The 121,896-nt window shown below is 40.6% G+C and overlaps 1 protein-coding gene across 3 annotated transcripts; it reads left to right on the top strand.

Annotated features, from left to right (window-relative positions):
- Positions 1-905: 905 nt before the first annotated feature.
- Positions 906-118,826, top strand: spns2 (SPNS lysolipid transporter 2, sphingosine-1-phosphate). Of its 3 annotated transcripts, XR_012598342.1 has the most exons (14): positions 906-1,466; positions 37,171-37,236; positions 67,829-67,965; positions 74,381-74,532; positions 78,380-78,446; positions 82,916-83,055; positions 84,900-85,052; positions 86,654-86,843; positions 90,984-91,049; positions 94,045-94,143; positions 99,988-100,151; positions 105,828-105,864; positions 115,131-116,448; positions 116,604-118,826. XR_012598342.1 is itself a non-coding variant. In XM_074672714.1 (13 exons), exons 1-13 carry the CDS (start codon positions 1,235-1,237, stop codon positions 115,152-115,154), a joined length of 1,527 nt encoding a protein of 508 aa, XP_074528815.1. In that variant the 5' UTR covers positions 906-1,234; the 3' UTR covers positions 115,155-118,825. The 3 variants fall into 3 exon arrangements, 2 of the variants coding, with proteins under 2 accessions (XP_074528815.1, XP_074528816.1); XM_074672714.1 differs by having other exon boundaries at positions 115,131-118,825; XM_074672715.1 differs by having other exon boundaries at positions 908-1,466; positions 105,828-105,874; positions 115,131-118,825.
- Positions 118,827-121,896: the final 3,070 nt, after the last annotated feature.

Here is a 121,896-nt window from a genome sequence, read left to right as displayed (position 1 = left end):
CAATCTACTCTCCAGTCCAGATTCCTGTGGTTTGTTTTTCACACTTTAATATTTCTTGTTTCTCTTCCAAGTTGCAACACCAAAACTCCTCTCTGGTACCAAGAGGAGATCTCTGGTACTAGTCTGCACTGACTCACTTAGTTTTTATAACCTTTAAAATACTGGCACCAGGTAACAACAACTCCTAATACATACTCCACCTCCAAAAACACTACATGACTGTGGAACAGAGCCACTCACTTGTTTTTATTCATTGTTGTTTTGATCAGATGAGAAAGTAATGTTTGCTTCTTCTTCTTCTTCTTTTTTTTTTTTTTAACACACATCCTCCATATTAAGCACAGTCGGTGTTTTTATGCGATTATGTTATTCAAAAAGGAAGAAGAAAAAAAAAAGGCAATCTCACTTCTGTGGAAAGCCTTTTGATTAATTTCGCAAAAGCTTTTTAAGATTTAGCGACTTGTCTTCTGGTTCAACAAAAAGTCTGAATCTGCAGTTTTTGATGTGAAATTATTATAAAGAGGTGTCATGTCAGTGCCACAAATTTATCCCAGGTTTAAATTATAATACATGGTATGACACTTCAGATTTTAAAGAGGGAGTAAACTACATTTATGCTTACACATACGGATGATTATGTGGGTCTCTCTGCAATAAAATTATCATGGGAGAGATAAATGTGCCAGCTCCACACACTTTAGTGACCTACTTCTAATAATAGTATTAACAGTATTGTTTTCTCAGTAAGCAGCCATTAGTCTCTCATTATTGTGATCAGTGCGGATAAATGAATAAAAAAATAAGCAAAGTCTCACCCACCCACCCGTTTCCCACCTCTGCCAGCTTCCTTAAATAACAGAAAGGCTTTTCCAACCGCGCACCACACACTCTGGCTGATTCCCCAGCTCCAGTGTCAGGTGCGGCTTCATCATTCGCTGCGGGTTTCATGGGAGGAGTTTGCAGCCAGGTCACACCCCCTGCACTATAGCACCAGGTCCCTTTAGAAAAAAGACATACTGAGGAGCGCACAGTCCGTCCGTCACCGCGCACTGCTACAAAAATATGAACCCGAGGAGAGCCGCTCCTGCGCTTCAACACTTGAGACAACAACCCCACTACGATTAATTCCACCTTAAATCACAGCCCAGCGCTCAGTCCGCTCCTTCTCCAACTCCTCTCCATTTTCTCTGTCTTTATTTGAACAATTCCTAAGCTGGATCTTTCGTGTCAGAAAATGTGCGTGGACAGAGATGGGTGCGAGATTGAAGGCTGCAGCAGTTCGGACGAGGTGCGCACGCTGTCCGGCAGCATGAGTCCCGGACTGAAATCCAATCCGGACCTGCACCCGTGCAAGCCGGGCCACAAATTCCGCGCCGCGCTGCTCAGATGCCGCTCACCGGCTGCTGCTGCTGGGATCCTCAGCTTTGGAAACGTCCTCAATTACATGGATAGATACACTGTGGCTGGTAAGACGCGTCTCTTTCTTTCCTTTCCTTTAGAGCTTAATCATTTCTGGCTCATAAAGAAAAGCAGATCTGTTCATTTTTACGCGCTGAAGAGGTGTTAGAGAGCGGTACCTCCGCTGAAGCGGGCGGAACAATGGGTTTCTCCAAAGCGCAGTGGACAGTCTGCTCAATCCACAAGCATGTGAGGTGTTTTTAATGGTTGGACACTGTACCTTTTGCTCACATGGAAAGACAGCCTTAATGTTTCTGCTAACACTCAACTAAAGCCTGGACAGCAATGATTTTAACCCGGGGCTGCTGGATAATTGCAGATCGATCAATTAAGACGATCAACTCTCCATCATCCGCAAACCTGGCTGCATGCTTTCGCGCTCTGTGCGTATGTGTGTGTGTCAGTGCAAGAGACTGCAAAATGAGAGTGAGAGAAGGAGAAGGAGTGTGTGACTGTGAGGAATCAGTCATTAGTGCCTTCGTTTCTGGGAGCGATTTAGTCAAACATCTCGGAGTCTTTGAGTTGTGTGATGCTGAGCGTTAGAGAGCAGTGAGGACATGTGGTGTTAATCCTGCTCAAGATTTCCTATTTCAGCCACTTTGAGTGACAATCAGAGCATGTTTCGTGCATTAAAAAGTGAACACTGTGTGCAGATGTAGATCAAATAGAAGGGGTTTGCCTAATTATGAGGCTAATGAGTGAATTGTGAGAGGAGGGTGTGAAAACTGGAGTAGTTTGGGCCCAATTACTTGACTTGTTCAATCATTATGGCTTTAATTAATGGAGGATGGTGGAAGACAAAATCTTAGATGGGAAAAGGACAGATTTCTAGAAGCAAGCACACTTTTTGACCACCCATTGTAAGGAAATGTTAATTTTAGCATTTTTTTGTCATGTTGGTTAATTTAAGGTTAATTTATATGCCTAAAATTCATTGCGTGATGGATTTTTAAGCTGAAACAAGTAAAAAAAAATCCTCTCACTTTTGTTCTGGGTATATTTTGTACTAGACTGTATTAAAGCTTCTTATTATTAAGCCCTATTTGGCTCTGAACCATGGCACTGAATGGGTTAAAGATAATGCTGCAGGATGGAGAATGGAGGAAAAGCGTGCTCATGTGGAGTGTAGGCTGCCGTCCTGGTTAAAGTGCATTTTGCTCTCATTGATTCACCAAAATAGACAGGAATCTTTTCATTTTGACAGTTTACGTCGTCACCTTTTTTACATTTTCTGAAAAGCATTCAATCAGTCTGCATTAAGATAAGGGAATGTGATCAATCTGGTTAAGAAGTGGTCTCATTTCACTCAGCATAGCCCCTGGCAGAAAGGAGGAGTGGCTAATTGAGGCAGGACAGTGTGTACACTTAAGTAGCCACATGCCTGCAGCTCTTCATCCTGCAGGCTTCAGGTCTGGTCTGTCCGCTGTCACAGAGCGGGTCCAGAGAGCCTCAGGCGGCTGAATGATCATCACACAGAGAGCAGGATTTAGCTCCCCGCTCTGCAGCCATACCAAGAATGTGTGGATGTGGATGAGGATATCTAATCTTAGCATCTCCAACAGCCACCAAGTCAGAGCAGATAGATTATCCTCCTCATCCTCAGCCAGTCAGTCAGCTTTTACAGTGAAGATTTGAACTCTCATCTCCCTGCACCTCCTCATGCTTTGTGCAGAGGAAAGCCCTCATTAAAGGGGGCTCAAATCAACTTTATCCTCCTCTCAATCGCTATACTGCTTCTGTTTCACTGCATGAAAAGCAAGGAAGGAAATCCTCAGAGTTGTCTCTGTGTGCAGTGACAGGAGGAGTAGTGGCTGAAGAGAGATGAGGGCAGAGTAGAAAGAGGAGGAAGAGGAGGAGGAGGAGGAAGGGGGTGTGGTGGTTGCAGCAGCGCGGGCTAACCCTCGTGGGGAGTGAGAGGCTGTGCTCTGTGAGCGTGGTGCAGAGGGGGTCCCTCTCCTCTTGCCAAGTCCCTGCCACCTGATCGCTGCTCCTGCTGCTGTTCCTGGACTGGTTTGCATTATGCATGGGCAGCATGTGCGTGGGACCCCCCTGCACAAAACACGGAGCAGCAGCCATGTGCATCCAACAAGGCTGAGCTGATCTCCCCTCTCCTCTCCTCTCCTCTCCTCTCCTCTCCTCTCCTCTCCTCTCCTCTCCTCTCCTCTCCTCTCCTCTCCTCTCCTCTCCTCTCCTCTCCTCTTCGCTGTGTGTGCTGCTACAGCACAGTCATAATTAAGTGCTGAAAACTGCACATCTGTGTTGCTCGTGTTGTTTTCCTCCAAGTGTGTGTGCATGCATGTGTGAGGGAAAGGGTTTAATATGGAGCCGTATGATGAATCTCTATCACATCACTGCAGCTGGATTACATCCTTCACCGGATTTAGTTATTTCAAGAAAAGGTGCATTACGCTCAAATATTGTTTTTTCCTAATGGGATTCTGGGCTTATTGCATTGTTCTAAGTGAGATTAAGTATCAGTTTGTCTGCTTTACATTGCTGCCTCCTGCCTGCCTGCATATGAGGAAATATGTGATGTGGAAAAGCACTATTCAATATTGCAATGAGTAAGATATTAAAATATGTCCTTCTGCTGGATCAAAATTAACCCCAACAGAAGAAATACTGCTTTTTTCATCTGCAGGTCTTCCTCATATTTCTTCTTCTTCTCTAAAATGGAGCAGCAGACCATCAAGATTGCAAATCAGACTAATTAATCAGAGGTTAACCAACCCACAAAAGTTTGCATGCTGGCTAAAAATCTGTCTTCTTCTTGTGATTGAGGCGACTCGAATGCCAAACACTAAATCAAAGATTAAACACAGGTTTCATTGTAGAGCTTTGTGCTTCTTGCTCCATCCTCGCTCTCCTAATCTCTCTTCTCGGCGTCTTCCCATTCAGACCTTTTCAGTAGCAGGTACCCAGCTCATAGATCTTAATGTCAATTAGCCAAGCATGAGCAAACACACACACATACGCACACACACACATTAGAAAAGACTACTCTCTCCACCATTCTTAGAGGGGCTGAATGAGAGCAGGGACTGGTGAGGGGAGGGGCTGCTGCTGCTGCTGCTGCTGCTGCAGTCAGTCAGTCAGTCAGTCAGAGGGAGAAGCGGACGCCGAGAGTGATGCAGTTCCCCCTCAGCCTCAAAAGGTCTTTGTACCAGCAGCCATTACTGTAGTGTAGTGTGTGTGTGTGGATCAGTAAAGCATTGTCACCGAGACAGAGGGTGACCATTCCACACACCCAGGCCTTTCTGCTCCACAACAATGATGGGAAAACTGCACCCGGCCATGCACAGCAGCCGGGTCAAACACTCAGATCTTTCTCTTAATCCTTCAGTGTCAGAGGTGAAGCCACACACACACATGCATACACACATGAAATTACTACACAAACAAACTGATGCCCGACATTCCGACACTTGACTTATAGAAGAGGGTGAAAGAGTCATAATCCTTCTTTATCAGAAGTTTTTTTTTTTTTGTATACAGCCAATTTACGTCATGGAAGACTTTGTTACAGCTCTAACTTCAGAGGACGTCATAAATGACTTATTTAAAGACATGGCATAATGATCCCCACGATGGTAAACATGGTGAAGCCAGTGAAGACAACAGCAGCTAAAGCAGTTGTATGTTTAAAACGTGTTTCTCGCCAACTCCTCCTCTTTATTCTTTCTTTAGATTTCTACTGTGAATGAAACAGACAGGATCTTAAATTATTAAAATTTTTTTTTTTTTTTTAAACAATTTTAGGTTAGAAATCTGTCTCTCTGATGTGTGATGATGGAGCTAACACTGCCCAAATTACTGTTGTGAATTTCTTTTTTGTCAATTTTTTTTTTTTTTAAGTTCAGTCTTGACAGTCGCTGAATATTCCTAAAAGTGTCTTTATTTCAATGTGTTGTAAATTTCATAAATATTTTACTTGGGAGCACAGAATATTACTCAATCAACCTACTTTTGCTGTTGGTGGTCAGTTGTAGGTCTCAAAAATGTATCAATTTTTTTAATTTTTTTTATTTATTTTTTTTTATTGCCTTGCAACTAACTGCAGGAACAATCAGGAATGCTAGTATCCTGGTTTAGGTCTATGAACCTTGCTCAGTAAAAATTTGGGAGGAGGTTTTAAGAAAGTGTCTGCAAAGGATCAGGTGATAAAGATGAGTCAGACCTTGGAGACACTGTAAGCTTCAGGCAGTGGTAAGTCAGATACTAAATTAATCTTAGAAATATGTTCTTTTGAGGGATACATGCACACAGGAGATATGTGAATTACTAAATTAGATGCTCAAAAAGATGGATCAGAAGGTTGTGAATCTAGTGGTCAAAATGACTCATGGTGATTTAAGTAGTAGTGGAACTCTGGTGCTTCTAATGCTAGCATGGCTGTGAGACCAGCTGCTGCTCACTTTGGCTAACTGGCAGACTTGTGCAAAAAGTGCTAATTATATCAATTAAAATGTTCAGGAGTGTTTTTTTTAAAAGAGGCAAACTTATTATTTCACCAACTGTCTGCTGTGACAGGTTCAGGCTGGTCCATGAGGAGAGTTAGCTAATTTTACACTTAGCTAGCATACCTTTAGCCTTCATTTTTAAGGGCTTGCAACTGGTAGAAAATTAACCTCTGAATTTTTAACAGTTAAGGAAAACAACTCACTTAAGTGTTGGTTTAAACTTTTTAAATAGTTTAACTTAAGAATTTGTTTCTTTCATGATGAATTTGGAAGAGCTAGCCTGCCTGCTAACTGCAGCCAACATTAGCCTAGTAGCAGACTCCTGTTTCTCCAAAAGAGGGAAGAAGTGTTTTTATGTCCAGTTAAATGCAAACAGAGGTGGTCAAACCTGTGGCACATGTGAATGAGAACTTATCAAAGCAAAAACTAAAACAAAATCTAAAGCTGCTTCAGTGGAGGAATAAACCTGACTGAGAGTTGAGCTTCTGTTTGTTAGCCAGCTGACCAACATTTGTGACACAATAAGAGTATTCAAAGTGAAGTTTATTAAAGATGTCTGATTTAAATTGTGGAAGCTTTGTATTTAGAGGTAAATCTGCTCAGACTGATTCAGGTACAGCTGTCATAACAACACACGTTTAATTAACGTAACTACAGCTAAAATTCCTCTCAGTGATTGGAGAAGTCTAATTCACTGTAATAACGGCAAATGGCTGTGTGGGCTCTTCAACTTTCCAGCCCTCATCCCTCTTTAAGTGAGGGTTTTCGGCATAGGTATCCGTTTCGCTGCCTGTAATGCTGTGTTTAAAAATGTCATCATCATAGGGCCACAAACCGTTCATATTTCTGCAATTTCCTCATTTCTGTGGATTGGCAGAGAGGTGGTGTTCTGGTTTTTGTCAGACTCACATATTTGCACCAAACCTGAGTGTGAAGGCCTGGGAGGAGTAAGAGTCCAGTATGACTGTAAGTCTGAGGAGTGGTGAGGAGAGGCAGGGTGTGTGTTAGACTCAGCTGTTCAGACCTGACCTGGGGTGCCCCTTCAGAAGACGGTGCTGGTTTTTACGACTGTCTGTGAAGCAGACGGTCTGGGAGGTTTGAGGTGGTCCAGGATGAGCAGGATGACTTATGATGCTTTCTTTGGATGCGTGTGCCTTTAAAAGAAGCCATTTAATCCACAGCCACTTATATTTTATTTTTCCTGAGTGCATAAGAGCTGTGAGATTTAGAGGGCCGCTGTGTTTAATCTAATTTGAGGTGACTTTGTAACCTTAAATCCTGTTGTTGGTGGGTCTGTGGTCCCTCGGCAGACAGTCCCAGCTCCTGGACAGCTTATCATAAAGAGGGGATTAAGTGTTTTTTCCTCTTTTTTTGAGGGAATATGCGGATATGTGCTGCTGCAGACACTCAGCACTTTAAGTTATTAGCATGACAAGAAGAAAACCCTGAGGTGTGTCGGCCGACCCCCTGTGTGCACCCAAAGTCACCCCTTCTCAGTTAGAAAATGGGTTATCACGGGGGACTGGGTGCGGCATAATCTGCAGTAAACAGAAATGTTGGGGAGCTGCAGATTAGAGCGTCTTCGAGGTCCAAGCTGTCATTTCAAGGATACCTCAGAAGACTCACATCCGATTGGACGGTTTGGGACCCTCGCATGTGAACTCTTGGCTTCCTGCATATGAGCACAGATGACCAGGCAGTAAATAATCCTCTTAAAGACAAGCTCTTTGTCAAACTGTAAGAAAGATGCAGAGATCCATCCGGTCTGACTGGCTATGCAGATTAACTCCTGACCGCCTCTTGTCCCGTTTCTGTATGAGAACTCGTCACCACTGTCCACACATGCCTGAAGGACATTCCTCTGCGTTAGCATTGCTGCAGGTGGCTGAGGACACAAACTTTGGTGCTGTTTAGTCTAAAACTTGGGCTGTGACCTCTGCTGTGTTGTGACATATACAGCATAAAAAACAGAGTTTATAGAGTGTGAGGTTATTTTACCCAGAGGAGAGGCAAAGTGACCGCTCTGCTGTGGATGTGGGGGGACGCAGTGACATGAAACAGGCCAGCAACACCACTCCTAATGGCTTTTTTTTCCCTCAACTGTGCATTTAAAGAAAAAAAGTAGCGCACTATTGAGTAAATAAATCTTTTGGAGAGCTGGTTTGATTGTAAAGATTTTGCAGAAATGCAGCAAAGTGAACCACTACTAGATCTGCGAAGTCTTGGAAAAAAAACAGAAGAAATGTGAGGTTAGGGGTGTGCCATATCGTTCCGTCTACGTTAATACTGGTATAATTTTTTTACAATATAAATTTGTCATTTTGTGGTATTTACAATGAAGAGGCGCAATGATGTATAACATTCCCTGCTGTGTACAAAACAACAATAGTCGAGCAAAAGTAGCACGGCAGCATTAACTTTGTCCTCACATGAGGATTTCGTGCCTAAAAGAGGAGCTACCTCAGTGATGTGGAGGTGGTTTGGCTGACCAAAGTTCAGCACTTTTACCGTGAAGGGTGGCAATGTTCCATCACCTAAAGCTGAAACACACGGCCAAATACAACCAGGCTATGAAGACACGTAAGGAGGACGTGAAAGCTACGTTATTAATGGTGGAGTTTTTTTGTCTCTACATTGGACATGGGGTCAAGCCAAATGCCCGAACCCTTTATCAGCCTTACCCCTAATTCACACATAGTGTGAGCGCTTTTGGGCGTGTACCAATTCATACTGGATGTGTCACTGGAGCGCCATGGAGCACAGCGCCATGCAGCACAGCGCCATGCAGCACAGTGCCATGCAGCACAGCGCAGGGCAGCACTCATAGCAGCTGGATACCTGAGATCCTGCAGGAATCCCACCTGACAGTAGCCACGTTTACATGACAGGACCCAAATATTCCGCTTGCATTCAGTTTATTTGCTCAAACGGAAAGAATTTAACCTTTGTATGCATCTCATTCCAAAAGAAAAGTGTCAATCCAAATGGACATTTAATCGGTTTCACAGGGGTGGAATATTCCTTTCCCCAAACCGATTGAAGTATCATGTATCCACTCAAACGGAAAGTTGTCAGGGTGTGTTCTTTCAGCGCATGCTCAGATATGACGTAAGACACAACTAGAGACGTTCCTCAATTTTAAAAATGGCGGCGAGCCATCAGCACTGGAGGAAAGTTTGCTTTTGATCCAAACTTTGAAAGAAATAAACATAATTCCAAGACTGGACAGAGAAAAACTCGCAATACGGGGTATAAAACCGAGATTAAAAAAACTGTTGTCCTCCGTCTTTGATAAATCACGTGATGTTTACGTTTTTCTGCGTATGCCCCATTGGCTATTCTGTTTGATTATAGCGGGGCATGTAGACCAGAGATTGGAATATTCCTTTCCATGTGTACTATTGTTTTCAGAAAAGTCATTCAGAAAGATAAAAACTCCTCATGTAACCGTGGCTACTGACTCTCATGATAATTAATTAGCATGTTAAGCTCATCTGGCCCTCCCTAAACTTCAGCACCTTCAGTCCATGTCTTCTCTTTTCTGTTGGTGTCCTTATAGATAGAATGTTGTGTCGTATAGAATTATGACTTTGTCACTCCAAGATTGACTTTGCCTCCTTCAAAACACCAGATTTCCTCTGGATCTGACCTATTGACTACGTTTACATTTCAAGCTTGTGTCATAAATGTCTTTATCGCAAATTTCCTCAAAACATAGTGATATAATTTTGGGGCTATATCGCCCACCCCTAGTGAGGATTCAAGAAATCCTTCACAAATCACATCAGAAAACACTTGTTGAAACACAGATCTTCTCAGGAGACTTTCTAGCAGCACAAATCAGGAAAAGATGTATCGGTGGAGTCATCTCTCAACCAAACCATCTGAGACTCTGTGTTTGTTGTGCTCCACTTGCTCTGGGCTTTAGCCGTCGGTTGTTTCACCCTCCCTCGTTTTACAGCGTTCACATTGAAGGTCCCAAAACAACAGCAGGGACATTAAAACGATGGAGCAGCCTCTTGTAATTTACTTTATAGGGTCGCTGCCTATTTCTTTCCACACTTTAAGACTGTTTTGAATTACTCGAGCTGCACTGTACCGCATGAAAGGCAACACTTCTTTCTAACCCCTGACATATTTTTTTGAAGCTTGTCGGCAACATTTCGACACCCCTGAACACATGATGAATGGACTTTTTAGGAAATACATGATATTCTACCAAAGGGGCTTTTCCAGACAGGTTTCCCACAGACATCCTCCTAATCTCTTCTTGTCCATATCCGTGCGAGCCCTTCCCACTGCTGTGAGAAAACAGTCTGTGTGTTCTTTAGGCTCCGATTTAGCCGACGTCTGTAATAGTAACCAGTGGAATTAGACGTAGCCTCTTCCTCTGCCAGCTCCAGCCCTTTAATGTGGCTCCTCCAGATTTTACCATCCAGCAGACGCTTTTCCCTCACTGCAGCTTTCACCCGGTGAACCCTCTCGCCTGTGAACGCACCGTTTCATAGGTCTGCTCAGGGGCGTTGACTCCTCCACTCTTTCCCCTCTGTACAGCTGTTGTTTTGGCCTCAACCCAATCCTGCATCCTCCATCACTCATCGCAGCTTCCAGGCTGCATTCAGGAGGGGGTATTTATACTCTTTGCAGCCTGCATATGCTACAGAGCAGAGGCTTTACAGTCAAAGACGGTGCACGAGGTAAAAGGGACAGGTGCTTTTCCGTGCTCAGATCAGACAGCTATGCAGTCATGTGTAAGAACCGAGGAGCCACACGGCTTTTAGGGGCAATTAAGGTACTTAAAAACTTTGGTGCATGATTGCTGCAATTTGCTGCCGGCTTTTTATTCCTCTCTGAGCAATAACTCTGCTAATTAGCAGTTTTCTGCGTTCTGTCTCCGAGTGAGGGGGTTGCTGTCGGAGTTTTAAACTCCCTTTGTTACCTTTACGAGATTATTCAGCGAATGAGGGTGCTAACAATTAGATTGATCCCGGGGGAAATAAAAAAAAAAATGGGAATGAGGACAAATACAAGGCTCATATACAGATAAAGCAAGTAGATGCCCAAATCAACAATAACCATTAGAGAATGCATAAAAAAAATATTATTAGAAGTGATATGAGACTAAGAAATATTAAATACTTATCTGAAAATCACAAGTCACAACTAGTCCCAGAATTTGCTTTAAGTGGAAAAAAAAATTCTTGTTGTGTAAATAATTTTATTTGTTTATTTATTTATTTATTTATTTATTTATCTGTATTCAAATATCCATTCATTAATTTGTTTATTTATTTGTCGTTATTCATTCGTTTATTTATTTATCAATTTTGATGGTTTAACTTTTTAAACATTTTTATTTTACTTTTTTTTAAATTGAACCTTTTATAAAAAAAAAACAACAAAAAAGGCATAGATTTACATCAAATAATACTAACAAATTTCAGGTTGAGTAATTTCAAAGAAACAGTTCAACCAACAAACATAATGAAATAGCAGCATGAGCATGTTGTGAAAATACTTCTGCTGTCAGCCTGAAAAAAACGTTGCAAAGCGATTTCAAAGAGATTTTTTTGCAAATTATTCAACAACTGTTGATGATTTATTATAGATGATTAAGACTGAATACATAGGAATAACTATTCAGGAGATTCCAGTTAACTTGTGATTTAATTTTGAAGAATGTAGTCATTTTTCACAGGCTGTTTTTCTGTTCGTTTGGTGAGTTGACATAAACCGAGTGACCAGGGCAGAGCAACTTTTGCTATCACAGCACAGGAAACATGAGGTCACTGTCGCCTTTAACTTGTTTAAAACCAAATATTTGAAAAAATGCCAAAACCAACTTTATCCTTCCGTCTGGACAAAAACGTTTTATTGTCCTCCAGTGGCTGTTTTGATTTTGATTTTGTTTGATTTTGATAAGTTTGTAGCGACAAATCACCTCCCGTCTACACCCAGCGTGGCGTCGTCTGTCGCTCAGGTATTCAGGGCTGTGGGTGCAGACGCTTGGTGTGGGTTTATAGCTACTTGAGCTGATGATGTGTTTTATATAGACAGAATAGAGTGTGTGTAATATAACAGAGTCATCATTTAGCATGGCATTTATATCTTAAAGAGCAAACAGGAGCTGGCACCTCTGCTGACTCATGGGTATGAGACCTGCTAACTGAGGAATGCAATTGAAATGTATAAACATTGATTAATGGTACATAAAAAAGCTAAGAGGAGAGTCTTAAAGCATAAGCATGTCTTTAAACCAAACCTAAACCAGCTTTTTTATCATTGTTTTCCAAACCAGAAGTTGACGCCAGTTTCTTTGTTGGGCCAAACTCCCGGACACTTTCAGGAGAAAGATTTTTGACTTGATGCAACATTAGATCATGTCATAAACAAAAGACTCACAGATCCATTCATCCATCGACGACTCTTACCTAAAATCATGAAACAAAAGATCCTGTGATACCAGGTGTCGCTCTGCTTTAAGGAAGAAGCCGTCACTCAGTGTCAGGAAAATCAGTTTCCTTTTGAACAAAGCTTCCCATCATGTCTGTAACTACGTCAAACACCAGGTTACGATTTGAGTGACTGTTTTTAACATAGTTCGTCTTATCCGGCTCTTATCTCCAGACTTCCAGAAGCTTGACGAGTAAACTCGTAAAAGTCGACAGTGCTCACTCAGGCCTCCTGTTGATCTCCGACCTGACGAGGTGATAATCACTGACCTCCTCTTTGTCATCAGAGAAGCGTGTGTGGACAGAGGGACGGGTCAGAGGTGTTTTCTTTGATGCTGTGCTCTCCGCCTGAGAGTTTGTTTAAGATTACAGCTCTGAGATAAACACAGCGTCCAGTTTCGGGACGTTTTTGAAGTGACAGCTCCATGACTCACCAGCAGAAACCGTTAAACTCTCGCGGGTTGGTAATTTGCTCGGTTAAAAGGCCCTCTCCCTTCCTGTGCTGTTATCTGTGAAAGCTGGAGTGTGAACTTGAAGAAAGAGCTCAAACTCTCATCGGGGCAGACGGGTAGATTACAGGAAGGAAGGAGGAGAGATCTGGGGCGAGATGAACACTTCAGAACCATAAGAACTCACTCTTATTCAAAAATGTGACAGCACGAAGTAAAGGAAGTGGGGAAATAGATTTTTCTTTCCTATTTATTGAAAAGTGTTAAAGAGATATGAGAAGAAGAACACATCTGGTGCTCCATTCTGTGAATAAAGTTGAAAGGTCTAAAACAAACTGAAACGTAAAGTCTAAATCTAAGACAGAAGAAAACAATAAGAGGAGGAAGATAAGTTAAAACATCCAACACAAGCACTTCTTTCACAGGTGGTTAAACAGATAGTGAGGCGGAGTTCTGGTTATATCTTTAACTTGGTGTCAGGCTATATGACATGAATCTAATCATGAACCTCATAAACTTGTGGAGGACTTTCAACACAGTATAGATTCGTACCACTTTGACAGCATGCAAGATAAAATCTTCAACTACTCAAAGTACTCGAGCATCAGGAGCCTGATCAGGATCCTGTATATCAGGTTTCATGTATGAAGAGACTTTGGTTTCTTGGTGGAAATACCATAATTGATTAAAAATTAAGTCATACAGTAGATTTAAACGAGCGGCAGAACAAGAATTAATATAAAAATGACACTTTCAATTGAACATGTATTTCAGACTTCTTAGACTAGGAGTGTAAAACTCCTCTTATTAGTTCAGGGGCCAAATACAGCCCAAGCCCACCTCAGGTGGTTTGGACTAGTAAAACCAAAGCACAATAAACTAGAAAACAACAAAAAAACAAACATTTTTTTCACCTTTTTTAAGTGCAAAAACATATGTGATCAATTATCTTTTGACAAAAACAATATGAAAGACCTGGAAAGTCTTAAGAAAAATAAATTCAGTTTCACAAAGGGTTCCACCAAACCAGAGACCTGGGTAGGGATGGGTACCAAATTAGGTACGTATATCAGTACTGACTGAATCCTGTCTGTAGTGCTGAGTGTACCGTACCGAGTGTACCGTACCGAGTGTACCGTACCGAGCATACAGATTCATGTAAAAGGGAACATTACCATGTTAGGGTACCTAAATGCATCCTTGTGACTGTGAGGGAGTGGAAGAGAAGGCAATTTTTCCTGCTGGACATGAACATGGCATCGCAAGCTTATATACTGAAGAATAAATACATTAAAATGAAAAAAAAAAAAAATTGAAATTTTTTACCACATAAACACAAAAAGTTACCGGTAGCGGTGGGTAGCGGTGCAGATTGCCAGGTACCAGGCATCAGTACTGTACCGTTTCAAATGTGAAAGTTACCCATCCATAGTTGAAAATAGGTTTATTTTCCATTTTTTCCTTTTTGAAATGAAAACAAAAAAAAATGAACTTCAATAGATCAAATGAAGAGGAGTTAATTTCCGGCTGGTTTTTATTTTATTTCACTTGTCCAATCACCTGACCTGGAAGTTATAGAAGTAGTAGCTTCTCTGTCAACAGAGCGTAGATGAATCCAGCTTGATGGTAGTTGCATGCGTGAGGATGGACAGCTATGTTTTATTCAAAGGAGCTGAACAAGTGACTGTTAAACAAATTAATATTTATTACCACATAAACACACACAAAAGGACCAAAAATTGGTACCATTGAGTACCAATACCAATTGCCAAGTCCCGGGCATCGGTACTGTGCTGTTTCAAATGTGAAAGGTACCCATCCCTATCCCAGGGGCTAAGTTTGGGGCCTCTAGAGGCTGGTTTTGGACTGTGGGCCATATGTTTGCCACCAGTCTTTAGTCACCATACAGAAAATGAGCCAAACTATGAACCATACTTTTTTTTCACTGTACCCCCATCCATACCTTCACTGAGGTGTCTGAAATGTCTGAAGTTTCTCTTTGCAATAATCACAAAATTCTTAGAAAGGGAGAAAACAACCATAAAACTCAAAACTATGAAATCAGTAGTCAGTGAAATGACTTTTTCTCTGCATGGTCATCAAGGTACGTTTCCCTTTCCCTGTAGCCAGCCTAAAGCACCCTGTGACATTCTCACTCGTTCCAACACTAAGCTAAAATACAAAAAAAAACATAATTTATCAGAACAGAGTGAAGGTCAGAGAGAAAAGTTTTTCAGAGTTGCTGAGCGAGCTGCTGATACACGCTGGAGGAAATGAAAACAGAACCCAATTTGTGTCCTGTTGGAAACACACAGACTCTGAATATTGATCAGCAGCTCGAAATCAGTCACAGGCGATGAAACTGTAATATCCTGAGACAACACTGCATTGGATTTTTTTCCTCTGACACATTTACAAGTTGTTCTTGAGAGGTTTGCTGTCTAATATTGACCCGGTCTCATTGCACTGCAGGTTGTGAAAGCAGACCTGTGTCTGAAGCTGTAATATTAGCCTCCAGCTCCTGGAAGCTCTCACAGCTGCTGGGATAATATTTAGAGTTCTTGTTTACAGCAAACCCCCATCCAAGAAACCCTCCTGCTCCAGAAATATGTCATCTTCACCACCCATTGACATGTGATAGAGTTAATACTGGCTGTGAGATTATACTTCTTTTAGATCCACCAATCACGTCCCTGTTTGTCTGTGTGTGTGTGGTTCATGTGTACTTCCTGCCTCACGTGTTTCCTCAGCCCTTTATGTGATTTGATTTGTGGATATCTGTCATGCTGTCAGAGCTGGATGAGATTGAAGGAGGGTTTTCATTTCTGTTTGTGTTTGTGAGAGGAACTCGGTTTGAATGAGGGCGGTGACCTCTTTCAAAGCTTTGTGCTAACGCCCGGGTCAGAGGTGAACACTCACAAACACACACACACACACACACACACACACACACACACAAACACACATAACCACACACACATGCACACAAATGCATTTACAACCTTTTTTTTGCTGTGAAATGTCACAAGAAGGGTTGAACTCCCAAAAGAATGTGTTGTAGGTTTTGTGATTCTAAGACATCAGTGCTGTTCCTTCAACCATTATCTAGACCTCAGTATCAGCCAGTTAGCTGTTAGCCAGGCCAGCCCATGTTCAGTCATTACTACTTACCATAATGTGAGCTTAAAAATAGTGTTTTTTTGCTTGCTCACTTTATTTCTTCAGAAACACTAAAAAATCGCAAACTAAAAACAAGTGGCTGAGAAACTAGCTAACTACGATTAGCGTCAGCTTGGCTAGCAGCCTCTCAGTTTTCTCAGTGTCCAACAAAGAATGTTATAAAATCCTTAAAGAAGTGTTGTTGTTTTTTTGTTTTTTTAACTTTTATGACTCCTAATGTCACACAACTACAAAACACTTTTTGCTAACATCTTGCTAACCTGTGCTTCCCACTCTAGTAATGATCCTCTTATGGTCCATGTTAGGCTTTAAAACCTCAAACCTGTTGAGCCTAGCCCGGCTGTACTCAACATTTTGAATTGTTGTTGTAATCAACCTCTTGCCATGGTTTGTTTTATTTTGAAAGTCAACAAGTGTTCCAAGTTGGTTCCCGGCGCTTGATTTGCTTTTTGTAAATCGACGCGTCATGCCTCTGCCATCAGGAAAAATTAGTAGGCTTGTGTATCTGCTGCGACCTGCCGGAGCAGGGACACAGCTGGACCAGGATGGAGCAAATCCAGTCTAAGATGACACATTGACTTGAATAGAAACCCATCAGATCCAGTGCCGTGACAGACCAGAGTCACACCTGGTGTATTTTGGCTGTTAAACTCCATTAGCAGCCCTGTTCTCCACCGGCTCTCGAAAACAGGGGGTTTTGATCTCAATATACACCGCAAGTCTTGACCCATGCAGCATAACGTCTCATTTTGTTGATAGAGGTCTTGGTTAGAGTTTAACATGGCTGATGACTCTTATATGGTCACTTTCAGTCCAGATAACAATGTAGTGCTTGGTAAAAAGCAAGACTCAAGACTTACAAAAGCTCCTGTTAAGACCTTGGTTTATGTGCTGAGTTGGTTTTAGTCAGATTTTTTGGACAAAGTGAGACTTTGTATTTGATGATCTATTCATCTGTGGTCAAACCTACTGCAGATATTTACAGTGGAACTCATAGTTAAAGCCCTTTGCACACCAAAGGCAATGCGAATTGGTAATTGGGAAAGATTTGCAGGTGTCTTAATCAATCTCCGCAGCTACTCTCCTCCAAACAATGTCTTTGTAATCGTTGTCTTTGTAGTTTTTATGTGTTTTGTCAAAAAGGTCCAGGTGCTGGGACACGAACACAATCAAAGTTGAATGTTTTGATATGTAACTTGTCAACAACGAGGGTTACAATTGGTTGGATGTGTACACGTCGCGAGCAAAACTTTGGAAAAATTGACCTCAGTCCAGTAGGTTCGAAAACAGTAGGTTAAAAAAAAAACAAATAATGTGTGAAATATTTCTCCAGTTAATTTGTAAATCTCTGGATCTAAAACTAAGGATCAACTCAGGCTGTTTGTGCCCACATCTTCAACAGTCTCAGCCTTAAAAAATGTGTGATTGTAAAAAATAATCACCCACATTTTGCTAGTTTGGACCTCCATGACACTGTGTTCCCTGCTCTTCTTTGCTGCTCTAAAACACTAGTTGTGGGTGTAATATTTTTCCTGTTTGGTCCTCTGAAGAAATCAAATTCTTTTTTTATAGTATTAATAAATTGTAGCATTAGGCCAGGTATACTCCTATTTCCACTTCTCCGGCTGATTTTACATCATTTCCCACTGCTGTCACACACTGTGCAGGTACTTGACGAAACACAGGGTTTTGATGTATCTCCTGATCAGCGCAGCCTCTCATCTAAATTGTGGTTAATTTAGCAGCTTGATTAGCAGGCAGACGTCTCTGTGTTTTGCTTTTAGCTGCTCTGTGGGATAATTAGCAGATGAGACAAAGACAGGCTGAGTTTATGGGTTTGTTTCTGCGGTGCAGCTGCACCTCGCTGCACAGTGTGGGTTATCTCAGCACCATAAATGTTTACTGCTGCATGTTTAAATACATAAATCTGGAGGCAGCTTGTCAAAACAACACCTCCAAAAGATAACTGCATGTGTTTATATAACTTTCAACACTTACATCAGGTTTAATCTCATGAATGCAGAGGTGTTGCTTTGCATGCAAATCCAAACTGTGTGATGTGGCACAGGTAGGACTGCAGCCTGCTGCGTGTGTGTCATCCTTCAGGCTGCACATCAATTCAAGGCGTCTTCACATATTTCTCAGTGTAGTCTTAATGGCTGACACGAGGCCTGAGGCTGTGCACGGTGCTGTAGGTATGCGGGCTGATCTTAAATAAAGCAGGCCTGGTATGTGCAGGAAGTCAGAGAGGAACAAAAAGGATGCTTTGGTGTTTTCCCACGCTAAGAAGTCAAACTCACACCTTAAGATTAAAGGATCAAACTGAGCTATGAAGGTCAGTTTGAGTCACACTGACTCTTTGTCACGCTTTAAGCTATCAAACACATTGTTAAAGAAATTAAATTGGGTTTATAATTCGAGGCTGAGCAAAGACTCAAATTAGCCCTGGAGGTCATTTTTCATAAGTTTGTGCAAAGAGACACATTTGGGTTTCTCAGAGTGTTTGATGAAACAGCAGAGGAGGTAATGAGATGCATATCTAATTCATGAGACAGTGAAGGATGAACCTTTCAGCTTTAACTAAACCGTCCGCCAAAAAGTGGGATAAAATTGAGTTTAGAGTTGGAGACTTCCTTCCAAAGACTGGATGAGGAGTGGAGGTAGTGTCTTAGTTTTCAAAGAATTAGCAAAGTTTTCATATTCACACACTTTCCTAGGGAAGCTTATTGTGTTTACAACCCACATAAGACAATATGGAAACAAGAGCACATCTCCAACTGAAGAAAAGTTACATTTAATCACAGAAAAACAACTTTTTGAAAACAAATTTAGCTAGCATACCTTGCTAACATTGTTCACTAGCATGTTGGCTAGCCAATAGAATAGAATAGAATAGAAAATACTTTATTTATCCCCGAGGGGAAATTCAGGAGTCACCGCAGCATTTAAGAAAACAAAAGTAACAAAGAGTATAGAAAGTGCAAAAAAGTCCATAAGAAATTAGATGACGACATCCCGTCCACCACTCTCCAGCCCAGCCAGTCTCCACCTCCACAGGGTCCAGGACTGAGCCTCCCCAGCAGTCTGTTCAGTCTCTGTCTCCTGGATCCTGTCTGCTCACAGCAGGCAAAGCTCCTCCAATGTGGCGCCAGCGTCCGTGAACAGCTCGATGCCGCTGGGTTAGCACAGCTAGCTCGTCCATCCCCCGGGGCTAGATCCCACGTTCCCAACAACGATGGATGGAAGGACAGGTCCACGTCGTCACCTCCCAGCTCACACCCGAGAACCAGCACGTCGTCCTCACCTCCTCCTCCTCAGCTCGAGGGAAATCATCAAGCCCTACACTAGTTAGCATTGACATGCTACAGGCTGCTAACAGCTGATTTTGCATGTAAACAATGCAGCCATGGTTACATGTAGGATCTCCAGACAAACACAGGAGAAAAGTAGTAAAAAATATCGCCGAGGCCACAAAAAGTTTGGTGTCCGTGACCGACAATGAACCATACAAAGTGATGATCCACTCCAGATACAAAGATGACGAAAAAGAGACAAAAAAAATTACAAGAAACGGACAAAGACGAGAGAGCTGCTGCAACAGGCAGCTACTTGGGCAGCGCCTAGCAACGGAATTTAGGTAGAATAGTAATAGTAGTAATAATAGGTAGATAGATAGATAGAAAATACTTTATTTATCCCCAAGGATTCAGGAGTCACCGCAGCATTTAAGAAAACAAAAGTAAGAAAGAGGATAGAAAGTGCAAAAATGTATATTATATGTAATATTCCAAGCTAACATGCTAGCTTGGGATTTTATCCTTCCCAGTTTATCGTATAAAACTTCCAAACAGATGGCTAAAAGCTAATGAAGCTAGCATTCCAACCCCTAAACACCAAAATGTTGACAGCTAATTGACCAAACTCATTGCTTCTATAAAGCAAGTACCCAAACTGCTGTTTGACATTTTCAGTGTCTGAGTCCACTTCCTGTCTGCAGTCCATACTTCCTCTTTAGATGAAGACGGAGTGGCACAGTGGCATCAGCTGAATTGCTTTTTGAGTGATGTTTACATTCAGGAGCTACCTTGGCAGCACCTCAGAGCGAAAGCTTTTATCGTACGTCTGCTCCTCTCTCTGGCTTTAGTTATGATGAAAACACAGGAGGAAACCTGGAGATGGAAAAACCATGTTTGACACTCACATTTAGAAACTCCCAGGAGCCTTTACTGCATTAAAGCAGCAGTTAGGTCATAAACATTTCAAACACACACAGTACGTATGGCTAATCCTACCTGATAGCACTGACAGCTATGTTCCTTCAGTCATGTCTCATTTGGAGCGATGGCGGTGGCCTTGGAGAGCTGAGTTGATGTGTGGGAGTAGAAATAAACTAGATTATGACAGATTTTATCACTGTGAGCTTTAAGAGTAAACATGGCAGAGGGCCCTGCCTTCTTCAGTCTGATTTACCCTCAGTGAGATCCAGAAAAACAGCCTCGAAAAACAAGACGATGGGTAGATTTCACCTCACCTGGGTCCTGCTGAATCAGTTTTTATTTTTTATGAATTTTTAATTTATTTATTTATTTTAAAAGATTATATGTACAATTCATTTTTTAAAAACAAGTTGTTATTTTTTTTCTAAATTTTATGTGTATACAGTAACTGATTTTTGTTATATAACTGCATTTTTTACCGTAATATCTGCAATAGCTCACTGGGAAAGGTCTATTTGGTATAATGCATTAACTGTATAAAACATGGACGTAGTCTCCCCAACGTTTCTGAAACGGAAAATGAAGAACATTGGTTAACGCGGCCATATTGGTAGTGGCAAGGGCTTCGCATGCAGCTATAGGGCCCCTGTTGTTCACGTGACCTGAGCTTTGCCTCTGATTGGGCGAGCTTGTGATCTTAATATGCTCTGAACTGCTGAGTTATAAAAAAATTCACTCCCTCCTAGATTGGAGGTTGCTGCTTGGTATAATGCTGTAAACAGCAAAGGATTGTGGGAAAAGACAGCAACTTAACTGAAAATGCAGATGCAGTAATGACAAGTAAATGCTATTACAGCACAATTATTGACACTTTGCTGCCACTAATTAAAATGAAAAATTATCAAAAAAATAGAAAATAAAAAAAAATACTGCTTTCTTTTTACATTAATAAAATCATATTTTTTGTTGTTGTAATTTTATTTTTTGTTTAATTTTTTAAATGTTTTTTATAGGATAAATTGTTATTAAACACATTTATTTTAACAGGGTTACCATTACTGTTTAAAAGGCTTTTATTTTGAAACTCACTGTTAAGAATGCATAGATTTTTTCTGATGCAGCTGAGCCCCATATGCCCCTCAATTCTCATTTCATGCAGCGTATGCTTTGTGATTATCTCGAGATAGCTGCCGCTGAAACCGTTTGGTGCTAAATTGAGCTGAAAATTTAAATCTGCACCAATTTTCTGCTCTTCTCATTATGTCTGGAGGTCACTTTGCACCTTCCTCCTTTTTGTTAAGATACTCCTCCGAGGTGTAGACACCGTGTTCGATCGCCTGTGGGCACCTCATCGTTATTCTCTACACCTCTCACTGACAGTGAAGTTGAGCTAAGAGCGCAGGAATACTCTCATTGGAAGTGGATAGGTGAAGAATTAAGGTTTTAATAAAAATATCATCAGTGTTTTAGTGCTAGCTGCTCTGCCTTTGGATAATTAAAAAACCCTTTCTGAATCATTAAGTAAGACTGTGTTAGAGCTTGTCTTAGCTATGCATACAGTTTATGATAATTGTGCAGCAAGATGTTCAATTCCCCCTCAGTGGATTCTCCACATCATCATAAAAGCAGAGAGAAAAGAAAGTACGAGAGGGGAAATGAAATCTCATTAAAAAACACTACATAATGACTTTAATCCTCCACACTGTTATGTAAAACGGCACGGGGATTACTGACAGGAGTTTTATAATTCATGCAATGACACATACACACTAACACACACACCAGCAAAGAGTGATGTTGGTGAACTACTCTGCTGTTTGGACGGACAAACTGTCCCCACATGACACAGCTCTGCATGAGAGTGATTAAAATTAGCACAGCAGGATTGTTTGGTGTTTGTGTGTGTGTGTGTGTGGTGTGTTTGAGCATCACCATGCAAAAATAAAAAGAGGGTGGATCTGTGTTGGTTTCTGAGATCATCTGCATTTATCAGGTGGAAATCAGGTGAGGTTTGATTGGTTTACGTGCAGAAGTTCAGGTTCCCCTGAGGATGAGCTGTTATAACTCATAACTATGTGATAAATCTCCCTGGATCTCACTTTTTCTACACTTTACAAACTGCGAGTGATTGAAGATTTCTTTGTATTATTCGTTAAATTGATATTCAATATGATTAAAAAACAAACAAACAAAAAAATAAAAACAATCATTGGAAATAGGTTTGATTTCTATTTTTCCTCTTTGAAAAAATTACAAATAAATGAAAATTCACTTCTCTTTCATTATCCCCTTTGTTAAGTAGATCAAATGATGAGGAGTTGAATTATGGACCAAGGCCTGATTTTTATTTTATTATTTCACTTGTCCAATCATCCTGACCTGGATGTTGTAGAATTTGAAGCTTCTTTTTCAAGAGAGCGTGGATGAAACCAGCTTGATGGTAGTTGCACACCTGAGTGCAGACAGCGATGTTTGGAGGAAGGAAGTAGCTAAATGAGTGACTCTTGAGAATGACAAAGGAAATCAACATACCTGAAAGATCCTGCTGATTTTTTCGGTTGTCATGCTGTCATCCTAAAGTCACCTCATCTCCACACCATAGACAGAAAAGCTACTCCGTCTACAACTTCTGGGTCACAATTATCAGACAAATTCAAGATTAGGGGTGCAACGGTTTCAGATTTTGGTATAAGGTTATAGTCTGAGAAAAAAACACGATTTTACGGTTATTATTATAGACATAAAAAATCACATTGGCATTCTTTGAAAATACGTTTAACTGTTTTTTCCCACATAGTTTAACAGTTGCTGCCTTTTGGAACAAATACAGCACACAAATAAGTGAAAAAAAGTTTGTATCTCTAGAATGAAATATAAGCTACCTTGTTGATTTAAACATTCATGGCAGCACTCACTGTATTTATTTTGAACAGAACAGACTCAAAGGCAGCGAGACAAACTATAATATAGTAGGCCCACTAGATTGTGGTCTTTTTTCTACATTTCTTGATTGCAAACTTGAAAAACATAAATATGTCTAATTGGCTTTAGTTTTGAATAACAAAATAAAAATGAATAACTGAATAATAAAATTTAAAGTCGCTGCCTTTTGAAACAAAACACTTAACAGTGAAATAAAAACCTCAAGCGTTTTTTTTGATGGAAAGAGGTTGTTTTTGTTGGGTTGAGTTTCAGGTGTATCTGCCTGCTCAGTGACGTCTGCCATTAGCTCTTTGCTAACGTAGCCACCGTGGTTAGCTGAGCTTGTTTCTCCTGGGATTCGTGGGCTGCAGCTCCTATGTCTGTGACACAAACAATGGTCCCCGTCTATCTTGATTTGTTTTACAAACACTATTTCACTATTTCTCTCTGTATCTCCTAGTCTTCTTGTTATTTGTCCGTGTGCTGCTGTGGTACGCCCGCTAAATAGGCTGTGCAGAAACAAAGTGCGTGAGAGAGAGAGACAAAGGGACTGTTTCGGCAGCATTTTGCGGCGCACGGGAGTTTAAACTGTTGTGAGCGGAAATAACCGTTGTTGCAGAACGTCTGTGGTTATATAACCATGATGTTTAAAACCGCTGTTAATAGAATAACCGGTTAACAGCTGCACCCCTATTCAAGATTAAAATCAAAATCATTACATTAATGAACAATTTTTTGATTCATAATTTAATATCAGTTAAACAAACGATACACAGATTAAGGTGGAAACAGACTTTGAGAAGCAAGTATACACTTAAACTGAGTTATGGCTCATTTTGCACCCTTTTATTTTGTTGGCAGTACTTTTTATTGCTATAATAGAAGGCGCTATATCATGTTGCATATTTTCTAATATAATATAAGCTATATCCACACTTTTACTGCCTCCCTGTCCCCTTAAAGGGAGGTCAGTGTGGATTAATTCACAGCGAGCTCATCAGTAAATTGAGAAAACCCATTTTCAGGCAATAACTGCACAATGCATTGTGGGAAACGAGTCGGAGTGGGTTTATTTTTCTCACCAAACTCTGAAAGTAAGCGTACTCTGACACAAAGAACATTATCAATGCAGTCTCCATTTGTTTGCATGGTCTTCGTAGCATCCTGGTGTTAGCATGTAGCGCTCAGCATTTGTTTTCTGGAGCTGCTCACTGAGAGCTGTTATGTCATTCCCAGCATCATCTGAGAGCTTAAACCTGAGTGTTTGTGTGATTGTTTCCTCTGCTGACCTTTGCTGTGCCTGTTTGAAAAGTTCAGAGCTCTTATTCATCCCTCTCCTGAAATGCTGCTTTGTTTCAGACGGTGCATGTTTTAGTGTTTATTGTATAAACGGCTTAGCTCCGCTGTGGATACTCCTTTATTTGAGTGCTACTGTTTTCAGGGATTATGTTTAAATGGTTTGGGCTTTTCTTTTCTGTGGGTTTGTGAAAAGGACACTGACTAAATCACTTGACTATGACATAAAACTGGACACGCTTTCAGCCTCTTTCTGTGATTTCCTCCGCTCTAACGTGGCTCCTTTTCAAAATTCCACATCAATAACGCTCCACATTCAAGGTTGAGTTCAACTGCTGTTCAGTATTCCTGAGAGACGCCTGTGTGAACGAGTGCAGCCCGCGGAGATCCCCTGGCAGTCAGACGGTCTCATCTCGTCTCAAATACCTTTGCTACGCCTGGCTGCGTCCCTTTCCAATACGTCTAATGCATTATCTGGTACGAACAAGTGGGCTACCCCAGATCTATTATTGATGAGCTATAGGTTTAGTCTGCTCCCTGGATGCTTCACTATGCATCCTCTCTGCTACCATCAAATATTTAGCACGTACTGGCTGAGACTAATGTGCTGCAGCCCCTCAGCTGAATTTAAGCTTTTGATTAGTTGGAGAAAATTAGGATTAAAAACAGTCCTATTAATCAGAGAGGTGGATCTGGCAAACCTGCCGGCCTCTAATTCGATCTAATTTGATTTTGACCCAATTTGGCTGTCACAAATTTGGAAGATTAGAGTGAAAGTTGTCTCAAATGTAAGAGCAGATTCATCCACACACGCTGGCATCATTCATTCTAGTATCACAGATTGGATCAGTTTTATTCACACTAAATGTTTCATTTAGCGTGGGGGGTTAAGGTCTTTATTTAGAACATTTTATGGAACTTAAAGTCTTTGGATCCTACAAATGTACCGTCATCTAAGAAGTGTTCAACATGAGCTGAAACCAGCCCTCCTCTGGGGTTTGACAGTTTTTGTTTCGGCACGATAGGACGTTATCTGACGTTAGATTTCTGTTGAGGAGTTTGACTTCATGTAGATAAGTTTACAGTTCGTCAGACGCTAAAATAAGACATGGGGGTTGTACAGTTTCAACGCTCATACGAATACAGATGAAGCCTTCAGCCTTAACCAAACATTGCTGCCTTCACTGTCTCCTCACTTTTGATTGGTTGGTGATAAAGATGTGATATTGATGAATTTGGCAGTGCTCCATCAGTTTGTGTTTTTGAACGCTGAAAACTCTAAACTGCACGTGTTGGACACAGGCCCTAAACGTCACTCTGAATACAGCTTCAGACCAAACCAACAGAACTTTATGATGAGCCAACCCACCGCACTAATGGAAGTGAAGAGAGCCAAATAAGAAATCAATAAATAAAGATACAGCTGAACAAAGTGAATGAGCAACAAGGATGCTATTGTCAGATTAAATTTCCTGAATTAGACTGTTCAACCTTCACGTTGTGCAGCCTTTTTTCTCTGGGCTCTGTTAGTGCTGTCTGCAGCTCTGAGGGATGTCATGTGGGGTTTTGCTTCAGAAGTGGTGTTTATTTTCTAATTCTGCGTCTACTTCTGCATTGAGTCTTTAGAATGAAACAATGACCGCTGCCTGACCAATTTATCAGGTTTATTTTTCAGGGTCTGTGTGATGCACAAAAATACCTTAAGTACAAAAGCACGTCCCACAGACACCTGTCCTTAGTGCGAGATAATAAACTTCTCACTTTATATACACATCATCCTTTAAATTAATATTTTAATTTAAACAAATATTGAAGAAAAGACCTCCTCACCAACGAGCTGTATTTTATCTAATTGTTGTTAGAACAACTTCTTTCTTTCTAAAAAGAACAACACACAGTTTATGACGCTTTTATATGCTTTTATACGCTTCAGTAGCGCTTGCAGTGGAATTTGCCTGATAGATTACAATGGAAGCTAAGTGCTCCGCAAGGGCGCGACGCTGCGCTATACAGTGGAATTTAGGGGTTAGGGGAGGAGGCGAGAATTCAGCAGGAATGATGCCAGAGGTTTAAAGTTGACGACCGTCTCAAATTAAAAGCCTTGAAAAGAGATAAATAAATAAAATGATGGATTTTGTAGTGAAACACAAGAAATCAGCAAAGACAGGAATGCACTGGCTACATTCTTGTTAACTTTTGGAGAATTTTTTCCAGAATAGAAAATTATTTTTCTGTCATTTTATATCTTGATTCAGAGAAAACAGGACAGAGGATAAAGCAGGAGACAGGGTGAGAGGGGGGTAGATGTGCAGAAAAGAGGCTGCAGGTTAAGCACAGTAATCTCTGTTTAGTCAGCGATGATCGTAACAGCGGTACTGTTGGACCGTTGTATGCGCTTGCGCGAGGCAGAGCGTGATGTCAGTCGGGTCGACTAAAACGCTGTTTGTATGTAAACGAGAGGCTGAAACACAACAGAACTTTTGCTTTTCAACCTAAAACCGTTGTTGTGTCAACGGCCCCTTAGATTCAAACATAGGTAGGGATGGGTACCTTTCACATTTGAAACAGTACGGTACCGATGCCTTGGCAATCGATGTTGGTACTCAACGGTACCAATTTTAGGTACTGTGTGTTGAAGTGGTAATAAATATTAATTTGTTTAACAACTAAATCTCACAGTTTTTCATATTGACATATTTATTACTTGATGTATAAAATTGCAATGCTATGTTTATGTCCAGCATGAAAAATCACCTTCTCTTCCACTTCCTCACAGTCACAAGGATGTGTTTAGTTACCAAAACATGGTACCTTTTGATTTGACGGAAATCGGTACCTGGTACTACAGACGTAACTTGTCACTGCTGGCTAACCTCATGGGAAAAGCAACCGAACCGCTCAACAGTGCCCAAAAGAGTGAATTTTTAGTTATTTTGAAAGACAGATTCATATAAAGTACATTTGTTTACATCCTTTCTTTTGATTTTTGATCATCCTTTCTTTATCAACATGGTTTTATTGTTTCATTCATTGGATTTTTGGAAATTTGAAGACATCTGCTTGACTCTTCTTAGCGCTAATCTTTAACCTTGAACTTTAGCGTATAACAACATGAGTTGGCAGTAAATACAGCCACAGTTTGCAGCTCTAATGCAGTGCAGCATCCCTGAACAACACCTGAGTCTGCAGCTCTTTGTTTTCACGTAAGATGGAAACAAATCTAGGACGTATGAACTGGATTTAGCCTGGACAGTTTTTGTGCTGTACGTCCAAACGGCAGCCTCTGAGCTCGTCAGCAGACTGGTTCTGTTAGATGTCACGGTGCTTCTCACACACTCTGCAGCTCAAGTGGTTTCATATGTTGGACTTGAACTCTCCAGCACACTCACACTCTCCGCGTCTCTTTCTGATTTCACTCCCTCGTACAAACTCTTAGAGTCCTCCCGTGCAGGCGGCTCCTCACAGTTTCCCAGACATCTGCAGCACGTTTCCTCTCTGTGTGGCGGGGAGAGGAAGTGGAATGGAAAAAGCTCTCCCCCGCCTACTGCAGCCACATGGCAAGGGAGGAGAGCAGTCGGTCAGGAGCCCGCCGGCCACAGCCGGGCATATTTGTGGTTAGCTTTCTCCTCGCTGCCGTCTGAGGCTCTCTGCTCGCTTCAACCCAAAAACTGGTCACAAAACAACCAGAAAAGATGCACTTTCTCCTCACTCGTTACGCCCCCCCTTGCCTCCCTTTGCAGACTATTTATACTGACGGGGCGACACATGAAAAGGGATCACCCTCTGCGGGACTGATTGGTCCACATCAGCAGAGCGGTTCACCGCTGTCCGCCACACTCAGGCCAGAATGAACAACTTCCATCCTCTGGCTCCGGCTCACTCAGACACACATGCAGTGAAACCAGGGGAAAGGGGAACACACACACACACACACACACACACACCCTCATAATCTATACTTATAAACAATGGAAATGTACAAGACAATTCAAAGCCAGACTGACTCAATCGTAGACACCACCTCCTCTTTCTTTGCTCCCCATGACTCCGCTCCTCTTCCCGTCACCGTTTGCTCGGACCGCCATCCTCTCCTTCCTCTTAGCCTAGTTTCTCTGAGCAGAAATAGAACCAAGGGGGGGCCAGAGATCCTGGAGTCTGCTGGGGATTTGAGGTGAAATCTGTCCTCTTAACGCTGATGAAGCTCTGAGCGTGTGTGTGTGTTCACTTTTAGTATATGTGTGAGTGTACGGTGGTCCCAGAGGAGTGATTCTGGCAGCGTGCGTCACCGCCAAAAGCTGGGTTAGCAGAAACAGCATGCCGTTTCCTCGTTTAAATGTTTCCTGAACATGACATCATGTTGTTTTTACTGAAGTCTTTGAGCGAATCAGGATCAAATAATGCAGTGAAACCCCTCCGTGCTGCTCTGTCTCTCAGACTTCAGATTAATTGTTTTTTGATGCTCAAATAAAACATTGATTGTTTGAATCCTCGCTTCATGCTTTTCTGTTTGTAAAAGCTGGACTGTTGGCTTTAAAGCTGCAGCAGAGACTACAGAAAGTGCCATTCATGATGATGATGAATGTCGCTCTAAATGCAGCGTTTGTGGCGTGTTAGCGTCGACTAACAAATCATTTCTTCTTGAGCTGAAAAAGTTAGTCATGAAGGCCGACTCTGTGAGAGTCAGCACCAACTCTCTCTGTCTGCAGACGCTCTGAATCAACAGAAAAGCATCAAAACAAAGACACAAGAGGAAGTTATTTGATTTTCACATGCATACCTGTGAGGATATCTTATTACTAACTTATAAACAGCTGTGTTAAATACTGGATTCTGATTGGTCCAAATGCAAAAACACTGTTCTAAAGTTGCAAAAGTGACCCTCGATCACACATGTCATACACTCACTGGCAACTGTATTAGGTAGACCTTGCTAGTCCCAGGTTGGACCCCCTTTTGCCTTCAGAACTGCCTTAATCCTTGGTGGCATAGATTCAACAAGATCCTGGAAACATTCCTCAGAGAGTTTGGTCCATATTGACATGATAGCATCACACAGTTGCTGCAGATTTGTCGGCTGAACATCCATGATGAGAATCTCCCGTTCCACCACATCCCAAAGGTGCTCTATTGGATTGAGATCTGGGGACTGTGGAGGACATTTGAGTACAGGGAACTCATTGTCATGTTGAAGAAACCAGTCTGAGATGATTCCAGCTTTATGACATGGAGCGTTATCCTACTGGAAGTAGCCATCAGAAGATGGGTACACTGTGCTCATAAAGGGATGGACATGGTCAGCAACAATACTGAGGTAGGCTGTGGACTTTAAACCATGCTCAGTTGGTACTAAGGGGCCCAAAGTGAGACAAGAAAATATCCCCCACACCATCACACCACCAGCAGCAGCCTGAACCGTTGATACAAGGCAGGATGGATCCATGCTTTCATGTTGTTGACGCCAAATTCTGACCCTACCATCTGAATGTGGAGCAGAAATCCAGACTCATCAGACCAGGCAACGTTTTCCAATCTTCTATTGTCCAGTTTTGGTGTTGCTGTGTGAATTGTAGCCTCAGTTTCCTGTTCTTAGCTGACAGGAGGGTCACCCGGTGTGGTCTTCTGCTGCTGTAGCCCATCTGCCTCAAGTTTGGACGTGTTGTGTGTTCAAAGATGCTCTTCTGCAGACCTCGGTTGTAACCAGTGGTTATTTGAGTTACTGTTGTCTTTCTATCAGCTCCAACCAGTCTGTCCATTCTCCTCTGACCTCTGGCATCAACAAGGTATTTTGTCCCACAGAACTGCAGCTCACTGGATATTTTCTCTTTTTGGGACCATTCTCTGTAAACCCTAGAGATGGTTGTGGGTTAAAATCCCAGTAGATCAGCAGTTTCTGAAATACTCAGACCAACAACCATGTCACGTTCAAAGTCCCTTCAATCACCTTTCTTCCTCATTCTGATGTTCGGTTTAAACTGCAGCAGATTGTCTTGACCATGTCTTCATGCCTAAATGCATTGAGTTGCTGCCATGTGATTGGCTGATTTGAAATTTGCCTTAACAGGCAGTTGGACAGGTGTGCCTATTAAAGTGGCTGGTGAGTGTAGTTTCACGGTGAACCTTTCTTCCTCTCTGGTGCAGAGTCAGAGCTCAGTCAGCTGTGTCAGAGGGAGTGGCCTACCTGTGAATACTTCTACCTTAAATGAAGATGGACGGAGCTGCTGTAATTGTTGTGCGCTGTCAGGAAGATCCACATTCCTGCCGTGTTTCTCGCTCGGCATCACGCTCAGATGAGCTCAGACCCCCCTGGAGGCCTGACACTCACAAACTCATTAACGTTGTTCGCCATAATGGATCTGATGGGTTACAGTTTCAGTGATGCCTCAGCTGCAGGGTTACCTGATCTGTGGTGATGAAACATCCCTCTTTAAACCGTCGCTGTGATGCAGCCAAAAGCCAGACACTGAAAATGAATCCCGGCGTTAGAAAAAGACAGTTTGGAGATTCTGAAGGCTGCGTCTCTTTGTGGTCTCTTGACCTTTATCTTTTTGAGTGCTCGCTCTGCATCGCCATGGCAACTGAAATGGGTGCAGCCAGCTTGGGTGAAGGTTGTAATACATCACCAATGAAAAGATTACTGAATCTCTTTGTTGGATTGATAGATTTCCAAAAACTGGCTCCAGTTTGTGACGGGAAGAAGAGAGGTTAAGGGGAAGAAAAAGGCTGGCGTGTGACGATTTAAAGGGACAGGGTTTGACGCCAGGCTTTAAAAGGCCTCATTGAGAGCAGCGATGATAGTTGAGATAGTCTGCTACACAAACACAGAGCTGCTGGCTCCCTGTAATCCCTCACAGATTAGCTCTCGACATTACACAGCTCACCGCTCCTGAATGAAGCACAATAAAAACTGCTGCTTTGATCGCTCACTTCAGCTGCAGCCACAGAAATGTTGTGTGTTGTTGATCTGATCTGATCCAAAAGGAGCGATATCTCACAGGTCATCTGACCTTCGTCCTAATCTCACAGCGAGACGCATTTTTCCAGCTCCACCTTTTCTTAATTGTCTTGTAACCACGAGCCAAGTGTAGACGGGTGTGGCTCAGACAATCCAGACTCTGTCCAGGAGGGACGCTCCGCCATCTGGTGTAGGAATCCCCCTCCCAGCAGGCTGTGTGTATGTGTCAGTGTGTGTGTATGTGTGTGTTGTCCAGGCTAATTAGAGTACAGCTGCGGTTGTACTGTACACTGTTAAACACTGTTGTTGCTGTTTGACAGGCCTGACAGGGGGCGAGGAGCTGCTGTCACAGCCGGGGTGGAGACGCAGAGATGTCAGCCTGATGTGTGTGTGTGTGAACTGTTTTATGAGTGTGTGTTTGTGTCCTACTTTTGATTGTGTGGCCCCCTTTTGAAAGCAGAGTTCATTAAACCCCTGAGGTGCAGCAACATGTGATCTGATGTCTGCACACCTCAACACGAGCTGGGATCAGCCTGCTACAGAGATGTAAAGTGACTCTACCTGCCTGGAGAATTACTTCATCACTGTGTTTGGTGACCGCTGTGAGAACAAACTGTAGCCATGTGTCAAAAAACAGCACATTTAAGCTCAAACTGTTGTTCAGGAAATGATGATCCTGCAAATAAATGACGGTGTAGGAGAGTGAACTTTGAGTTTCACTGAAACTGGCTGACCAGCACCTTTAAGCCACTTCATTATAAAAGAGAAACACGGCGCAGAGGTGTGAGAGTCAGGCTTAGGGAAGAATGCAGCCTGCAGTGTGAGAATGAGAGCAGGTGCTTTGACTCAGCTAACAGGAATCTGATGCATGTGTCTGCTCCCTGCTCTCAGTCTAACCTGACTTTGAATGTGCTGCGTCTCAAAAAGACAACACAGACACACACAAACAATCAAAAAAAGCAAAAAAAGTGAAAACTTATCGAGTGTTTTTTGTCTTATTTCAAGTAAAAATAGTCTTGTAATACTTGATATGAGCCAGTTCCAACTTACCCGTCCAGAAAAATGTCTTGTTACAAGTTGTTCAAAAACAAAAATGAGGTCTGAATTGCTTGAAACAAGTAAAAAAAAAATCTGCCAATGGAATAAAGAAATTTGCTTAAAACTAGAAAAAATGTCTTAATACAAGAAACTTTTCTCTTGTTCCATTGTCAGATTTTTTTTTCTTTACTTGCAATACAAGCAATTCAGAACTTATTTTTGTCTTTAAATAACTTAAAAAAGACATTTTTTCTGGACTAGTGAAGTGAATGTGGCTCATATTAAGTCTAAAATGACATTTTCTACTGAAAATTAAGGGCGTATTCAGACCTGGACTGTTTGGTCCACTTTAAATGGACCAGGGTTTGTTTCCCATGCTGGTACGGACTTTCCATGCAGGTGTGAATAAACACAAATGAACCCTGGTGCGGACCAAACAACCGGACCAAGACCCACTTTTTGAGGTGGTTTCAGTCCGCTTCCAAACGAACTCTGGTTCGCGGTTCTCCGGTGCAGGTCTGAATACAAACCAAGGTCCATCCGACCTAACTACAGGATACATGCGCCTTTTGGGCATATAAAGCCACTGTAACCCAACCGTCTTTGGTTCATACCTGATTCTCCGTCTTCTGTTTAGCCACGCTGTTGCTAGCATGTTGTGGGTCAGGACACGCAGAGCATAGCGTCTCCTTGCTGCGCGCATTTGTCTTCGCTGTTCCAAAACTTGAAACGGTGTTGTTAAGCCTTCTTTGAAGGAGCTGCTCTTGAAACTGAAAATGATTTTTCAGCTCTAATATGAGCACAAACTCACATGTTTACCTCCATTCCGGGGTCTGTATTCTGTGTGCCGCCCTTTGTCAGTGCCGTCCAATGAGAGCACTGATCGTCACACACGTGGATGTGTTTACAGAATAAAACACTTGATAAGATTTCAGTTTTTTGCTGTGTGTGGTTAATGGTTGGCCTGTGATCCTTTGTCATCCTACTGAAAATATTCTCTGAGATGGCCCTGACTTAATGACAGAAGATTTTTTACAGCCATGTCCCTAAAGGAATGGATTAAAGTAAGACCGTTTTTCCTCATGTGGTTTTCAGGATAGTGTTAATAGATGGAAAAAAGTAAGTCAAAGACTTATCAGTGTTAGAGTTGAATGTTAAATCCTTATTGTCCAAGTCCCCATACTTGAGTGAGTTCAAATTGAGTCCTTCTTATCAATATTGTTATTTATCCTAAAAGAGACCGCTCTTTTCTTGACAGTTTAGAGTGACATGCAGGAAATTGTGTCACAGGTTAGACTCCTACCTGGGCCACCTGCTCTTTGGCTTGCTACAGAGGGTTGCTCAAACTAGACCACATGGCTGTACCAGTGCCCCTTAACACCAGGGTCTATTTGCACATCCAGCCAAAAGGGACGAAAAACAGACAGTATGAAGTCATCTTTGAAACGCTTCCAGTGTAGCGTTGGTGTCTGATGTTAGCTCTGTTAGCCATGTCAGTGAATAGCATGATGCTACTCTGCCCTCTGCTATTCTCTTTGTTACTGGGTTAGCACAGCTAGCTTGTCCATCTTATTGGAGACAGATCTTACGTCCCCAATAACGATGGATGGAAGGACAGGTTGATGTCATCACTTCTTAGCTCACACCTGAGAACCAGCACGTCATCCTCACCTCCTTCTCTTCACCTTGTGGGGAACATCAGGCCTTGCACCAGTTAGCATTGACATGCTACAGGCTGCTAACAGCTGATTTCACATGTATTCAATGCAGCCATGGTTACATGTGGGATCTCCAGACAAACACATTTTACATATATAAAAACACAAGGGATATTTAGAGATTGAATGAAACCGCATAATCACACGCATAATCACACACAGATCCTGTCTGTGTGTCTGAAGATTGAAGCTAACGTAAAGTTACAGTACTAACTGTGTGTTAAGCATAAATGACACTTGTAGCACTGCATGTGTCTAATAAACTAAACCCAACCTGTAATTAATCTGAACTAGCACCTAGTAATTGAGTCATTGATGTCTTGTTGGAAATAGCGTAAGCTACTTCTAGCATCTCACTTAGTTTCCTTTGTGCAAATGTTTTAAATAATCAATAAACTGTATTTATAATCACTTTTCTGTAGTTTTTGGATCACTCAAAGTGCTTTGATGTCATATTTACCCGTATCCATCCACTGATGGTGGAAGCTGCTGTGTACACACCCATCAGTAATGATTGAGAGATTTTTCCCACAGACCATTAGACATGTGGACAGCAGGCTCTGGGATCAAACCCAACATCTTTAGACTGAGAGGTGACTGACTCTACCACTCAGCTACAACATGTTGCACTGCTTTCGTACATCAGACCCTTTGGAAGGAGCTAACTGCTAAATAGGATGACACATGAAAAGGAAAACACAGTTTTTATTGGTCGTGAGGTCCTGAGCTCAGTCTTCTGAGTCCTCATGCAGCTGATCCATGTTTTCAGAGCTGTAGTTCCACTGAGGCGTCTTTTAGCTTGACTTTGAAGGCATCAAATGAAACGAGCTGATTTTGGTTGATATCAGTTTAGAAAAATTAAATAGTCTCAAAGTAGGGAGAAAAAAAACTACCTTCTGGTTTGTATTTTTTGTTCTGGCTGTAAAACTGAATGTTTGATCCTGTCCTCCAAGATATTCCTCTCCTGTGATTTATTACATCTCATTCCTCACACTCAAACCAAAAGTTCAACTGTCTTATCAAAATGCACCATAAAACATACCCAGACATCTTTCTTTCCTGAGTTTGGCCCTCACACTCCTCCGTACCTCACTCCTAAGTCATGTCTGAAAGTCGCCGAGGCTCAGGTGCACCGTGGAGGTCAGGTTATGTTGGGTCACTCAGGTCCGCGGCAGCTCACAGAGACAGAGAGGAGCAGACAGATCAGACGCAGCCAGCTCCTTAAAATGTTAGTCATGCTGCTGTTCCATTTTCATGAGCTGCGCTGAATCCCCAGGACCGCGCTGCCAGCTTCTCAGAGAGTCAGCCAGCTCCACCGAGCACAACACGGTGCATCTGGACTGCGAGGATTTAAACTCCAGACGTGTGTGATTCGCTATCTTTATCTATTCAGTTAGAAAATAAGACTTTGAACCTTTACAGACTGCAAGTCTCATGAGGGAGCAGAATTCATTTGATGAAACTTGTTGCTTCTTGTTAACTGGAGCCTAAATTTGTCTGGTTCATCATCGTCTGATCTGCTTCTTCTTCATCTTCAGCCTCTGATGTTTACGACGTGTTAAAATCTTTATGAGATTTTCTCCTGCTGCTGGATAAACCGAGGAGCTAACAAGAAAAAGCTCAAAACTGTTGCTTTTTCTTTGTTTCCTTAGCAAGACTATGACAGACCGGTGTTAAGAAATGAGGCTAGTGCTAAAAGATGCAGTTCCTCAAGTGTCCACTTGAGGCTAAAGCCATGGAGTTCATTAGTTTTTGAAGATGTACTTAGGGGATGATGACCCATCTAAAAAGCAGGGTAATTGTGTCCTTAACTCCACCTCTCTGATAGCTAGGTTCAGTTAGCATTAGCATTAGCATTGCTAGAATAGCCCCCATCTTTTGACCTCTAAACTCCACTTCAGAAATAATGTCACTGAGACTTGATCTTTGTTTTATAAAGTCGTATTTTTGATCACAGAGTGAGTACAAATGTGGGGTAAAAACATAAAGAGCTCCCCCTGCTGAGTGGTTAAAGCATAGGTTATAAAGCCTGCCTCCTCCATGTGAATGGATGGGACATGGGTCAAACTTATAAATGAAAATACAAGCTGTAAAAAAAAAAAATTATACATGGTTTCAGTTATTTTTTTGTCATTATTATGCTAATTTTTCAGAGAAGTTTAGTTTTGCTTATTTATTTGATGCTAAATGTATCATAACACTGTGATTGTTAGCATTGTTGACTAGCTCACCTCCTGTTGTGCTAGCTAACCTCATTACACACACTTTCACTGAAAACATTACTGGTAAAAGATGTTAGTGCTCACTGTGGGATTATTTTGGCTTCACTTTTGTACAACCTGAGGAAGTGAAGACCTGTCGTCCATCTTTAACTACAGTAGATAGTGGTGATGAGCAGATCTTCAGCTGTTCTCATGTGTTTCACAGGGCAGCAGGTGTCGTTCACTTCATTCAGGCATTAGAAACATGCTCAGCATGTGAAGTTGCTCCATTCCTGCGTAACCGCTCTCGGGTTACTGTAACACGATTGAGACGACTTCAAAGAACTGGCGCTTTCTCACTGAGGAGTGATGTTTTGGTGTCTGTGTGTGCACGGCGTCTGCAGAAAGTCTCATCTAGTAAAACCAAAACCAACTCTGCGCTCTTTTCTGAAGCTGCTTGCATGAGGCGGTGGGGGGAGAACAGTTGAGCGCGCATGATTGCTGTATGAAAGTGTTTTTGTGTCGATCAGACAGAGTTTGAAAGGGTGACACCAGAAATGATCCCTGCACAAGACTCTGCTGTAAAACCCTTGTACAGCAGCCAGGAGAGCACTTATCATGGATCACATATTGCTCTTCAGGGATGTCAGTAGCAGTGAGTAATAGCAGCAGAGTAACTGTCCATTCATCATCTGCTGCAATAATGATAAGCCACAAAAGACTGACAATTAATTTAGCTGTAAGTCAAAGAGAGTTCAGTCTTTTAGAGTCATTAAGTTGTTATGATGTCTTGAAACCACACTGATGTCTCTGCGCTCTGTTTGCAGGCGTGCTTCAGGACATCCAGCGGCACTACGGGGTCTCAGACAGTGGGATCGGCTTGTTGCAAACAGGTGAGTCTCCTTTAATCCCATAATTACACATGTGTGGAATGTTTGCTAAACACAAAAACATCTTCTCAGAGTGGCGGCTGCAATTACAGAGTAACGCTGATGCTCCATTGTTAGATGGATCAGCTGGAAAATGAAGGGCAGAGGCTCAATCTGACTCCATTAAAGATTTTACCTGTAGCATTTGTACAAATTACAGAGTTAATACGTATGATCAGCCCACTAATGAGGTGCTTTTACTTCAAACTCATACAGATAATGTGCTCTAACCCATTTCAGAAGCAAGCTGCTCCCAATTTGACAGAAAATAAGATAGAAAATGACTCATTTTACTGCCGCTCATCTCTTTAAGTGTACAAGAAAATCAGATTCCTGAACTCAAACTCCAATTTCTGAAAGAGCTGATTGTTGTTTTAAAGTTGTTATTATAAGGCTCCATGTTTAAGCCCCTCTAATGTCTCATCTTAAAAATAACATCATTGAGGTGTAATGATGGAGCTCAGTGGTCTCACCACTGTGCCAGGGGGCTGGGGTAAGTAACAAAGGCATTATAGGAGATTATTGTAAGCAGCACTGTGTGGGCATACCTGGAGCTCCTGTGTGTATGTGTTTACATGCTGCGTTTCTTTAGTTTCTGCAGTATCTTAATGCAATAGTGAATTCACACATTGGGACACAATTTAAATGCTGTTTCAGAATCAATAAACACAAAAACATAAGGAGGCAGGGCTTCATTACAGCACTGTTGCAGACTGACAACATAGAAAGAGCAGATGTGAGATTGTTCTTCATTGAGAAGCATGTTTATGGACGCTCAGATTCAGCATTTATATGTGATTATTACCAAGTTGAAGCTGATTTGAATGTTCACTTCTTGTCACTAGAGAACCCTCAGCCAAAATATGCTCTGAAAAATGTAGTTTGATTGATCATGTTTGTATCAGGGGATTATGGGTATTGCTGTTCCCAGTGTTACACATATACAGTACCTAGACTGGGGATGGGTACCTTTCATATTTGAAATGATACGGTACCAATGCCTGGTACCTGGAAATCGGTATCGGTACTCAACGGTACCAATATTTGGTACTTTTGTGTGTTTATGTGGTGAAAAAATATCAATTTTTTAAATATTTTTCTTTTGCTTTACCATATTTCGTCTTCAATATATAACCTTGTAATGCTGTGTTCAAGCCCTGCATGGAAAATCTCCTACTCTTCCACTCCCTCATAGTCACAATGATGCATTTAGGTACCTAAACATGGTACCTTTCGATTTTATGTAAAGCAGTACCTGGTACTTTTGACTGAATTTGGTCGGTACCTATAAAAGTACCTAATTCAGTACCCACCCATAACCTAGACCCAAAGAGTGTCCTCTGAAGCTTGGTTTATGCCCACAGTTCTGTGCAGGTGAATGATGTCATTTAGCAACCTGTGTGATCCTTTTCAAGCTGAAATTTCGAACTCATGCATGGAGATGCGAGCAACCAACAAGAGCTCCTAGCATCCAAAGCAATAAAAAATACTGACATTCATATTATTCATCTGATAAATAATTCCTAGTGTGAAATTAAGGCTAAGCTTGGCTAAGAAGACGGATTGGCAAAAAAATGTTGTCAACAGTGTAAAAACTTCTTTTACTCTAGTTTTGTACTGTGGTAGAAGTGCGCTCACATTGCAGCGCCCCCTGCAGTTTGGGAACTGATGCCGCATGAAGTGTTAAAAACTATAAAAGTTACATGCACTCTTTCAAGCTGATTCAATGTGTCTCTTATCCATGCGCCACCATAATTCAGCCTTAATGACATGGGATGCAGATTTCTCGTTCTTGTTTAGCTATGGGAGAACAATCTTCTTATCTTAATTGCCACTATTTTTTTTTAAGTAGTGTTGGCTCTCACAAACAAAAATGAGTTTTTCATGTTGTCATGTCAGTTTCTTTCCAATCCATGTAGAAGTTACCAGATATCGCGTGATAAACACTTCATTCATGGTAGCTGAAAAAAAAAAAACAGGAGCAGCAGCAGTGAAATTGCTGAGTGTGTTTTCTCTAAATCCAGGGCTGGTAGTTTGGTACCCATCTCCTGGAGTCTGTGCACTTCGGTGTCTTTGAAGAAGACTCTGAACCTGTAGCGTCGTCTCCATCAGTGTATGACATTAACAGGTTAACGACATGTTGCATTAAAAAGCTTTCAGTGGTTGGGAGGTTAGAAAGCGCTACACGAGAGCAGTCCATCAACATTTCTGTGACTCAGGCATGCTTGATCTGGCTTTATTCACATTATAGAAAGTCTGTTTCTTTCCAATCATGCAGCCCCAAGCACTGCTGGACAGATCCTAATGTTCATGTTCCACGTCTGTACGGGCGGGAAACACGCTTTGGAGGCCAAAACAAACTCATAGGCTCTCTGGCTTTTGATGAAGTACAGTCGTGGAAATATTTGGTATAATTTGAGTGTGTAACTGAACAAACTGGGGTGCAGCAGTTTTAGGAGAATCTAAATGTGGATGTGTCCCATATCCTACCTCTAATTAGAAGTTAAGTATTTACACAGCATCAGCGTGTGGCAGGTTGAGTTGAGACTTGCTCGCAGCAGCAGCAGATCAACAGAAATGAAAACACATTCAGTCGCCAGGCAGGCTTCGTGTACGGACCCGGAGCGTCTGAGGACTAGGGGCAGGGTTTCCTGTTCCACTCTGCACACCCCAATGAATTCACCTTTTAGGGAGATACCTCGCAGAGACCTCGTATTGGAGGACAGGACCGGCTCTTGTCTCCGTGTGCCCTCAGACTCATTCAAACACAAACACAAACCGGCACACAAAGTGCCATTGAGGCCCAGCGAGTGCGTTTGAGTTTGAGGAGGGGAGAATACAGGCCAGTGTTTCCTCCTTCACGTGATGTTCTGGGAGCTGAATGGTGTGTTCAGGACAAAAATATCCCGCAGGAAAAAGAAATCAGTGTAATAACTTCTGTCAAAGTGAATGAAACATTTCATCCTTTCCAAAATGTCGTTTCCACTCTGACTGCAGCATGAAGCCTCTACAAATCAAACTACTCCTCCTCTTTACATGTTTTCCTTTAAATCATTTGTAAAGATGTAGGAGCAGCAGACTTTTTCTTATGATACCTGCACAGGCTGGTAATGACCACTAAGTGTTGAGTTTTTTACGCTTAGAAAGATTTTCTTTTTCGATTAGAGACGACTCGCTCAAACACAAAACAACAAAACTTGCTTTGATTGTGAACCTGAATATTTGATCATCTAATATTGAATTTTCTGCAATTAATCTTTGACTTTCACCACAGACTTTTTGGTTTGACTTGATTTTTCAAGTCTTAGTTTTTGGTTTTTCACCAGAGGACTGAAATGTCTTCAAGCTTGCAGTGACTCCTGTTCCTCCCAGCTTCTTCTGCAGCAGATCTGTATAAAATCTAAACAAGAAACAGGAAACATGAAGAGGTGTTTGACTCTTAATTCTGTTTGCATTGGCTCACACACTCATACACACACTCACTTGAACACACACACACACACACGTTGTTAATAGAGGAGCATGTGTAGCTGGTTTACCCTCCACACTCAGCCAGCAGGGATAAACGCAGGTCTGCACTTTGTTTGGTTAGTCCTGCCTGTCCCGGCCTGTCATGGTTCAGACTCCGCTTGGCCCCTGAACCCCAGGCGGCGACCCCTTCCTCACACCGGCCCGAGGAATGCTGGGAGTCGGGGCCGGGAGCCCTGAGAGCGGTTGGGCGCAGACAGAGAGCCTAGGTGTGAAGAAGAGGTTTGGAGGCTGACGTAACCAGAGTGCCTGCAGGGTGTGTGTGCGAGTGTGTGTGTATGTGTGTGTGTTTACAATATGCACCTCTAGTTTTCCCCAGCCCCCCACATGTGAACCCAAAGGGAACAATCTCTGCCTCTGTGAGCACCTGCAGACCAGACCAGCTCTGCCTCCGTCCTGGCAGCTCCCGTCCACCTGGGAACACAAACTGCCCACGTCGGTGTTTCACAGGCAGTGGGCGCAGTGGGTGCTGCTGTGGGTGTGTGTGTGGAGGTTTTCTCTCTCAGCGCTGCCAGGTCACCCTCACACTTTAAAACAAACACTGACCGCACTCTGCTCGATCCAGAACAAACAGGAGTGTGAGTCAGAATCTCTTCATGGACCCCGCTCTCAGGAAAAGATGGTTTTGACCCTTTTCTTTGGCTCCTGATCAGGACTACTGGAATGAAAAATTTCCCATATCTTGGAGTTACTGACAGGCTGTTTGCTTTGGGAAATATTAGCCTGAGTGAGCGCGAAAGAAACTCTGCAGGCCTGCTGCAGTGTTTGGGCTCTGATTATTGAACTTCAGGAAACTAAAAAAAATTAAAGTTTCTGAGAAAAGTCTGACAACTGGTAAATAGAGTATGATTGTTTTATCTCCTCTCAGTAAAAACTGGGTACTTATCAGGTAAAAATATGACTCTGCTTGGCTTACTTTTGGAGAGATTACACTAAAAAGTTTATGATTCAAATTCTAAGTTTAGAAGAGCCAAAGATAAGGGAAATTTTTCAATTTAGTATCTTAAATTTTGCATCCTAGAGCGATGCAGAAGTGACAGCTGGCAGCTTAAAAACCTAGCCACACACAAGATCCTCTGACTCATAATGAGACGGCTTCTTATCGCCAGCACAGACAGACCCCATGTTTTAAAAAAAGGTGGAATTAAAGTAGATTTAAGGACAAAATCGGTGTCTCTCATTCACTCTGTGTTGGCAGTAAGGAAATAGTTGGAGGATCTGCAAAAGCAGCTGCAGCTAGCTTGTTGCTACCTAGCCAGGATTTGTTTGGTTGTTTAAACTGAGAGCTGGTTTATTCATAAACGCCTCTTTTTCCCTTTGTCAGTCAGACAAACTAGTTAAATCCTGTTAAATCACTGAAGAGAGCAGATTCACTTATAAGTCAGTGTTTCTCAAGTGTGTTGTGTCGTGGCTTGGAAGCTAAAGACAAGAAACAAACGTCTTTAGCTTAAGTTAGCAAAAAAATCTAGTAGCATAGTATGAAAGGACAGTTACTGGACTTGAAACAGCAATAAAGTCTCATATTGGCTGATGCAGATGTTTTAAAAGGTCACAAAAGAGCAAAAGCTTTGTTCACAGTTTGGTAAAACATGTAGATTTTCAGGATGATTTCAAGAAAAGTGAAGATTTATAAGTCTATAAGTTTATAAGTAAGGAGTAAACCCGTGTTGTCACTCTAAAGGACAACACATGGAAAATACCTTGTGGTGAGCTCAGCCTCCGCAGCAGCACCAGTTATTTTTATTATTTGGCAGCATCAACCCCTTCAGAAGCAGCCTCCACAACACAAACTGACTGGTGGTATGTGCATGTGTGTTTGTGTGCACGTGTGTCAGCACCGCCTGAGGTAAGAGGTCTCAGCTCTCTGCGTAAGAGGATGAGGTGTGAGAAGCTGTCAGTCAGGTTTTGGTAAAGGCCCGATGATTGAGCCTGGAGCTCTCCGGCCCGTCCATCAGCATGCAGGTGATGTTCTCACCTGAGCTCAGCAGACCTGTCAGAGCGCTGGGACACTTTGCTCTCAGAGGGAATGACAGGCCGCCGCCGCCGCTGTGGTGCTAATAGCCCTCGGGCTGCGGTGATCTGAGGTGACTGACACTCATGCAGCTGTGGACGGGACCTCTCCTGAGGGTCCACAGGACGTCAAAGGTTAATGGAAGAGAGGAAGGGGAGTGGGGCTTCACCTGGATGGTGTTACTTTTGGTTCCAGGGGAACTTTTTGTTAAGCAGGCAGAAAAAATCCCTGTGAAGGCTTTCTCTTTCTGTTAACATGCTGAGGTTGTTGCTTTGAGGCAGATTGGAAAGTACACCGGAGGTGTAAAGTTTGGACTTTTAGGGTTAGCAGAGGTTCTTTCCAGCAGTGAGTGAATTACCTGAGGTTCACAGCTTCACCTGTTTGGAGAAGCAAGCCGGAGTAAAGACAGAGAGGCTTTACCAGGCTTCGTAGCTGTTGTCGTGTTGTTTTTTCAGAGCCAAGAACAACCATATTTGGACAAGAGCAGAGAAGAGAGAGGGGTTTGCAAATGCCAAGTTATTAAATCTAAACAGTCTGTGCCCACCACAAGCTCATCAGCTGGTCAACCAGCCAGCCATCCCTCAGTGTTTCTCACACAGAGTTTCTGTGGCAGCTGACGGCAGCCTCTCACTTCACAGCTAAAAAGGAAAAAGCTTAAGAGGCAGGTGAAAAACTGGATGTTAAAACTTCTCCTGAATTTTTGGACACCAAATTTATTACTGAACCAAACTACCAAAATGGTTTAAGCAAAGATATGATGCTTTTTTTGTTTTTGTTTTTTCTTGTTGGGAATTTCTGTTGAATTTGGCGCCCCCTATGGACAGGACTGCACATAGACGTCTTTTTCTGGGGACAAAATCTTATCCTGCTTTCTTTTTACAGACAACCCTTACCAAAACTTTGCCTTCATGTGAAAAAGAAAAGAGTAATGATGCCATTTATTGCCTTACAAAACAACAGCTTTCAAGGATATATTACTTTAAAGAAATATTCTAACATCTAAAGATTTAAGTTCTTTGGTCATAAAAAGGCACATCACAGTTTATTCAGCCAATTTTAGCTGTAAAATATGGGAGCCAATGGGGATTGACTCACTTCAGTGCAAGCTTCAAGTGGCCACTTGAAGAACTGCAAATGCTGGCACTTTGATTTTGGCATCATTTATTTTAAGCAATGGATGTTTCAACTTAAGAAAATTAAATTTGAAAAATTCTGATCAAGCAATATGATTATTTTTTAACTCTACTGGATTTTTTTGAAATACATTTTTGGCCTTGTGTCCACCATTTTTTTCTCTAGCTCAGCGTCTTTGTGTCTGTGTCTGTGCTGGGATGAAACAGCCAGCTGACTGGTGTCTTCAGCAGAATTTACATCAACATCACATCAGAAAAATCTGAACCATCCTTTTAATTTGTTGAACAACAGAGGCGGCGCGCTAATTACCCACCACTGCTGTAGTGACGGACTTATTGGGGTCAGTCAGACTCAACATACAACGGGGGCGGCAGCTTATTAAGGAGCCGGCGCTCAAAACAGCTCGCAGACTGTCTGTGTCCTGTATATGTGTGTGTGGCTGCCCACCTTGTCTGAAACACAACACCACACACACACACACACACACACACTCACTCACACACACAGCAACTGACACAGCCCCAGTCTTAACATGGTGTCAGTCTGCCACTCAGCCGCTCTGTGAGCCGTCAGGAATGAGGACACAGGTGCTGTGCAGGGCTGGAGCTATGCTAACACACCAGACCTTCACTCCGTCCTCAAAGACTTTAAAGCCTGAGCCACAAGAAATAAATCCTGCACAGATGTTCCTGTGGCTGTGGCTGTCTGGGACATGTTATTTACCTGGCTGCTACAGGTTTAAAATAAATATATAAAATGTACATTAGTGTAGTGTGCTGTAACTTCAAACTAGAAGCCATTTCTACTTAAAATCAAAATCTGTTTTTGAGTGACTTTTCAATCATGGGAACTTGAAATAAAATAATGTACATCTTGTAAAGGGAATATTGGAAAAAGTGCCACTGTGTGAATTCTGCTAACAGTTACCCACTGATTCAAAAATACCTCAGCTAGGTTTGTGGTAGCTTTAAGCTAGCAGCTCTCACCTGTAACCCAACTGTTTTTGTTCCCAGTTTGTTATGTAGAGGTTAGCTTACCTGACAAAGACATACTGAAACAGATACTGCATTTTGATAAAGCTCTCCTCTCCAGCAGACAAACAACAACACAAGCTAGCTTAACATGCTGTAACTTCAAGCTTGCAAAGAATCCTCTTAAAACAAATGACAAACCAGACTGAAATTTTAAAGAAATGTACATTTGACAGGTTGAGACAGACACAACACTTCAGAACTTAGTATAATTGCTAAGCACAAGTAAAAAAAAACATGACAGAAAGGGGGGTTAGCTTGGTTTTCTATCTAGCACTATGCTAGTAGCATCTAGCTCTGACTCTTGATGTAATGTTTTTTTTGCTACTGATAGAAAACATAATACAAATAATGACAGGTTTTCATAGCTCACAAAAAAGAGAAATACACCCTCCATGTGAACCCCTACGCAATTAAAACTATGAAAACAGGCATCAAGCTAGCTGCAATTTCTCTATAAACAACTTCTATTTATTCCACTTTATTAGAAATCTACAGACTGACTAGGTTTAATACCTAACTAACACACAAACCGAACCTCCCTTTTAAATCTGCTCACACAAGTTCCCACACAAAGAAATGTAAAAAATAAATGCATTGTATAGTTAGGCTAGCAACGTTTCAGCGCTGTTTCACTAATTAAAAAGGAAAAACATTACAAGGCAAAATATTAACCATGAAATAGACAAATAATGGGATTAATAAAAAAAAATCAGTGGAAAAAGGACAAATTTGAAAATGATACAAGGAGCTCAAAACTTGCATTTTCTATATTTATGAGGTCTTTCAAGTCAAATTTTAACTGATTTTGCTTCCTTTCAAATTAAAACAAGTAGTTCAGGTATTTATGATTCCCTTTCACAAAAACATGACTCTAATGAGGTTGAGTTTCTATCAAAAACATCTTCCTTTGAAGAGAAGACTCTCTCCTCATCTCCTCATCTCCTCAGTGTGACGTAGGACCATCAGTGCTTGGTCAGCTGTTTTGCTGCTCTCAGCTGCTCCTGTTTCGTCTCCTGCCCTGGTTGGTATCTCTCTGTACCTCCTCCCTCCCTGGGTCTAAGTAGCTCTCTCTTTGGCAGCTGTTGCTGCCTTGTTGTCACCTTACAGGAGAGGGGATGCAGGGATGAAGGGAAACAGGAGGAGAAGAAGGAGCCACCTGTGATTTCCTTCCTCATGTCATGCTTGGCACCGAGGTTTAATCTTCTCCACTATTGATTCACAAAGCCAAATAATTACATTGCGATGGTGTTCAGCGGCCTCTTTCTCCTGCTGAGCCCAGAATAGAACCGTGACCTGGCGATGTGTCTACATCCCGGTGTGTGTTAGTGTGTGTGTGTGTGTGTTTTAGGCTGCTTTTATAGGCCATGTCTCGGAGGAGGGCAGCTGTTGGGCGATGATTGGCACCCTGTCTCCTTCCCCCTCACTTCCTGCCGACAAACCAGCAGCAGAGGTGACGAGTGACTGCCAATGCATTCAGGGTTTTAAGGCCACTTAGTCAAGCACGCTGTCAACCCCTCTTCATGGTAATATCCTATCAGATCACTAATCGCCCCCCTTTTTTAAGCACCCCAGACGCTGCACAAACAGGGCTGAAAATAGGGATGTGATTTCATCATTCTTGTACTTGTCATGGGAGCGATCAGGGATTTATGGGAACAGGATTCTCTCTGAAAAAAAGAGGCTGAACACCAATCGATCTCCTGACTCCAGGGGAGGCTGCTCCTCTCTGTGTGCTCTGTGTGACAACAACAGATCAATTAGAAACACACACACACACACACACACACACACACACACACACACACACACACACACACACACACACACACACACACTGGAGAGACACTTCACGCCCCCTGCTCATCAGATACGTGCCTTCAACTTGAACCTCACCCAGCATGTCAAGGTCAATGTTAAGGCTCTTGGTGGCTTTTATGGTGCAGTTTGACAGCTTCTGTAAATGTGGTTCAAAATAGTAAAAATGCTTTTATAGTTGAAAGTCTGAGAGCCTCATCAAGCATCTACGATAAATTATTTACATGTTCCCAACTTTTAAAAGTAACAGCCAAACAAACAGCATTTTTTTTCTCTTTAGACAGACTCGTAGGAACAGTCAGCTGATACTTATTTTTTTACTTATGTTTCATGTGGCAGGTAAGAGTAAGAAAACTTTGCATCAGGTTCAAAATTCCTGCTGGTGATAAAAGATAATAGATATCTCTTTGTGTCCTGGGCTTGTGGATCTGGGATAACATTGTCGTTGCCTCTCTTGTACTCGTTTTTGACAAGGGTTAGCAACAAACACCTGGATGCACAGCTTTGTGAACAAAAGGAGACTCTTTATTTTCAAGGGTGGACAAACAAAGTGTCAACACATAATCACAGCTTGAATGATGCAAACGCAGAAAGAAGTAACAACAAAAAAGTCACAACTGAGCTGGAAGAAACATGATCATCAGTGCAACAACAAAGAAACACAGTACTTAAATCAAAACGTCAAAAACCAGGACAACAGGACAGGCAGACATTTATAGGTGATGGGGCACAGGTAGAAATAACGAGGGACAGGAATAAGTCTCCAGGACAGGATGGGAAGTTACCTGACACAAGACGAGAGACAGGACTACGAAACAAAACTGGACATGACAACGATGAAAGAGTAAGAGCAAACTTGCAAAACAACTGGACTTGACCGTTTTCTGACTGGTTTTGTTTGGTGAATTTAAAGCCACTCTTCACAGATAAAAGGCAAATCAGCATCAATGGAAACTCTGATAGAAAAATGCAGGAACCCACCAAACATCGGACGTCGGAGAGACATGCAGATCCCATCAGTATTGGATCGGTCCGTCGAAGACCATATCTAGACATCAGAGCCATGTGCAAAAATTGTACAAACTTTGACATCTAAATCTGACCTTTTTTGGATGTTGTAATGACATTCAGCATTTGGACGTCATTTGCAGACCAAATCTAGATGCCAATGAGGGGTTCAAAATGGATCCAAACATTCAGACGTCATTAGTAGACCTTTTTTAGATGTTAATCTGACCTCCATACAACGTCCAAAAAAGATGTAATAAAAACTTTCATTCTGGATGTCAAAAATTATGTTAAATATACATCATTTCAGCATTGCATTGCACAGTGGGAATCAGGTAGTGCATTGTGGGAAATGTTGCTTTTATGAGTCAACAAGAGAAACTGTAATATGAAAAAGACAGGAAAGGGTTATGCAGCTGGTATGAAGTCTCACTTCACCAACAAAAAGGAATCCGGATACGCTTAGGTGTTCACTTAAGATGTCTATGCATGGCATACTCAAATGACTGCATTTCAAGTACTGGAGCTCATGAATGAGCTATAGATTGGCATCTACCTGACAACACATCACACCACAGGCACATGTAGAGGTCAGTTTGAAACATAAAGGCCTGCTTCTCACATTTAACGTCAGGGAAGTTGGATTTTTATTGCTGTGCAGCAACAAAGAAAACGGAATTCATGGAAACAGAACTTAAAACAGTATTTTCAGCTTTGTAAGTCTCAATCAGAAGAGGAATCAGAAACAATGCTACATCGAACAGAGCGTCTAGCGTGGTCGTTGTAAAGTCAAACCTAAAATGCTTCATGCATGTGTAGCTGAGGTCTGCCTCTCACTCTTAAAGCTTAGCTTAATGCGAGATGAATGGTTGTATAATGTTAGCCAGAGCTGTTTTATTACAAACACAAATCCCTCTGCAGATGCTCATCATCTTCCTGGATGCACGTGCACATCTTTAAATAATCACCCACAGCTGATGATCCTCAGTCTGAAGACATCAGTTGTAAACAGAACTACCCAGAGACTCTTCATCAGGGAGTCTGTAACACATTAAAGTCCAAGTTTGACCGCCGTTACTCAAACACAACATGAGGATAGTTTTCTTAGAAACTCTAAATGATGATGTTTGAATTTGGATTGGAGCTGATTTGACGTGTCTTTGTGTGAGCCCACACTTTGAAGGGAGAGGGCTGATGTGGATTCTGGTATCAGTGGTTTTTCAAAGCATGTGTGTACGTGAGGCTAACTGGTGCTGGTATCGAGTTTCAGTCATGGTATTTATATCCTATTAGTCACAATAACAACAGCAGCATACAAGTACACAAACACAGACAAGCAGAGTCCTCTTTCATTTCTCTCAGAGCTTGTTATTAAGTTGTAGTCACTCTTGGCAAATAGAAGGGGAGAAAACTCCTGACTCTGAGTTTCTGCTTGGTGCCATGTCACCAGCCTCAGAAAAGCATCCCTGGGAAAAAAAAATAACGACATGTTTTCTATTAAAGCTGCAGCCCAGATTGAACTCTGAAACCCTGAAACAGCATGCACACTCCTCGCTTCTGTTTCTTCTTTGCCTTTCTTTATTTCTTCCACCTGTGTTTACTTGCAAAAATGTGCTGGTGATGTGCAAAAGACGATGTTTCACCAGCACACTTTCTCCTGGTCGTGTGGTATTTGTAGCAGCGTGTAATTCCTCCCAGCTGCAGCGGCCCGCACACCGAGCAGGTAGTGAAGAGATCAGCTGCAGCTGCAGTGGCAGGCGATCAGCTTTCAGCGCTTGTTCAAGGATCGAATAAAATAAAAAGGGGTTTTAAGTTGACGCTACGTAATGCTGGGTGGCAGCTTCTCTGGGAATTAGCTGCTGAGTTTGACAGAAACAGAGGAGAAGGAAAGAGCTGCGCGGGTATTTCCCAGGCTGCATGTGGCATTTATCACACAGCAGCCAACACTTTGGTAATCCAACACTGGTGAAGTCTGAACGCAGGGAATTAGCGGTGATCAGAAATGTGAGGAATGCAGAAATGTGTGGGGCGTAACATGAAGGCGAATCCAAGAGGGAGAGAAAAGATGAATGAGCAGCAGCACCGCTCGGATACTGTGTCCGACTCAGGGCGAAGTTATGTGTCACACCTTCAGCAGGCAGCTCCATTAATCATTAAAGGAAGCAGAGACAAAGGTGACACTCCTAACATACATGCAGGATAGACGCTGTTACACGCTAATGACTGAGAGGGAGATGACACTCTCAGCTTCCTTGTTGTAGTTTCTGTGCTGTTGTGCATTTCTTCTCTTTGCAGACCATTTTCTGTCAGCTGCATTATTAAAACAAGAAAAAAATCCCTAACCCCTGCAGTAATGAATATTGATTTTCTTCCATTTTTATTTCACCTGATTATTTCAGAAAGCAGGCAGAGAGAGAACAGTGAATTACTCTGTATGGGAGCAAAGCAGCGATTATGAGACTCACTGCTCCAGCAAACAGAATGAGATTGAACGCAGTGTTGGATAGAAAACACCAGAGAAGGTGCAAACCTCAAGGCTGCATTCATTTAAACAAACAGGCCTCAAGGTTTTTTTTGTTGCTTTGATTTGGTTGTAAACTTTAAAATCATTTCAACCCTTTTATTTTATTTAATTGCACATTTGTATTATGCAGAAAACTTGGGGATGTAAACCAGGGGTGGTTATTGAGAATATATTGCAATACTGTACACAGTTATTATCAACAAAAAAAATGTTTATGTAAATCACATAATATTACTCAAAGTTAAAAGTAAAAATTAAGTCAAAAGTGTTTTTGTTGAAAACAACTTTTCTATTTCATTGTTTTTAAAATACTGAAAGTCAGATGCAGAGTTTCATACATACATTTAACTTGGAAAAATAAAGCACATCGAGTTTGTCACTTTAAATACTGTGACATTAAACTAATGCTAGAAACAAACTGTTGGATGAAAGACGCGGTCAGCTGGTGAAACTGATAGGTGGCAATCAGTGTAAACAATGTCAAAAACCAGTAGTAGTTTAAAAAAGTTAGTATGATTGTGATTTATCAGGCTATTACACTGTAAAGTCAAAGTTTAAATGATTTTAAACTAACGGATCCAAAAATAGAGAGAAAACAAAAATGTCTACTGCATCAAAAATCTCATCTCCATGTTAAGTTATAAAGTATTAAAACATAATTTGAGATTAAATTTATAATACAGTCTATGGGCAACATACAGTGGAGTAGCATCTCTGCACCATCTACCACAGTGGAGGTGCAGAAATCGTGTTTTACTTCCAACTCGACTAAAATTTCAATTAAGAGTTAAAATATTAATATTGCATCAGAGTTCAAGAATCTCAAAATATTGGTCTACTGAAAGTTTTTCACACCTCTAATGGACTGCAAATACATTAAACTTGAAAACATAAAGTACATCAAATTTTTTACTTAAAAGGTCCCATATTCTGCTCCTTTTCTGCAGTTTAATATGGATCATTGATGTCTTCATGAAATGGTAGTAACATGTTGTATGGGCCACGGCTGATACTGTCCCGCTCTTCCGTGTCACTGAGAGCGGCGCCATGTAACCATGACTACCGAGTTCTGATGTTTAGAAAACAGCAAAGCTTGTTTACCATAGCATTACAGGCTAACCGCAGCTAAAGTTAGCATCCTGAAGCTAACACAGAGACAGGGGGGACACTGAGGAAAAGCTCTTACATATGCTCCACAGCACACAGCATTTAAAATACTCACATTTCCAGGGTCCCAGGTTTGTTGGAGGATGGTTGGTAATGCGCCTGGATTCAGGACCAGTCTTTTCGCTGGCCCTCTGTTGTACTGTCCAAAATTGGAAAAGCAGTCGGCCATGAAGTGACTAGCACACACATGCACAGTTTTACTGAGTGCAGCTGGCACATTTCCTTGATAAATGAACTCTAGCCACTCAGTCTTGTCTTCTTCTGAGATGGGAAGCTTGTGCATGGAACTATGTGGCTGTTTACAGCCAAAAACAGAGCAGTGATGGCTCTTCAACTTTGGTATTCTCCTCACTGCTGCTGGAACGATTTCTCTCCAGCAGGAGGGAGGAGAATGCCAAAGTTGCCCCAGTGGACCAATCAGGTCAGACTTGCTCCTGATTGGTCAAAAAAGGGAATCACTGATGTCAGCAAATCCACAAAATCCAAACAGCTCGTTTCAGGTCAGGATTTTACATTCACAAGCACTACTAAGTACAGGTTTTTTAATTAAATATCACATTTTGTGGGCTGGGAAGAAAAGCCAAAGACCCACAAATTTCACTAAAAGACTCAATAAAGTGAGTTTTGCATAATATGGGACCTTTAAGGAAATGCTCAATGATCCAGCAGAGAGAGATGTGGCCTCTTCCTTTCTGGAATCTCTCTTCACCTACCGACAAACTCAGTCAGAAACTCATGCTTCACATGTCAGAATGAACAGATTTCTGTGCATAAACCTACATAATCAATCAGAACCAGGACGTCTGCTTCTTTAGCAGGTACAGCATGCTCTGAATACCAAAGTAACATGAAGATCCTTTTCTGGGATCAGAGCTGTGGGGCTCTCATTCTGCAGAATCTTATCTTTGCTGCAGATCAGGTGGGCGGTATTGTCAACGATGTGTCAGCCTGCAGCTCGTGCCAAACGCTTGGTAGTGACAGCTCAATACTGTGCACAGATTCATTCATTTCTACATCAATGCAGCGATCTTCAACCGTCTAGCAAAAAAGACGTTGTTTTGCACATTTGGGGTGACATCTTGGATGTAATGAGATCTCTAACAGAGGTATGTAGGGTTGGTTCACCTGTTATTGAAATGTTTGAACCGGTAACCTTCAGAGTTATGTTAAGTGTAGTTCTCACGTTACAGGAAAATGACAGATGTGTTGCACCATCATTACAATGAGTCATCACAATGATGTGGTTACATAGAGAGGTGTCACCCAAGAATAGCAGCAGCATACTCCCACATATTTGGACTAAAGGTCTGCTGCTGTGTTTGCAGAGTTCGATTCAGAAACTTTAATTTGGAAAAAAAGTCATCAGACTGTTCCCGTAAAGCATTTTATTATCAGCGACTCAATCTGTGTGCTAATGGAGCAAATACAGACGTTACTCATCTGATGTAGCTGCTGCGATCTCCTCCTGCTTCAGTGTTCAGATAACTCCATGATGACAAAGAGGGCAGAGGCACAAAGGTGCAGCAGAGTCAACAGAGACTAAAGAGGGAAGTCGTATTTATGGAAGCTGCATGTTTGCAATGTGATGAACGCTGACGCCTTCACGCACACGCCTCGTTCACGGCGAACAGGTCACCCGGTGACACCGCTGTAAATGGCGCCCAGCGACAACGCCTGGCCTGCAGACGTGTTCAGACCTGCACTTGAGATGTACCTCTCCTGTTCTGCTAATTCTGTCTGTGGCAGCTGACCAATGTTGGATTTGGTTGAGGTGTTTTGTGTTTGGTTAGCAACCTGTCCTGACTGTCAGGTTTCACAGCTGAAAGCACGCCTGCTATGGGAAATACCCACCGTGCATAAACCTAAATAAAAACACTCTGACACCCGGATTATTTGCTCTTCATTAATGCTCAGTTAGGGGAACATAAAGAGCCAAAAATGCTCATAAGTAGTTTTCCCACCGCTTTGATCTCTGCTGCTGCCACATAAAGTAGCTCTGCGCCTCTTGATTTCTAAATTAAATGAAAAACTCATTTTATTTTGAAGTAGACGCATCTTAAACTGTGACAATCATATTTACTCTGGGAAGCTAATCTCAGCGGAGGGAGCTTAGAGGCAGCGCGTGAAGGCAGCAGAATGCTCTCTGTGTACGCGCCTGCTTCTGCAGGGGATTAAGGTGCTTCTTAGTACTTTCATCTTCACTGAATCAGACTGTGGCTCTGTCAGTCACCTTCATGAGGATGGTGAATTATCACAAATACAACCAAACACACACACACAGAGTTACAATAAGGGGATCAAATGGGCTGCTGGGAGTTTGGTGGCCCAGGGCCGGATGCAGGGCCTCACAGGTGCTCTGTTCAGGGAGAAGGAGTAGTGTTTCATAGGGAAATGTATCCATACAGGCTCAGTGAATATCAATCACACAACACACACACATGCAGTCTACATACATGTGTCTCCATCTCCTCCCTGAGCTCCATTCACAGCGGCAGTGAATCATAGGAGGTGAGTCATCCCTGAAGGTTTTGTTCGGATGGCCAATCAAAGACAGAGCTGGGTGTCCGGTGTTTCCAGTCTGCCTCTTTGTGCCTGTGTGTGTGTTTCAGAGGAGGAAAATGTGTTTTTGTTATGGGGGGTCTGGTAGTCTGGGTTCAGTGTCAGTATGCTTCAGGACATTAAGTTCCTTCGATCCTTTGCTGCGTCACGCTGAGAATCATTTGCGGAGCTTTATCAGTTTTCATTTTTAGCAAAGTCCACGATGAGCTTCACCAGATAATGAATTTTCATTCCACACCAATATTGCTTTTCCCTCCACACAAAGCAGTGCGTCCTATCTCTGTGATAATCTCGTGTTGTTCCTGCATGAATCTCATTTTAAAAAATCTCATCCTCCGTCCCTTAAACTGCCTCGTCTCTGCTGTGAGACTCTCCTGGAGAATCTGAGCGTCTGCTCCATCAGCGTAACACAGAGATTAGTTAAAATCAAAAGCTAAGCCAACCGTGAACGAGAGGCATCATTAGACCAATTTGAATTCATTTTCTGAGCGTAATGCTTTGGTAATAAAAGACTTCAGCGCTGGCTGATTCTCCATCAGACACACCTCGTGAGGCGTTTAAGGCCTTATAAGGTGACACCAATAAAAACTGATGCTGATAGGAATAATGGATGATTAATGATGAAGTCAGGACTCTGACATTTAGCGTACGGTCTCTAACTGTACACTTCATATCTTTTATATGAATGCATAACTTCCATTCTTTCATAAAGGTCAAAGGAAATTCCACTATAAATATGAGAAGACAGTGCTTTGTTTTAGGAAGCAGTTGGGAAATAGGCTGAAAACACTGTCACGGCTCATAGCCAGGATCAGGGGCGTGTCAGAGGGGTGGACCGTGGTGGTGGGGTCCATGAAATCTGATGGCCAGCTCTGGTGCAATTCTAAAATTCCTGAACAATGATTTATTTCCAGTGTAAGGGAAGGACGTTGTGTTAAAGTGAGACTTTTAAGTGATGTCAGTAAATGAGGCGAAGGCAGAAGTCTATCAAACTGCAGTTCATCATGTGCCCACTGGAGGCTAGTGACAAAAAAAATCCCATTAAAGCCTTTAAAAGTAGGGTTATTTGTGAACCACACAGTAAACATTTTCAACCTGAAACAAACAAACAAACAAATCAGTTTCGGCCTCAGCCATGCTCTTTTTCTTTTCTTTTTTTCTTTTTTTAAAAATTTTTTAAGCCAAGCAGGAGTTTTGTCACAACGTATTATTTTATTTCAAGTTGTGTTTTGGTTTACATTTATTATTATTATTATTATTATTATTATTATTATTATTATTATTATTATTATTATTATTATTATTATTATTGGGAATATTAAAAGGGATGACTGGTGGACTTTTACTGAAAAATAAGAATTATAAATAAATTAATAAATCTTTTTCCATTTTTTATCACTTGTTACACAGATTGCTATGGAAATGCTGCCACTCCAGAAAGGAAAAAAAAAAACAATATTACATTATTACTTGATACTAGGTTATGATATGAATAATAACATGATAATTTCATATTACGTTATAGCATGAAACTTATCACATCACAACAAGATACTGATTGTTTTTTCCTTTTTTTACCTGTTTCTTTAAAAAAAAAACAAAAAAAAAAACAAAAAAAAAAAAAACTAATTTTTAGTTGTTTACTTCTTGACAAAGTAAAATTGAAACAAATGGAAATAAATAGATAAATAAATATATAAATAAATAAATAAATAAATAAATAAATAAATAAATAAATAAATAAATAAATAAATGACATCTCAAACATTCAGTGTTAACTGTTACTGTTTTTGCTGTATTGCTGTTAATCAGGCACTGAGACGACGGCCTCTTCACTGTTTTCTAGTTTAAGGTGACACTTCCAGGTCCTACAGTCTATGATGTGTTCATATACATCATTCTCCATCCTCCAGACAGGCTCATCAAAGTCCTGTCACTCCCCTGTCCTGAATATGTCTGTAGAAAGAGGTAACTATCGGACACACATGTACCTAGCATGATTCACCTGTGTCCGACACAGAAGGTGAAGTAAACACCTGAATGCTTTGAAAAACTGCTTTTAAACCTCTCACACCTTTGTCTTCTGGAGGAACACACTAAGTCTGTGGTAATTGATGTAATTTGCTCTCTGGGAGGCTGTGAGAAATATGTGCAGCATCGGTATTTAAAGGAGAGAACACTGGAACTGGTTTGACGCTCCTACCTGATAATTGACTTAATTTAGAATCTACTGTAGTCTTGTGGAAGTCTTTTATTATCTATTCCATCTGAAAGGCTTCAGCCATTTCCCCCTTTAAATCCAGACTTCAGAGGATAAGAAAGATAAGTAGGAATACTGACTGATTCATCTTAAAACACAAAACCCCTTCCTCTCCCGAGGTTTCAGAGGATCCCCACAGTCAGAAGAAGCAGCGTTAATAAATGACCTTAACTCTTCAAACAGCTCTGAGAGGTGACAGTGAATTTCCTCCATGTTTACCACACAGCTCTGTGCAGCTCAGTTATGAGTCCCCACAATAATTTAGTCTCAAACGTCCTTGGCATTAATTAACCGCACAGCTTGTTTTCCTGACTTGTGCTGTTGCTGTGGACTCGACGATCCCTCAGAGCCAAAGAGGGAGAGAGTTGTGAGATAAACAATAGGTTGAAAGAGTGGTGTCTGTGTTTGTTTAGCTGATAATGGAGGAATATGTGACATAATCCTGATGATAAAGGCAGGATGTGCAGGCAGGGGTGATACTGTGCGGCGTGTTTACGTTGTTTTCCAGTCAGCGCTCAAGTCACTTCCTCATAAATACATATTTATGTGGTGCTGTCATTGTCGCTGGTTCTGTACCAATAAAACACCAACAGTGACTACAGTAGTTTGTTTAGTCTCAATTGAAGTATGCTTTCAAAGCAGCTAGGAATTTATGAACACAACAAAACAAGACATGATGGAGAGTCTCAAACAGGGGGATACCTAATGAGTCATCTGATGTACTGAGAAATGTAAACAAATGGAATAGGCTAAATCATCGGGTGTATAATTGAACTAGTACATCAAAAGGAAAAGAGGAAATAGTATTTTTTATTTCCCTTAAATCCTGTTGAATGTGTTTCTAACAAAAGAGGAACTGACCTTCTGCTGTTAAAATTGATGAACTAAAAGTAAAAGAAATAAAGAATTAAAGAAGAATAATCTCTATTTCAAAAACAGCTGATATGATATATATGATAAGAAATTTGAGCATGAAAAGTGGAAAAAAAACAGGACTTAAACAAAATTTAATTTATTTTGTCAAATCTGTCCTTTAAGCCTCAGAAATCATCAGAATCATCAGAATCAGAATCACCTTTATTCGCCAAGCGTCTCAAGAATACAAGGAATTGACTGCGGTTAACCATACTTTCTTTGAACAATTATTGTAAATACACACTAAATATTACAAAAAAAGAAAAAAAAATAGCTTAAGTAGTCAAATAAAATAATTAATAAAATAATTATAATAAAATAATAATAATAATAATAATAATAATAATAATAATAATAATAATAATAATAATAATAATAATAATAATAAATGAGCTTTTTACAGAGAATAATAAAACGTATATACACACTGGTTTAAAAAACAAAAAATAAAAAAATAAAATGTTAAAACATTGAAATAGTCCACTGAAAATGATGTAAAGAACTGTGCCATTTCCCTAAGAAAAAATGAAACACGATTGTGCAAATAGAAACAGGCTATGGCTATACATGAGGTATATGAATGATTGTTTATGGCAGGGTGAACTGTTCATCAGCGTGACGGCCTGGGGACAGAAACTGTCATCATTCAGCTTAAATAACAATGAATTATAGTCGACTGATAAAATTTAAAACAGTATAAGTTGTAAACTAAAAAGAACCCAGGTCTGTTCCTTGAGGAACTCCTTTTAATGGTGGTAAAAATTCTGATAAAATATTTCCAGCTTTTTACAAACAGGGAGGTGATATGACAATCATGCAAACAGTGAGAATGATCAAAAGAAAGCAGGGTATTGTGAATAAGGTTTTAATAGTTACTGCTGCCCTCTGCTATTTTGGGAAAGCACTTTTTTGTTTCAAGAGGACTGTAACTTTCATACTATGTGCATGGACAACACACCAGTGTTTCCTTTTTTTTGAATAAGTTGTAAGCCAGTTATGCTGTCTAGGATGAGGAATGGGAAGCAGAAAATATGGGGACGTGCTGCAAATACTCATGGCATTTAATAATTGATAGGACTTATAAAGTGCTTTTTTAGATACTTGAAGATTTCTGACAGTGAGTGTCAAACAAATGTGTGTTTAAGATAAAGAACGACAGATCAGAGTCAGGGAGGGAGGAAGAAGAGGTCAAATGTTGTAAACTTGTGAAAAGGCAGGCTCTGGGTTTAAATGAGTGAAGTGAGTCAGCGAGTTGCAGATGTTTGGGAGAAAGTTCCAGAGAGGTTGTGCAAAGGCTCTGTTCCCCAAGGAGCAGTGCTCGGTCGTTGGCGATGGGGGTCAGGAGGTTGCCATCTGATCATGCAAATAAGTGGGCTAAGTTCAGGAGTCAAACCTGCAGCTGGTGCAAGTAGGTCTGCAACCTCAACCAGGTTTCTTTAATGATCTAATTTTTACATTTCTAAAGATGTTTTCTCCAAACTAAGATGATCTAATCTGAAGTATTAAGATGCCTTTTTTAACATGCTGTCTTGTATCACAAAAAATCTCATTATCACAAAGTGTTCTGTGTTTATCTTCTGCTTATCTCATCTAATCTGCCGAGCTCTGAGATGCAAACAGAGGTGTGTGACAATAATCAGAGGAAATTCTTCTTCTACCACCCTAAAAAAGCAGCCGGAGCGGGCCGCGGCGTAAAGAGCTCGTCAAAGCTGACCATTGTTCTTTAAACGAGGTTATGAAAACTTCTCCTCCTCTCTGGCCTGCAGAGTAAACATCCACAGAGCGAGCCACAGCTCCTTCCTGCTCGACATGTGTTGGCTCACATGTGCTCTTTATTTATGAGAGATTACATCTGTGGTGATTATCTGGGCTGCTCTTATCTCTGCTGGCACTGTGGAGCTCACACAGACATGTTTCAGCGCAGAGACTCGAATAAACACGGAGACAAAGGTGATCAGTGCAGGAATGTGAGTGATGAGGACGGGCTGCATTTTACACGTGTTTTATATTCAGGAGCTGTTTACTGTACGTCAGTCAAACCTTTCAGTGCATCCACACAGCAGCCTGTTTGATGAAGCTGTTTGAAACCACAAAACTCAACACATCCTCTGAATTATCACCTGTAATGACCTATAAATCTGAAAGGCTGAGACCTTTGTTTGTGATCTGTGAAGACTTTTTGTCAGTTCTGGTTTGTTAGTTTTTCCAGCTCAGTCTTTAAATAGAAAGAAAACATTCATTTTGCTGTCAGTAAGTCCATTCTTTCTACTGAAGCCAAACAAATCTTTTAGCACCTCTTTACGACCTTTTAAATGCTGCATGTTTCCACAAACAGAAGACATTCGAGAGTCAAAACACAGAATCCAAAACATCATCTTTTATCGACTAGTCACACTGCAGTGACTCAAACGCATCAAGTGCACACGTCTGGATTCTCATCAGAAACATTTCATAAGACTTAATATGAGACAAATTCATGTGACAAGTCTAGATAAATGCCTCATTTCAGTATATAAGAAGCATTTTTTCACATACCTCACTGTTCTGAGTAGGGTTTTTTTTCGGACCAATATTGCGATTTAGCATGTGATTTTTGGGGTGGACATTTATCTTCTGCATCATTCACTAAACACAAGCAATAAATCATTCCAAAGTACCACTGATATGATACAAGAAACTGTCAAAATATCAACATTTTTTCCAGTAGGCCAGGTCTACATGTTAGGATTTAATGAGATTCATTAATACGAATTACATATCTTTATTTAACTATTACAATCACAGCAGGATATAGACTGATTGATTTAACTACAACCCTTGTAGACATGTAACATAATTTTCATGAAATACGTTAAATAAAATCAGAGAAACAACAGAACAACAGGCCTGGTATGAACAATAATTTGAAAAATAACCACAAATCCTCTCCTCTATGAATCCCACACTAAATAAAGTGCAGAAATGTAAATAAGACTTATTCTCTGGCTTAACCACTGACATATGTCAGCATGTGGAATGCACTTTTTAAATGCACTTTGAAACTTTTTTTTTTTTTTAATTGCAGTCTTTGCAGTTTGAAAATTGCATTGTTGTACACTGGGATATTAGTTTAAATTCTATCAATTGTTTAGCCCTAGTTCTGGTATAAGAATTGAATCAAGTAAACCAATGGTCCTCAACCCAATAGGTGCGGCCCGGTACTGTGGGTCAATTGGTACCAGGCTGCACACAAAAAATACTCAACTTACATTGACCAGATTCTCTCTGTCATACCCGTCTATGACTCATTCTTGACCCCAAACCTGCCAAGCTAGCTAAATGTACAAAATAAAAACATCTTCAGAAAGTTCCTTTAGGCAGGGCAAAAGAGTCAGTGAGGAGACCGAAGAATAGCCGGTCTGTGAAAATGTTGTCTGACATTAAAACCGGTCCATAGCGCAAAAAAGGTTGGGGACCGCTGACGTAAATAATACATTTCAATTACCTAGTTTTTGTGGAAAATTTTTCAGTCCATACTGGTGCATAGTGCATGCACTAACATCAAACACCCTAACTTGTACTGAGAGGCTAAACATCCTCTAACCAATCTGTCTTTTTCAGGAGTAAAGCAGACGAATATCTGCTTTAATTCAAGAAAGTTAGATTCAACAGAGATCCCAGTAATTTAACAAAGACACCATGGTTTTCTAACATTGTTTGTAGCTGATTTTAAAGCTTGGAAAAAGCACAAAGCAAAGCCTGCAGGCCAACAAAAGACTGTAAGGAACTGAACTTCTCTACAGCATTTATTGTTGATATTGGAGTGACAGGAAACTTTTCTGATATGTTTTGTTGAAAATCTGTTTTAAAGTTATCCAGCTAACTTCTCACATACGTTATAAAGTACCTAATTTCAAAGAAACTTGGTCAATCATGGAAAGTCAACACTGTCTTAGCACCCTCTAGTTTATAAAGCAGGATCACCATTTGTTTTAGTGATGATGACAAAAAAAAGCTATGTGTGAAGTATGAATAGACATAATTTAACCTAAAATAAATAAGAACAATATCATATTCAGGAAAATTAATGTTCAAATTCTTCTAACCCCATTGGCACATTGTATTTACTCATCTCAAGCACTCAGGCATCATTTCTGTCTTTTAATATCTTAAAACAAGACATTTTTTGGGACTTGTCAGATGAATTCATCTCATTTTAAGCCTGATAAGACATTTTGTCTTGTAAATTAGACAAAAATTACATAGATTTCGGTTTTGCAGTGTACAAACGCCACTTACACGTAAAGAAAAGCTGTAATTTGACGTGTAAGTGCTTTGTTTCTAGGCACTGAAACAGCTGAAATGGTTGTTCTGCTTCTTTGTTTTGATCCATTTGCAACAATTTTCTCTCACTCCTTTTTTTTCTGTTGAGAGCTTTGACTTTAGTTGAAATGTTCGTGCTGTCAGTTGCATGACAGTTTTTTTTTCCCCGTTTTAGAGGTCTTTTAGTCATTTTAGTGCTTTCAGGCTGAACACCTGCTCCATGCTCCCCACCACTCAGTGGGTTCAACTCAGTGATGTCAAACAAACACACTGTACTCTTTCTTTTTCAGCTTTTCATATGAATTTATTAACTTTCACAAAACCAGAATTAAACCATCAATAAATCAATGATGCCTTCAAACATTTATGACAATAATCACCATCTGCTGTTTGACCTCTGAAGGGAGTTGCTCTCTGAGCAGGCAGATGTTTTATCTCAGCGTGGACAGTTTCTTTACTCTTTCTTTGAGGTGATGACAGTTTGCAGCCTTTGTGATGACTGGCAGGAGAACAGTGGGATCATTTTAAAGACCGCTTTTATTGTGACGGGGTGTTTCCTGGGAGCAGATGAATCTACATGAAGGTTAAATGTGATGACTCTGCATCCGCTCTCTGTCACAGTCTGTGTCTCAGATAATGAGGATCATTCCTACATAGGTTTCATATCCAGTGTGCTTAAATATAATTAATGACATGAAGAAGACCTCTGTGAAGATTCCTGAAGATTTTATGAGAATATCAGAAATACTTTCCTCTTATTTGAATCCATGTTGTCTAATCCTGAGTAGTAATCAACGTCTCATTTTAATCTGAAACAAAGGCCTGTTTCAAATCTCTTGTAAATCCATAATCTACATCAAAGAGAACCAGATGACCTCTGCAGATCTAAATCTTCAGAGCTCTGAATCTGGGAGTTAAAACATTGAAACAGTGCACCCTGATGATGTAAAAATGTGAACCTGTGTTTGCTAAAACAAGGTGACAATCCTGCTCCGAGCAGGTAAACAAAGTGTCTGTTTGTAACTCAAGTGTGACATTGACTCTTTATCTTATTATCCTGGCAGTTCAAAGCAGCTTCTGAGGAAAGTGTTTATCAGATGCACATACTCTGATGGGTCTGTGCTGCTAACACTGAGGGTTGTGCCAGAGAAAAGGACAAAACTGCATGGTTGTGGAAAAGTAAAGGGCTGAATTTTCATTTTCAGAGTGTCTCAAAACAAGCAACTTTACATTTTACACCTAAAAATCACGTAATTTCCCTTTAAAATAATTCTGTAGAAGTGGTCAGTCCAGTATCAGCTAACCTCTGATGCTTTTGTCAGTAATGAAGGAAACGCCTTCTCTATAATTCTGAACCAATTTCAACATGAAGCTCCGTCCTCTTCCTCAGGTTAACAGGCAGCAAGGTTAAAGCTGAATAATGTGAGCACGACTTCTTCCCCCCGTGCTAACGCTGCTAACAGGTGATAATGAACCCACAGAAAAAAGCGTATGAAGAGTTCTTTAGTGATATGAAGTACGATACAGCAACATTCAGTCCTGCTAATGACCCCAAACACAGGCGTTAATGATACGAGGGGATGGATTTGGGACGAGGTGCTAAACAGTGACGGTAATGATCTCTGCCTGGCTCTGAAAGCCAAAGTGGGATCAGCTGGTGGAGGACGACTGTGGACCTCTCCCAAGTCTTATCTCCAGTATGCAGCCCAGAACACCCTCCCCTGTGCATAGGTGTGTGTGTGGCTGCAGTGTTAGCTGTGTAAGCTCTTTAGAGAGGCAGACCAGCACTGAGCGGTCATCAGAGTCATTTAGCATCACACTACAGACCTGCAGACTGATGCTGCAGAGAGACAGACAGAGAGAAACATGCTGCAGAGAGGAGGAGGCAGAGACTCATTAAGTATAATGAGCAAATAAAGTAAACACAACGGTCATGAAAACATAAACTGTTATTGATTCATTCCTTAATAATCATTTTACTAGGGTTTGAATTAGACTTTATGTTACATTTGAATAAACTTCAGACACATTTCATTAAAGAGGAGGATCGTTTCACAGTAGTAGTAGTAGTAGTTACAAAACAAACAGTTTAAACTGGGATCCATAATTTGTTGTGTCACATTTTTCATTTCTAAATCTCAAAAGCAACAAAAAGAGCAATCATTAAGAGATATTATGCCTGTGTCCAGGCGAGCTAAGCTAAGTGAAGCCTGGTTCCTGATCTGATGGATCCAAGGCATGTGCAAAAGTAAGCTAGCTGGTGAAGCTTTGTGGGACTGAGGTCACACCTTGTTCAATAACCAGAATTTTTTACTATCACATAGTTGACAGAGACATTTTTCCGACACCATTTTACTTATAAGAATTTTGTATATTGTCATCCTTATGTTTAATTAAAAAAAAATGTATTGAATGCTCGAGCATGATGACAATAAAAAGTATTGAAAAAAGAAGTTGGTCAATCACAACATTCATACCTCAAAGATGGGTAAGGCTGCCGCTCATCCGCCACCTCATACAGAGTACGCTGATAGAGACCAAAACTTTTTTTTTTTTTTTTTAACAAGCTGTAAATGTTTTTATTGTTACTGTAAAAAATGACTTTTGGATGTAAAAGTTTTACTGGAAATATATTTTGCTCTTAAAGTTAGTCTCATGTTCTATCTGAAATGATGAAAGAGGCACGCTTTAAGACCTTTACTGAAGACAGCCAGCTGATGAGAGCTGTGACAGTTTTGGCTTCACTTTGAGGATGCTGTTGTGCCGTCCACATTTCTTTATAATTCAGTCTCAAAAAAGTGCTTTTAATTGAAGTTTTCTTAAATATTCCTTATTCTGTTTGATGTGTTTTTATGTGCAGGCCACAGTAAGAAGCTGCAGTTTTACTGTTTTTCCAAAGTATTGTATTCATCGTCCTCCTTTTTTACAAAACAGAAGATTAGAACTTTACAGCAGGAATACTTGAAAAGAAAAGATGTGTGTAACAGAAAGTCGTTCAGTATGAGTCAGATGATCATAAAATGACCTGAGTTCAAATAAACATGCCCTGATTTGTTTTTTTCTGCATGTAGGACAGTTCAGGTCAGATTTTTAACTGTAACCAAAAAATCCCCTAAAATGATTACTTCAGTCTATTTTTGGTGACCTTCCTCCTAAAATAGGTTTGCAAAAGTGCTTTATCCCTTTTTTCCCTTTCACCACGTCATAATATCAGATGTTCAAACTACAGTTATGCCATAATCTGATTATTGTCCCTCATCCTGCTGGCTGGTCTCAGCAGCTGTGGGACCGTGATGCTCTCCTCTTATATAACAACTCCTCCTCTCCTCCTCCTCCTCTCTCATCTCCTCTCCTCTCCTCGTCTGCTGTTTGTTTATGCTGATGATCTGTCAAAACACTGCAGCCTGCCTCCCCAGCTCCCCTCACCGCTGTCAGGAGTAACATCTCTGCCCTTTCTCCTCTGCAAAGAAACAAAACGCGCTCTGAGAGCATTAAAAATTCAGCTCTGTTGGGGTCAGACCCATTCATAAATATTGACTAAAAGCCCCAAGATCGAGGCCTGTGTGTCCACTCAGCGCCAGAGCAATTAGAGAAGACACATTAAAGTACTCGTGTTTCTGTTACTGGAACATAAAGCCTGGTGTAAGGTTTTAATTTGGAGAAAATATTCACAAACACAAAGTTACCATCGTCCCCTCAGTGAGACAGAAAGAATCAGATCTGGGTTTTATTTCTAATTCTCATTTGTATTAGTTTTGCAGTTTCTACAGGTACAATGAAACGCACAGAAACATATCTCTACGATTACCACAACATTGCTTTAAGCAGTCGTAACATATTACGCTTCAAACAAGCGTGTTATGTAAGAATACGTCACAAACAGAAAATATCCTTTAAGCATAAATATTAGGGTCATGCCCTAAATGTTCTCAGACAATACTCAGTGATCCTTCTGAGAAAAGGGTCTGATTTTCTCAGAGAAAGCCAAATGACCCAGAGTGTTTTTTTTAAATAAATCTGATATGTGACACACACAGGATATGGGTCACTTTGTCCAGTCTTCTTTGTATCTGCAAAAATCACAACATAGATTTCCATTTCTAAGCTCCTATCTCTGGCTGATTTCCAAACTACTTCCTTCCTCCTGCGTGTGCACACCTCCTACTTCTTTTTAACAAATCGAGCCCTTCACGACCTAAATAACCTCTCACGTTGGCGTTTGTGCACTGCTCTTTGTCATCCCTCCTGAATGTGCCTTTATGCCAGGTTTCTTGTGAGTGCAGAGGAATAATAGGACCTTAATTAGTTGGAGTTACATGGAGGAGTCCTCTGGCGGTCCTTCACTGTGATGGTATCATTCAGTCAATCTGGACAGGTCTTGGCTGAATAAAAGGACCTAAAAGCTAAGACTTAAAGCTCTGTCCAGTTGGAATTCAAAGGTTTTTACACCACAGCACTATAAAGCACTATAAAAAAGACCATGAAGTCAAACAAATCTAAAGACCAAACACTGCAAGAGCTGCACCAAAAATACCCCAAACTGCCAGGTTTTCTTTTTAAGCTCAAAGTCCCAGAGAACAGACTGTGATGAGGTGCTTACAGTTTCATTTAGCAGACGCTTTTGTCCAAAGCGACGTACAACACAAGCAAGAATTTAGACCGAAGGAAAACCTAGTTAGTGTGACAACAGTGCTACAAGTTATTAGGCTGCAGGTGCTGCCATTAAGTGCAGTTTTTTTTTTTTTTTTTTTTGTTTTTATTGGGGGGGGGGGGTACAATAATCAACAAGCCAACAAACCACAATTAGTTGCTGCAACAGTATACCTCAATCTTCAACAAAATTCAGTAATAGTGCTAAAAAATGACAAGAGCTGAGTCTTTGACCTTCTGACTCATTCTACCCCTGAGGGCAAAGAGGAGAAGGGTCAGCTTAAGTGCACAAGTATCCCCTGAACAGATGAGTTTTCAGACATCTCTTAAAAGTAGAAAGGGACTCTGAGGTTAGGTAATTCATTCCACCATTTGGGCACAACAGAGGAGAAGAGTCTGGCTAGTGATTTGGAGCCGCCCTGGGCTGGGGGCACAGGCGTCTTTCACAAACAGAGCGTAGTGGGCGAGAAGGAGTGTAGACCTGGATGAGGGACCCCAGGTAGGCAGGAGCTGTCCTTGACTATGTTTTGTAAGCCAGAAGAAGAGCTTTGAATTTGATTCGAGCTGCTACTAGTAGCCAGAGAAGCGAGATTAACAGCTGGGTGACGTTTAATGCCTAAAAATGCTGTTTTAATAGTTGTCTGAATCAGCATATGCATGCTGCAGACAACACCCTGGTTTATATTCATCATTGATGTGTGATATATGTGACAGCAGAACAAGATTTAGCTGCTGTCTCTTTAAAGCTCCCCACTCCACAAACCACCTATCTTCTGATTGGCCAGCCCTCTGTAGGCCTGTCAGGGGCAGAGCTTAGTGCACACCTTGGTGTTTGAGGCCCATCCCACCAATGTGGCATAAACCAGTTTGGAGATCCTTGTGTAACCTCATCACTTCAGCAAGTCTTTTAAAGATTTCTTGCTTTTTCTAGAACAGACGGTTTTGATCAAGGATTTTTACAACATATTAATGTTGTAGAGGTTTGAAAATCTGCACACGTGTAGTATGAACATCCAGTTTTGTTACTGGAGATCTGTGTTTAAAATGTGTTAAAGCAGAATACTCCCTCTTTAAGAAGATAAGTCTAGGGATTGGGACTGAATTAGGTACTTTTATAGGTCAAAGGTACCAGGTACCGATTCACAAAAAACCAATAGGTACCATGTTTAGGTACCTAAATGCATCCTTGTGACTGTGAGGGAGTGGAAGAGTAGGTGATTTTCCATGCTGGACATGAACACAGCATTGTAAGGTGATATATTAAAGAATAAATATGTAAAATTGAAAAACAAAAAAAAAACCATTTTATTAATAAACAAATTGATATTTTTTCCCACATAAACACAAAAAAGTACAGAAAACTGGTACCATTGAGAACCGATTGGTTGCAAGGTACCAGGCATCGTTTCAAATGTGAAAGGTACCCATCCTAAAATAAGTCAGATGTGATATTGAAAAGCTTCAGCTTTTATTTCACAAATCATGAATGTCTGCATAGCAAAATCCCACCTGCAAAGGAATTTGCTTTACCATGGTTAAAAAAAGGAAAAGTTCACACTCTAGTATCTAGTTCTTGGATCTAAAATCTGTCCACAACGGTTGTTTCTGTCCCTGAATCCAGAGTAACACTCTCCTCTTTTCCTCTGCAGTCTTCATCTGCAGCTTCATGGTGGCAGCTCCCATCTTTGGTTACCTTGGTGACCGATTCAACAGAAAGGTCATCCTGAGCTGTGGCATTTTCTTCTGGTCCATTGTGACTCTGTCGAGCTCCTTCATCGGTGAAAAGGTAAGACATCCCACGTGTGCTCTGAAGAGGAATCAAAGCCCTGAGAGCTGCAGAGGTTTTTCTATTAGCGCTGCGTTCCTGTGAAACTCTGACGGGATAATTATTCTGTTCGCTCTGGATATGCTTCATGTTAAGGCTGGTGGAATGAAATGATATGCTTGTTAAGTCAGACACCCGCTTTGCCTTTGTGGACACACGCTAAGTCTCCCTCCTCTTTCTTCCTCACTCCCTGGCTACCAGCCAATCAACTAATGAAGGCCCATGTTTCTGACTTGTCTCAATTACAATGCTTTAGAAGATAAGCCCGTGTCGTTTTACTGCCCTCTGACAGCTGGATTTAGATTTGATATCTGTTGAAGCCCCGCTGTGCTCAGGACGCTGTGAGACGCATTAAACAGAAGCATTATTCTTGGGGGGCGTCGAGGCACTGGAGGGTGTGCTGCTGAGAGCAACAATCCCATTACAGTAAAAGCCCCTGTTTAAATGCATGTATCTGTGTGTGGGTGTGTAGACAGACCTCTTATGCAGTCTTGATGGACAGGCGTAAGTGACGGGTAATGTACAGCAGGCCGGATGTTATCGAGGAAGGAAACTCTGCGAGGGTTTTGGTGCACTCTGAAGAGGTTTCTTTTAGCTGGAACACTCTTTGTACATTTTCACACTTATTGCAAAGGAACTGACTCACGACATCAATGACCGGACAAAAATGAAACCTGAGCTTCATGTTCTGATATTAAAAGTGATCTTTCTTTTTTTATTCCACTTTATTTTTACAGCCACTTCTGCATCCATTGCAGTAAGTCAAATGAGAGCATGTGTAAATCTCATGTTTGTTGCTCGTTTGAAGCTTGAAGAAATTCTTTGACCAGCGACTCTGTGTTCAAGGGCGTCACTCTCTGCAGGCTAAGAACACGCCTTTACCTTCACTGTCATTTTCTTTTCTATTCTTGTCTTTTCTTTTCTTTTCTTTTCTTTTCTTTTCTTTTCTTTCCTTTTCTTTTTTCCTGTCTTTACTTTTTTCTTTTCTTGTCTTTTCCTGTCTTTACTTTTTTCTTTTCCTGTCTTTTCTTTTCTTTTCCTTTTCATTTCTTTTCATTTCCTGTATTTTCTTTTCTTTTCTTTCTTTTCTTTGTGTCCTTTTTCTTCTTTCATTCAAACTGTCTTCCTCCTCACTTTTTATTTTCTGTTTTCTTTTCATTTTGTCCCTCCTTCTCTCTTTTTCCATCGCTCTTTGTATATTTCATTTGTTTTTTTGATTTCTTTCATTTGTGTCTTTATTTCTTTCTTCTCTCATTTCTGTTTCCACTGTCCTTTTTCATTTTTCATTCATTTTTCCTTTTTTCTGTTTTCCATTGCCCATCTTTCTTTCATTTTTTTGTGTATTTTTGTATTTTTCTTTCCATCTTTTTCACTTTCCTTTTGCATTTTCTTTTTTAATTCTTCTGTTTTTTCTTTGTTACTTCCTCTTCTCATTTTTTGTTCTCTAATCTTTTGTTCCTTTATACTTTTCATGCATTAGCTTTTTCCTCTTTTTCCCATTTAATCTTTTCTTATTCTTTCTTTTTTACTTTTTGCCTTTATTTTCCTTTTCTTCTTTCTTTCTTTTTTCTTTCTTTCTTTTCTTATTTTATCTTTCTTTTTATTCTTTTTATTATTATTTATTCTTATTCTTTTTTATCCTATCTTTTCCCTCTTCTCCTTTTCTTTCTTTTTTCTTTCCTTCTTCTCTTTCAGCCTTCTAACTTATTCTTGCATTATTCTCATTCATGTCATAAACTCCACCATGCTGAGTCATGAACTTTGTAAAAGTTAAATGTCAGTGTTCTACACCAGCGTATCAAATTTAAACTAATTTGCTGTGTTGTTATTTTGTTCATTATGCAAATTTAGAAAGGCTCTTATCCTGACCTCGGTGTTGTGACATTCAGAAACAACACACTAAGAAACGCTTAAATTGACCAATCAGGAGTGAGTATTTATAGGACAGCTGTGTCATACTGATAATCCAACACACTTACAGCCTGACGTAGCTTGGATTGGCAGGAATCTGCAGTGTTAGAAGTTGTGGGGTTGATTGTGAGCAGCACATGGCGTGTTTGCAGAGGAGCGTCATGGCGTCCCACAGTGTCATCTCTCCGGTGAGTAAGCCCTTTCACTGCCACGGATCTTCAGCCCTGAGCTGTGAAAAGACGTGACAGCTCGGAGATGTTGACGGTCTCAAAAGGGCGTCCTTAGACTTGAGTGCCCTTTAGACTCATCTGCCAGGAGGCAAGATGGCAACCTAAGCAGGAACTGTGTACTTATGGGTTCACGTCAATGAAGGCTCTGACAGACGACACGATCGCCACCGGCGTCTGATGAGGAGATGAGGAGTGATCCTGGGTACCAGCAGTCCTTTGCCCCAAACTTTAACTCCCCCCTGAAGTCATGTTTCTGAGAGCGTCAATCAAACGACACAAACTAGATGTGTGTTATGTAACAGCTCTGCGGCGCTGTCGCCTCAGAGATGAAGAGACGTGACATGTGATGAAAAGTTAATGACCGCTTACAACTGAGTCCTATCATCACCCGTCTGAGACACTCTGGGCCATTTTGGACGGTTTACAGCTGATAAAGAATTCAGATCTTATGTAACAGAAATTAGCCTCTGATTTAAAGTCAAGTTACACTTCTTAACAAATGATCACAGCAGATTTTCCCCCTGAAATCACAGACTGTAGATCATTTTAGCATAGGGAGAAAAGAAATAACCCTTTCACAAAGTGTGGTAGCTAGCTTCTGAGTGACCTCTCTACAACAGTTTGAAAACACTTTAAAAGAGACTTTCTGTAACCTCCTTATTCTCTTTTGGCACTTTGATGTTTTCCATCAGCCTCTCCAATTTCCAAACCTCATTTTTGTGGCACTTTCTGGCACTGGCGCTATGTGTTGTTGTCACGGCTGCAGTGGCGGTGACACAAGCTGAGACCACACAAACAAAGAAAACTGCCACCATAATCCCGCTAACCGGCCGGCCATTAGAGAAGAAGAAAATAGACTGACTGTAAATCAGTGAGAACAATGTGAAAAACACAAAGATATACAGCAGCAGTAAACGCTCCGTGGTGATAAATCACAAACTACTCATCACACAGAAGAAGAAGCCAAACAGTTTGGTGTAAACACACATAACTGAGCAAGATATTAGAAAGCACAGCACAGGTTTTATTTTTGGATGCAGCTCTGAGGTGTCTTCATACACAGAGGTGTGAGGGTGTGGATGGTTAACGTCTGTGTGTACGACCTAATGACATGATGTCCCATGAGCAGCGTGAAGCCCAAAGTGACAGCGGAGAGCTGGGGTCAGTGAAGGCACCACAGTGTTGGCTCTGCTTCTCACTGCACCATCATTAATCTCTGCACCGCTCACAAACACTGCACAGAGCAACCTTATCACACTCACACACACTTCAGCCCTGCATTTTTTAGGCCAGCTCTGTTTACAAAGAGAAATATAAATATCCCAATATTCTTTAAAGAGGGGGTATTCTGCTCTGTATTTTAAACATGGATCTCCGGTAACAATGTTGAATGTTCACACTAAATATGTGCAGATGGTCAAACTGCTATATATTAATATATTTGAGAAATCCCCGCATTTGATTGTAAACTGCTCCAAAAAAGTACAATACCCCTCTTTAATATGATTCATGTATTGTATAAGATAAAAACTGTGGCTGTCTAAGAGTGACGCTCCAAAGTTCAACATGCACACTGATAGTTCTTCGTCACGTTTGCAGCTTTTATCATTTCAGCATGAAAGGGGAAGCAGATTTCTTTACTGCATCACGAGCAGACATGAGAGTTCATATCCAGTGAGTAGTAGTTGCCATGGAAACAGTTAACAATCCAGCTGCCTACACAGGATCCCCCGCCTGCGTGCACGCTTCCATTAAAGCCTGCAGAAGTATTCATCCTTTGTATCATCCACTATTACATGTGATTAAAAATTATGCGCCACAGTAATTTAATCGGGATAATTAAGCATTTTGAAATGCAGATGATGCCATGGTTTTAATTATTTAATTTAGTCTGGTTCTGGTTTGTTGATCTAGATTCCCTCCTCCACACTTTACTTTAAACTTTTTTTTCTAAAGGACCAGAGCTGAACCCAAGCAGGTGTCAAATCTTTTATCTGGGGTGTATGAACACATCAATAAATAGCAATTATTAGACTCTTATCTACTGTAACTACTTATTTTATGGGGTCATACAAATGTTTTATAGTCATGAAACTATAACAGGCAACAGAATAGAGCAGTAACAAGGAAATTTACCAAGATTCTTTAAAGAGGAGGTACTGTCTATTTTTACGTCTTGATTCTGTCCCTCTGGTGCCCCCGTTGTAGCTTAACATGATTTACAGCTCAATTTATTTTTCTTTTCTTTCACACTGGTATTTCAGAAAACCTTTATTGTAGCCTTAAGTATTCACAAACAACTACTTCTACTTTAAAGAGGGGGTATTGTTCCTTTTCAAAGGCTTTATTCTGTCCCTCTGATCCCCTAAATTAGCTTTACTTGATTTACTGATAAAAAAAAAAATCCTCTTTTCGAGGTTTCCTGCTCCACAAACTCCCTACACACTGGTTTTCCAGTCCTCTGGAGGCCTGTCAGGGGCAGACCTTGGTGTTTGAGGTCCACCCCCTCAAATGTGTCATGAACAGTAGGGATGGGTACCGAATTAGGTACTTTTATAGGTACCTACCGAACTCTGTCAAAAGTACTAGGTACCGGTTCACATATAATCAAAAGGTACCATATTTAGGTACCTAAATGCATCCTGGTGACTGTGAGGGAGTGGAAGAAAAGGCAACTTTCCATGCTGGGCATGAACACAGCATTGCAAGTTTATATATTGAGGAATACATATGTTAAATTGAAAGAAAATTATACTAGTATTAACTATACTAGTATTAAAAAAAATGATATTTTTTACCACATAAACACAAAAAGTACCGTAAATTGGTACCATTGAGTACCAGTGCCAATTGCCAGGTACTGGGCATCGGCACTGTTTTGTTACAATTGTGAAAGGTACCCATTCCTAATGAACAGTGATGCCGGTAACACGTTACTCTGATTTGACTACTTTTTTCTCTAACGACCAATTTAACGTGTTACTATTTCCAAATAGTAATCCAGTAACAATTAGCTTTGCTTATTGTATTACAAATACAGGATCAACAGGCTACAGCTTTAACAGAAAAAAAGATAAAAAAGAAACCAATATAAAACCAAACTAGACTAAAACAAAGTGTTTTGTTTTTTTAAAAAACTGAATCAAAAATTGAACTGAACAGTGCTGTAGTGTACCAAAAACTGCACTGTAAAAGCTTTCTTTAGTTGTATTTTCAAATCCAAAATGTATAAAATGAATATTTTTGATTTTAGTTGTACATTAAACATTTAACAACTACCAATCTCTGCATAATTCTTTAAGACATAATGTGTAGACTCATTATTCATATTAATCGCACAATTTTGCCAAATCATGTTCCTGCAGGTATTGACGGCAGCTGCTGAATGGAATTAATTAAGTAACTTGTAATCTAGCTCAGTTACTTTCAAAATCAAGTGTTCAGTAAAGTAACTTTTTCGTTTTCAAGGTAACTGTGGCAGCACTGGTCATGAACCACTTAAGAGATCTTCATCATTTCAGCAGGTCTTGTAAAGATCTCCCATGCCATTGTGTTCAGTTTACAAACAGTATGAGAGATTCAGAGGTAAAGAAGTAAAATACTCCCTCTGTAAGTTCTCAAAAGCCAATGTTATAAAGAAATGTGCCTCATTTAAATGCATCCCTCCAGCATCCCTCACAGCTGGTTGTAGATATTTCCTCCTCTCTGGATGGATTTTCGCGCCACCTGACAGGACACATCTCAGGGGTGTGAGCTTTTTGAAAGTCACCACATGCATGTGATGATATGAGCGTTGTTTATTTATTTCCCAGCCCTGTGCGTCAGTCTTTGGGAGTGACTCAATTTATCTGCCAGATTTGGAGTTATCACAAAATACATGTGACTCTCAAATCTGCTATTAATAAATGAGACTCGAGCTAAACAATGAATCAGAACTGACCCAGTGAACTTTGAGGTGTGAAAACAAGTCATAGCATAGAAACTGTTGTATGGTATTGATCAGTGAAGGAGTTTTTTAGCCCTGAAAACTAAGAAAGACTTCCACAGGCACACTCCTGAGATGTTTTCTTGCTGCTGGAGTTAAAGTTAAAAACTGTTTTTCACTTTAACAAGAAGTTAGTGAGGAACAGACCTCCGACTGAGGAAAATGTCCTGTGGGTCAGACAGAAAGTTTCCTGCAGAACTTGATAACAAAACTCTCCGTTCTTTTCTGCTTCTTTGCTCTCTGTCTGCAGTATTACTGGCTGTTCGTGCTCTCCAGGGGCCTCGTGGGTATTGGAGAGTCCAGCTACTCCTCCATCTCTCCCACCATCATAGGAGACCTGTTCACCAACAACAGCCGTACCATGATGCTCTCTGTTTTCTACCTGGCCATCCCGCTGGGAAGGTAAGAGCCAGAACAAACATCACTCAGCTCTTAAATCTACACTTGTGACTCCTAAGCTTTGTGTTTAGCTTCAAATACCTTCTTAATTGTCTTTCTACTCTTAAAAGATGTCAGATTGCAGTGAAATTGTGAGAATTAGCAAAGATAATTTCAATTATTTCGACTCATTCAAGGTTGAGATGCTTCTGTCTTCCTCATTTATAGCCACAGCCGCACAAAGCACTCAGGGCCTCTGCAGAAAGAAATGTGAAACTTGCAATCATTTTTTAAGGAGAAGCAGAGGGAAACTTTTTGGAGATGTGTCGTTGTGAGAGTGTGGGAGTGGGAGGTGTTATTAAGCTCAAATCTCCAGCCCTTTCAGTTCATTCAATCAGAAAAAAGGCCACAGGGAGAAAACAAATAAAGCAAAGTAATGAAAGATGAATGTGCCGGTGGTTGCGGCACAGGAGCCACTTGAGGTTTGTCGTTCTGTACGGTGCTTAACAGCGTGTGCTCCAGTGTCTGCGTGCTGTTTTCCAGCTACCTCATGCAGAATCACACACAGGGAAACGTGCTGCGGTCTCTGCAACTCTGTAAAAACACCAAATCTATGTAAAACATGTCACCAGAAGTTGTTGCTGCAGAGCTAACCACAGGGGCAAATGGTTATGTAACTAATAATATGTTTTTAATGGAAAATTAGAGGCAATTTGGGAAAATAAGCAGAGGAAATGGTCCAAACAGCCCTGTGAGTGGTTGTGTTATGAGCTGCCAAAATGTTTGGGTCACCGTAAACTGCTCGGGAACACACACAATAGAAGGTGACAGAGTGGGCTTGGGTTAAGTGCAGCTAAACATCCTATCCAGTCTCCCACTTGTTTGTCTTTTCCAGTTTTGTTAAAACCATTTCCAGGAAATGACCTCAGGAATCAAACAGGAAATGGATTCTCCTGCTCTCTCCTGTAATATTTATAAAACTCCTCCTCTCAGGCAGGTTTCTGTGCTCCATGCAGACGTTTGAAGTGCTGCCTGTGTTTTATTGTTGGGGTTGAACTCTCCAAACCTCTCTGCGTGGACGCTGATAAGATTAGCTGTTAGTCACTCACTGGAAATATCATATGCTGTCTGAGCCCGTTTATACCGCCCTGTTATTTTTGGAGGACTAATCATGGACTGCAGACTGTTTCCCCCCTGTGCTCTGAGTGGGCAGAAGTGTGAGTTTTTGTGTGTGACTTCAGTTAAACACGTTTTGGCCCTCCAGCAGCCATTACTGATAAGCAGGCACCAATCATCCACCTATTGTTCAATCTGCTACTCCAATGGAAAACAGTAACACCCGGCCAGAGGCTGAACACATGCAGACAAACAGGTTTTCTGACAATTCAGGAAGTCACACTAACTTTAACAGGGTTCAGATCCATTTACATGAGATTGAAATTTACCTGGAGACTTGAGGGGATTACCTGGGGACTTCTGGTAGTTTGTGAATTTCCCCTGATGTCAGTGTTTGCCTCGGTGTATTCACACTCAAATTCTGTAATTCAATCAAATTATCTGTCATTTCTGATTGAAAATGCCAAAGCAAGTGCATCCTAGGGGGCAGCAAACTGTTCAGCTAGAAATGTATTAAAGCAGAGGGAGTCATGAAACCCAAGGAGGACAAATGCAGATAAAATATTTTATCAAACCAAACTCAAAAATCCAAAGTTCAAACCAAAAACTCTTAGGAAAGAAACAAACCAAAAAACACTAGGAAACTCACCGGAAGCATAAACACAGGAAGCAAACGAGACGGAGACAGCCACAAACGACGATGACAGCCACAATGACCCAACAGAGAGCACATGGAACACAGAAACTATATAGACCGGGGAGTGATCAACACAGGTGTGGAACAAGACACAGATGAAACACATGAGGAGCAATCACCAAGGAGGGAAACACAAGGAGAACCAAACCAAACACAGGGAAACTCAAGATAGAGACTAAATACATTTAAGACATGGAAACGCTTAGGATAATTGCAAAAAGGCTTACACAAGACAGGTACCAAATCAAAAACCACAAGGAATACAAACTGAAGGCAAAAACAGGAAACATAGAACACTCAACAAGAAAAGCTAAGACTAACACAGGTAAACACAAGACAAGAAACATAAAATAAACCAAGAACCTCAAAACCCAAACCCAGAAAAACACAAACACAACGGAAAACCCAAACCATGACAGAGGGGGCGTCCACGAGCAGTCGACTTTTACAATGAAATGGACTTAAAGAGGGGGTTTCATGCTTTCCTGTAATTTAAACATGGTAACATTACATAACATAAAGTAACAATGTTGAATACTCAAACTAAAAGTGTGCAGATTTTCAAACCTGTACACATTCAAATGTTGTAGAAATCCCCGAATCTGCCTGTAAACAGTTCAAAAGAGTTAGAGATAGCATGAGACCTTCATGAGATTTTCATCAAATGATGAGGTCATCTCATTAGGATCTCTAATCTGGTTTTTAACATCTTGGAGGAGCAGGTTTCAATCACCAAATTCTGCCCATTGCTCCACCCCTGACAGGTCTCAAGTGGGCTGGCCAATCAAAGGGAAGGGGTTTTGTGGAGCAGGGAGCCTTAAAGAGATAGACGCTAAAGCAGAGGATTTTGGATCGTTACAGGATTTTCGATGAAAAACAGAAGAATAGGGATTCTTTTGAGCTGTAAATCATGAAAACCTATAACAGTGTACAAGATAGTATAGATCCATATGAAAAAAAACCCACAATGCCCCCTCTTAAATGTCAAAGTTGAATGACTAGAGTCTATAAAGCAAAACCCCAACCTTTCCTCAACTATTTTCAGTAGTCAACAATTGATTTGAATGAGTTCCCCAAAGCCACAGTTAACAAAGCTCTAAGCTTTTTTTTTTCCTAAATCTAATTATTTGATTCATTTTACTCCACTTATTTTGTGTCGTAAAATAACTTTTTAGAATTTGCCCTAAGAATATTGTCGATTTCGTTGTACTTGTTGCAATGACAAATAAAGTTCTGTTCTATTGTCAAAAACCTTGAAGCCCTAAGTCATTTTCATCATCATTGACCTGAGAAGTACAGCATACAGTATACAGTCATAATGATTTTAAGAATCAAACATTAAAATGTAGAAATGTTATCATCTAAAGTGAAATTTGGCTTCAGTTCAGGTTTCAGTGATAGATAACAAACATTAAAGATCAATCAGCTGAGCGTTTACTCAATCATCACAGCCTTTGAAGATAATAATATAACTTCTCTGCAGCTCATACCTTCATACCTCTTGTGTTTGTCTTTGTCCTTTTAATGCTGATACTATCTTCCAGCTGAGGCTTATCACAGCACAGAGGTCCCTTTTATCTGATCTGATGTGATCTAGCAACATCTCCCTCAAAGCATTTCCCTGTTATTTCCCCTTTGTGGCAAACAAAAACAACCCTTAACTCAAGAGAAATGTGCTGAGATTCAATTGAACTGGGACAGCACACAGCCCTCAGCGAAGACAGCAGAGTTAGCATGGCGCTCAGTGTTTGCTCGCGGGTGGTGACTTCGCACCTGCATTTTGTGACTACATGAACAAATCACACGTCCACAAATAGACCGGCCGGCCAAGTTGCTACTGGTGCTTTGATCAGTTCCACTGTCAGAAACTCTCCACGTCAAGTGGCCAAACACTCAGCACTGCTTAAACAACACCAAGGGCAGGATGTGTGTACTGTAGGCGTGAGATTAAGTGATGGGAATGACAGAGTGAGCTCACTAAGGACGCTGAGTCATAAAAATCAGACTGTTAGGAGCAGTGAAAAGTAATGTATGTGATGTGTTTCTCTGTCTCTGCAGCGGACTGGGATACATCCTGGGCTCCAGCGCCAAGGTGGCTGCAGGAGACTGGCACTGGGCACTGAGGGTAAGAAATGATCATCATTTTACTCCATGAACACACAAACACCACACACAGGCCGTGGTATCATCTAAAAGTGACACAGCATAAAAAATAACCTTAAGAAACTTAAGCAGCTATGGTGGTGCTGTTGTGATCCGGTGTGTGCAGAAGGATTTCTATTAAAAATCAAGGCTGGCTCTTGATTTTCTCCCTCGGAGGCTGTAAACACATTTATCTTTCATTACACTTTGACACAGAGGTCATTTCTGCTGAAGTGGAATCAATGTTGTCCAATGTGTGGATCCTCAACCTGTGAATAACTTCCTCTGAGCAGGAACTTAGTGCCACATATTCTCCCCGTGCTGTGGATTGTGCTTTGGTAAACCAGTGTGTATTTCTGTCAGGGAGCGTAAACAAACAGTGAGTACAGGACCAACCGCAGAGGGATAACCACTGGCTAACCATTGCATCTGCAGAAATAACAATGTCCTGTTTCAACAATGGAGAACAATGGATGGTTTACAGCAGGGAGATGATGACGTCCAAGCCATGGAAAACATTTAAGGAGAAAACCATCTGTACAACTGTAAATGTAAACCAGAGAAGGCTGTAAAGACAAATACCGACATGTCCTAATTTGTCCCCGCCTGTAAGAGAGCGTATGTAAAAGACTGGAGTTAGCTTTTATATTAAAGGCTTCAGTTCATACCTATCGGTTAATGGATGGGAGCCAACACCTGACATAAGATAATAAAGAAACATTAGCATGTCTGGACCAGTTGATGTTTTATTATTAACAAAGACCCAACATGAAGACAAGACAAGGGGTGTGATCCCCTCTTAACCAACCGTGAGAAGATAGCTTTGCAGCATTTAATAAGCTCCAGTTGTAAGAACAAACTTCCTTAAAGGTAGCCTTGAGGGAAAAAAATGAATTTTTTTGGTTGTTTGTTTTTATTTATTTATTTATTTATAAAAGTAAGATCAACTTGTTAAATGAATGTACTTTAAACAAAAGCTTGTAGGGAATATTTTCTTTTTAATTAATTAATTTATTTTTAAATAATTTTAAATAATTTCAAAAAATTTTAAAACAAAAAGTAATATTGCCATGTTTTATCAGTGTACTGTTAAGGAAAACTCGTAGTTTTTTTTCTCTTTTCAATTTTTTTTCTAAGTAATATTGACATTTAAGTGTACTACCAAGGAAGCTTGTAGTTTTTTTATATAATTTTTTCATATATATATAAAAATATTATCAGCTTGTGTACATAGGATACTTTTAAGAAAAACTAGTAGTTTTTTTGTTTTTGTTTTTTTCATTTTTGCGTATTGACCAATTTTATCACACATTTAAACTTTTATTTAGGGTTCTAAACAGTTTCCATGGAAACAAACATTGATGGTACATCATTTTTGGGCAGAAGAATCAACACTTTTTGTCAAATTTTCTCCCAAATTGTGAATGAGCGAACAGCCTTTAGAGGCCTAGTGAATAGCTTTAGCCCAAAGGGGGACACACTGGCTGAACGGTACATGATGTTTTTCTTGACCAAAAGTTGGACATGGTTTAGATCAGTTGGTAAACAACATGTGAAAAATAGAATAGAATAGAATAGAATAGAATAGAAAATACTTTATTTATCCCCGAGGGGAAATTCAGGAGTCACAGCAGCATTTAAGAAAACAGAAGTAAGAAAGAGTATAGAAAGTGCAAAAAGGTCCATAAGAAATTAGATGACGACATCCCGTCCACCACTCGTCCACCACTCTCCAGTCCAGCCAGTCTCCACCTCCACAGGGTCCAGGACTGAGCCTCCCCAGCAGTCTGTTCAGTCTCTGTCTCCTGAAAATAGCGCAAAAGCGACTTCAGGAGTGGCCTCACTGAGACACAGGTAGAAAGAGAAGGCTGTTCCTATGAGCCAGGAGCAATTAGGGGTGGGTACCGAATTAGGTACTTTTTTAGGTACCGACCGAATTCTGTCAAAAGTACCGGGTATCGATTCATGTGAAATCAAAAGGTACCATGTTTAGGTACCTAAACGCTTCCTTGTGACTGTGAAGGAGTGGAAGAGTAGGCGATTTTCCATGCTGGACATGATCACAGCATTTTAAGGTTAGATATAGAAGAATATATTTGTTAAATTGTAAAAAATATATATTTTATTATTGAACAAATTGATATTTTTTACCACATAAATACAAAAAAGTACCGAAAATTGGTACCGTTGAGTACTGGTACCGATTGCCAGGTACCGGGCATCGGTACCGTATCGTTTCAAATGTGAAAGGTACCCATCCCCAGGAGCAATCCTGAAGTGCTTGAAGAAGAACGTCGTCCATTTTTCTCAGATACTGCATTTTAACAGTTTAATGAGCGAAGAATTGAGACTTCTTTAAAACTATAAAAGAACAGGCTGAAACTTTCAGAATGCTTTGACATGAACAGAGCTGTGTAACCTGACACTTTGTAGAGAATCAGATCAAAAACTGCAGACTCATGTTAGACAGACGTCTGCTGAGACTGTGACGATGATGATGATGATAATGATGATGGTGATGAGACTGTTACTGGTCAGAAGGAGCTGGAGTCAGGTCTACAGCATCAGGCCGTCCACAGACACCATCCAGAGAAACCTATGAGACAAAAGAGCTCAGAGACAAACTTTATCCTGACTTTGGAAATGTGTCTGTGTCTTTGAAATTTGCTGAAAATGTTGTTTGGTGCAAGGCAAGAAAAAGGTGACCTAGAGTGGGATGAGATGTTTAAGAGACAGATTTGTGTCCTTTTACTGTCTCACACAAAGCCTGAAACACTCTCAAACCATTAAGGTGGTTGTTACAGGCTCATTTCATCCATCAAGACGTGAGGATTTACCTAGATTTTCTCATATTTTTCACTTTGATAGAAAAAAATCCTCACCTAGCTGTTTTTATGCAGGGCTGCAAATACGGGTGTGAGTCAGCAGCATAAATCACTGTTGTCATAGCACTTTTTCATTAGGCCTCCTCTGAGTGCTTTGGACAAAGCGTTTAGCAGTGAACTGCTCTATAAGGCATACCAGCACTTGGACCAGTAAAAGGTCTAACAGGAGCTGCTGCCTTCAGGGTCAGCCTGTAAAAATCCAAGAAACAAAATGTGACCTGATGAAGCTTTTGGCATTTAAAGGAGGACATTTAATATTCCCTCAGAGATTCCTGAACATGACAGCTCGCAGGGTTTGAGGAAACAGGAAGTCTACTTCTTTTTGTCTCCATGGAGCATGAAAAAAGAAAAAAACAGCACAAAGGGCGGGAAGTTTTTTTCCTTTCCACAGCTACAGTGACATTCCCATAAAACAATCTCAAAGCCAATTAATCACCGGTGTGGCATGCAGGGGGAACAAAAACCAAGACATGAAACAGGCCCTGTGCGGTGGTATCTCGCTTTAAGGAAAAAACACGGCAGAGCTTCCGTTTGTTTTCGCCCAGCGTGTTTGGACCTTCCGTGTTTGGCGAATTCTGAAGAAGCAAAGGGACGCTTTGGAAACAAGGAGCACACGAGGGGCAGCAGCTAATTTGTTTGATTGCAAACCATCCATAACGGAAGTGTCCGATGTGCCCTGTGGGGTCGGGGTTAGAGGTCACAGATTCCTGGTGTCTCTTTGAATTATTATCTGAGCTCCTAAGGAAAAAAAGAGATCAGTATTTCCTTTGAGTCAGGCTTTGTATCCTGCTTTTAAACAAGCTCTTTGTGTTGTTTTCCTGAAGATGTTGTTGCAATTAAACCGCTCCGAAGAAGCCGAAGGAGGCTGAAGCAGAGACATAATATGAGAAAGGAAATAATCAGTGTAATCCTCACACCTTTGGGACCATAAACACTGCGTTATGAGCAACATTATGAGCCACATCATTTTGCAAAATGACTCCCTCAATAATAAACTTGAGAACACACATATCCCACCATATTTCTGCATATAAATGAGCCACTAAACATAATATCATAAATTTCCCCTGACGGATGAAATTGGTTCCAGCTTTTGTGCGTTTGTATCACCTGAAATCCTCTCCCACACATTGCATCCTGTCTTTTGTGTGTGTGTGTGTCCCCCTGAAAAACAGACACACACATGCACCAACATGCTGCCACCTGTCCCATAAAGGATGACGGTGAATATAATGGCAGATGAGCACTAGTGAGGGCTTCACCTTGGTGCTCACAAAGCAGCAGCTGAGAGCTTTTCTACAGTCTTAGATGCCTACACACACACATGCACACACACACACAGAGGGACACACACTGTGCCAGCAGAGCGAGCAGAGGGAATGTTCTGAGCTGCAGAGAGCTCGTATAGGATGTCAGGCGTATCGACAAACACAGTCAGTGGTCATCCATTCAGATTGTAAACACACTGTTCTTTGTCCTGAGTCTCATGTCTGCACAAGCCCCGCCCACTCCTAACATCATGTCACTGTGACGTGCCGTTTCATAGGTTTTTGTTTTCTTCTCATAGGTGTCTCCAGCTTTGGGGATCACAGCTGGGACTCTGATCCTGGTCTTTGTGCCGGAACCAAAGCGAGGCAGTGCCGACCAGATGGGACGCATCAGGACGCGGACCTCCTGGGCCTGTGACATGAAGGCACTCGCCAAGAAGTAAGCTCAGAGAATAAGGGCAGGTTATACCTGATAGATGAGTGAAGACTCCGAAAGATCATTGATTCAGATTCAGATTCAGATTCAGACAACTTTATTTATTCCACAAGGGGCAATTCATTTGTAGCTTCCCAGTGTATATGCATTCGTACAGTCAGTCAACAACATAAATAAATAAATAAAAAATAAATAAATAGATAAATACATAAATGAATAAAAAGTCATCAAGGAAACATATTTAAGCAGGCATGGGACGGATAAAGATGTCGGAAATTATAAGTAGTCTACATATGCAAATCGTAGAGCAAGATAAAAACAAGGTAAAATAAAGATTAAAAAAAAAATCTATGTAAAAACTTAAAAAAACAGTGAGAAAGCAGATAAGACAAAAAATAAATAATATCATAGTCATTTAAAATTAGAACAACTTAAAAGAAGAAAAAAAAAAACTGGAAAGAAGCATCTTAACAAACGCTCAGATATCTGCCAGAAGAAAAGGGACATTTCTTGTGCCAAGCCTTCTTTTAAAAAGCTGCAGGAACTGAACCCACAATTACTGTCAAAGTGAACTGCTCTGAATTTTAATTTTATTTGGTTCATTCTTTACTTCAGCAGGAAGGACCAAGGTTTCCTGCAGCAATGCAAATTGAGCATAACAAAAACTCTCATTACATTTTCTCAGAGCAAAGAAAAGATTTGAAAATCATTTTAATCATGTCATGTCAAGGTTTACTGAAATTTTGCAACACAAAAAAGGCTTTTCACGTAGGAAAACTAAAAAGTTTGAGCTTAATAGAAATATAATTTTTTTTTTATTTATCAGTACTGGAGAAAAAAAATGTGTTTCTTCTGATCTTGGAAAGAAATTGTGCCATAAAAATATATTCCAATGCTTTCAAATGTGAAATATAGTGATAAAATGGAAAATGGTCAAAACAAATGAGCCAAAGTGTGGAGCACAGATGTGTGAAATGTCTTTGTTCTGTATGCTAATGGGAAAACAAAGTAGTGCTGTGATGTAAGACTGACATTATGAACAATGACTTCAATCAGGCTCATTCTGGGAGTCATGGTTCAAACATTGAGTTAGTCAGAATCTGTAATAAAACCATAATGAAGCAGTTTTACTTAAGGGCTAGAAAAAACATAAATTCTCTTATCTTACTTATATTTCACTTCATGTATTTTAATATCAAAGTTTATGCTTGAGGACACACGCAGGATGAGCATCATAAATGTTAACTCTTTTTAAAAATAGCCGTTAGAGGAGTGGAAACATCAGCACTGAAGCAGCTAAAACACTGATCACTGTGAGGCTGACACTGTGGACCCTTGTTTTTATACGACCTTTCAGGCTACATATCTTTTTTTAAACGTTATAAACTCTGTATAGGTATAGCAGTGTACCCACACAGGTTTATGGTGACTATTTAAAGAAAGCAAACACATATTCATCCCTGAATCCCCTGTGACTGTAAGCTGCAACACTCACCACCTATGGAAACATGAAAAGTGTGAAATAGCATGTTATTCCTGTCCCCACATAAAGCTGTCAGCCTTCCCCGCGTGTCACTTCAGTTTACGTCCCATGCAGCACAAGACTCTCATTTTCTCACCTCTAAAGTGATGCTAATCTCGACCGACCAGATTATCCTCCAAACTGTTTTTCTAAACCCCTATTATCCGTCAGAGTTTATCAGATTAAGGAGTGAGAGTGGAGAGGTGAGATGTTTGAGGTAGTCTGACAGAAACAGAAGCTTGTTTATTGTTCTACTTCTGTAAGCTCAGATAATCACCTGTTTGCCTTTTCTTTGTGTGTGTGTTTGTTTTTTTTTCTTTGCCAGTCGGAGCTACGTGTTCTCCTCCCTGGCCTCGGCGGCGGTGTCTTTTGCCACAGGTGCGTTTGGTATGATGATTCCTCTGTACTTGGCGAGAGCCCAGGTGGTGCAGAATAAGACGGAGGCCTGTACTGAGAAAATCTGCAGCAGCACAGACAGGTGAGAGGAGAGCAGTTCAACAAAGACTGTCTAAGCTTTGAGTCCTTTCTACTTTTGATTGGCGGCTTAATCTAAAAATCTTTTTCTGCTACATGTAAAGGCATGTTTTTTGTTATACTGTGGTTGAGTGGTGGCATTGTAAGTCATGCAGATAGGACGCTGATACATGTGAATCCATGTTGTACATATTCGTCTGACCACTTTCTTTTTTTTCTGGACACAGTTAGTATAGATTAAAATATGGCCAAGCAGGGCATGTCATTACAAATTAACACAATGAGTCAGTTGTGTCTTGACCTCCACAGCAGAGGCTGCAGGTTAAGAACCACTGTTGTAGTCCCATATCCACAGGGGAGGATTAGGGCCACTGAAAAAAAAAGTCAGACTTCTGACTTAAATTTTATAGAAATATATGTATATATATGTATATATATATATATATATATATATATATATATATATATATATATATATATATATATATATATATATATATATATATATATATATATATATATATATATATATATATATATATATATATATTTGTATACATATATACATATATAATTTATTTAATTTTTTGTTGTTTTTTTCTGTGGCCCTAATCCTCTTCCGTACATATCACATACTGTCTTTTTCGCTGTACCTAGATGCACAAACAAACAATAATTCCCAAGGAACTTTGTATATTTTGGCTCTGCTGGGTTTTGTGCCAAGCTTTTTAAATCTTAAACATTTCAGTCGTTACGACCCTGTCAACCATTCGTTATCCTTGTCTTTCAAGGTCTATGTACATATACACTGCCCGGCCAACAAAAAAAAGTGGTCACACACTCTAACTACACCTTTAGCTTTGATTTTGGCAGCATTTGCTGTGGCATTGTTTTGATAAGCTTCCAGTGTTGCATTATTTTTTCACCGAGATCTTCATCGATGATGGTAGAGTCTGACCGCTGAGCAAAGCCTTCTCCAGCACATCCCAAAGATTCTCAATAGGGTTAAGATCTGGACTCAGTGTAGGCCAATCCATGTGTGAAAATGATGTCTCATGCTCCCTGAACCACTCTATCACAATTTAAGCCTGATAAATCCTGGCATTGCCATCTTGGAATATGGCCGTGCCATCAGGGAAGAAAAAATCCATTGATGGACCAACCTGGTCATTCAGTGTATTCAGGTAGTCAGCTGACCTCATTCTTTGAGCACAGACTGTTGCTGAACCTAGACCTGACCAACTGCAGCAACCCCAGATCATAGCACTGCCCCCACAGGCTTGGACAGTAGGCACTAGGCATGATGGGAGATCACTTCATCTGCCTCTCTTCTTACCCTGATGGCCCATCACTCTGGAACAGGGTCAATCTGGACTCATCAGACCACGTGACCTTCTTCCATTGCTCCAGAGTCCAATTTTCATGCTCCCTAGCAAATTTTCAAAAGTCAGCGGTCAGGCTCTACCATCTTCAATCCAAGATCTTGGTGAAAAATTAATGCATGGCATTTTTTTTGGCTGGTCAGTGTATGTAACAGCCTGCCGTGAATCCCATGAGTTTTCACAATCTTCATTCTTTCCTCTTGTCTCTGTTTCTCCCGTTCAGCTTAATCTTTGGCGCCATCACCTGTGTGACGGGCCTGTTGGGCGTCGTCATCGGGGCGGCCACCACGCGCTTCTGCCGCCAGAAGACGGAGCGAGCCGACCCCTTGGTGTGCGCCGTCAGCATGCTGGGTTCGGCCATCTTCATCTGCCTCATCTTCGTGGTGGCAAAGAAGAGCATCGAGGGAGCTTATGTAAGAGACGTTTCCTGTTTCTCTGTCGGGTACTCTGTTGTGTCTGCAGCAGAGGAAGCTGAATTCAATGGTGCTTTTACTCCCATACTTCCAGGATTCAACCCTTTCTGAAAAGAGAGATATGAGTATGTTAATTATGGAAGAGCCTCGGGGAAAGACACTGATAGAGGAGTGTGGTGACTAATCGAACAAGAGAAAGTTTAGAGAAGTTCATCAGGTGGGGTTAATGTTTGAATAAAGGATTATAAAAGCTCCTTCAGGCCCTGAGGCGGCGTGTGGATGCTGCTGCTCATAATAAACGGATTAATCGTTAGTTTTTCTGAGAGGCCTCAGGAGCTGCTGCAGGAGGCTCAAAGCTTGTCCATCCAAAATTCAAGAGTCTCGCTCCAATCTGCAGAGATCTCACGCGTCTGATGGCCGGTACAGCAGGAAAGGGCGCAACTTAACAACCCTGAAACAATGCGCTGTGAACTGCCAGACTGAGCAGGCACACATTTTTCAGCTCTTATCGGGAAAACAAAGGAATAGGAACTGACTCGGGATAAGAAATGAAGCTGGAAAGTTGGAAAAAGATTAGAAAATATTTCCCGTGCATGAAAGGGAAAATAACAAACAGGCTTCCGTATCCTTGCCCTGCTTTTGGGTGTCTAGCCTCCGACCTTTAGGCATCAATCAACAAATCAAAGCAGCAGAGCCTTATCTTGTTTTTGTGCTCAGGGTGGTTAACTTCAGACCTGAAACTTAACACTTTAATAAAACTGACACAGAAAGTTACACACTCTCATATTTCTCTTTAATGCTTCTCCAACAGCTGCTGAACAAAGTAGTTCCCAAACGACACATAATTACTGGCCTGGGAAGTGATTTAAGTTTAATGAATTCAAATTTACATGAACTCTGATGAGGTCAAAGGCGTGCATTTATCAGGTGTTTGACAGAGGCATGACTCAGCCAATTAGACCTGAGCTGCTCAAGTATCCACATTAATTACACGATTACAAATCTGTCCAACTCAATTTGGGACAAGGGATGCGTGACAGAAAGGTTCAGGGCGTCAAAAGAACACATTTACTTCAGTTAAGATAAAGAACGAAACCCTGTGGAAAACACACAGCACCAGTTTGACACAAATGCATCAATACACTCCTGATGTAAAGAGAAAAAATACACCCAAAAAAATTTGAAATTTACTTTGGAAAAACTGCCTGAGCAGCATCAGCAAAGACAAGTCAATGTCAGCTCTGCTACAGGGTCTCCTCATCAACCGCCAACACTACATCCACTTCATGCAGCTGTCTCTGAATCAATACCTCTGTTGTTTTCCTTTATAATGTCTCATCTGCAGCGTGTGATATAAATTCATGGTTATTCTGTCCCATTGATTTAATTTGGTCTTAATATCCAGGGGCTTCCTGCTGTGATTCAAATTAAAATCGATTGAAATAGGTGCTGATGCCTCTTCATGAGCTATAACAGCAAATTATACCTCCAGGAATAAGACAATGTGTTTTTATATCCTTGTGTTAATGCCTTTACACAGTGCCGCAGGTCGATGTCAGACAAAGGAGTTAACAGCACACTGCTGCAAATGCTTTTTGTTCATTTTCAGATTAAAGACTTGCATGTACTCAACAAATCAACAGAGATACAGAATTGTTCACAAGGGTCTCCAGAAAGCAAAATAAACAAAGGCTTCTCACAGGAGTCTTAAAGCAGAAGAAATAAAAGCATAAAGGTTCAGAAATTCACCAAGTATGGATACCAGAAAGTTTTACTGAATGAGCTGATGCGTTCACGTAACACCACATTTTAATCTGTATTTAAAGGAGCTGTGAGGGTTTTATGAGTCATCTTTAAATAGTCTCAATACAATCACTGTAATGGACACCGGACGCTTAACTACAAACTAAGTTTCCAAAGTTTGAGCCCTACATAACAACTAGGGAAGCACCAAGGTGCAACATCCAGTTAATGAAGCCTATGTGGAAGTGCTAAAAGTTGCTGTTCATTGAGTATCCACTTGAGGCTGGCTGCAGAAAGACCAGAAGTGGCATACACACCCAGCCATAAAAACTGACTTTTACAGCATTAAAAACATATTTACAGCCTGGTTCAAAAAACAGCTTGGGTCTGAAACACTGATTTCACTAACAGCACATACTGTACGGTGAGTGAATTTTTTTCTAACTCTGCGGTTGAGAAGATGTTATGATTATGTAATTGTCCAATCAGAGACACAGCTCAGGTCACGTGGCTGATGGACACCCTGTAGCTGTGGATAAGACTGGTAATTTTTGTGTAAAAGGCAAAAAATGAGTAAATGGAATTACTGGAGTTAATATTTATTTAAACTATGAAATATTTAAATGTTTAGCAGCTTTTATTCCCTGTTGACTGGTAATGCAGCAAAAAAAAGAAAGTGCATCAGAGGCAACATTTTAAATCAAGTAGCCAAGAGCGCTGGTTTAAAAAAAAAAAAAAAAAAAAGGCATAGAGCTGGTTGCCTGGATCGGCACTATGGATTAGCCCCTTTCCCACCGAAACTAATCCAGCTTTGAGGGACACCAAAACACCGATACCAGGACAGTATCGTTGCAACAAATAGATGCATTACCTTGCCCCTTTGCATCCTGGGAAAAGTTGTCTATAACAAAGAAAAGCAGAGTTAAAAATAAGATCTGATTCATCAAACCCATGCTTTGGTAAGAGTAATGTCATAATGACACAGCTGTTCATGGGAAACTGAGTCTTAATCTTAGAAAAACACTAGTCCTCCTAGCACCTTTGAAAAAGTATAAAATGCAGAAAGTTGCCAAGAACAGATACTTGGATGGTTTCTTTCCTCCTGCCACTTAAAAAAGCTGTTGCACTCAAGTGACTCTGCATTTCTGTTATTTTTTTTCTAAGAGGCTCATAGATAAATCATAACTGGCATCAGAAGTCCTCAAGAGAAAACAAACAAGCAGAAAAAGGAGCGCCATGATTGGCTCACCTGAGTTTTTGATGGAGCTCTGCAGAGATGAAATTCAGTATCACTGTCGTAACTTTAACAACAGTTAGTGACATCTTGGCCACATTTTCTGTGTGTATGCTAATTTCAAGCCTGAACACGAGCCACACCTGAGTCTCTAAATGTTTATAGCACTGGGTTATCTATTTTAACAGCAGAGAGTTCACTTCCATACCCTTAAATCAAACATTGTGTTTCAGTGTGGTTCCTCTGGCAGTAAATTCTCCTGTACAGTATTAATTCAGCGTACAGTACAGCAGCAGTTGTAAGTGATCGACTCAGGTTTCATGGCAAACCGCTGACAGATGTGTATCATTATAAGGCGTGACGTGAATGTAACGGTTAGTGTTACTCTGCCGGGGCCGATTGACCCCTCGCAGCTGCCGTCTCGTCAACACGCAGCTAATCTGAGGAGAGGGTCAGACTTTTCTCTTCAAGAGGCAACATGTCGGTCACGGTGTCTGGTTCACAGCTCTCACAGCAGACGTGTCTACATCCCTCACTGTCAGACTCCCTCTGAAGCTCTCTGTGCTGTACTGTAGGTCTGACACGCCGGCAGAAGGGTTATTCCCCTGGCAGGAAACACACATCAAACCCACCGTGTTAAACCGTGCCAGAGCAAACCAGCTGATACAGATACAGTAGATTCCTCTGCAACCAAATCCCTCCAGGGCTGTTTTCTTAATGAAGTGGCCAAAAAACCAACACCAGCTGCTGCATACTGAGGCCTCCATGTCATACGCCGCACGTCAACCCCGCTGTGGTGCTCAAAGTTTACACTCTGTGTCCCAGCCAGTCAGCAGCAGGACATAAATTCACATCTCACAGCTGGATCTGTACATCCAATATAAAGCTCTTATCATCCTGAGCCGTTTTCAGCTCCAAGGCTCGACAGAACCAAAATGAAAGCCTGCACCTCAGCGTATAATTAGGCCACAGCGTAATAACATGTTTTTAACCCACAGCAACCAAAGCACTTTTATTCAGCCGTAGATTCCCACATGCAGAAGCAATATCTGCATCCTCCTCTTTTGGCACCGTCTCTGGTTAGCAGTCTTTTGTGCAGAGGAAATGGGCGGACCTTAATTAGCACCACTAAATGGAATATTTTTGTCTGCTTCTTTATTTAGGTCTGCATCTTCATCGGAGAGACGCTGCTTTTCCTGAACTGGGCCATAACAGCAGACATTTTAATGGTGAGTAGTGAAAGTCTGTACTTATCCACTGGGGCTCTGGAAATTCCTGCAATTAACTCCAGCGAAAAATGGTCATTTAATGAGACAGAGTTCTAATTTAGGGAGATGGATTTGTCATAAAACCGAATAATTAATGGATCTAGCCTCGCTGATGGCAATCATTGGTTTGTGAACTTTCTCAGCAAAGCCTGGAGTTTGGCTTTTTCGCTCATTCTCACAAACGTTTTTCACAAACCAGAACTGACCTTAAATGAATGGGAGGGTGGAGCAGAACGAGGTTACAAACAACAGGCGAGCAACAAGTGATCACAAAGTGTCAGTGCCCACAGCTAATTCCTGAGTTGATCAACAGTTTCTCACTGTGTTTCCCACGGCACTGATCAGGATTACAGCCTCCTAAAAACTGATCAGGATGAAGTTTAGAGAAATGTGCAGTTTGAGGAAGAACAAAATCAACACTGCAGCTTGTGTTGGATGTAAAAATTTTAAGAAGCTCAAAGATCATCGTTAATGAAAATCTTTCCTCCTCTACTTACGAGTTTCATTTCGTGAAACCTACAACAAGAAGGTGGTTAAAACCTGGAAAACCTACCATCGAAGAATGGATTGGTATAAACTATGATATTTTCAAGATGGACAGGATTACCTTTACTACAACAAGTGTTTTTTTTTTGTTGTTGTTTTTTTAAGATGGGAAAGATGGGTAATATTTGTCAGGCCAATAAGACCATCATTCCTTTTAAGTAGATCTTTGTGTCCTCTTTTATTTTATATTCCCTCTTTAGAGGGCTTAATGTGTCTTTGAGGTTCACCCCAACATCTTATATATATGTGTTAATGTATTTTTAATCAAAGTTCCTGTTCTTATCCAACACTATTGAAAAAATGGCTATGTTTACTTTACTTTACTTTGCTTTAATATGGCTTGCTAAGTCTGGGGTTTTTTATGTTGAATACAATGATGCAATAATAGATGGCTAAATGAGAAATATAATATGTATTTTCATTGATTGTATGGAACTGAATAACCACAATAAAAAAAATAAATTGAAATAAAAAAACAAAAAATAAAATAAAAATATGAAATAAAAAATAGATAAATAAATAAAAATAAAATAAAATAAAATAATAATAATAATTAACAAAAAAAAAACCTTTAACAAACCCCTGCATGTCTGGAAACAAGGATAAGAAATAGATTTAGACAGAAAACAACCAAATACACACTGATTCCTTCAAATATTGAACATGCCCTCAAGTTTTTTAATTAATGAGTCATTCTGAAGGCAAAAGCTGGAAAATGTGTGAAACACCTCTGAAAACCATCTACTCTTTTTATGTATTTGGTTTTCTTTCTTTTTTATATAGAAGCTCTTTAACCACATAGACATTTTTTGGTTGTTGTAAATTCAGCCACGTTAACCCTGCAGTTAAGCAGTTCTTATTTCTAACCCAGCGAGGACATGGTTCCACTCTGAAACTGTTTTTTCTGGTCCAGGGCCAGTTCTTTGGTGGTCGAAACAAAGAACAAAAACCGGGTTTCTGATTAGGTTCTGGCACCAAACTGTCTCTGGCACCGGCCAGGAAAGAGAATTTGGAATTGGAAAAGAGAATTTCTCTTGTTGTGGCAGAGTGGAGTTGTTTATTTGTGAAACTTGAGAAGCTAAGTGGGGAAAGTTCAATGCAACTGTGTGTTTTTCTATTGGTAGAAATATCATAAGATGGCACATGATATGTGTGTGTTTGAGATAAAATAGAAAAATTCTCAAGCAGACATCATCATGGTCGGTGACACCTGGCAGACAGGGATCAGCCTCCACATGACATTTTTCAACCATTAAAGTTGATAACATGGGCTGTATGTGAAGATAATTTTGCTGTAAAGCTGGTGATTGGGCCACAGTTCCTGATTGACCTGCAGTTTTTGACTCTCCTGCTCTGGCCTAAATTTTGATCTTATACACAACAAATTTTCAGCACTTTTAAAAATTTAGATCCTTGAATTTAGATCATTCAGATATACAACCTTGTTTTAATGTGTTTTACTTTTTTATCTTTGAGTGTTCAGTATTATCTTAAATTGAGCTTGAAGATGTCTTTGTTTCTCAACTGTTCGGGGGATTTTAAAAGTATAACATAAGCTAAATTGGTTCTTTTACAGAGACCCATATAAGTTTCTTTCACGATTCAATAACCCCCTTAAGTTATTTGATTTAAGATAACCACATACTGCATGAGTTAAAAACACAGTTTAATGAATAAAGTTAAAATACGAGTTAAAATACAACACATGTACAGTTACACACCTCTTTAAAACAGCTCAGTCATAATTTTCCAATATTTAACTATGCTTTTAATTTATTTAAATTAGTGGTATTTTCCAAATTTTTCTGGTCCTTAGGCACTTATTAGCTAAAATTGGGGGTGCAAAAATAATGGGTTTTTTTCTTAAACTCAGTGTATTTTATCTATTATTGCACCTCAATTTTTTTCCTAAGTAATTTGATTTATAAAATATTATTTTCTTATTTTTAAACTCTCTAAATGCCCAATTATTTCTTGATTCAACTTTCTTATTTCTAGATTTTTTGTTAAGTTAAATTAACTTGCTCTATATAACAATTATTTCACTACTTTTAAGAATTAATCTTATAAATTTAGAGCTTTCGTGTTGTGTAGGGCTCTTTTCCACGTAGTAGAGCTTAAGAGTTATGGACAAATACATTCAAAAATTTTCATAGTTTCCTAAAGGAGGAAAGAAGGAGCTGTGTCTTGTCATTTCCAGTCAGCTCATTAAACAGTAACTGAGACAGACCATTAGTGACATCTCCACGGTGAGTGGCGGTCTGTCTGGTGTTTTCTGACCTGGTGCGGTGGGATCTGTGTTCATAATTGAAGAGATGTACTAACATGACTGAGTGAACCCTCTACCTCTGTCTCTTTATTATCTTACATCATCTCATGTATTTTTCACCCTCTGTTTGTCTCTTTGCAGTTTGTCGTCATCCCCACACGGAGAGCAACAGCGGTGGCCTTTCAGAGCTTCACCTCTCATCTCCTGGGTGACGCAGGGAGTCCGTACCTGATAGGCCTGGTAAGACCCTCTGAGAGCCAGCTCTTTGTGGTGACTGCTGTGTTTAAAGGGGGATATATATTTAACATACGGCTCTCAGCCTCTGTGTGAGTGCCCCATTCATACACAGGATGTTTTCAGACACCCGTTCAGCTCTTGCTCTAAGTGGGCCAGTGCAAAGTGAGGAACAAGAGGAGCTTTTAGCACACGTCTCAGGAGGGCTGGTGAACACAAGTGTGATTTCACCACTGCTCTTCAGGCTGTCGGCGGTGTTTTCGAGTAAAACTTCTCAGTTACAAGGAGGGTTTGATTTTAGGGATCCTCACAGGGACACCTCAGGGTCAAAGACATTCCCTAAAATCCCCTTCTGGACATCCCCCCTACAACTCAAACTGCCAGCGTTAGCCTGAGGAATATCATCTATGAGGACAGGTGCTGTTTGGTGTTCAGTGGAGTGTGAAACAGGATCTACTTCAGATTGTCAGCCAGCATTCATTTCATTCCTAATGCACATATCTGAAGTTAAAGAGTAACTCACTAGACATACACATTCTGCATGCCTCATTTGAGGCGGCTGAAAAAAAGAAATAAGGGCCTCTTTTGCATAGACAACGATCAGAAACATGCTCCAGTGACATAAAAATGCACCGCTTGGAGCATCCAAAAAAACACTTCTTCAAAAACCTCCTAAAGATGGGATTAAAGAGGGGTTGTTGTGCTTTTTAACATGGATTTTAAGTAGCAACACTGGAGATTTATATGTTGTAGAACATAATGACATGTTAGAGGAGTGGGCCTTAAACACCAAGGTCTGTCCATCACAATTCACCTGACAGACCTCCAGAGGGCTGGCGAATCAGAGGGAAGGGGGTTTGTGGACTGGGGAGTCTTAAAGAGACAGCAGCTAAAACTAAGCTATTCAGACAGAGGCTGAAATAAGAGTTTTCTAAAACACTTGGGTGTGAAAAATAGGAATTTTATTTAAACTGTAGATCACAGAAAGCTACAACTGGGTACCAAAGGGACAGAATAAAAAACAAAAGTTGCACAAGACCTACTCTTTAAGATTCTTTTGAACATCAAAGTAAGCATCAAATAATTTTACCAAACAAGTTTTCATCTTGAGAAGAAAAGAGACCGTAAAGCTGTTGGTTAAATATAAGTAAGTTTAGTGTAATGAACAAATCACTGGTTAAATATGCACACAGAAGCTTCATGGCTGCTTACTCCCAGCATTACCTGCTTTCATAGCCAAAGGCGAGGAGATCTGAGGTGATAGCCTATCTCTGCAGAAGTGGTGACCTCAGAGGTCTACAGAAGTTAATCACCAGCTGTTGATGATTTTTAGTTTTAATTGATCAGCTTTGGAGCTATACATGAAGTAGTATTTCCGCTGATTCATTCAAACTGTACTCCATAGTCTTCAGCTTTTGTTGAGGACTTAATGATATACTTTGGATCCCGTCAGTGGGTCTGGCAGAGAGCAGTCTGCTACAGTGTGCTGTGTTTACATTGTGTTTGACTGTTGTACCTCTGGCTCACAGCCTGGGTCATGTTAACAAAGGAGAAGTGGAAGTCTTTGATTAGAGAATCAACTGATCTCCTGTCGGGCCCTGACAGGCTGGCAGCAGCATTGAAAGTGTCTGTTTCTTTGTCTCCTCGGTAAATAGAAATGCTAAACTTGTGTCGGAGCCTATAAAAGGAGCAGTAAGTTATCTCCCAGTTCAGACAAGCTCTTCAAAGGACTAAACGAAAGTGGCATAAAGAAAGTCATAATTCTGGGAAACAGAATCTGCCTCAACAACTTCTGATGTATTGTTTCTGGAGATCAAATAAAACCCAGTGTCATCTTTGATTGAACAAAACACTTATGTAAACAGTTTGTCACACAGCACTTTGACCCAGTCTGGATCCCTGTTACCCACTGATGATGATTCATGACTCATTCGACCCACAGGAAAGTCATTGACTGTAATGGTGAGATTCTAATCTTTGCCAGGTGTAGTTTTCCAAATTTGTGTCTATATGCCTTCACAAAGCAGTTTCATCTTCTAATAAATCTGATTTTTATTATAATTACACTTTTAGGTTTAGGCTAATTTTCTTAGTTTAAGTTAAAATAAAATGTAAAAATGAGCTTTCGAAGTAATCTTATTAGAATATTTAATGCAGAAATATGATTTATATATATATATATATATATATATATATATATATATATATATATATATATATATATATATATATATATATAAACTTAGTTAAAATGAAATCACAATGCAGCGATCACTTTTAGTACATATACTCAGAGAGAACCCTAAAAGACATTTTATTTGAGCTGCATCTACATAAAAACTGAAAAATATACATCATTAAAAGATAACGTAACCAAGTTATAAAAAAAAGTTTAAAAGAAGTTTGTTGCCAAAATGAAAGGAAACAAAAGGTTGTAGGTTAACCCCTAATTTTGTTATAATTAAAAGGTATCATAACATATATATACTTATCACAGCTTTATTAGTTATGACTTAATGTGAGATCAGTTTTATACAGTAATTTTCCTTGTTGATATTTTTTCTTAGGCAAAAATTTCTTTTTCAGATTTCTCTGAAACTGTCTCCTCTGCTGGAGGATGAATGATCCTGTTTTCTCTTTAGGGAGGAAAATTAATCCACTCAAAAGTACTCAACACCACACACTGAGACCTTGATCCAGATCAAGTCTGAGCCTGGATGTAGTGATGTAGTGCAGTTTTTACATCGTTTAATCATCTATTTTGAAGATTTGATCCAATCTGATGGCAGAAATCTGATGAGATTATTCCCAAAGAGCCTGGACCTGGTTGGACAAAACAAGTAATGAGGCGAGGGCCACTAATGAGCGTTTCACTGTTTTAGGTTCTTTATAGATGTGTTGATCCAATAAAAAGGTCAGATATAAATCTTGTAGCTGTGGATGTTGTCATAGAATGTGCAACCACAACCAAAGCTCATAAAGTGTGTGTTCACACTGTACAGGTTACACTGGGAGGAAGCTTTAACAAATATCAGTAAAGTTCACCAATAAAACTCCCACAGACAGAAGCAAGAGGTTGACTTCAACGATTAAAAATAGAACGATCATCACCTGAGAGATGAGTCATCAAAGACTGAAAACTAAGAAGTGTATAAGAGCTGGAGCTGTCATAAGAGATTTCTTTAGATAAAACAGGAGCTCATGACGTCAGGGCTGATCAGAATCAAATTCTCAACCACGTCCCAGGTAAAGTCCACCACTTCAGTCTGTGCAGCGTATGCCTGGTGTAAGAGGAGCAGATGATTAATCTTTGGGCCTGAATTCCTTCAAAATCCAGATTATCAGAGCACTGCAGCCCACACACACACACACTGCCACCAAGAATCACTTGAACACGTCTCCCCTGTGAGCCACTGTGTCAGTCATGCTCTCCATCCAGCCTCCGGGGTCACGACTCTCTCTGTCCTTAGGGTTTCCTATTTGTCCACAAACCCCCCACCAGCAGGACCCAAAGTACTCAAAGTGCGTCATCTCTCACTGCCTCCTCTCCTGGACTGAGGTTTTGCACGCGAGTGTGATGGACACATCGTGACGCACTCTGCGCTCCGGCAGATATACAGTCATCCATGTGGACTGGCATCGATCCTGAGTGTGAGCAAACTGGAGAATCTGGAGAAAAACAGACTGGTGGTTATTACCGAGCAGCCACAGGAGAAAGTGAGCCATGAGTCAGTCCTTTTGGTTCAAGATCTGGTTTAGACATGTGAACCAAACAGACCACCAGATCATGTTTTCAAGTCTTAAAACCCAGTTGATTTTTGTCGTGTTTGTGGGAAGGCCTGCAGATATTCGTGCCCAAATGCCACACAGTTTGCCCACCCTGCTGTGTTAAATAAAACCACTTCAGTGCATCTGTAACCCTCCTCAGACTGAGCCAAGATCCGTCTCCATCAGCACGTAGACCTCACGTCAGAATCCCTCGAGGAACACATAATGGACTTCGCCTATACCGCACGAGTGGGACATGGCCGCAGGCAGAGTGGGTGGCAGGGGAACACTGGGAACAGTCTCTCAGCAATCTCACCAAGAAATGCCTTCTAGTTGGATAATGAGACCTGCAGCTCTGTGTGCCATGTATTTTTAGCTAAACTGGAGTGAACAAGTTGCTGGGCAATTTACTGTACCTGATGAATAGCTCTGTGCTGACCACACACGCAGGGTTTGTCTTATTTCCCCCTCTATTCTCTTTCACTTCATGATGCACGCATGTACGAGCGCGTACTGTACGCACACTCCCTCTGACATCCTCCTGTCAGCAGTTCTCCGGCTCTTATTCTGCTGACACTAACATATAATCAATGTGCTTCTACCAGAGTGACCTGTGCTTGCTTATACCCTCTCTCAGGGATGAGAAGCCCCCCTCTTGTTCCTCTTTTTGCACACATCCACACAATCTGCTGAAAGCCAGCGGCAGCCTCCTCAGCGTCACGATTGTCAGGCGGTGATATATTTGTGTTTTTGAGCTGAGTGACACGGGGAGGCAGAAATGGTCACTTCACACCCACTGTTCTCCAGCTGTTGTTTGTTCAAAACAGACTGAACGTTGGTGTTACTCAGGGCTTGGACAGCTTTACGAGCTGTGAGAGGCTGCCACACTTCAACTAAAACAGGGCGTCTTACATCATACCCAGTGTCTCTTTATCTGTTGCTATGATGAAGGGGCAGACTTCACTGTGGTAGCATGTTCGGTTTGAGCGCTTGTGGTTTCTTCCACCATCTATAAATCTTTCAAATGATGTTTTTCAATAAATAGTATGAATAATCTGACAATATTTTTGTCCTTTAAAAAAACTATTATTCGAAACTAATCCTGCATGTATCCAATAGTATTACTGTCATTGTTGTTTGCCAGGCTCAGGATAACAAAGGAATCCTCAACCTAAAACAAGCTGAACTTTCGCCACTCACTTCCTGTATTATTTCTGTTAGCTTAGCTTGCCTCTCCTAAAATCCTGTCTGTTCGTAATTTTTTTTATTTTGAACCTTTTAAATTTGATTTTACTGGTTTATGGATGTTATTGAGGTGGAAAAACCCTGATGTGTGATTATCTGGCAGAGTATACTTAAAAAAGTCCCACCCCAAAGCAAGCACATGCAGCCCTCCAAAACAATGCAAACTTGCGATAGCATTAGCATATCATGCTTCTTCTCAACTCCTGTAAGTAGCTGATTTCAACCCCTTAAATTTATGATGTACCAGTTATTTTAATCCCATAATCTCATTTAAAAGGGAAAACCATACTATAAATGTGTGATTATCTAGTGAATAACACAGTAAAAACAAATCATACCTAAAAACAAGCTAAGCACCAACAAGCTAACATCAGCTGCAGCATCTCCTGATGGTTTGTGATTAAAAGTGTTAGAGGAAACCTAGTTTCTGACTTAAAACTACTTAAATTTGTAGAAAACTAAAGTAAATTTCAAAACCAAAAAGAAAAATAGCCTTAATGGATAAAATCTTGATAGCTGACATTTAGCTAGCTCAGCTTTGTGACACTCTCTGCTAGCAGTGCACTGTTTTTCTTAGAGGCTGAAGTCCCAACTGTGTGATGTATTTATATTATTTAGAGCCAGGCTGATTTTTTTTCAAGGAGAAGAAGGTCAGTTTTGGGAGGTTCAGATAAACCAGGATATCTTATTGGTATCAGCTCAGTGTGACAGGCACACCGAGTCGATTTATGCTAAATGAGAAGGCTGATGGTATCAACTCTAACAGATTGTCTCTCCTTTTCTCCCCTGTGTGTGTTTGCGTGTGTGTTTGTGTGTGTGTGGCTCACCTGGGTGCAGATCTCAGACTCCCTCCAGGAGAGCTACGCGACGTCGGCTCTGTGGCGGTTCCTCAGTCTGGGTTATGCCCTCATGCTCTGTCCCTTCATCATCGTCCTGGGGGGCATGTTCTTCCTGGCCACCGCGCTGTTTTTCCTGGACGACAGGGAGAAGGCAGAGAAACAGTAAGTGACTCAGACATTGTTTCATCATTTTTTCATCTGTAATTTAGTCATCCACTCTTTAAATATTTAATAGTTGCTGCAAATGTCCTCCACAGACTCCAAAAATCAAAACACACCACTTAAGAGCAAGCAGCTGAAAAAACGGTTAGGGTAATGTTTTTATTCTAAGACACTAAGAGGTTATTGGCTTATCTAGACAGTGATGTGCTCTTTAACCTTGACGCTGGGTTTGACGTGTGTCATGACAATAAGGGTGCCAACCAGCCAGACTCAGAAAGGACCCCAAGCCAGAAGAAAGTCCCAGTCAGCAGAAAGTGCTCCAGAGCTGACACAAGCTGTTCGAGCCATCAATTCCTTTAAGTGTGCTCCCTTAGACTGTACCAGCTACCACCCCTCGTCTTCATGCGTTCATATTTTCCTCCTTCAAACACCAAAAGACGTGAAGCATGGGAGCACAGGGGCTGGTCATGGCCTTAAAAGGCTAAAACAAACACACTCATCCTCTCTCGGATGGTGAGACATGACTTCTTGTTTCTCTCTTGACTATTTTTTCCTACTTTTTATCACGCTGGCGTACTCCCCTGGTGCCAGCGCCCTCAGAAATGACTTCCTTCCTGCTGAAGATGAGGGACAATTTTAGACAGGATGGCAGTCTGATGTCTGCAGTCGGCTTTTTCTTTACTCTGTGGAGTTAGTTGCTGATCATTCCCACGCCAGAACGTCTCATTAGGACGGACGTGCACCACTAAAACAGAGCCTGCTCGCCTTGAGCTGAAAATTTGACAGAAGAAAAGTGTTAACTGTGAGCTTCACATTTCAACAGATTTACTGCATTTAATAATCCAGAGGTCAAGCTACCACAAAGCTCTCAATAATTCCTCTTTGAGATGTTGATGCACAGTTTCAAAGGGGGCCTTAACAAAAACACCACGGAGCTCTGGGCTGTGGCTTCTGCTGGGTCTGACTCAGGAAAATAAAAAAGGGAACAAACGCAGAAACAATGAGTGAGAGAAAAGTCACACTCGTACATTGTGCCAGTAATAGATACTAGTTTGTGGTTCCAGATATCTGACCGCATTATTGCACAGAGTGGGCTGATGGCACATGTTCACTCAAACTGTATCTAACCACAGCCTCTTTTATGGCTCTCACTGTGCTCCGCTGTAGGGCAAAGCTAATAGAGCCACAGATGGAGTTCAAACAGTCGCAGAAATGCAGCAGAGACACTGGGAGGTCATTTCTCTTTGTCCTGTTTCACATCCACAATCCTGAGCATGGGGCAGGAACACAGCTACTATTACAGCTGTGTTTGATCTCTGTGTGTATTTTACTTATTGGACATTTTGTTGGAAATTCATGCCTCTACAGTGAGTTTAAAGAAATAATGGGTAATAAAGGCGTGTTGTTACTGGCTTTCTTACTCAGATTTGTAAAATACTTGGTTGTACAAGATTATGACTTTTAAAAAGTGAAGAAGGAACGAAGAACAACCTGATCACACACATCCAATCAGCTGTGTTCACAGGAGTTAGCGCAGCAAGTCTACTGTTTATGATTTCACCTTGTCTTGTTGACACTGACAAAAGTGTCACTTTCTGAGATAAAGAACACAAACTTTATTGATAGGACACAAACATTTGGATCAGTGGTTAGAAAGTGTCTTGTCTGGGTGCCAAGACCCCCCCAACAGCATTTATTCCTGGCCAAGGACCCCCTTTGGATCCTACAGACTTCAGGATATGTAAAGAAATGTCAACTTTAAGAATGTATTTTCTAACTTTTATTGACTTTTAAATAGTAATTGCATTTGTTTAGAATAGAAAATTAGTAACAAACAAATTCCAGACTTTCACGAGTAAGTTGTTTCAAAAAAGAGAAAGCATTTCAGGGCTCATGCTGAAGTTGCAGTTGTGACACTTTGCATGTTGTATGTTCAAGAAAAATGGTTATATTTTTTAAAAATGATATATGAATATAAATAAACAAATAAATAAATAAACAATAAAAATGAATAAATAAATAGATTCTATTTGCTCCCTTCCCTCCAATTTTCTGAGGCCCCCCCTTGTGCTCCCAAGAGGCCCCCCAAGGGGCCACGACCCCCACTTTGAAAACCACTGGTCTAGAGGTCTAGGTCGTGTGCCCCCATGAGGCTAGCTCTCAGGCAACCTACAGCCCCTTCCCCACGTGTCACTCCCTACTCTCACCATTTTTCCCGCTGTATCCACTGCCCTGTCCTTTCTGAATTAAGGCGTACAAACCTGAAAAAGTAGCTCACAAAAGGTGGCCTGTCACCAGCAGAGAAAAATAGTCAGAAAGAAGGAAAGAGATGTCCACCAAGCTGAAGGAAACTGACAGAGGTCAACCACAGAGTGAACTGTGTGGACTTTGGCAGGGTTACAGATCTGTTTGACAGAAAAGAAAATTAAGTTCTGACAGAAAAGATACAGAGAAGAGGACTCTAAACTGAAGATGCTGTTTTCTGTATCTTGTAAGAATGCAACAGTAAAATGCTTACGATTGGAATTCACTTTGAATCAGAGCGTTCAGTTTAATGTTAATTTGACAGGTAAAATCTCTAGATCAAACCACATTTTATTTATCTTTGTTGACTTTTTTTTTTACTTCAAGTGCAGTCCTTCAATTCCTTAGGCTGGGACATTGTTAATTTAAGAGAAAAAATGGTTATTCAGCTCTGTTTATATGTTTTTTTTATTAATCTATTTTATTGTCAGGAATCACTTTTTTATGTTGAATAAGCCATTTTCTGCACTGAAAATGAAGCTGGACTCTGGTTCGGACCTTTGACTTGGAGGAAATTTTAATAACTAGACCTCAGTGACTTTTAATTGAATACCCCAGCTCTAGATCAATACTAAGCATCAACTTGTTTGTACTTTTCCAGGTTACAAGCAGGATAGTTATAAGCTGGCCAGTAGTTATAGAAAGTAGAAACCTCCCGGGGTGAGACAGAAACCTGGTGTAGACAGGTCTTATCCCACTCTGTTGAGATTGTACTTAGCATAACCACTAGCTAACTATACCTATACATTATTTCAAATGTTAAAGAAAGCAAGAACTGAGGTCCAAACAAAAATAAGTGACTCTGATATTGTCGCCAACAATGATAAGCAACCATTCTGTGATGATATATGTCAGTCATCAGTTCGAGGTTTCACAGTAAATGTGCAGTCGTACATGTTAGCAGACTGATGGTGGTACAAAACTCCTTTTTAAGCTACATTCATGCACCTCGTACCAGTAAACACATAAGATGCTCTGTAAATAGTTAGTTTGAGCTCTGCATTCTCTGTCTTCAACAGATTTCCTTCTCTAAAGTCATTTCAAAAACCTTTACCCTGTCTTTGTTCTGGTCCCCCTTTGTTCCTCTGCCTCCCCTAAAGGCAGATTAATCATAAACCAGTCTGTGAGATACCATCCATAGATATATCCATACAGCAAACACAGGCTGCATAGCTCAAATAGTTTACCAAAGGCCTCCACAGAGCCGTACAGATTTGTACCAAACATCCCAAAGAGGAACAACCTCAAAGTGAAGCAACAGTAGCAGCTCTTACATAAGACGCTGCAAACAGCACCTCAGGGACCCAGAGAGATGACAGCATCCACAACTTTGTACAACTCAGCTTGTTTCGTGACTGTGATATTTATGGTTTCCATTCATGCTATAAGCCTCAAATTTATAAATTCCCCTCAACTTTAGCGGCTGCTTTTCTCTCCCTCCTCTGAGTGTGTCCTCAGATACTCAGAGCTATTTCTGAAGGGAGTGGAGCCGAACGAGTTACTCACTGGAGCGCGCCGTTCTATTTCCAGCTCTGAAGAGTGCTGTATTATTTCTAGGTTGTTAGCTTTTTTTGGCTGCAGGGATGCCATTTATAGCTTGGGTTCAGTGCAGGCCCCTTCCTCCTCCTCCTCCTCCTCCTCCTCTTCCTCAGTGCATTCACCCGGTCCATATTTACACTTAGTGATGTGTGAGAGCAGATCTGTCTCATCTGCCCTGACAGTTCAGACTGAGTGTGGGTCAGGGCAGGCTGCAGGAGCAGAGAGTGATGACTGACAGATCCAGCAGGACAGATGGCATGTGATGAGTGAAATTGGTGAAAAGTGGCGGAAAAGAGAATAATAAATGTTTAATAACGGCATTTTATTTATAAAGCACTTTTGAAAATGCGTGGTGAAAGTGCTGAAAGGAGCAGGAGATGATAAAAAAAATGAGTCATGGAGTAATAGAGCTTAAAAAGAAAAGACAACAGTGTGGGCCAAAAAGAAAAGAAATTAAAACTAAATAAACCATTTCAAGATGGAGGTCATTCAAGACAACTTGTGTAGACTTTATGGGAATCTATTCTATCTTGAGTGAAACTTCCAAACCCCAAATTTAGACGTGTTTTGACATCAGATCTGCTGAATGTCAAACAAGGAAAATTTATCCAAACGATTGTTAATGAAACACAGAAAACTTTTGCCAGGACTTTTTGTGTGGGTATGAAACTGGCCGAATGGATCACTGGTGCCTTCATAAGACTTTAAATGATCAAACATATAAAGCAAAGTAGCTATTTTATTTAAGTCACTGTTAGCCTTTGAACCCAGGTAAGTGTCAGACAGTGCAGTAGGTGACTTTGCATCTGAAACAGAGTGTACACTCATACAGGACAAGATGGGTTCCTCCTTTTCTACAGTGGGTACTAGAATCAAAAGAAACCAAAAATTCTTCCCAGGAGCTTTGGTAAATTAATTTATGAATTTATTTATTAATTAATTTATTTATTTATTTATGTATTCGTTTTATTTATTTATGTGTATATTTACTTATTTATTTTATTTGTGTATTTATTTATTTTATTTTATTTGTGTATTTATTTATTTATTTATTTATTTATTTATTTATTTATTTATTTATTTATTTATCTATTTATTTTATTTGTGTATTTGTTTATTTATTTATTGTTCTTTTTTGGTCACTAGAGAGTTAAATATTTTAACTATGTTCACTGATCAAAGGTGTTTTAACAGTCTTTCTTAGTCTTTCTCAGAGCATCTTCATCAAATCAAAAAATTTGAGCAACTTTAATGTTACCGAGAATGTTACCTTTGGAAATAAACTCTAGAAAAAAAGAACAGAATTTATATTTTTTTATCATTGAAACACATTTTGTGAAAACTTTCATTGCATTCAGCAATGTGCAGTTCCTGTGCAGATGTGAAGCGCTTTCATGAATCCATCATCGGCACCCTACCAGCTCTTGTTTTACACAGAAAGGTCCTTTTAACAAACCAGCACTCCACAAGGTTTAGTTCATTAATACAACAACACCATTGTATGTGAAAGCGCATTTAAAAACCAACAAGGAAGAGATACTACTAGATCGATGTATTCAACTTGCTTTATGCGATGAAGCGATCGCTTGCTTCTTTGAGGTTAAGATGCCTCACTCTGTCTTTTTACAAGAGTATTGAGTACTTTTGAAATTTGAAAAAGATCTGTTTCTTGTACATCAAGATTTATGGTGTTTGTTTTGGGCTGTTATTGGACCAATAGCCCCCCTCAGGCACTCTCAGGAGGTCTGTTTTCAAAGTTTCGATGTGCTTTTCACAGACTTATCTCAGAGTTTCCTTCTTGACTGAAGTAGAAAAATCTTTCTCTGTCCTCAGGTTGAACCAGCTGTCAAGACCCCCCTCCACCGTCAAGGTATGACCAGGTAAATCACCTTTTCTTCTTTATACCCCTTTTACACTGTGTCTCTTATCACACCAGCAGCTCTAAAGCAGTCTAAGTGGTAATAGCAGAGAGTTAGCCATGGCACATTAACATTTAAAGTGCTCTTTTCTCATTACCCAAAGAACATCACATAGCATCCTTTCACTGAGGCTCAGGAATGAGAAAACAAGATGTTTTCTGGACCTTAAAGTCACTTTGACCTGAAAGGATCCTTTAAACTTTATGACTCTGTTGATGCAGTGATTCAGTCACGAGATGACACAAATAATGGCTCTATGATCTGTTTCCCTGTCACATTGTTCTCAGAGGGAGAGTCAATAAGTTCTTGGAGTTATTTGACCGACTATCTGGCATCTTATCAAGGCCGGAGCTGCCTTCCTGCCTTTATCAGACTCACACACACGGTGTAAAAAAGCCCCTCTAATTATTAACCGAGGGAAGAAAAGACACAATAATTTGGCAGCAAAGCAGCCGACTCTGCGCTGTCAAACAATGGGGAGCTTCTGAAGTCAGCGGTAAAGGAAAACAGGCTCAGACCCTGGATCGCTGATTAGAGGAACCAGGAATGTGCTGTGACTTTCTTGTAAAGGTTATCATGTAAAGCCAGAAGTTCAAGGTTATAACCCCTCCTTATGATGTCTTGACAACCTTTTAGGGATTTATTTGTCCTGTAAACATTTATCGTCAGGCTTTGATATCACTACCGTCCAGTGATGCTGGTTACGTGTGTGGATTGCAGCCTAAGATGTTGTTTTAACACCAACACCTTCTTGTTATTAAAGTCTGGGGTAGTGTCCTGAAGGATTTGTCCAAGATTTTTAAGAATCAAAAATAAAATAAATCTTATGATCATATGCTCACCAGAGAGGGTCGTTCGTGATGAAATTGCATTAGCTTGTGAATACTTGGAAGTGTAGGTGTGTTGGATTTCTAACAGGGTGGTTAGAGTTCAGCGAAGGAAGCAGAGTGAGCTGCCAGCTGCATCTATGTGCAGGATGTAATAACTTCATCTGGTGGAAAGATTGTATGATGGTGCAAACTTCTGAAGGTGACAATCCAAAAAACGACAGAGCAAACTCTTTGAATGATTTTCACATCATTCAAAAACTGTTGGCTCTCATTCTGCGATTAACATCTTACTGTATCTTATCTTATCTCAGGACTTCAAAGGATTTTCCTTTGTGGAATATCTATTATAAACTTTATCTACAGCAGAGCTATCTATCAGCAGATGAAAAGCTTTGTCTAAGGTCCAGCTTCATTGTCTTAATGTATGTTGTTTTAAAATATTGTTAATTGTTACACCAAATAATACAAAATAAGATCCAACAAAGATCTAAGCTGGAAAAAACATAGTTAAAGATGGTGATCATAAATAAATAAGATAAAATAGGCAAAAGGATTTCAGTTTCAATGGCGTTGATAATCAAAGCGATACATGTCAGAACATTTTTTCTCAAGTTATATTCATTAACATCAGAAACTATCAAAACCTACCCAGAATTTATAACAGCCTGATTTTTCCACTAACGCCAACTTTTTAGATCCTTTTTCCTGCCAGCACCCCTGATATGATTTCTGAACAGCTGATATTTAAGAATGCAGTAGGGGGAAAAAAAAAACCTAAACCCACCACTAGCAAGCTGAGAAGATGAAGTTTATATCACACAGCTGATTCAAACCCAGAAGACAAACAAGGAACAGGATGAACAGAAATACCAAAAGTTTGAGGGGGTAAATTTTTAGGATCTTGGCACATCTTTCTGTTTAACCTCTGATGTTGTGTCCTGCCTCCTCAGACTCATCTGCTTTGGCCAAGCTACTGAAAATGACTCATTTCAGATGTGAATATGCAACAGAATCAGAATCAGAATCGCCTCTATTTGCTAAGTATCTCAAGAATACAAGGAATTTGACTCCGGTTAACCACACTCTCTCTGTACAGTTATTATAAACACAAACAGCGTAAGCAGTAACAAACAAATGATATTAATAATCATAAAAGAATAAGGAGCTTTGTACAAAGAAGAATAAAAAGATATATACACATATAGAGGGATTATTTGTTTATTAACAACATTGGATGTGCGCGCAACTTGGGTGCAGAGGCACTGCAGAGTATAATGGTTTGTCAACTGAAATGGAGGAGTTAACCACAAAAACTCATTTTTTGACTAAATATTTTCACTAATACGGATGGTAAACAGCACCCAGGTTTGTGAAACAGCAGTGAGTGGACAGAAGAAATCAGACAGATACCAGGTGGACAGATGTTTTAGCGGAGAAATCCAGCGTGTACCCAGAGATTAATTTAAACATACAACTGTCACTCGATGCTCATGACTGCATTATCCGTGGACACTTACCAGACTGTGACAGACCAGGATGTAAACATGTGTCAATAAACCAATAAAAGAACCAGAAAACTACGTCCATTTACCCGCAGACGTCGCTGGTGTTTCAGTGTAAAGTGTGACCTTGTTAACTGGTGACTCTTGGCTGTTAATCACTGATACTGTTGGCTGAGTCACCAGTTAGCATGGTCGCTATTAACTCCAAAACACCAGTTGCTCTGTGACGGTCAAAACTTGATAGACGCTGCCTCTGTAGACCGTACATTTATATGCTGATAACAGGTTGAATTTTGTGTTTTAAAAAAACGCTAACTCGTCTGAATGAATGGAGCTAAACGCTGCTTCTGCGGTCAAGATGTGTGCATCTTCAGGATGATGTAGACTGAAAATCTCTCTATAAGTTAAAATAGACTAAAAAAACAGAGATTAAAGATGCTTCAGGCGAACAAAGATTATTAGCTGACATGATTGATTTAAACCTGATGAGGTGATTAGTGTTTTTCCAAAGTTAAAATTTGCCAAACAGCCCTTAAAGTGTCAACAACCATTGTTTCAAACACTTCATACACGCAGCTACATCATCTAATAACAGAGTCTAACTTGAGCTGAAAAACAGTAATAGTTTGATGTATCACCCATCATGATCAACTCCAAAAGCTCTGTAACTTCATTTGCATTGTGTGCTGATAAATGGGAGCCGGCGTCTGTCTTGACGGCGGGAAATCGATCTTTAAAGTTTTGTATTCTTTGGAGAACAGTCTGCAGAAATGTAAATGATACGTAATTAGTAGCTAATGAGCTATAATATGCAAAAAGCAGCATTTTTTCCTTTTAGTGTGAGTGCCACAGAGTCATTACTGATAGAAGGGGACATTAGCATGCACGGCTAACGACAGGTGACATAAAAGGCTCCCGTGTAGCTGCCTCTCAGATCAGGTTTTAGGAGCAGTTTGTGCGCTCAGCCTGAGGGTTTCACCAGCTCTCTGTCACACTCTGTGGCAAGAGCTTTTTGTCCTGCTGTCAAACAGGGCTAATTATAGAGAACGGTGATTACAGCCACATGAGGTCAGAATTGAATACGACTGTGAAGTGGCTCTGAAGTGAAACATGGAGGCGCTCTGACGTGATTGATTTCCAGCATTTGTTTTGGGGGGATAATTCAATCAGTGACAGGAGATATTTCCTCCCTAGGGTCTGACTCAGAGATCAATACAGTTCACAGTTCAACCACAGGTCCCACAGGAGCAACTAGCTCGAATTAAGGAGCAGAGAGGAGGTGGGATAGATTAAGAGGAGTGTGTGGATTGTTGGAGAAGTGTTTGGCTTTGACCAGGAGTGGACGTGTAGGAGAGGAACTGGAAAGCAAGAGAGAAAAAGACACACGACCGGCGAATAAAAGGATAAAGAGAAGCAGTAATCGCCTAAGCTGTTATACATCGCAAGCTATTAATCTCCAGTGATGCAATCCCAGACGAAGATCAGATACGCTGAGATCCAATTAACTTCCTCAGCAGGAGGAAGCGACAAGCGCTGACCAGACTCACCCCGCGCCGCACGGTAGCTGGAGGACGTCCCGAGCCGGCCGCTGTCAAAAGATCAGCGTGAGATCTGACAGCCAAGCCTCACACTCATTTATTCTGTAATCACAATCCTGTGTTTCCCAGGAAATTAAAAAAGAAAACGCAGATTTAGTCACGGCTGTCTGAAAATTTCCCTGTGACCGAGTGTTTATACAGCTGAGGGCGCATACTTTCCCTCTTCATGTTCTCCTTCAACAAAAGCTCAGAGTCTCTGGTTAGCAGTGCAGGGTTGGAGCGGAGTGACCACAGACTACACACACACACATTCTCTCACACACACACACACAGTTAGGCTCTATAATAAGTGTTTAGCTTGCGGTGCTTTCAGAGAGACCCGTAACTTACTTTAATTTTGTACTTTTCAACGAGGATTGGAAAAAGAGGGACAAAAGCAGTGATAAACCTTGGAGCTGTCATTAATCTTTAAGAGAAAAAGTCCAACAGTTGCAGTCCATAGATGTCAGTGTTTCAGTTTATATAAGGTTGTATCCTGACAACTGATAACATCAAGGGATGAAATACAAGTTCTGCTTATCTCCCAAACAGCTATCCAAAGAAAAATCTGTTGATAAAGCAATAAAAATTTTACGATGTCAGAAGATAGGTCAGTTGAGGTGTGAACAGGTCAGCTAACTGTAAGGTCGGCTTTCTACAGTTACAGTTTTATGAGTTTTAAACTGGTTGATTGCTAAAATCAGCTGTTGTGACACATATCTGCAGTTATATAATGAGACGAGGTGGTTGTAAGATAATTAAGACACTTCATTATCACTGCCTGTGAATTAAGAGCGTCTAAAACCTACATTCCTCTTAATGACCAGCAGAGGGCGACTGCAGTAAAAATGAATCATAGACTGTCTAAAATATGGACATGGTCAGCCCCATGTCACTTGTCTGTACCCGTTACCATGAAATAAAGCCAAACTAGATATGACGCAGGCTTTGAGCTTCCTTTCTGACAGCTATAGGGTGCCCGTCAGTCACATGACCTGAGCTGTGTCTGTGATTGGACAATGAGATGATTCTAATATTTTCTAAAGCGTCCAGTTAGAAAAAAATTCACCCCTCGTACAGTGTGTGCTGACAGAAAAAGTAGCATTTCACACCCCTTTTTTGAACCAGGCTGTGAACACGTTTTGAATGCAGTAAAAGTCTGTTTTTATGGCTGGGTGTGTATGTGGTTTCCGGTCTTTCTGCAGCCAACCTAAAGCAGATTCTTACTAAACAGCAACTTTTAGCACTTCAGATTTTGCACCTTGTTATGAACAGTTTGGGTTTTATGAAACAGTACACTTATAGTAACAGCATGTAAAACATGGGCAATACAACAGCTTCCTTAAAGCCAGAAGTTTCAGAGCTCCCCCTGGTGACCAGCTGCAGTATAGGCCAGAGGTCCCCAAACTTTTCAACCCTCAACCCCCAAAATAGTAGTGCCAGAGATCAGTGGCTCCCTGATGTGGGAAAACATTATCTGGCCAATCCAAAAGCAGACAAAAACAAAGAAAAGGAGAAACTTAATTTAGCTTATATGTCAAAAATTAGGCTAGCCATTTGCAGGTAATGAGGTGATACCATAACTTTCCTGGTTCAGTCACCAAAAAATGTGGAAAACAGATCAAAAATGTTCTGTTTGCATAGTTTTGTATAAATTTTAACCTCTATTTTTATTCACGTCTGCAAACCTTCAGAGGATCCTGACCCCCTCTTTAGGAAAGACTATTTTAGGCCATCAAGTCCACCACTTGTTGCAGTGTAGACTGTACTGATCTAACAGATCTTTTGTGGTTTATTTGTGAGTTGAATATTTGATTTGGTTATAGCAGATCAACATGTTTGTGTCCCTGGCAGTGTTATTTTGGCTTCACTTTTTTACAGTGGACAGATGGAAGCACATCATCCATAGTGATCTACAGTCTGAGTGTATGAAACCAGAACAGATTATGATGCTACTCAGCTGCTGGTTTAAGAACTCTGTAAGAAAAGCTAATTGTTTTTGCTGGTAATTTTAGCGCTGACTTATTATCACCTTCATGTATTCAAGTACTAAAACATGTATGATGCGTTGAAAACCAGATACCTCAATTGGAGAAAACCCTAACGTAGCAACACACATCTGACGTCATCCAGACACGGTCACTTCTGGTTCCTAACCCAAGACGGTGCAGCCATTCAGCAGAACTTCAGGCTCCAAAGGGAGCATCTAAAAACCAATATGTCAAGGTTGCTCCTTTCACTTCTTTATACTTTCTGCCAAACAGGAACCCAGTCAGCTCTGTAGGAACCTCCGCCCAGTCGAATCCAGTCATGATTGAACTCCTCCCAGCAAAAACTAGCTACAAGTTGGTCTGATTGGCCTTTACTGTCTCTCCTGACCCCTCAGAGCTCCTCTTTGTTTCTCAGATCAGCAGTTTCAGCACGGCGATGGTGAAGCTGTGAGGAGGAAACCACTCTCACATATCAAAGCTTTCACATCGCCTAATTATCTCTGCGTCTGGCAGGTGTTAAAGCAGTTTAATTCCATGTTTGGCTCACAAAGACGCCCAAGCTAGCAGAAACAACTGACAACAATAATTGAGGAGAATGGTTTATCCCGGAGAGGACTGGATCCACAGCGACAGAACAAAAACATATGTCCACAGAATCCTCTAATCCTCATGTAAAGCTATTATCTCTGTTTGGATGATTTAGCTTTTATTGTTTCCTCTCACACACCTGTGTCTGCAGCCGTGGTGATGCAGGAGAGTGTGAAGGGACAGGTGTTTGTTGATGTGTGAGCTCCATGTGCTCTGAGCTCCAGCTCCCTGCTCTAATCCCAGCTCGGTAGGAGCTGGTGTAGCGGAGCATTCGGGGCAGCCTGATGACAGACCACAACAAACAGCGGGACGCATCAGGGTCGCTCCAAAACAATCACAGGAGATCTAAAGCCTGGCACCATGAAGGCTTAACAGTCTCCAACTGGAGCGTGGTTTCCCTTTGGTGCGACAGTTTCCCTCTAATGAGCTTTGTTTAGGAGTGTTTTACAGCTGGAGCCTCGTGTCTCATCAATCTGTTACATTATTTATTCACTGAGAATACGAGGATTTCCATTTTACAATATGTCAAACTTATGCATATACAGTAATTTAACTTAAATTTAACTAAAGTCACATAAGATGGTTGTTTATCACATCCAAGACTTCAACTTAAAAACCTGAATTATTTATGCAGAACTAACAATAATCTTACAACCGAACATGTTTCGACAAACTCCTTGTACTTTAAGGATAATATATCAGTTTTAATGCACCACAAAAATTTAAATCAAGTCTTAATGTCTTATTTTTATTGTATTTTTAGACTTGATATGAGCCACACTCACCTTACAAGTCCAAAAAAATGTCTTATTTCAAGATATTAAAAGACAAAACAAACACTTTGAAAAAAAAACTGCCAGTGAGGTTTGCTTGTCAAGTTTCCTGAAATAAGAACAATTAATAAAAGAAACCAAACAATGTTATTCTTACTAAATTGAAAGATGTATGATTCTACAACAAGCATAAACCTCCATAAGTATATGAGACAATGCTGAAGTGCTGAAATCTGCTGTTTCTTGAGTGTCCACCTGGGGCTGGCTCCAGAAGTACCAGAAGTCACAAACACACCAAGCCAAAAAAAGCTGTTTTCACAGCAGAAAATAACCTATTTACAGCCTGTTTAAAAAAAAAAACGTCTCTTTTCTGAGTTGTTAATTTTACTATCAGCACACACTGTACTGGGGGGGAATTTTTTTTTTTAACTCAGCAGTTCAGAGGGAGATCAAGAGCACAGCTCAGGGTCACATGACCGGCAGGCGCCCTATAGCTGTACACAAAGCCCTTACCACTACCAATATGGCCACGATAGCCAATATGCTTCAAACAGACGGGTGATGTTGGGGAGACTATGTCTATGTTTTATACAGTCTATGCTCTACTAGTAATTAATGCTTCATTTTTGTCTTTAAAGAGTTTGAAATCAGATATTTTTTGGGACCTGTCGGGTGAATGTCTTACCAAATATAGGACATAAACATTTGCTTAGTTATCAGCTTTTGCTGTGTATGTTAGTAAATTATTTAGAGATGTCCAAGCTATACCTGCAGCTACAAAACAACCACGTCCTACAGATAATTAACAAAGCTGATATGGTTTTGATTCTCATGGTACGATAGTAATAACAATGAACAAATACAACAAATAAAAGACAAAACAGAGTATGACTATGTTATAAATTTTATTCTGGAACAGTATAACAAAATATCTATAACTGATTTATTAGCTGAAGTTTAACTTTATGTTATACAAAGTCCTTTAACAGACTGAGCAGACTCAAAGCCAACATCTTTCAGACACAAATAAAAATAAACATGTGAATATTAAATGATATTAACCCAGCCTGAGGGCCCAGGTCCATTAACAGCTGTTGGTGTTTATTCAGCACAATACTCAGTGAAAAAGAGTTAACGTCGATGACATCACTATCAACATAAATAACCAACCAATCAGAATAAAGAAAATTTCAACAGCAGTGGTGGAGGTCTGAGCTGAGGAGGAATGACGTTTGTTGTTTCTTCAAGGCACAATTTCCAGATCTAGAGCCCAGTCATCAAAGCAACAATGATACCGTTTTTATGTTTTCTTTAGATACTCCTGAAGAAAAACTGGAAAGTATAGACAACTGTACAATAAAACAGACTTAACATCACTGTGACTGGGAGCTGTGGTGCAGTGGTTAACTGATTTTTAACAGTAAACTTTAATGAGAAGCACTCTGAAATTTTTGGCACCCCCAGTCCAAAAAATGCTTTTAGTGGACACAGGCCCTTACAGCATTTATTTCATAACATTATGGTATTTAGCCTTTTCGTTGGAGCTCACTGAATGCTGTATATTCATGGTTTTAATAAAACCAGCCTTAGCCTCAGTGACCTCTGTGTATATGTTTAGTTAAATAGTTGATATGCACTCTGAGCCTTTTAATATAAAGCCTGTTTTAAACCTTACAGCAGCTGTGTGGTACTGAGGCTTACAGCTCGCTGTCCCTCAGAACAGGGGGGGGGGGGGGTCTTCATCAAACAAACTGTTTATGTGTTGGTATGCTGGAAATATTTAGGTCACAGGCTGGTCGTGGTGTTATCAGGAAGGTCCTAACAGATGGCCCAGGAGCTTTCAACCTCAGCATTAATTACATGAGAATGTCCTGTGGTGAGGCTGGACTCAAACTGTTTCCTCCCCTCCTTTCCTCCCTCCCTTCCTCCCTCCCTTCCTCTTTTCCTCTCTTCTAGGTGACAGCCAAATTAGGAGTGTGAAGGAGTAACCAAATTTAAGGATGACAAGATGGAGATATAAACGGAGGGCAGCTGATCCCCATCTTTAAAAATCACGCCCCAGTTCACCTCCGCCACCGCCATGATCATCCCTCCTCATCCTCCTCCTCCTCCTGGCTCCTGCTGCTCTGTCTTTTAGCCCACGGAGGCCGCTCAGAACTGGAAAGAGGGAGCGTCTTGCCCCTCCTTGAGACGCCTCCAAATCACAGGCTGTGTCGTAAAGTGGCGCGGCGGTGTGCCGAACGACAGCTGGTGTCCTCTTCACCTCTGCATCCGTCCCAGAGGATCCACTGAAGCTTCCAGGGAGGAGGTGGTGCCGGCGAACAACCCCCCACCCACACCCGTGACCCTTCGATGCCATACTACTGAATGCTGACCATGAACCTGCCCTGTCTGTCTGTCTGTCTGTCTGTCTGTCTGTCTGTCTGTCTGTTTCATCGGCTGTCGATCGCACCAAGTGCCATAGCGCCATTACATTCCTTCAGACTTTGCACTGACCTCCAACAACCCTCATGACTTCCATCTCAGACTGTGTTTACATGCACATCATAATCCATCATAAAGAAACATTTATTGTTTTAGTCGCTCAAATTTTCACTCTTTTCCTGGAGTTTAACCACAGTAGTTTTAAGGTTTTTGTAAATTCTGGGGTATGACCGTCATAAATCTGGTTCCTCTCTTCTCCTCGTGCATGTAAACACAGCCGTCTACCAAGAGCCAAATAGTGTTACTGTCTCACGGTCGGTGAATCAGCCTTAAGAATTCAAGCTTTCTCATCATCTGCTGTTCTCCTTCGACCCCTCGTGTGTGTTTTCATTTTTAGCTTTTAGCACTTAAATCAGCGCAGACAGCACCACAGAGCACGACAGAGAAGAGAGATTTCTGCACATTACTTTATGTCACGAGGTTTCTTGTGAATTTTTTAATTGTTGTGATGTTTGATTTGAAACTGGAGGTTTCTGCCTATGATTGTTTCAGAAGGATTAAGATGCAATCGTGGCGACTTCGAAGCAGACACTGGATTATATATTTTATAATTTATATTGTATATGCTTTTTTTTTCAAGAGTTAATGCTACTCCTTGAATTTTGTTTTTGTGTAGAAGCAATAGGAACATTTTTAACCTTTTTCTTTTTTTTACACACTGCCTTATCAGTGAGCAAGGTTTCCCTTTAAAGAGGGGAGCTCCCTGATGGTTGGTTTTAAATTTCTGGACACATCACCCACACAGAGACAGAGTCGCCTCTAATGATGGACTCCACTCCGGTCCACAGCGGTCACAATAACAGCCATTGTGAAGAGAGACCTGTCCCCCTCGCAACTGTAGATATCCCATTCCACGTCTGAAAGAAAGCTTTGAGCCACAATTATCGGTTTATTTCGGCGAGAGATCAAAATCCCAGACAGGAACAGGAAATTCCTCAGCCTCAGGTTTGGCTAATGGAGAGGCCTCATTATCCGTGATAATGGATAAGAGAGGAATCCCTCTTTGGAAGCAGACCAGCTTCCAAAAGGGGGCCCTGGATCATGTAAGAATTAGCATGCAAAATGTGCACGGACACACCAGTGCAGCGTAGAAGAAACCTGGATCTCATCCAGTGATCCATGCATAAATCAGATCATAGTATCTGCAGTATAAAATCCCACAAAGATGAAAAATTTAGATTTGCTTGCTGCTTGTGCGTAGAAAAGTTTAATTTTAAGCTACCTTGAAGGGAGTTTTTTAAGTCTTGATACCTTTTTTTCAGGAACCTTGAAGCCTCTAATGGAGTCAAAGGTTTTAAAACTTGTGCATTAAAGGGAAAGAAAGCACTTTGCAGACCTCTGAGAAAACACAGCAGCAGCAGCAGGAGGAGGAAGAGGAGGAGGAGGAGGAGGAGGGTGGTCTGACCTCAGAACAGGAATAAAGGGAGACGTTGAGGTGCTTCTTGTAGCATTGATGTGTGAGCATGACTCACCGGCTGTGTGTGGGGTGCTGTGTGGGCTGTGTCCTTGTTACAGATCATTAGCTTTAGCTTCTCTCAGTGCGTGGAGCTCTCTGAATGTGACTCTGTCCAACCTGACGTGTTTACACACCTACATCTTCTTAATGAACTAAGCTTCTTACCTTCCTTTATCGACTTTTTTAATGTTACCAAATGAGTTTTTTTTATAACTACAATAGAGATATATAAAGCTATATCACGCAGCAACTTTAATATATTGTAAATGATGGCTTGGATGCAATGTATTTATTTGTTTGTTATCATAATGAAGAATAATCTATAAAGGGAAGTTTAATTTTGAGCATACTACACTTTGCTGTCCGTCGTTGGGTTTAGAAACGTTCCTCCTTTTGTATCACAGCAAAACAACAACAAACCTTTTCACGTCACCCAGACTCACTCTGATTACTGTGATCATGAAATGGACTGCTATGGTGGCTCAGAAGGGGAAAAAACTCTGCAACTGCTTAGAGATTAGGATGAAGGGCAACAGGCTGGGAATTGAGTGAAGTGAGAAAAAACAAACAAAAATGGAAAAAAGTGCTGAAGAAAACCAACAACAAACACATGAGCTGCAAATCTATGAACGAAACAGAGTCAGAAACATGAACTAAACACTAATGAAGGTGCTTCAGGCTCCAGCGCTAACTGGAGCTGTTTATTTTTTAACATTAAAATGACTTTAACAACTCTTCAACCTGCAGGTTTAGACTGTGGTTACCATGGATTGTTGTCATATTTGTAAGGAGCTAGGTGGATGGATGCTAGCTGAGTGTGAGTAAACATAGCTGATTGTGGGGCTGTTAGCTAGCTAGCTACCTAGTTTAGCAGTGCAGCTAACAATCCTTATCCACATGCTTTGAGATAGGGGCTTTTATTTAGCTCTAAATTTGCCTTGCAAATGAGTTTCGGACTAGTTTACTAAAACTCAGTTCTACCTGGCGCCCCCTTCAGGCCTGGAGGACTTCTGTTAAGCTATCTATCTCTATTACGTCAATGGTGCACATGTTTTTAAGACATCACATCTGCAGATCATTTCCCTTCATGCCAACCCTGTGTCCTTGCAGCTTTTTTACCCTTATCAGGCACCGTAGATTCTCTCACACAGAACACACAGAAGGAACAATGCAATGTGATTGTTGTAAACAACCGATTGCTGTCATGTAGAGGGTGCAGTATGTTTTCATTCATTTTTGTAGCTCGTGTCAGTAATTTTTTTTTTTTTTTTTTCCGGTAAACCATTTTGCACACTTATCGTTCAGGGATTTATTTGAATCATTGAGTCCACGGCCTCTGCAGCAGAGGTCGGCCACTTCATGCTCACAGTAAGTGCTGACTTTTTGTCACCTATCAGAAGAAGGGACGTTGGCTCTGGTCAGATGGGTCATGACATGTATCGAGTCTCACTTTGCCAAAATTTAGTGGATTTAGCACCAATCCTTTAGGAGTATCAGTCTGTTGTGTTGAGTAATTCTGTGTTAATAATCACTGAAGTGATGTATTAAGAATGTGCTACTTCTTGTCATACAAGAATCATGTATAAAGAAGCCTTTTTCTGATGTTGAGCAGAAAACAGAGGTTTATTTTTATTTTTAGAGCAAGTCAATACAAAAAGAGGTGTTTGAGAAATCAAAAGATATTATACTAGAACTGAACTGTGATAGAAATGTACATGTCTGTAAATCAAATAAACTTATTTAATCACTTCATACCACGCTGTCGACTTGATTTCTTCACATCACGCCGTCTCACAGTCACCACCTCAGAGCTCGCCAACATCCAGGAAGAGCCTGAAAATATGTTTCACTTTATCACTTTTCTCTCATTTGGGAAAGTAGCCATTAAACACAGACAGAGCCAGGGCTCATACGTGAAGTTGGTTCAGACATGTTTGTTTCTGCATACAAGCTATATGGTTTTAAACAGTTAAAGGTTCACTGTGCAGTATTAATCAGCATTAAACAGAGTAAACTTGGTAGAAATACAGAAATATATGATTAATTATGTTTAAATTAGTGTATAATCACCTGATTATAAAAATCATTTTTTTCTTTTTTGGAACTTAAATGAGCTTTTTATACCTGAAACAGTGTCCCTACCATGAGGGGGGTGTCCTAGGTCTACACTAGCACAAAGCAAACAAGTAAAAAAAAACATTGCTCCTTAAAAAAAAAAAAAATTCTTACTAATAATAACAGTAACTTTATTTTATTGAATCATTTTCTAATACCAAAAACAAGGAGGATCATACTTATCACGCATCACCGGAGCATTTTGACCTCCAAGGCCACCGTCTCCTGAAATTTATCTTGTGAGCAACAGAGTGTTCAATCTAGACCACTATAAAAATGTGCACACACTGTACCTGCCAATAGTTGAAATGAAATGAGATCTGGTTTATTGTTCTAATTTGATACCAGAGCTAAAAAAAAAAAAAAAAAAAAAAAAGAAAGAAAGAAGGAACAGAAAAAAAAAGAAAAGGAAAAAAGCAAATCAGAAAGAACCTGCTGTTCTCATCAGATAAGTGGGAAATATTGATGGACTAATAAATTATTCTGAAATTTGAAGACTGAAGTTTGAACACAATCCCAGCACAGTAAGTCCTGTTCTCATTAAAAGAAAAAAGAAATATTGATCTTTTATTCAAGGTCAGACCTTAAAAAATGTAGAAAATAACATTTGGCCTACTTGCTCAGAAACCTCCCTTCATGCTGAAAGATGTCAGCTTGATGCAGGACTAACATGTAGGACAGGTGTCTCTGCTCAGCCAAAGATCTGAAGGACGAGTCATGATTCTCCTGGTGACCAGCAGTGAAGCTGGAGTACAGAAACATGATTGTCAAAGCCTGTCTGAAGGCTCAGATATCAACATTTAACACACACAGAGTTTCTTTCTAAACCTTATCAGTGAGTAGTTTCCAAAGATCTTTGAAGATTCTCAAATGTTTTCAAAAATGTGCAGGTTTCTTTTCATGACATGTTAACACATTTTTACTTCCAATGTTAGTTTCTTGTTTCATCTTTCAAGGCGTCAAACTGTGATGGTAGCTGAGAGGTTATAAAGATAGAACCTCATGCATATTATAAAGACATCTTTTTTTTTCTTTGTCTTTCTCATGTTTCTTTTCCACATCTGCTTTTTGATTTGGTGAAAGTTTGTTTCAGCATCATGTTAAAAATGCTTTGAGGAGGATCTGTTTTGATTACACTCCCTTGCCACCTTCTGGCCTGGAGTCTCTGCACACTGTCGTAAATTACTTTTAGCGAGGCATGTGTTTGTTTTAGAATTAAATGGAGATCAGATCAGATCAAAACAAATTTTCTTTGTTAAAGACAACTTTTTACTAGATACAACGCCCCAAAAGTCAGGTATTTATTAGTACAGTCATGTATCCCTAAGGTTTAAAACGTGACATCAAGCTAACGTTGTGGCAGCCGGCTGTATGTAGCATCAGTGGAAGCCTGGTGCTCCGACGAATCTGTAGGCTAATGTGACTACAATCAAACATGGTCAGTTTGTAGGTAGTTTGGTAGCTGTTTATATTTAGCGCATTTCTGTAATGTGTAATGTTAGTAAATCCTGGTTAGCTATGTCCTGCCAGTCATCCACCAATCAGAGCTAACGTAACCTCACTCTTCATTTTATTGATAGACTCTTAAGTTTGAACAGACCACTGCAGAATAACTGCTGACTGTGGGTTGGGATGAACATTAGCACAAATAGATTAGCTCCTGTGTTAGCCTTTAGCTCGGGCTGTATCTCTCTCTTGTTTATCTTTCGTCTGCTCTCCTGTCCTTTTTCTGTCTGACAGTTAGGCTCCAGTGTCCACCATCACTACAAAATTAATCACAGAAATCATTTTCAGTGGAGAAAAACACAGATCTCTGAGTTTTATCTCTTCTGACTTCTAAACTTTGTCAGCCGGCGTGGTGTTGTCATAGAGACCTAGACGTACCGTAAATCAATCTGATCCTGCTTGACCCGGTTGGGAAGCTAAGGAGTAGCATTGTAAAATAACCTGTAACCAGTAATTTTGGTGCTGACAATCTAATTTTAAAGTGTGGATTATGGTCAGGTATATATCTAGAAGGGAGACTTTTTAAAGATCACTTTCAAACTCCTTACAACCCCTTTAATGTGACGTATGTGACACGATTGAAAAACCTAAATGAAAGATGGAAGAAATGCAAACAGTATAAGATTCAAACAGCTTTAAACAGACTTAGAGAGGGTGAAAACAAACTCTCATTAGATAGAGATGATTAAATATACTCCTCACTACTTAGTCTCTGGTTGGTGTTATCACTTCCTGGTTGAATGTGTCACTTAAAAGTTCTGTTTCAGCAGATTTGTTTGGAAAATGAAACATTTTCAACTTTTTACCTCGGGTTACTTATCTCCATGTACTGTTTGTGAGTTTGAAACGAAAGTACAAAGACTTTAAATGTAACAAATATGTTGATAATGTTATCTTCAGTTGAAGTACAAAGCAAACTATTTTCAGAACAAGCCTGGGTTGTTGTACCTTACAGTCATCTAACGCAGTGAAGATTTACGATGATGATTCAGGTTATGTGTCTTACATTGGTTGGTGCATGCTTTCAGTGAAAAACACACCACTTTAGAGAACAGGACAGCATTCTTCCTGCTCCTCTCGTCTTCACAGAGCCCCACAAAGACCTGATTTTTATTGCAGCAGGAGAAGGCTGGAGTCAGTCTGTGAATGAAACACTGTATT

Source organism: Halichoeres trimaculatus, unplaced genomic scaffold (genome assembly GCF_033239565.1).
Source record: "Halichoeres trimaculatus isolate MK-OKI-2021-1 unplaced genomic scaffold, fHalTri1.1 fHalTri1_scaffold_6, whole genome shotgun sequence".
NCBI lineage: Eukaryota > Metazoa > Chordata > Actinopteri > Labriformes > Labridae > Halichoeres > Halichoeres trimaculatus.
This window is presented reverse-complemented; position numbering and strand designations above follow the sequence as displayed.

What these genes read in the sequence shown, in the direction of transcription:
- spns2 (XM_074672714.1), top strand. Translation starts at nt 1,235, where the DNA reads ATGTGCGTGGACAGAGATGGGTGCGAGATTGAAGGCTGCAGCAGTTCG. An exon ending in ATCTGCAGCAGCACAGACAG is followed by an intron (nt 85,053 to 86,653) that starts GTGAGAGGAGAG and finishes TCTCCCGTTCAG; the next exon opens with CTTAATCTTTGGCGCCATCA. An exon ending in AGGGAGAAGGCAGAGAAACA is followed by an intron (nt 100,152 to 105,827) that starts GTAAGTGACTCA and finishes CTCTGTCCTCAG; the next exon opens with GTTGAACCAGCTGTCAAGAC.